Raw genomic sequence first — 144179 nt, 5'->3', positions numbered from 1 at the left:
AGTGAGCTAAATTATGGCGTGAGTGAAAATAACCAGGATAGTATCTCCAGCGGCAGAGTTGGAGACCCCTGGCTTATGCTATTGTGAAAACAAAGGGAACATCATATTTTGTTTGATTTTGAGGTATATGTATAGGTAATTGTTTTACTGAAATAGCCAAACTCTTCACTCATGAAATACAAATTAATTAGGAAATGTAAACTTGTACATATGGTCGCAAATAAACCCAATGATCACTTTGAAAGTTAAAATTTTTAACTGTAATAGTGATCCATGAGTGATGAAAGACGCAGTTCTCCAACTCAATATCACTTATGGCTTTATATGTGCGTCACTCAATCATCACAGGTATCACAGTACTTCCTACTAGTTCCCCTTATTCCTGCGAATGTTTTACTCTGCCTCTTAGGACCGTGGAGGGTCTCTGCAGTTGAACAACAGCACCTGAATACAAAAGGCATACACTTTATAACACATAGTCAAACTTACCCTGCAACTATGCCTAAATACAAAACAAATACAGTGGGGCAGTCAGCTGCCAATTGTGCAAGTTCTCCCACTTAAAAAGATGAGAGAGGCCTGTAATTTTCATCATAGGTACACTTCAACAAAATGAGGGAAAAAAAAATCCAGATGGTGGAAAATAAGTATTTGGTCAATAACAAAAGTTAATCTCAAAACTATGTTATATACCCTTTGTTGGCAATGACAGAGGTCAAACGTTTTCTGTAAGTCTTCACAAGGTTTTCACACACTGGTATTTTGGCCCATTCCTCCATGCAGATCTCCTCTAGAGCAGTGATGTTTTGGGGCTGTTGCTTGCAGCTCCTTCCAAAGATTTTCTATTTTCTACCAAAAAGTTATATTCTGGTTTCATCTGACCATATGACATTCTCCCAATCCTCTTCTGGACCATCCAAATGCTCTCTAGCAAACCTCAGACGGGCCTGGACATGTACTGGCTTAAATAGGGGGACACGTCTGGCACTGCAGGATTTGAGTCCCTGGCGGCGTAGTGTGTTACTGATGGTAGCCTTTGTTACTTTGGTCCCAGCTCTCTGCAGGTCATTCACTAGGTCCCCCCGTGTGGTTCTGGGATTTCTGCTCCCCGTTCTTGTGATCATTTTGAACCTACGGGGTGAGATCTTGCGTGGAGCCCCGGATCGAGGGAGATTATCAGTGGTCTTGTCTGTCTTCCATTTTCTTATAATTGCTCCCACTTCACACCAAGCTGCTTACCTATTGCAGATTCAGTCTGGTGCAGGTCTACAATTATGTTGCTGGTGTCCTTTTACAGCTCTTTGGTCTTGGCCATAGTGGAGTTTGGAGTGTGACTGTTTGAGGTTGTGGACAGGTGTCTTTTATACTGATAACAAGTTCATACAGGTGCCATTAATACAGGTAACAAGTGGAGGACAGAGGAGCCTCTTAAAGAAGAAGTTACAGGTCTGTGAGAGCCAGATATCTTGCTTGTTTGTAGGTGACCAAATACTTATTTAAAAAATCCTACAATGTGATTTTCTGGATTTTTTTTCCTCATTGTGTCTCCCGTAGTTGAAGTGTACATATGATGAAAATCATTTTTTAAGTGGGAGAACTTGCACAATTGGTGGCTGACTAAATACTTTTTTGCCCCACTGTACATCGGACAAAGTGTTTTCACAATGCACTATGTTAATATGATATTAATATTATTATCCTATACTTGGGTGAATGGGGGATACATAGGCTAGTCAAAGGATCATGATATTTTGGTAATTAAATGAACAAAATCAATATAAACAAAACTTACACATAGACCTATATAGTATAACGACATTTCCTGAAGTAATTATATCAGTTTGTTTTTCTCTTTAACGAAGCTAGCTCACAGCAATGCTAGTGCTAACAACCAAGATGCGATTCATCACTTGCTAGCAAAGCATAGATGAGAAGTTAACACTACGCATATTCAGATGTTCCATTATACAAGACCATAGACCAGAAGTTAACACGACTTGTTATTCAGACGTTCCATTATACACGACCATAGATGAGAAGTTAACACTACGCGTTATTCAGATGTTCCATTATACACAATGTTCCATTATACACGACCATAGACGTATACACGGGCGATGGTATACATGTTAGGTCATTTAAATAGCTTATTAAAGTCCCTTTTCACCTGCCATACTCACACACACACACACACACACACACACTGCAAGCCCGGTGTTTGTGTGTCAGAGAGACACCAGGTGAGTAAGTGAGAAGGTGATGGACGGTCAAGGGATGGAGAGAGAAGGGAGGGACGGACGGAGCTCAAATCACTTGGTTCAATTTATGCACAGACACACACATATGTATTTGTGAGCACACAAACACACACACACACACACAGGTGCTCACCCACAGTCATTAACATGTTTTTAGGCTATGTATCAACACTGTTCCCTTGCCATACAGCTGTGGAGCAGAAACACAAGCTGCCATACAGAGCATCCTGAATACAGAGAAAGATCCTGGAGAGATGGACATCTGGACTTAGTGGGACTCTGTGTGTGTGCGTGTGTGTGTGTGTGTGTGTGTGGGTGTGTGTGTGTGTGCTTGAAAATCTGAAAGGGAGTAATTGTTAAAGAGAAGAAACAGAAAGAGAGTGAGCATCTGGCAGTGACACTGCCTTAGGGAACATCCCATTTGGTCATTTGTAACATGAGCCCGGTCCCCCACTCCCTTCCTCTAATGTATGGACCCCATCACAGCCTGTCTGTCTGCCTGCTGTTGTAATAAACAAACTGCAAAGTGCATACACAAGCAAGTAAGCGTACAGTACTAAGATTGTGTGAAACTGGATTGCTTAAAGGTACAGCAGTGGTAATTCATTATATGCAGAGCAGTGGATACATTTTGCAAGGTACTTAAGGCAGCAACACAGAACATTGTCGTGGACAAATGAGCTCTATGTACAAATCAATTAGAAACCCACAAATCCAAATATCGGAAAGTGTGCAAGGAAACCTTCCTTTATATGCTTTAATATGATCTGGAAGACTGTTTCAAATCATGAAAAGAACATTTTAGTTCATTGTTTTAAACACTGATCCTCTAGATACTGGTCTTGTAAAACAATTTCCCCAAAACTAGTAAACAAACCACAGTAAAAAGTGGCACCCATGACAATCAATTACATGTCTGTAATTTGACCATTGAATTGATATACAGCTTTTAAATAGAACGCTGTGTAGCATGTAAATAAAAACAGAATCCAGTGATGTGCAAATCATTTAAACCCTATATGCAATAGAAAAAAGTACAAAGACAACATATGATATTTCTATAAACACTAATGTTTCTAGAAAAATATATGCTGACTTTGAATTTGATGCCAGCATCACGTTTCAGAAAAGTTGGGACCAAGGCAACAAAACACAGTAAAAGTTAAATGCTAAAAAACTAAACGTAGTGGAATATCACACAACCAGTTAGGTCAATTGGCAAAAAGTCAGAAAAATAATTGGGTATAAAAAGAATGTCCCAAAGGGGATGAATCTTTCAGAAGTAAAAATGGGGAGGGGTTCACCACTCTGTGAAAGACTTTCAGAATTTTTAAATAATGTTTCTGAATGTAAAATTGCAAATATTTTGGGGATCTAATAAAATACATTGCATAATGTCATTAAAAGATTCAGAGAATCCTGAGAAATCTCTGTACGCAACAGACAAGGCCAAAAACTACATAGGATGGCTGTGATCTTCGGGCCCTCAGATGGCACTGCATTAAAAACAGACACGATTCTGTAGTGGACATCACTTCCGAAAACCATTGTCTGTGAATTCAGTATGTCACTGCATTCACACATGAAAGTTAAAATTGTATCATGCAAAGAAGAAACCATAGATAAACAAGATCCAGAAATGCCTCCACCATCTCTTGATCCGAGCTTAAGATGGATTGAGGTGAAGTGGAAATCTGTCCTGTGGTCTGACAAATACATTTTTGTAATTCTTTTTGGGAATCATGGACACCACGTCATCCGGACTAAAGAGGAAAGGGATCATCCTGCTTGTTATCAGTGCACAGTTCAAAAGCCAGCATCTGTGTTGGTATGGGGGTGCATTAGTGCGCATGGCGTGGGTGACTTGCACATCTGTGAAGGCACTACTAATGTTGAACAATATATACAGATGTTGGAGCAACATATGCTGCCATCCAGACAATTTATTTTTCAGGGAAGTCCTTAGAAATTTCAGCAAGACAATGCCAAACCACATTTTGCATGTATTACAGCATCATGGTTCCATGGTAAATGAGTCTGGGTGATGCAACATAGTGGGAAACATGTTGCAGGCATCAAGTTCAAAAGGGGCATGCATTTTTTCAACATTTAATATGTTGGCTTTGTACTATTTCCAATTAAACATAGTGATAAATTATTTGCACATCATTACATTCCATTTTTATTAGCATTTTATGCAGCGTCCCAATTCTTTTGGAAACAGGGTTGTAGTATGGCTTATGAACTGTGCAATGAAGCCGATCACAGGTATATCAAAATGTGAACTCAAAAATGCTGAGAATTTTAGCAACACTCAATTTGAACTCAATTTGACCCGTACTCAACCATGACATTTGACCTATCCTGAAAACAAGCTAGTTCTCACTCTCATTCTGTTTCTTTTCTTTAACAATCAATTATTTTCTTTTTAACATTTGTAATTAATTTTGAGCAATTTGCAGATCTATTTGACATTATGGAATTTACCATCACAGAAGTTGTTTGTGTTGATCAATGGCAAAAACACCCAGTTACACACATTTGAATTTAATGCTGTCAAACAACAACGTGCAAAGGTCCAAAGGGGGTGAATACTTCTGAGAGGCACTGCATAATATATGTTATGATTAAATAGATCTAGTTTGTGGAAGGTGTAATTCATGTAACAATCCTTTGTTTGTCTAAAATCAGACACAGGTGTCCAATATTAATTGCTGCTTATCTCTTGAGGCCTTGACTGTCTGCAAGACTCAGAAGAGCTCATTGTTTTGTCAGAAACAAATTGTCCAGTAACCTATACATGCAAAACACTGTCCTGTGACAGGTAAATCATAAAATTACCATGTATATTCATTGTGTAAACATCAATTAATGTTCAGCCAATTCCAATATAATTTGGGGAATACAGCTGCATGTAGAAGTTGTAATTTATTTGAAGACCGGATTCAAAGAGCTGATTCAGAGACCTGATTCAGAGACCTGATTCAGAGACCCGATTCAGAGGCCCGATTCAGAGACCCGATTCAGAGACCCGATTCAGAGACCCGATTCAAAGACCCGATCACAGCACCCACATTTATCTTATAAAAGTATCAGATTCTAAAGTGAATTCAAATGGCTGATTATGAAGGAAATGTGTGATACCGTGCTGCTAAATTAAAACATTTCTTAAGGTAGCATCTGGTGTTTCTGAACTTTTAGAAATTTGGGGCACCAAAAACAATTTAGCACATTTCATTAAATACATATTTTTGAAATTGATATTGAGGACTCTGGATAGCTACTCCCTGAAGCGCATGTTGTTTCCTAGAAATGAACATGTACTATAACACAGCAACAATGTTAAAAAGTCTCTCTGGATAAGGGTGGCTGCTAAAATGTAAAGACAATTGCATATTATAAAAGCTAAAATGCTGGTAGAAATGAAGTGAAATTCATTCGTAGAATTTTAAGTTGATTCATTGTGTATAAACACAATATTCCTGAAGATATGGATTTCATGGATTGCACACCAAGGGTAGGCATCACTGGTCCTGGATGGCACTTCATGTTGTTGACTGAATCAACCTGAAGACCAGGTGTGTTGAATTTAGTCAATCACCAACATGATCAGTTAGCTCAGTTGGACTGGTGTTGTGCCAAATCCATCAGTCACTCAGGGATCAAGGTCTCCTGTCCATCTATCATTCTGCTTTACTATTCACTGCCACAGCAGCCTTTAGTCAAATCTCAAGCATTTCCATCTTGCAAATTGGTTGAACGTGACAGGTGATTAATTAGAACCAGTAAGCAAGTTGGACATTTTAGAGTTTCCAAGTTCTGCCTAGCATGTGAACACTTGGGCTCATTGATGCTCTTTACTTGCTTTCTTTCTTTCTGAAAATTAGCTAATATGGCTGACCTAAGTTGTTAACTGCCTGCCAGGATAGGTTCAGAATGGCTAAGAAGTTGTATAAATGTAAAATGTGGCTCTGTTCATTGGCAATTGGAAGAAAGAAAACATTAATAATATGGGTCTGATCTGTTGAGAAACAAGCCATTTCTGCTGTAGTAATAGTGAAACCATGTTGCTATTAATCTGCACTTGCTTTTATGTCTTGGAAAAAGAAACCAGTTATTATCTAGGACATTTTTTCCAGGTTGCCCCACAGAATATTTACGAGCATATGCTACCAGAATGGCCATACTTTAGAGCCCTGACTGTGAATATTAAACGACCATTGCTGTTTCTAAAACTATAACCAACACCATAAAACCCATGTCTGAGGCATCACTGAGACTTGCTTAATGTGCCTCAGGGGAACCATATTTATTGCTCCCTAAAGCACTGCAGCCTGAACCTTTAGATTGCTCTCCCATGGGGCTGTGTGTGTGTTTCTGGTCATTCATATTTACCACAGGGCTTGAGTTAAGGCCAGTCTGAGACACACAGTGCTAAAAGGTCAGGGTGTTTTTACGTTAGACCTTTATAAACTATGGTTGGACCCTCCTGTTCCCAATACCCAATCATACACTCCAACTCATACACATTGATACAAGGCTAACAAAACATTAGCACTCTGAAGAAAAAAACTCCCATTTATCAGACCAGGGTTCAAATGTTTAAAATGACCTGTTAATTCCACTGAGTAAGGATTCTATTTTTTTATATCTGCATTTATTGGATTTGGACAGTATGCCATGCATTTAAATCAGTTATTTAAAAACAGTATTTTAAATTAGTATTTGAAAATACTGTGAATAAATGGCAGGCTATTTAATTGAGACTTGTTATTGAATATACTCAAACATTTTGTATTTGAATCCAGGTATACTGTCTATATGATCTTAGCTTTCACCACAAACACATTAGTATTCCTCTTGGACTAATGTATTTGAAGTAATAAACTCTTGGCTACAAGACTGTGTGCTTCTTACAAAAGCTAACCCATGCCACCAACATCAGTTTCTCCAAAGGTAGGGCAAACACTACCAAGAGTCACATAGGTACTAGAAATGTGTAGGGTGGGACAGAACACATGAGTGTGAACGGTTTCAAACTGTAATCGGCTGCTGGTGATCGAATCACTGGTGACAGTTACAACGCAACCTCACCTAATGTAGCAGGTATTCAAAGAAACACCTGAAAATAGACACCCCCCCCCCCATCATGCTGTTGACCAGAACACAAAAAAAGTGTTTAACCCACCCAGTAACTGCGGGGGAGGAGTATAGTGTCGGCCTTGTTAAAAGAACATGTGTACATTCAATGCAACAATCAGGTGGTTGTGGTCATGCGTAGCACGGGTCTGCCGGAAGGAATATCGCGAGGGAGATGAACGAGATGCTTTACATCACGGCAGTCGGAGAAAAAAAGCATATCCATCTGACGGTGTGAACTTTCTCATTACGATATAGACATAGACAATATAGACAGTGAGTTGATAGAATGTGTTATAGACTAGTATTCCAAAATCAACTTCTGTTTTTTTGGGAAATCCGTTAATTGTTCTGTAAGCATTGTGAGATGTGATAGTGTGTTACCCCTCATCTCCAGTGACCTGAGTATATTGCTGTGATGTGTTACTTCGTGATATCCTGATTTCCGACACAGACCAATTTGGAAGCTAAATCATTGTGAAAAAGAAGTTGTTTATCCACTTATATAACATGCACTTTCACCAAATTGATGGGCATTTCAACATTTGTGTCGCATCAAAGTGTTCTTTCCATTTCCCATAAAAACTTCTGGTTGTTGATTTCAATGCATAGGGAGCAAATAATAAAACTACCTGCAGTAAACATGGGAGATTGGGTCTAAAATATGTAGCAAACCACAGAGCAGCAGAATAAAACAGTACAAGACATCCGTCAATAATTATCTTATGAGTACATATAGTGAATGGCACAGCGCTGCTGTTTTCAACCTGTCAATAATGGGGGAAAACATGCTGACAGGACATGTTTTAGAGGCAGAGTGAAAGAGCATATGGAATTCAAAATAATATGCACCTTTCAGATCCAAAGGCTTTAATCACACAGGATACAGCTCTTGCATCACTCAGTTGAAAAAAACAACATCTAACATCTAATTTGCATCAGACCAGTCTTGGTCAGAGGACATCAGACACACACACACACACACACTATACAGCCGCACCGGGCGCTGTGTGTGTGTGTGTCAGCAGTAATTACGAGTGGACTAATCTCCGGTGTGTTTAAATCTCTCTCCCGGTGTTTGTGTACGTGCGCGTGTATGCGCGCGTGCGCGCCTCTACGCCAGTGTTTTTCAGGAGCCTTCATCGCCTCGCTAAGCTCCAGCAGATGTTTCTCTCCTTTTCTAAAGACCTTCTCTGGAGCCGGGGCGGAATATCGGAACAGCGTTCCCTAATCCACTTTACCATGTTAATCCCTGTGGCTCCACGGACCTGTCTGCTCCTTTTCTGCAAACATCCTCTCCCTTTCCTCTCCCCTGCTTTAAAATGTAACAGTGCGTTCTACACACCCTGCTTCACACGGTCACACACAAGGGTCTTAACAATGACTTTGATTGCTATCGAGGAACCTGGTAGAAATGGCCTCCACCAACGGGCCTGTTCTCAATAGAAGTTGGTTTACAGTGCAGTGGCACATCGATCGAAGACAGGAGACCATTTTCTCCGGGTTTATAGTGAGTTAGGGTCCCCTGCTCCCTGTCTGCCTGTCTGTCAGGCGGGCTAGCTGGAATGAAATTATGGTGAGGAGGGATTTAGTCAGGAACAAAAGCTTGAGGGGGATGTGATATGTCACCCGTTGCTGGGGGATATTGAGAGTATACAGTATATTCAGAGACAGAGAGCGTAAATAAAGCCAGAGAGGAACAGGCATTACAGGAGCCCAAGACCACTGTTACACTGTCTGTACACAGTCATCCAGGAATACAACAGATTAAAAGCCTCTGTTACACTGTCTGACCACAGTCATCCAGGATCACAACAGATTAAAAACCACTGATATACTGTTTGTACACAGGCATCCAGGAACATAACAGATTAAAAACCACTGTTATACTGTTTGTACACAGGCATCCAGGAACACAACAGATTAAAAACCTCTGTTACACTGTCTGACCAGAGTCATCCACGAACACAACAGATTAAAAACCTATGTTACACTGTCTGTACACAGTCATCGAGGAATACAACAGATTAAAAACCACTGTTACACTGTTTGTACACAGGCATCCAGGAACATAACAGATTAAAAACCACTGTTATACTGTTTGGACACAGGCATCCCGGAACACAACAGATTAAAACCATCTGTTCCACTGTCTGACCAGAGTCATCCACGAACACAACAGATTAAAAACCTTTGTTACACTGCCTGTACACAGTCATCCAGGAATACAACAGATTAAAAACCTCTGTTATACTGTTTGGACACAGGCATCCCGGAACACAACAGATTACAACCCTCTGTTCCACTGTCTGTACACAGTCATCCAGGAACACAACCGATTAAAAACCTCTGTTACACTGTCTGACCAGAGTCATCCACGAGCACAACAGATTAAAAACCTATGTTACACTGTCTGTACACAGTCATCCAGGAACACAACAGATTAAAAACCACTGTTACACTGTCTGACCAGAGTCATCTAGGAACACAACAGATTATAACCATTGTTACACTGTCTGACCAGAGTCATCCACGAGCACAACAGATTAAAAACCTATGTTACACTGTCTGTACACAGTCATCCAGGAACGCAACAGATTAAATACACATCCCGGCAATTATGTTTATTAATACAAACTCAAACCCTTGGGTGTAGAACAGACCGGATCAGACCGGATCGCTCTAAAGGCTTCCCTCTGGAGTGTCCAGTTCTTAGACAAGACAAACCTTTGAATCATCTCTGCTATACAGGTCCATAAACCTGGGTACCGGTGAGCATATCTAGTAGTGGACATAAAAATCATATGACATAAAACCCTACCTTTCCAACTTCAAAGTTCCCGCCCTTCTCGCCTTCTTATCCAATAGGTTTTGATAAAGAGGCAAGGAATGGAGAGAGGTTGTGACAAATCAAGGGAAGGCTATTGATACTCTCCCCTTTTGCACTCCATCCTGCACCTCCTTCTCAAAAAACATAGGGGGAGAAGAGAAAAGGATCCTCTCCTCTTTAAAAGTGCTCCAATGCACTTTTAATGAGAAGCAAGAAACAAGGACAGCAGAGGAACTGTACATAAGAACTGTACTTGAAGAGTACACAAATATTATTTCTGTATGACTATCTTGATTATCTTGACAAAACCCATTGTATAACATGGCATAATATCATATGGTCTTGTCATACAAATGCAGACTTTTTGTATTAACACATCATATTGAAAATGACACCAAACCCTTTGGAAAAGTTTCACATTCCATCGCAATAAAACACGTCCACTAACGAAGCAGTTCTTCAGACAGGCTTTTAAATAATCGCCGTTTCTCAGTCAGAAGTCTGACACCACATAGAAGCCTGTTCCAACACAGAGTCAGGGACACTAAACACAGTCCAGCTCGCTCATTCCTGAACACAAAGCCTCTGTACGTCCTGTCCGTTGTACATCCGCGTTCTGCGCACGTGTGTACGCGCGTGCGCGACCGGGCCGTGCGCGTGTGTGTACGTGTTCATGTGAGAGCCCTCTAAGAGCTCAGCCACAGAAGGGCCTAGGGTTTTGAGAGGTTGATTTTGTTGGGGAGGTTGAAGTATGGCACAGCCAACATTTCTGTTCAAGTGCTCGATTACCACTCTCCAAGGAGCAGTTGGCAAGGTAAATAAACAACACAATGCTGTCAATGTAATGGAGGAGGAAATCAACGTGGAGGACGGGGGGGCTATTAAAAACAATACGCTGTTCTGTTTATCTTTCTAATGAGACCTAGGGACAGACGGACAGGCCAACAGACCAGGGAGGCCGAGAGACAAACAAAACAGACAAGGCAATAAAGTTTTGTAGGGCTCGTTCGTTAGGTAGCCGAACGCAGACAAAAGGTGCTACATGCTGTTCATCAGATATCTGTGACCGGTCAACCACAGATTTACAAGTATCGATTCCCAGTGAACGCGCATGACAAGGCTAGACATGGCGACACAGGCACATTAATCACCGCCCTCTCTAGACAGGGCCGCAGTAGGGACAGAGCAGCCAAAAACATAATGTGTTTTTGTTTTTGTGTATTGCCTTATCACTACTGTCGCTATCCCTACTACTGCTGTTCTACAAGCTGGAACATTTTATATTGAGCCTTTATCTTAACAGGGAGCCAGGATGTTTTGGTATCACATGCTTTTTCAGTGTACTATTTATTTAGTGAATTACTTGTCCCACCTAGCACTATATATTAAAATGAATGTGTTAAATATATTTCTCTCTGTATAAAAGTGTCGGCTAAATGATCATGTTAGGTAATATAGAAAATATACAACGTAGAATGAATTAATCTACACAAATAAACAGCACTGTAAACTAATAGGAAACATTCTTCCACATTCTTTACCTAACGTGTTAGCATTTGTGGCACAAATCCTGGTTTATAGTGGAACCATGACTAGAATGGTAACACACATTACACAAAGTCATGGGAGTGCTGTAATAAAGTGCCTTGACCATGATGCACAAAAACAGGGTAATATTGGCCCCAGGACTGGGACTGGATTTGTGCCAGGGAGATAAAAGCAGTAATTGCAGTCCTAGCTTGTCCATAGACTGCTTACAGCTTAAGGACACCTTTTATAGCAATTAGAAAAGACTGTTGCTTTTCTTTATTCATCATGTTGAATTGGATCCCTGTATTGTAACTTTTCAGCTTAGGATTTGACCCAGAATGACCCCCACTTCTCAAACCTCACATCATTAATGATGTAAGGTAACTTCTTAATGAAAGAATTCTCAACCAACATCAACTTCCTAGTCAAATGATGTAACCCTTAATGGTGTAAACTTTTGTATAGTCTGAGTCTTAAAATAGTATATATGCATGGTACGAGGCAGCACTTCGTTAGGTATCTTAGCAACGGACACTCCGTTGGCAAGGCGCAGCAAACAGATTTGGTGGAAGAGGCTGTTCCCTGTAAAACCAAGTTCATCTCAAAGAAACCATTGGACTTTAAGTCATCTCCAATAGGTCTCAGCAAAAAAGTGCCATGCTGTAGGGCTGAATAGCTACAATGGCTGGAATACACTGCAGGGTATGACTGCTTGAGAAGAGGATCCTCCTCTGAATTCCTAAAATAACCTCCCACAGTAGGCTTTTCATTAACAAAAATAAAGGGCAAGGGGATGGAATAATATACAGTATATGTATATTTATATATGTATATATATATATAGAGAGAGAGATGGGGGAGGGAGGGAGGGAGAGAGATAAACAGAAACTGGTGGAAATAGAGAGAGGAGGGGAGAGTGACTGAGACAGGCAATGAACAATAGAGCGTAGGGAGAAAAATACCATGAGGGAGGCAGAGGGGGAGGAAGACAGGGGGGGAGTGAGGGGCACGATCTGACAGGTGGTGACGGACCATGATTGTGGGGGAATAGAGGGATGGAGAGATAAAGGGATGGAAGGAGGACGAGTCTGAGAGGCAGATGGAGACTCAGCTCTCCCTCCCCAGGGAGGTATACAGCACCGCTAAGATCTGAGAGAGACTGCCAGCTCCACAGTGTCTGGAGCACCAGGAAGACCGGGCTGAGGCGGACAGAGAAACACAGGGAGGAGGACAGAGACGGGCTAAGAGGAGCGAGGGAGAGAGGGCTAGAGAGGAGCGAGGGAGAGTGGGCCAGAGAGGAGAAAATATGGAAAGGAGGGAATCTGGCGTAAGAGAGTGAGGCGGACACTGGGAAGAGAGGGGGGGGGGGGGGGGTAATAAAAGGAGGAAACTTTGCCAAGAAGAACAACAGAAAGGTCTAACTGAGAAAAACAGAGAAGGACGAACAGACAAAGAGGACAGAAAGGGTGAAAGGCAGAACAGAGGAGCACTGCCTTCCACTGGTGAATGGTAATTAAAGGGGAAAATGTCATTAATTAGCAAACAGGCCAGCTGCGGTGCTCTTTAAAGCCCCGCTTCCTAGCATTAAATATAGATTACAGTGGTGAGACACACGCGCACAAGCTTGCACATGCATGCACACGCAACAGTGCAGTCACACACGGATGCCTGACACGAGTGCACACACACACACACACACACAGGGTGAAAATAAGACATACACAGATCTAATTAGTGACATTGATTTTCCCTAACCCTGGTAGAGAGAAGCCACGGAGGTGTTTTTTCTCTAAATGCCAGTCCCCCCGTCTCACCAGGAATCTCACCTCTGCCGTGAGAAGTAGGCAGAAAGAGGGGGAGACAGGTAGACAGTGAAAGGGGTAGAAATGTCCAAAAAGAGAAGGAAGAAGGAGGAAAATGTGACAACAAGCCAGAGAAAGAAAGACAATCCAATAGACATACCCGAAGTCTCACTCTCCTTCTTGCAGCCACCCCAACCAACCGCTCCAACTTCCACCACCACGTGCCACCAGGAAATGTACCTGACAGTTGCCATGGCGATGTGGGGGCAGGCGATAGGCTGTCTTAATTGGAGGGCTTTTAGCCCTGGCACCCTTCTCCTCAGCTCTCCTCTACTCATCCCAGCGCTGGCTTATTTTCCTAAAGATATTATTACATTTCTCAATTGACTCCTGAAGACAGGTTCGCTATTACCGCTGTTGTAGTTCTTTAAGGAGCGTCGGGGTGAGACGACGAGGCTAGAAGTGGGATTTAGAACAAGACAGAAGACTGGGGGTGAGTGTTTATGTAAGGGCTTTTGTGGGGTGAAAGACTGTGTGTTTGTGTGTGTGTGTATGTGTTAGCGTACTGTATCTCTATGTACACAGATGTAAATACATTTTTGTATTTGAGTGTGTGTGACGAGAAGTCATCACCAGTCAAGCTTGTCCTCACTTGTGAAAAAGGCAGCTTTAATGGCAGAGTTCAAATTAAGATTTAGGAGTTAAAGTTAGGTTTAGTTAAGATTCTGGGCATAGAGGTTGTCATCAAAACATCCTCAGGTATAATAAAACAAATGTGTGTTTGTGTGTCTGCTCATGTTGAGAAGAAAAAACAGAACTAATCAAATGTCTTAGCTAACAAAAAACACAAAACTTTCATTTGACTTCTCTCATCTTTCTCTTCTATCAAATTAAAACTGATTTCTAACTCTTCTAAGAAGTCTTCTGATGCAGCAAAAACCCTGTGAGCAAAACAACAGACTGAAAATAGCCTGCTATTTGCATGTGTATTAATAGCACTCTCTCTGCTTGATCAGGGTCTAGGGGTATTTGTTTATGATATTATTAGTTTATCTTTTGATATGCGTGATGGTTTAAGAAGCGGAATTAACATGCTGGCTCTTATGATCCTTTGTGTGTACATTTAAAAGATTAGAACCAGCAACTTGGCGGTTCCTGGCCCTATAGTGTAACCACTAAAGCAGTGGTAGTCAACGGTGGGGTCATGGTCCCTACTGACGAACCTGAGGTACTGCAGTCAGGCCTTCTAATAAAATAACAATAATTAATGCATTTGGATTGACACATTAAGACAACAGATTTGAATTGGGTGAAAATATAAAAGTTTTGGAGAAAGATTATTTGATGACTAAACGCTTGAGTGCAATAAAAAAAAAAATCATGGAAGATGAAAAAATTATGACTTGAGGATTATTAGCATGGGTAAAAATGTATCCTCCAGAATTAGAAAAGATGAGTCAACCTAAGAATCTTCCCATTGATACATATTGTGATTTTTCATATTTTGAGGGTGAGATCTAGCCGATAAACTAAAATAATACCTTTTCATTAACTTTTTTGGTTATCTTTACCAAAGGGGCCAAAAATTCAGGAGCTAACTGTAGATTTATTAGATTTGGGGTGGGGGTGTGAGAAATCCAGAACCCCAAAAATGGGCTCCACAGAGATTCTGTCAAAAAAATCTAAAACGTCTAAATACCAGTGCATTAGGTTACCTTCCACCACAGACAGTGTGTTGACAGCAGATTCAATTCCCTGGAGACTGTTTATATCACTCTGGTACTGAAGGGGCCAGCTGTGTTTGAATGTGCGTGATTGTGTCTCACCGGATGGAGATGTCAATTCGATGAGAGTTCCTGAGTGACATTCAGAACATCCTCCCAAATCACCATCAGAACCAAGCAATGAAAAGTGACACTAGACACAAGCACAGAACCCGGAGGAGATTCTCTCAAATCCACTGCTTCTTTTCAGTGTTCCCTCGAATCAGGGACCGATAACCTGGTAAACCAGGACTTGTTAGAGCAGAAAAGAAGCAGGTTCTGGAATAACGGCTGAATGCCCCTGAGGATGGTATTTCCATCTGGTTTTATGTGTTTGGTACATACAGTGAGTCCCAGATGTATAGGTGTGTATGTGTGTTTTTGCTCAAGAATGTGTGAACGTATGTGTGTGTGAGAGAGAGAGAGAGAGCACTGGCTGTTCCTCTAAGGCTAACAGTCCCAGTCTGATCCTTTTCGAGGAACAGGAGGCTTTTGTCTCTTTTCATGGTTTACGGCACTCTTTCACTGCTCTATCGATCCCTCGCTCCCTCTCCTCCTCCCAACGCCTCCACACCTGAGAAGGAGGAGGAAAGCTTTCCAAATCCATGTTGAATAAAGAACCTACACAAAAGAAAAACTCAACCCAACAGAGAGCAACCGTAGATCCCCTGGCACGCACGCAGGCACGCGCACACACACCACACACACACACACACCTGATCTCCTCCACCCCACCCCACCCCCCCCCACAGCAGACGGTGGATCGAACTTTTCCCCAGACACGTCTCCTAATCCAGCTGATTTGATAAGGAATCTCATTTCTGCTGCAGGGCCACACTGAAAGCATTCCGACAGGTCTGACTCCACTTCACACACCAGTGTCAATGCTATCTCAAATCGCTCAGGGCAACCAGGAAATAAAGCGTTACCGGGGCCGTTGCCACGGCAGCCGCAAAGGCCTATCTTGGGAGGCCTTCCTGTGAAGTGATCTGCGGGCCGGGCCGATCGATCGTTATCGACACAGACGGTAATTACATTTCATTAGCTTTCACTGCTAATCCACCTGACCCTGTTTGTGTGTGTCTGTGTGTGTGTGTGTGGGGGGGGGCGGGGGCGGGGAATGTAATGTTCACTTATGGGGCCTTTTACAACAACGCAAAGTTGTGAAAAGAGGATGTCATAAGGAAAATATAATACAAAACCCACAAAATGAATAACAAATAAGAATAACAAATGATAATGCAGGGAGCACCAGAACAGAATTAATATACAGCAGAACAAGATAATAGAGATTTATGTAAATATAAATGGGGGGATTTTGACCAGGCAGCATGATAAATAATAAACAGTTGCAGCAGTGAGTTTAAGAGTGTGTGTGTGTGTTGGGTGCTGTCAAAATATGCTTGTGTACATACTGTGCATGAACGAGCAAGTGTGTATGTTTTTGTGTGGAGTCCATTGTGTGTTCATGAGGTCAGAATTAAAGGGTTAGTGCAATAAAGGGAACATTTTAAAGATCTGATGGCCCATGCCAAATCTGATCAGCCTCCTGACGTGTGTGTGTTCGTGTGAATTTTTTGTGTGGACCATTTTCATTTTCTAGAGATGTTACCTAGAGTAAATGGAAGCTCTTAACATGCCCTGTTTGAGCCTCGGCCCTGCTCATTCCTAGCAGTGATTGGTCTGTTAGGAACAAAAGTAGAAGTGTTCAGTCCCAGCGTCATGAGCTTAGTATGGGGTCCATACTGTTGAATGCTGAGCTGTAGTTGATGAACAGCGTTTTGGTGGTATTCGTCTTGCGCTGGTGAGAGATGGCTTTCCGAGGTGAAACAGAGATTGCATCATCTGTTGATCTGTTGGGACGTTATGCAAATAGGAATGTGACCAGAGAGTACGGCACTTCACTGCTACAGATGTAACTGCTACCGGAAGATGGTCATTTAGGCTGGTCAGCTTCTGGTCGGGGCTCTGTATAGTCAATATGGAGGCCAAAGGACCCATACGTCTCTGATGAATCCTGTGGGTTTTTGTTTGCAGACAGCATGCAGGAGAATGGAGTTACTGTCTGACTGGTCATAGAAAGGCTGGGGGAGGTCCTTTGAGTGCTTTTCTGTGCATGTCATAAAAGTCAAGCAGTACCGTGATTCTCCTATACTGATTTTGCTTTGGGACCAAAACTGAAATTGGTTGTCAATGTTACGACCCAATATTCGCATTATAAATTAATGTAGCTGAAATGATATCCAGAAAATAAATGTCTTTTGTTATTTCAACAGTAAATGTATCTTATCAATATTACACAAAGGAACAGCATTCCTACCTTTTCATTGTCAAAAATTTCATATTGGCCACATTCCTGATGAGAAACAGTTTAGACAGGCACACAGAGATTATATCTGCTGAATATGTAGCCCTAAATTTGAAATATTGAAAACATAAAAGTTACATAAAAGCATTTCCAGACACTTTCTACCTGACATAGCTTGTTTAAATTACACTAAAAGATTTAGTCATTAATACAAATCTATTTTTGAGGTAAAATTGGAGAGATCATGATCTACACTGACGGGGTGAGACGGTGTGAGGACAGCTGCCAAATTGGAAGTGAGAAAGAGGGATGGGACCAACATGTCAGTTATTCAGGCAGAGGTAAGAGGACCGAAAGGCTTGTATCCCTCTAGCAATGTGTTTTCACTGGAACAACCTAACCGCTGCTACCTGAGTGCTCCCCAAAAGTTCTGCATTCTCTAGCACTCTCTTACACACATGCACACAAACACACACACACACGCACACGCACACACACACATGCAATATCTTCCCTACACCCTCAGTTCTATGCCCCTAGTCTGGCTGTAACCCACGGCAACACACTCGTGCAACCTGCGAGTGGGCAAACATTCACCCTTAAAGCAGTTAAAATCAGGCATTCACCATTTCATTTAACAATTAAAAATGCACTCCAGAGAGCTTCTGTGTAGTTTCAGCCCATAGTTTTATAGTGGAACCCACAAGCTAAAACATGACCCTATTTTGTGTACTCTATCATCCAGTTGTGTACTAGGTCATCCATTACCTGGGATATATACCTATATACCTTGTGAGTACAGTATCTACACTAATTCTACAATTATGTCAATAACATGTTAGGAATCCTATTTCTAAAATATTTTTAGTTTGCGCTTAAAGGGCCCATATGTAAGATATGTACTGTACAAATGGTATGCGTAAATTAAGTGTGCTGTTAATGTTACAAGTTAATGTTTTAAATATTTTTCCTGATTTTTCCTTATATTTTTACAGATTTTCGACTGATGGAGATATTCTCCATCAGTCGGAACTGACTTGTAGTCTCCTCATACTCACTTTAGACACTATCTGGATAGCATGTGAAGATATAGGGCAAAATGGATGCAGCAAAGTACAGAAAACCCAATGAATTCTACAAGACCTGGGATTTGGGAGAAGAATTATTGCCCAAAAGGATATTGACCTCAAACACCCAGCCACGCTAGAGCAGCTTATTAACAAAAAGGTCAGTGTCCTGGAGTTGCCCAGTCACAACCTGGACTGCAACCCAACTGATAACATTTGGAAGGAGCTCAAAAAAATGCTGTTCACCAAAGGTGAACTTCGGGATTTTCGGGGTTTTCAATTATATCTATGGTCATTTTCTCAGTTCAAAAACTCCCAACAGATTTGGAAGAGTTGAAGATAATGACAATCCTTCCTGCCTTTTTCCCACACTGCTCATCCAAGCAAGAATTCCAGTGGGTGGACGCATGTGACGGCATGTTTTCTCATCAGTTCATCGTAATTCGGGTATGGATGCTTCCCCATTTCCACCCTCTGAGGGATGTTTCCAGTCCACTCACTGGCTGTCTGCATTGTTAAGGCTTAAACGTAGTGGTCAGTTAAGAGTGCCTTAGAATGCTTCGCAGCCTGGGAGTCCCTAACAACATACACGTAATATAACTACAGGGTACGGCGGTAAGAGAATCAGTACACATGCAAAGACATTTGCTAACGTTAGCTAGCTTAGCTAAATAAATACCAATTCATAAAGCTCCCTAGCAAGCTGGTGCTGATACAATTAGTGTTAGTAACACATTTTCATGATAAGACATTAGCTGTCCTGCTGTAATTAGTGCACTGAGTTCTGCAGACCTCTCTAGGAGTCACTGCAGGTGAAGTGGGTGCACTGACCTGAGACAATGTGCTAGCTCATGTTAGCTATCTAGCTAGCTTGTTTGAACTCTGACAGCTCAAATTTGGCTCTAATTTAGTCCTAATTCAAGGTGCCACTGGAAACATGGCTTTCTACGAGTCTGTTAATGTCTTCAGACCGCTGTTAGCCATTACAATGCTGGGGTCAATGTGACTGCTACAGAGGTTTTAACACCACCTCACTTAACCCCTGAACCAAGACGCAGCCATTCATTCACTGCACCGGAATTATATACTAATTCTGAAACCCTTTTCTATTCACACTCCTCCCCATCCTAACTCCTTGACCTTACCTCCTCCTCCTGTCTATACTTTCCCCACCCTAAGGAGTGTCAAAATGTTAATTTCCTTTAAATTACACACCATTACAGTTCAGATAAGGCTCCTTTAAAAGGTGAAGTACAGAGAGCTGGAAGTGAAAGATCTTTTTCTCCGAGCTATACCTTTCTTCTCATCAGAGTACATAGTCTCCTTTTGGTGTAAAAGACCCTTTCTACTGTGTAATAAAATTCATCAGAAAGGACAAAATCTCTAGCATTTATCCTCTAATTAGCACAAAATGGCAACATTTTGAAGAGCAGAACTATTCTGTAGAATAACCCAAATGTCTGTTTCTTGGAGACAAACTGACTAGCCTGTGTTTGTATGTGTGTGTCTGTGTGTGAGTGCGCAAACCTCCATGCGTGCAAAACAGGTGACTGTGGACGGTAACGAGAATGTAGAGTTTTATGGTGATGCATGTGTGTGTGAGTGGGTGGGTTATGTTCCTAGTGATTCATAGTGCTGACTGAGTGAGTGTGTGTGTGTGGTGTCATTACTGTGTTGAGGGAAAGTGTGTGAGACCTATCATCTCGAATACGTTATTTCATTGGGTCTGCGGCTCAGGTGGGAGGTACCTAGCGGAGCGTGTGACAAAGGGGCGTCACTGGAGATTGACGGGCGCAGCGTGGGCGTCGGCTACCACCTCGCTGAAAGACACAGCATCCAATCAGCTGTGAGGACAGACAGCGTGGGCAATTAATTACAAATGTTCCTGTCTGAAACATCACGTTTCCAGTGATGCAGAAGAGAAGAAGAGAGAGAGAGAGAGAGAAAGAGAGGTGGAGACATGGAGTGACAGGAAAGGGGTAAGAAATTAAGTTAGAAAGGCAGCATATATTTCATGAAGTAGTAAAGTAATATACCTCTATGAATAAAACAGCTCATAGGAAAAAATGAGAAATTATTTTATGTTGTACGTGGGGGGGGGGGGGGTGCTGTTTTCAAGTTTTATAAACAGGTTGTGGTTTGAAACACAGATGGGAAGATAGATGAGAGGGAGAAGCAGACAGAACCGCTGCCCCCAGGAGCGCAGTGCAGCAACACTAACGGTAGACGAGACCCTGGAACATAGTGTAAAAAAGACATATACAGTCTAGTCTATCATTTCACTTACCCATCTTAACACTCATGGGGTTTTCTGGTAATTAACAGAAAATGTGATGGGGAAAAAAAGGTTTGGGGTTTGCTCTCGGAAAACTGTGCTCTATCCTCCCCCTCCCCTCGGCCGGTGTAATCCAGACAGACCTATCACAATTATATGGCCTCTGTGGGCACCTTTATCTGTGTGTTTGTGCACGCGCGCGAGCGCGCGCTTGTGTGTGTGTTTGTGACCCATGTTTCTACACTAAGCTTAGAGTTTAGAGATAACAGGCCTTTCTGTCCACATTCAGCTGTATATCAGGTGTTTATTGATTTACTGCGGTTGTGCGTATGTCTGCGCGTGCACGTGAGCATCCGTGCATAAGAGTCCCGAAAAAAAGTGCAACAGACGAAGTGAGCCAAAGAAGAGAGGTACAGCAGGAACACAGATTATTGGAACAGAGCTAAATGTAAATCAGAAACATGATCCTATATAACTTGTATAACAGTGTAACAGTGTAACTGTGCGTTCCACTCATATCCATGTGTTCATGCTGTCAAGTGTTCGTGTATGAGTGTGTGAGCACTTCTCAGCGTGTGTGGGCGCTAATTGTTCCTGTAGAAAGGACTGGAAATAGCCATGTTAACCTAGCGCTGACACACACCCACACCATTCACACTAACCAGCATTATTATCATTACCACACTGGCACCCAGACTCAGTCAGAGAGAACCAAACGTGTCCATGTAAACAAAGGAAATTAACAACATTTTAACGCGCAAAAACATTTCAGACAAATCTGCTGTTCTGACATTTTTTGGTGGGGGAAATATGCTATTCTACGCAATATAAAAACTGAAATTTTCAGACATATACAGAAACACATACCCTCGCCAGTCTGCTGAAGATGACTGATTGTACCAATAAGAGAACATGGTCAAGGACCAGTCAATAAACCTGGCTAATCGAATCCCCTAACCCAATAAAACCATCAGCACACTCCACTGTATGAAACATAGGTCATTATTCCGCTAGACATAATGACCAGTATTCAGCTTATTGTACGCCACTAATACAGACCAGTCAACACACTTATTACACATCCTTAAAACTATATTATTGCTAATAACAGGCGGAGCACTCAGTACACCACTTATTACTCTACATTAAAGCAATAAAGTGCAAAAGGTTGGTGTGGTACATGGCCAATATACCATGGCTAAGGGCAAGTCTTTGGGAGCCCTCAGTGGTGTTTTATTGGCCATGTACCTCAACTCATTGAGCCTTACTGCTGACTACATATTGCACTGTTCTTGAAAAGAAATATGACGAAATCTTACCATCTCTTTGCGGTAGACCCTGCATAGGATTGCAAGCAATTGCTGTGCAATCCAAGAGCTGGTCTCCGCATAGTGTGGTAAGTGACTTTTAAAAAGATGTGTGTTGACTTAAAAAAACGTTACGTTCGCAAACATTCACAATACTTTAAATTATTACTAAAGCCCTGATGAGTGGGCCGTAACTGCTGCATTTGGATAGAAAACGTAGCCAGCAGCTAATATTTTCTAAAAGCTAACATTGAACTGTTTTGCTGTGCTGATTTGAAATTATGTGGTGGTTGAGGTCACCCTTCTGCTGTGCTTTCTCTCTCTCTCTCTATCGCTCTCTCTTCCTGTGGCCATAATTGCGTGCAAGTACCTCATACACGGAAAGCACCACAATAACAAAACTAAACAGCATCTCTACCGCTAGAGTTTAGCTTGGAAATTACACTTTAGAGCTTGCAAGTCTGACATTCAGGAGGCTGAAAATCACCGTTAAGCAATTAGTCACAGAGCACATATATTTCCCACAGTAGAAGTGTTCATCAGAGAAGAAAAATTATTCTGTCATACAGTGAAACATATGTATACTACCAATCAACAGTTTGGACATAACAACTCATTCAAGTTATTTCTTTATTTTATACTATTTTCCACATTGTAGAGGTACAGTGAAAACATCTAAACAATAAAATAATACATAAGGAGTCATGAAGTAACCAAAAAACAAATCAAAACAGTTATATACTTTAGATTCTTCAAAGTAGCCAACCTTTGCCTTAATATCAGCTTTGCACACATTTGGCATTCTCTCAACCAGCTTCATGAGGTAGTCACTTGGAATGCTTTTCCCACAGTCTTGAAGGAGTTGTCTCATATGATGACCACTTGTTGGCTGTTTTTTCTTCAGTCTGCATTCCAACTCATCCAAAACCAATACTATCACAATACATACATAACAGAACATACTTAATGGTAGGGTGGCTACTTTGAAGAATCAACAACATTAAACCGATTTTGATCTGTTTAACACTTTTTTGGTTTATTACATTACATGATTTGTGTTATTTCATAGTTTTGACGTTTTCACTTTTATCACACAATGTGGAAAATGGCAAAACCAAAGAAAATAAACATCTTTGAATGAGTAGGAGTCCAAACCTTTGACTGGTACCGTACATTTTGAGATCAATTTAAATCAATAAGCCATTGAGAATGATGGTGCCCAAAAATGATATTGGCACTGCCCAAACTCATTTGACCCAGATGTAACATTGTGTGGCACTCATTTGACACCATAAAGCTACCACACAGACCCACAAAATTCCTGTCACCGTCATTGGACCACGAACCCCTGAGATGCCTCATTGACATTATAAACGGGTCACCAGCGTCATTAGAACAGGAACAGGAAGTATATTTGTGTCATATCCCATATACAGTATGTCTTATACTACATGACTTGGCTCGAATCGCACAGTTTATAAGCCCTAATGCACGAGGGGGCGTGGTATATGTCGAATATATCACGTCTTTCAGCCAATTAGTATTCAGGGATCGTACAAACCTGCTCACAAAATTACTAATAACAGGCTGAGCACTCAGTACAGCACTGAGCCTATGAACCCCCCCAGCCCTATCCTACAACCCCCCAGCCCTTCACCCTCAACTGCATGTACAAAAAAAACGCTAACCAATGCAGGTACAATCATTTACATTATTTTATTCACGCAAATTGACCCCTCTTTGCTTCCCATCCAACCTCTCTCCACAATAAAATAAATAGTCTATTCCGCACACGAGCCTCCAATATTTTCTGTTTCTTATTGAACAACAGAAGAAACAGAACACCATGGAACCAGGGAGACAAGACATGTTGTGTCTGCTGTACGTGTTATTTCTGGGATTACCCATCGTGTTCCTCTTGGGCTTTCTGTTCTTTCTGTCTCAGCAGTGATTTCACTGAACCAGTAGTCCTTTGTTTTTACTTTGTTATACAGCCAGTAATAAGAGTCTAGGGTATCGTATGGCAGATGCATGCCAGTGAAAACACGCTCTGTCCGTTAGTCTGTAACAAATGACTAATCGATAGAGCCTTAAGTTATGGCTGACCTTAACCCCGCACAGTTGATCTGGTTACAGTCCAAAAACGGAACTATTCTTCCCTGCCTTTACATGCAGTAAGGCAGACAACAATGGTGGGTGTAGAAAATGGAGCTTAAAACCAGTGTGCAAATGATCACATATATAGTGGACTCTCTGATTCAACCACACTGCTTACGCCCACACAGCGACCTGCTGTACAGTAATGTCCAGATGTAAGGTTCTCTGGTATATTCGCAGTCTCCATCCTAATAACGGACACAGCACGTCACCTCTGTCCACTGATGAAATTCCACTCAGGCTTTATCAATAAGTGACCGTTGAATCATCCCCCAGTTCAATTTGAACTGATGTCTACACACCGCAAAAACAGCCTAACACCGGTCATTCAGGCACAAAATGTCTGGATCCAGATGTGTATGTGTGTGTTTGAATAGATAGTGGTTGACAACAAAACTGAACGAGGGAGGGGGGGGGGTCACAGTAAAAAGAAAAAATGCTTAAGAAATACGTCCAGGGCCTGTGGATGTGTTTCAACACATTCTTGAAAATGGTATAAAAAGGTTTCCTCAAATGAAATGCCTCTGGACTGGGCTATCCATAAAGGCAATCTCCCCACGCCGGTGATATCTTACAGAAATTAGAAAACATGATGAATGACGCAATATTTTCACACCAGAGGCAAAGTATTGCACTTCAGATTGGAGAGGTGACAGAAAGGGGTAACGAAGAAGTGGCATAGAGAAATAAATCCACAGGAATTTACCACTGATGAGAGGTGGAGGGAAAGGAATTTAAAACTATGAGGGAGAAAAACAGAGAGGGAGAAGGGATATATAATAGAGGAGATTAAGATGGGGAAGGGAGGGAAAGATGAAAAGCAGGTAACAGACAGACTGTCAGATAGAGGGAATCACAGGGAACACACGTGCCCACACACACACACACGTCTAGTGGCTGTCATGTGTGAGGTTAAAGTCCTCCTGAGATGAGCTCTGCTGTGTAATATCCGCGCTTCCGGACCAGTGCTCAGCCAATCCTGCGGCCCGATAAAACTGACAGCCAGCAGCAGGTCTATCCCTCGCTTCACCTGAATGGCTCAGCCCGCCTGGGCCCAGCGAGAGCCCACGGGCAGACAGGAAGTGTCAGAGCTTGGCCCCGTGCACCGCAACCACCAATACTAATCATACGCGCTACCTTAAACTAGCCTGCATGCTAGCGTGTACCTGTCAGAATACCAGTCAAACTACAGAGAGAGAGAGAGCTTGGGGTGACTTTAATTCAGGCGAGAGAAGTGGAGATGGGAGGAGAGAGCGAGAGGGAGAGAGCGTAAAGAGGTGGATACAGCAGCTGGACAAGATGTGTGAAACAGGTGAATGGGGTGGATAGAGCATTTGAATGAACACTTGTAATTGAGGGGGAGAGAAAGAAAAAAAAACCCACACAGAGACAGGAGACATGTCTCCGCCCGAGTAGTTGATAGAGAGAGGGAACCGTGTTGGGGATGAGAACCTTCATGTCAGTGGTCCACCCCTGTCACCCACAGGATTGACACAGGAGTCTTAACATTATGTATCACGGAATTGATGTCAGAGGTTCTGGAGCCAATTCCTTTCCATCTGTTTGAGTTTGATGGAGTGAGGCTGATAACAGCCATTAGCATACAGCTCTCCCAAAACAGACCGGAGAACGCAAAGGACATAATTGATTTACAACCTCTTAACCCTCCGCATTGCCTCAGAGTGCACACGGAAATATGCCGGCACAGACACAAAGGAAGGCATGGACGGACTGACAAAACACGCGAGGACAAAACACCCATTTACACACAAACGCATTGACCCACATACTATGGCTTATCTCCATGTTTGTGCGTATGTTTCCCGTCTTAAGGCGTAACTGGCAAGGTCATTGTGTAATCCCTATGGAGCACTGAGTTTTGTGCACAACAGTATAGGCTTTTGATCTAGTGTTGGAAACAGCAAGGAAACCCTGAGGGAAATCAGCCCTGCGAAGACATGTCAGGACACATTCAAACATGATGTATCACACGCTTCCACGAGCCCGCTACCTTAACGGGGAACAAACATGAGCGCACAGCCCAGGTGAGATGAACACAACAAAAGCAGCCGACATGGGGACGTATCGAACGTGAGCCTGACTGACAAAACGGAAGTGGGGGGATGACGACGACACTTCATCAAAGTCTGGGATTCAAAGTATTTTCAGAAAACACATATGGAACGCGGCCAATCTTAAGTGGGTAATCAACAGCCGCGGTCGCCACCATATATTTGACATTCTAAGCGTGCTGACGTGAACCTTGCGCGCATGCTTTCATCCCCGCTCAATCAGTGTAAAAGACGAATCAAACGCGCACGCACAAAACATGGCCTTCTAAATCAATGCCTTCTCAGGCCCCCTGGAGAGCTGCGAGCTGCCCTGGCTGGATCCTGAGCTGACAAAACAACGCCAGCGAATGAGACCAAATTACATTCTAAACAAACTCGCTGATGACTAATGTAACAGGTCTCCACAGGAAGTAGATTCAGGACCCGGGGAGTAATCCTTCTCTACTTGTCTGCTGATTAGAGTAATAACGGGGTAAAGAGAAATGGGGGAGCCTGGTGGAACTGGTGTCACCCATGCTCTGCTTTGTGTCCCACAGGGGACATTGGGTTGGCAGATATCTGCTGTTTTGTCAGATGGCATGATGTCAAATACATGTTGTTTAGTTTGGTTGGCGTGAAGTCAAAAATGTGTGGTTCGGTTTGGTAAGAGAATGTTATAACTCAGTAAAGGGGAAATAGTCGACAAACGTCTTCCGAATCGTTTCAAATAAAATTTTTTGGGTTAGAGCATTTGACCTGTAACAGAAACATTCCTAAATTGAATCCTGGGAACGAAAATGTGTCGTTCTGTCACTGAACAAGCCCATTTACCATAATTACTCCCAGGTCATCATTTTAAAGGAGGCACGATTGCATGGTAGAAAGAAATAAAAGGGTGAGAAAAAGTCGTAAATAAAAAAACTATACACCTACACAAAATGTAAAAAATGTGTTGATTTTTTAAATCTTTTACTTATGCATATGGACACACAAAGGTGCGTACACACACACACACACATACATAATGACAGGACTGTCTTATGGCTGGGTGTCACTTGCTGGACATTTCGTCACATTTGTACTTCTAATCAGAGAAGATGTGTCAGAGGACACACACAACCCTCCAGAGACACTTCCTCTGTCTCACACACACACACACACACACACACACATACTCCCACACAGTAGCTGAATAAGAGTGCTGCTGTAAGCAGGGTTGAGCCAATTAGGCCATGGTGAAACAGACTCTGCTGTGTGAAAGTAGGGAGCCCCGGCCAACCCGCGGACTGACTCAGAGCCAGACAGGAGACAGCTCGGAACGTTGTCAAACCACTGCCGTATATACCTGCACCGGGAACAGGTGAGCCGGCACTGGAAACAGGCAGTTTGAAGAGTGATGCCTGGATGGTGAAACATGGCTGCAGGCACGGGCTGGCCACTGGCTGTGACTGGGCGTGGGGACGGATAAGACGGGGAAGCTAAAAAGAGATCAGTAAAATACCTGTGGAACCCAGAAAATCCCTGGTGAAGTGAATCCGCCGACTCGTCTAACATTTCCACAACGTTCCGCAGCCTGCCAAGACACTGGAGGCCTGGTCCTTAGTCTTGATTGTTGATGGTGAGCAGCTGCCTCAATTAGATCAAGTGGACAGCTGCCACGCTCCGTGTTGGGGTCAATAAGGTATACCACCATATGCTTACATCCTCCCATAACCCTGGCTCTGCCTCCAACATCGGTACATTAACATATTAGCTACTACAGCAACTTCCCACACATTCTTCCTATTTTACAAACAAACATATACACACAAACACACACATTTTCTCTCTCTCACTCTCTTGCTCTCTCAATCTCACTCACATTTCATAGCATTTATTTGATCTACAAATGTAATTTACATTTCAAGGAACCACATTTCTCAACGCTACTGGCGTGGCAATAGCTATTGGCATGGCAACAAGCACCTCCTCCTCCAAACAGTTTGGTTGCCTACAACACCTGAAACAGAGGAGTAACTAGACAACTGTGTAGCTCAGCCTTCGGTGGGTCCACGCAGTGCAAGTCTGCCAAAAGCCAGCACCACCATCCGGCCCTACTGTATACCCGAGACACACACACACACACATACACGCACGCACACAACCATGCTCCCTGGGGCCATCCTCTTTCTGGGCCCAGAGAGTGACAACCCACTCTGACTTCCTCTAAGTGCTTAATGTCCTCAGAGAAGAGGACCTCCGCAGACAGCTCTCATCCACTATGGTCTGTGTGTCAGAGCTGGTCTCGGCTCTATGTCCTCTCTCCACTGTCAGTGTCCCCTCTGTGCTCCACAATAACCACTCAGTCAACTAAACCTTTCTTCTACTTAACTTTTCTCAGAGGGACGCCAAAACAGAGGCCCTGCACACGTTACTAACCATATGTAGAAATCTATATCTGGAGATATAGGGCTCTAACGCAAATACACATCTTAGGGCACATGTCAGAACTATAGGTCGTAGTTTTTAACACTGTGTTCAGATCTAAGAATGACTGGTGCAGGGCTGAAGTGAGAGCAAAAGGGTTCAAAGGAACAAAGAAGTCTGTTGAAGTTGACCTGTCCACTGACCAAACATGCAAAATTATGTGTTTCCTTCATGCTGAGTATTTACTGTTGTTCATCTTGGCAATTTCCTAGGAATATATCCAATTCCACATCTTACTCCATTATAGTTTAATATCCTACTGCCTACACAAACTAAATAAAAAAGTGCAGACTTATTCTACCTTGCTGAAATATGTTAACTGAACCTGTTTGCATACCTTTCTAATTGCGTACCTTCATTCTGAATATATACAGCTCCAGAAAAAATTAAGAGACCACTGCAAATTGAGCACTTCTGTTCCTCACTCAAAAAAGTTGAAAAGGAAAGTTTTGAGTGAGGAACAGAAGCGTTCAATTTGCAGTGGTCTCTTAATTGTAACCCTTCTGTTCCTCTCTCAAAGCATTCCTTTTTGGCCTTTTTGGTGCAGTGGTCTTAATTTTTTCTGGAGCTGTGTATATCATTCACACTGACATAGGGACATTTAAACTAGCCAAGATCACATTTCTAATGGATAAGCTCTAGCAAAAAATAAGCATGTGTAACATTTCAATGATTATTTGGCATAAACAGTGGTCAGAGAAAGGGCGGAGAGTTTTTGCTAGAAGAGCAGTGGGTTGGATTTAAAGCCAATACTACAGCAGTACCTGCGTACCACAGGAAGAAGCTTAGAGCACTGGACCATCCTGCGCCACTCGGATCAAATAAATGAAAGGAAACAACATGTTGTTCTAATAGACTGTGTCTATATAGACTTGAAGGCCCTGCAATGCCCATGGGCACTAAGTTACACTGCAGGCATTGCCACAGACATGCTCATCATAAAACAAGGACAGGAAATCAATCTATGTTTTTTTGTCTCAGTTTAAACCTAGATAAAGGCTACATGCAGACGACGTTGATATGAGTTATAAGCACAAAACACATGACAGAAATATAGCCAGGGTAAAAAGATTAGGTGTTTTATTAAAGCACTGGTGATTAGCTCCAAGCATACACAAGCCAAAGCCTTTCACCAATGGTATTGACTAATTGCATTTGGCTGGACAACAAAATAGACTGAGACAGGGAGGCTGTAGTTCATTTGAAATTCCTTTTTTCTTTTTTTTTTTTACTGTTTCCAGAAACGGTGTACAACATTCGTGTTCCTTTGTGCATTCAGCACCATTCGGCACTGTATACACATTGTTGTGCTGTGCTGCATTGTTAACAAAAATCATTATTCACCGCTAAAAACAACTGGTTCTGGGTGGTCTTCAACATCTTCGCCACAGAATTAGCACATCAGATCACGTTTTTAGGGACACACGTCAAATGTTTCCACCCCTGATATATCCTGATATATATGATAGTGATGCTCTGAGCAGGACAAAACTGCCAACAAACTATATCAAATAATAATATGGTGCACAGCTCCAATTTCTGGAATGAATTGGTGACTTAAAGAAAGATACATTCAAGCTATCATCAAACATGTTTCGGGTGGATCTCCAATGCAGAAACGCATACATACTCAGTCTGTTTCCCGACGGGTAAAAATGTCATAAAACTAAAGTGAATGAGTGAGAGATGATTAGTCTCACTGCTTGTGTGCTTGTCTGCACTTTGTGTGTAGCATGTGCATGCGTAGAGTCGGTGTGTGTGTGTGTGTGTGTGGACAGCTGCACTGGCTCGTTTGTTAAACAAATATAGAGAGAATAGGAGACATGTTCAGGTAATTACACAGCCTAAGGTTATTCTGGCATGAAGATGGGAGAAACAGCTTGGTTGCAAACAGCAAGATGAGACTCCACTACTCAGAATACCGATGACGAGCTCAAATTACCTGACATGCCGAGCACAATCAACTAGTAGGAAGCAGGTATAAAGTGATCATTAACCCCCCAAATCAGTCAAAACCAGCAACACTTGTGCACATAGACAATACGCTTCACTGCACAGGCAGCTTGCGTTTTTATTATATTTCAAAAATGTAATTCTGTCCAATGCCACCTGTCATTGTCATGTCAACGCAATTAAAACAATTTGGATAGAGAGCTGGACAAATTGACACACACATCCTATACCTACTCTCACACACCTCACACACAAAAGCACACACACTAACTATTACTGTAGAATCCTGGGCAATTACGATAGTTATGCCTGGCTGTGCTGCCCTCTGTCTTTCAATAGCTTCCTCAGGGGCCTTAGTGTCTGATGAGCTGCTGACTGTCCTAATGACGGACCCATGCTAGAATAGCACATAATGAGCTTCCGGGAGATCAGGGACATAACTACTTTTCCCATAAACCACCTCTTCCCCAACAGATGAGTACTTTAATGAGGTCATAGGTCATATCCAGAAATGTCCATAAAAAAAGAAAACACATTTCACAAAATGCATGTTTAAAGAACATTTATGAAATCTGTCTTTCTCGACTGTCAAAAGCAATGTGGAAATGTTCTACGCGGAATCAGCCTGTATCTTTCTGAGTGGATGGTTTGTTTTGTCAGAGTGATAGAATCTGAGAGTGCGCTCATTCCAGTTCTGATGCACACTTAATGTGCTGGATGGTATGTGCTCTGCTGTGCATAGCGCTTTGCTAGTCTGCTCCAATTCCCTCACGGAGAGCTGATCGTGATAGGGGCTACAGATTGCAATACAGAACATCAACATAACTCTCAAGTCACATTACTTCAATGAGCCACAAACAGGCTGGAAACCTCACTCCGTCGCAAAAGAGCTGCGAGGGAGGGAATAGTTTTTAATCCTGAAATAACTCTCCCTCCCTGTTTCTCCATTTCTCCCTCGCCTCTCGTTTTTTCTTATTCTTCCTGTCCTTTCTTTCTGCCCCCCTCCCCCCTCCACCTAGATTCTCAGATTTCCAAAGTGATTGAGCACGGAGTGTAGAGCAGTCAGTCAGTCACCCAGTCAGTCAGTCACGCAGTCAGACAGTCATTCACTCCACTCCATCCTCCCTGCTCTGTGAGCGTCTTATCTCCCCTGACAGAGGCGTTTCAGTGCCACTCTTCAAACAGCGGATCGGGGAGAAGACTCCTCTCTCTTAGCTCCCTTCGACATTAAGAGTCCATTGACTCCCCCTGTGTGCTTAAATAAACCCCTATCTACATTCACAGTCAGTCACCTGGACTCTGTGGGGACCCCTCACGGCTTGGCAATGTGCCTGTGTGGCTCGACCTAAAAGAGACCTGCGGCACGCGTGTTTACGAGCGGGGACTGATGAGTTTGTGCGCGTGTTTGTGTGTGGGTTCATGTAGTCGGTTTGTGTGCGTGTGTGTGTGTGTGTGTGTGTGTGTGTGTGTGTTTGACTGCTCCCCAGACAGATAGTGAATTAAGAAAAGGACACGATCATTATCTCCATTCATTTGTACTTGATTATCTTTTTACAGAACAATAAATTGTTTTGCTGACGGTTGAGATGGGCGAGGTAGCAGCTGATTTCATGGGGGGGAGGTTGAAATTCATTTTCCAATTTGATGATTCTCATAAGAGCTACTGCTGTGGAATATGGAAGGCATATATTCAGCAGGGCTGCTTTGTATACCGGAACGGGGGAGAGACACAAGTAACGGACAGATTGCAGGTGTTCAGGGCCCTGGAGGGCATTTTATTAAAGAAAACAGAGGAGGAGAGGGGAGAAATCTGAATCAAAACACAAACTGCTCCCTCTGGGTGGCTACGGCGCCCTGGGAAAGGGGGGGGGGGCGGTGGGGTGGTTATGGCTCCCGGTGGCAGTTTGAAAGGAATGGGTGCAGGCGGTTGTAGCTTTGGCAGCCTTTCAACTCTTTCTCTCCCGTCTGTCTTTCTTCTCCGTTCCCCGCTTCCACGTTGTTGAGGCAAAGCAGGGTGGAGGGCAGCATTGCTTGGCACATCTTATTCTTCTTTTCCTTCCCCCCAAGCCTGCTCTGCAGGTGCCTTTATATATTGTCTCTGAGAAAGGCCTGATAGGAGGGCGGGGCTGGCACCGCCACCTGCCTCTAGAATCGTCTGGAAACTTCCAGCTCTCTCCCTTGGGAGTGTTGGTTCAACACAGATGCAGCGTGCGGGGCCACATTTGCCCAACAATATGTTTGCTGTGTCTCACCGGCTTATTTAACAAAAAACTAAAAAAGATAGAAAACACGTACCCCCTCCGAAAAAAGACTCACCCCATCACATCACGTTTTAAAAGCGTTGTGATCCCATAGCCGGCTCAGTAGAGTAGATCAAAGCCAGGCCACGCCTGTTGGTTAATTAACAGGCCTGTAACGGATTTCGGTCTTTAATTAAACAGGCCCTTTAAGTTCACACAGATCCACTGCGCCGCACTATCAGCAGCAGAACTCACTCTGTGATCAGACTACAGGAGCGCTGCTCTGAATGGAGATAAGGGCAGCGATTATAGACACAGCTAGCAAACTTTACCATATGGCCACAGCCGTGCAGGCCCTATTACGCCCGTGTCTGAGGGTCCTTCATTTTGTCAGTCATTGTTCTTGGTAATGTCACAAGGAGAATCGTCTTTGTCGTCAACCTCATCATCAACAAAGGAGGATTTTCCTCTACATTCATTTCCATTATTCCTTTGAAGCCGCATTTTGTCCCTGTATTTCCTTGCTAGCTGTATGACATCTTAGTCATGTGGTTAGTAGTGTACAGTATACATTTGTGTCTCTGGGCTGTTCCAGAGGCTGGTTTGAGACAGAGGAACACCTGTCTACCTGCCACACAGAGGAGAGGGCAGCCACATCAGGACGGATAAAACGAATACAGAGAAAATACCTTCTCAGCAAGACAATCTTTCACACGTACACACCAGGCCACAGGTGAGAGAGCACCCAGCAAAGTGTGTGTTGGCAGACAGCCAAGTGCTCTCCCTGACCACATCCGCTGTCAATCCTACTCCTATTCTGAAACAACCATCGCAGTGGCCTTCCTCCAAAGGTAGCCCCCCACCTCCACACTAACACTCACAACCCCCCCCCACCCTTTCCCACCGGCCAAAACACATACACAAACCACTATCTACCCCACTGTGTGCTGAGGGTGATGGACACAGTGGCTGACGCTAGAGCGCTCTACCATTTCAATTACCTTTACTTACCTCTGTCTCTCTCCTCCCCCTCTACCTCTGGGTGCCATTTCTCCCTCTCAAGGCACAAATACGCGCACCTTTGTTCCAGTCAAAGTACTGTTCTTTTCTTGTGTTCTTTTGGAGTGATGGACAGCAGGTATTAAAATGAAACACAAAGAACCCAGCGGCTCATGTTAGAGGGATTGATATCTGCTCAGCCGTATAATGCAATTTTGCTAGGAAAATAAAAGCTACATCAGATGTCATTTGTTTCATAAAGGGAATACTGCTCATTAACCAACCTCATAAAAACATTTATTTTTGATATTTTGCCAGAATTTTTGATATTTTGCCAGAATTGTCTAAACAGAATCTACATTAAATAGATGTTCAGCCACGACGACCCAGATATGCCAATACACAGGCGAATGTTTCTCTACATTCCAGAGCAGTGTCTGAATTCTCTGCATTAAAGGATGAACATATAGAAATGCCAGAAGATGCTAGCGAGGCTGTGTGTGGGTGACTTTACGTTAACAGGATGTAAGACATTTTCAGTAAGGGCTCAGCCCTGTAACTGATATTAACCTTCTCACAACTTCTTGTCTCCTCCCTCTCTACCTCCCTCTGTTCCACCATTTCTGTTAATCAACAAAACACACCTCTCGAAGACAGTCAGAGGAAAGTCCAACCTTGAGGACTCTCTATGGTACCATCTCTACTCTAGCCCTAGCCCCTATCTCAGGGCTCTCCATACTTTTCAGTATGAGGGGGGATACTTAATAAAAAATGTAAAAGAGTTGTCATGAACTACATATTTCTTTTGAACTTATCATAAGATTCATATACACTAGGCACACAAAAAAAATATGTGTAACGAGGACACGCGTGGAGGACGCGTGCCACCCCTCCCGACGTGGTGTTCGGAGCACGTCATCGCCGGCCTTCTAGCCACGCCGCTCCTCCTCCCACGGCACTGTCATGTTTTGTTATCGCACGCACCTGGTGTCCATTCCCTCATTAGATCGCATATATAAGTTCCTGTGTTTCTGGGTGTCTTTGTGTGGTATTGTTCTATGTCCTTTGACTGTACTGGAGTATACGGATGCACGCTTGTTTTGTGCTTGTGCGCTTTTGTTTTGCGTGCCTTTTCACTGTGTTCAATACAAGAAACGTTCATCGCCTCCCTGCATTTGGCTTGCCTTTTTTCAAAGCACTCCACTACACCCACACCGTGACAATATGTTCTAAATCCTTGTCAATTTTGTGATCAAGTCATCTCGCAGCTCTGCTGTTGCAACCTGTTCTCAGGACGATGACGTAGACTATTTTACGTGCATTTTAGGCAGGGGATTTCGTAAGATATATTACGTGCAGTAAAATAACGTCAGTCGGAATAAAAAAAAAGATGACAAAAATCAAACCGGAGACCTTCTGCATCTTACACATGTGCACTACCCACTGCTCCACTGGGGAACCAGTAACTGATCCTGGTGAGTGGTGTTGTCACAACATAAGTTTGAAGTGTTTGAAGTGATTTTCTTTGAAATCCTAACCCAAACTATAACCCAAATCTTAACCCCAGTGCTGTGATAGCTAACCTTAACCCTAACCTGAACCCCAGAGCTGTGAGACGTAACCTTAAACTAACCTTTTTTGTTTCCTAACCGTAGCCCAAACCTTAACCCTAACCTTAACCCCAATGTTGTGAGATCTAACCTTAACCTTAACCCCAGTGCTGTGGTGCCTAACGTCAACGCAATGTTGACGATAAAATGCTTTTATAACATATACTAGCGACCTTGCTATTGCTGTTACTCATTCTAAATCCACATGTCTAGTGTGGGGCAGTAGGTAAAGTGACTGTCTTATCATCCAAACATCGCTGGTTCAATATACACATCTATCATTTTGTCAAAAAATCGTCTTTCATAGCGTTCGTAAAATACAATACTTTGTCTGCTGTTTGTATTCTATTTTACGTTTTAATAGCACTCGTAACATTTGATACGTTGTAATAGCGTTCCTAAGATATGTTACGTTTTAATAATTTCATAATGTATCATAGGGTGGCGCATTGTAATGTAACTTAACGTAACGTCACATATCATACGAAATCAGGTGCCATGGATTTTTGTAAAATACGTAGGTTCCTGAGACCAGGTTGACTATTCAGATGGTAAAACCCTGACTCCACCCAAAGCATTTTAATCCTCCTTTCTTTACCGCACTGATCAGAAGGTCTGGCACTTCTCTAAAAAAAGGAAAGTTCTCTTACCCACCTGTTTTATTCAGCATCCGCCTAACTTTTCACTTGGGTAAAGTTAGGTACAAGCTTTAGCTGAAAAAACCCCAACAAAGGCTTCAAAGTCAGGTTCACATTTTAGACAGTGCTCATTTCTTCAGAGAACCCTGGCTATACTCATAATCTAAAGTCCTTCAGTCTGCTGCTGCTTTTAATACCTTCATGGAAAAGTTAACATCGATAATAAAAACACCAATGATTAGTCATGATTTCTGACAGGTAAGCCTACTTTGCAACTTTGAGAAGGTACTGGGAATAGTTAATAGCATTTCTGTCAACGCACAATACGTTATCATTAGCTACTGGCTACATGTAGTAATCAAACATTCTCACCACATGGACAAAAAGGGGGACATTTTTTGGAAGTGAATTGCCAGATATTGTGTCATGTTTGGCTTTTCAAACCATAATGGCTATACGGATGGGATACTGTCAATGTTGCCTTAATTAGATAGTGCTTAGCTGGGAGCTTGCAGTGTCTGATATTTCAGTTTATGACGGTTTGCAGTGTAGCATGTGAAAACAACATGTAGGCTTAGACTAGAATTGTTTGATGAACTCAACTGTGGCTTGTGATAAATATGGTGGCGACACATTCTTTATGCGCACTGTTCAAAATTAGTGCACTAAATTGGGTGCAGAGTGCCATTTGGAGACTGTGATTGGATTGCTTCCTATGAAGAGACCAAAAGAAAAGCTGTGATTGGGCTACTGCCTGTCTGCCGACTAAATGATGAGAGTTGATGGAACCTACAGCAGACCGAACCAAAAAGATGTAATGAGAGAAAGGGAGGGATGGAGAACGAAAGGAAGAGAGGGAATAGCTCACATGCACAAGCTGGGAACAAGAACTAATGTAGCTCTAGAACTGCTGAACTTCCCAAAACAGATGAGAGGATGGTCATAGCAGGGGACAGCTAATATGCAGAGATCAAACAGGAAACAGCTTTCTCTGAACATCACACTGTATTCCTATTACTAAGATAGACCACCCACCAAGAAACACATCCGCCCTGATTCAAAACACAGTCACAGAAGTAGTTATATCACCCACTATGCCATGATAAAGCATGTGGATGGGCATGCATCCTCAAAGATTAAACAGAAATGTCGCTTTGAAAAAACGACGGCAACATACGTAGGAATTTCTCTTTTTTAAATAAGCAATTTATTAGGCTGTTATGACAAACCAGAAGCAAAAAAAAAGGTTTCTTGGATTCTTAGAAAACGCCGGATGTGCGAATGATATAGATTACATTTTAGACAGGTAACAAGCGGGTGGGGGGGGGGTATTGTGGTGTAATGGCAAATGTCAGCACTAACGCTAATGGTCTAGTTAGCAACAGCAGTCGGAACCCATGCTCCCTCCGTCTTCTTCCCGCTACACTCCTGCTGAAACCAAAATGATGAGGAGATCACATTAATGTCTTTCTCTCCATTTTTATACCAGCTGTCCATAACAAAATAAATGAGCCAATTTGAGTGAACAGTTCAAAGTGAAGTTGAGGAAAAGGAAAACTCATATCAGTACAGACACACACACACACACACACACACACACACACATACACACGCCCACACAAAGAGACAAATCTAGGCATAAACTAAGTAACAGCCCCCTAAGGGAGCCTTGTCAAATAAACAATGAGACACGATTAGATTAGATCACGTTGTTATTTGAAACAAGCCATTAGGGACACACAGATCTGCATGCCACTGTGCATCATTTCATTTGGTTATAGAGATGTTTAGGTGCTGACACCACATGTCCGTCTGTACTGAGGACCTGTCTGTGCCAAAGCACCATTTTATGTTATCCATGTGACATTTTAACAGATCAGGGCTGTCGGGGCTACCTACAGAAGACACGCGTGTGCCCGCGCCGAACATCAGACACTCATGACCAAACGGTCATGACCAAACGCGTAAAAAAACAAACACATTTGAGACATTTTCATTTGTATTGTATCACACACATTTTCGAGGAGGTCCTGGAAGGTGTGGGCCCTGAAGGATCCAGGCAGCACGTTGGCCGCTCACGGAGCAGTGAAACGGACAGGCTTCGTCAGCGTCAAGGCGGTTCCTCTGACAACCCAGTGTGTGCTGCTGTTTAGACCCGCCGTCTCACCTCAAACCCAACAGGTCAACAGGCCGCCATGTCCAGCCACGAACCAGCCCTTATGAGGGATGACCGTTAACATATGGGATGGGCTGCAGTAACTCAGCCGGTGAACCTGAATACAGGTCAGGGCATGCATCCACATCTTTATTCAGTTCAAGCCTTATTGCAAATTGAACTGTGTTGCTGGAACCTGTAACTTTGATTTAAAGGGATTATCCACACCAAAAGCACAAATCATGAATTTTGGTAAAAATGTATGTCCTGTTAGTGGGTAAAATAACTCTGGCACCATGTTTCCTAAACGAACAGAAAGCCTGAAAGCCCGACAGAAAGCCTGAAGAGACCCTCTACATAAACTCAACTGACCCCCACTAGTTTTGCCTTTGCTCTTGGCCCGGGTCAGGCTTTCACTGCCCTTGTCCATTCCAGCTTGTCTGATGTGCCCAGCGATTGTCAATAGGCGGGTTGCATTTTGCAAAATTGAACAGTGATGCAGACAGCACACCACATTATTTATATAATGCACCTGGCATTTTAGCTACTGTTCAGGAATTTTGGCTCAACCGTGTTGTATCAGTATATTTTGGTGAAGCCCAACAACAGGACAGCTTATGTTAACAGGCAGGGAGGGACCTGTTCCCTCCTCTTATGGACAGTTGGCCTCAACCCTGGTGTTGAGTTTTGCCAACCATAAACCACTGAATGCAATGCACCTTCTTGGTTGTGTCAACCCAGCCCATGTTTCTCGTGCCTCCCGCTGATTCAAGCAATTTTCTGCTGAGCGGACCTCCATGGCCTTTACTGCCTAACAGAGACTTTCAGCCTCAAAACTGGAACCTTCGGCTCTGGCCCCTGAATGGATTGACCTCGCTGAGGGAGGCCGGCCCCTGAATGGGATAATCTCTCTGAGGGAGGCCGGCCCCTGAATGGGTTAACCTCTTTGAGGGAGGCCGGCCCCTGAATGGGTTAACCTCTCTGAGGGAGGCCGGCCCCTGAATGGGTTAACCTCTCTGAGGGAGGTTTCCCCTTCAGCTTGAGGCCAGTCCGGAGCAGAGACTTTCCCCTTCAGCATGAGGCTAGTCCATAGCAGAGACTGTCCCCTTCAGCATGAGGCCAGTCCAGAGCAGAGTTTCCCCTTCAGCATGAGGCCAGTCTGTAGCTGCCTCGGCCTGATATCAAGGAGTGATTCAAAATGTAGACTGTTACGTTCCATCATTAGTGACACACACACAATCACACACACACACACACCTTCCATCTTTTTGTGAGTAATCAGATTTAGTAGGATTTACAGGCTTTATACTGTAGTTTAGAACAGATTCACAAAAATCACACCGCAATTTATTTTGCCTGCTGAGGTAAAACGACTAACGTCAGAGAAGTCTCTTGAATTAGACTGTGACATTGCAGCATACTAAGTCAACTTTCCCTTTCAGTCTCCGAGAAGAGAGGCTGTGTTCATTCAAGCAACGCGCCAACTAATAAACCTGCCCATAGACTCAGACTGGGAGGCTGAAGTGCCATTAGAAGAGGCAGAGAGCTGTGGCTGAGTCGGCTAAGAGGCTTCCAGCTCCAACCTAATCCCTGCTAAGAGCCCACACACTGGGGGACACAAATGGGACAAATGTACACAAATGCACAAACACACACGCACGTATACAAGCAGAATCCGGACACAGACAAACCCATATTTGCGGGAGCGCATTTCCCACGCATTCCCCCGAACCTACACAGAAATGCATGCAACCTTTCTCATCAATCAACAGACCGTCCCTCCCTTATTGCGGTTATTTATTGAGCTGTTGTGAGACGTGTTATGCCATGTTTCCCCACAGCCACATTCTCCGGATGAAATCAAACAGCTAATTGGAGTTGGGGCCTGCCGGCTACATGGACATAAGTAATGGATTTGGCGGGGGTGCATAGACTGCACCCCTGGGCCCATTTACTCCTCCTCTCAACCCTCTACCTCCCTCTCATCTATGACTCCCCTCTCTCCCTCCTCTCTCATCTATGGCTCCCCTCTCTCCCTTCCTCTGTTTTCTGACAAGTGGCCGCACAGCCGCCGCGGTCTCAATAGGCGTATTGTAATGAGACGCCACGGTCCCCTCTGCTGTCACTGAATCCTTCTCAAGACAAGCAGACGTCGCACGGGTCTCATCGCTGCACCTCTCCCGGTCCCCCCTCTTACCCCCTCTTCCCCGGTTCCTCTCTTCCTCTCTGGGCAGCGGCTCTTCTTCTCATCCAGCCAGCTCACTGCTTAACCAGTGTCACTTTTTATTCTTTACAAATGCAATAACAGGTCAACCCGGCAGCCATTAAGGATCCACGTATGTGCTGCTCCCTCTCTCTACTAATCTCCCTCTCCCCTACTTTCTCTCCTCCTGCACCGGGCTCCCGGTGTGAGTTTCCTTTGAAATGCTATCTAATTAGCAGTTAGCACGTAGTGCGGGTTATATTAAATTGCTAAGATACAGGAAGGTTGAGGTCAATAGCTCCGTAAAGACCGTCAGCACAGATAATTGGAGTTTTTCTTTTGCCGCTAAATATCCCTGATCAAAATGCCAGTGGATACCGCGGCAGAGACAGCCGGGCAGAGGCTAGGAGAACGGGCGAAACAGCGTCCTTCTGAAATATGACTCTTTTTTTTATAGATAAAGGAGAAGAGTAATTAGGAGAGTAAAGGAAATCACTTTCATGTCCTTTCTATCTAAAATGATGCTACAGAAGGGGGAACTAAAAGCCCTCACTAAAGAAAAACAACTTCCATAAGAGAGAGAGAGCGATAGAGAGAGTTGCGGAGCAGAGGGGGAGAGGGGGATAGAGAGAGGGAGATTGGGATAGAGAGGAAGTGGCAGAATGGCAGCGGTAGAGAGAAAGGAATGTAAAATTATTGGTAAAAGAAGGATGGTAATGGGCGTTAGATACCGGACCCAAGACAGATGGATCAGAAATCAGATAGAGAAGTAGATGGATATTTATTTGGTTGCATGCATGCCATGCTAGATGTCATAGCTTGGTATACAGAGAGATGGTAAAGAGAATGATATGGTAGAGAGAAAGATATGGTAGAGAGAGAGAGAGACAATAGAGAGAGAGATGGTAGAGAGAAAGATATGGTAGAGAGAGATGGTCGAGAGAAAGATATGGTGGAGAGAGAGAGAGACAATAGAGAGAGAGATGGTAGAGAGAAAGATATGGTAGAGAGAGATGATCGAGTGAAAGATATGGTAGAGAGAGAGAGAGACAATAGAGAGAGAGATGGTAGAGAGAAAGATATGGTAGAGAGAGATGATCGAGAGAAAGATATGGTAGAGAGAGAGAGACAATAGAGAGAGAGATGGTAGAGAGAAAGATATGGTAGAGAGAGATGGTAGAGAGAGAGAGATGTACTGTTGAGAAAGATGGTAGAAAGAGATGGTAGAGAGGGAGAGAGAGAGAGAGATGTAGAGAGAGATGGTAGAGAGAGATGGTAGAGAGAAAGATATGGTAGAGAGAGAGAAAATAGAGAGTGATGGTAGAGAGAGAGACAATAGAGAGAAAGATGGTAGAGAGAGAGACAATAGAGAGAGAGATGGTGGAGAGAGATATGGAAAAGAGAGATGGTAAAGAGAGAGATGATAGAGAGATGGTTAAGAGAGAGAGATGGTAGAGAGAAAGAGAGACAATCGAGAGAGAGATTGTAGAGAGAGAGACAATAGAGAGAGAGATGGTGGAGAGAGATATGGAAAAGAGAGATGGTAAAGAGAGAGATGATAGAGAGATGGTTAAGAGAGAGAGATGGTAGAGAGAAAGAGAGACAATCGAGAGAGAGACTGTAGAGAGAGAGATATAGAGAGAGATGGTAGAGAGAGAGAGATGAAGAGAGAGATGGTAGAGGGAGGGAGATGTAGAGGGAGATGCTAGTAGAGAGAACAATATGTCAGGCCGGTAACACCTCTAAAAGTCACTGAAATGCCAGGTCATCTGCTCCATGGGAACAATCAAACCAGTTGCGGGTGTGAGAGCGCCTTGCATCACACAGAGTTTACAACCTCACACGAGGCACACATACTCCTACATGCGCACACACACACGCGCGCGCACACACACACACAAAACAGGGCAGTCAACAACATACTACCTTCCATTGCCTTAGATTGTTTTGTTATGAGAATGCAGTGGCTTATTTCACTAAGATTTTAATGAACTAAACTAATGATTAGAACTTAGAACTCATGTCTCAATTGAAGGTGTGTTCTGTCTATGTTTGTTTGTGTGTTTGTGTGTGTGTGTGTGTGTGTGTGTGTGTGTCAATGGCTCAATGCCTAAAAAAATTATCTGACTAAATTAATAATAAATGCTAAAGGAGTGACTGCTTAATACAGAACATATTGCTTCCTAAAAGGCATCCATTAAAGCCACATGTAGCAGCTGGGAATGCTGTGCAGTTCTGTGCTCTGCATTGCTGGGTGTCACGCTGCTGTGCTATGCTGTACTTAAATCCAGAGCCAGCTTAGATGGTTTTGTCTAACCACGAGTGAGAAACTCCTACATTTAAAGCTAAACCAGTCCACAGGAAGAGATCCTACTTCACAGAAAAGTCCTACTGCAGATTGCAGAATTGTAATCATCTACCTTTCTCATTACAAACCCCTATCAACCCCCTGGCTTCTGCCACTAGAGTACTGAGGCCATTGTTTTATCTCTCTGTCTAGTTCTCTTGGTCTCATACACACATACGCTAACTTCATTTCATTAACTCCCCTTGGACAACCTCTCAAAGGATATTTACCCGTCATTCTTGTGAAAACGTCTCTCCTTAGCAGCATAAAGGAGAGAGTGGGAGAGTTGAAACGGTAAACAGGAGGCAGCAGCAGTCTACCTCTCCACAGGTTTACTTCTGTTCATTATGGCAGTCTGAAGAGAGCTTTCAACAACAATATATGTATTGCCAGGTCTGATATGAGCAGCCAGGGCTTAATTAACCAACATCAATGGGACTGGAGAAGAAGGAAGTGGAGGAAGAGGCACCGCCCCTCCTAATCATCGAGATGAGAGGAGGACGAGAGGCGGATGGTGAAGACACCAACCTGCTGAAGCACTGAGATGAACTGCAGGGACCGGGGACAAGGATGGGAGGGGCTGGTGGTGAGGATGGGTAACTGGCCGCAGCTTAGCGACGCGCGCTAACGTGGCCTTTGAGAATGGGAGATTCTACTGTTCTATTCCATGGAGCCTGTGCTTTATATTTCTCCCTTGTTCACACATTCACTTTAATGACTGCCTTGTGCTTTCCTCATTAGCCTCGCAGAGCCTCATCCCAGGCATCAAACACACCCACCCACATGCGGTGCCTTTAGAAAGTATCGACACCCCTTCACTTTCTCCAGATTTTGTTGTGCTGTACACTTTATGCGATTTGTAATTGTTTTCACAAATTGTATGAAGTGTGTAGCGCACATAACCACATACACCCAGACGACACAGCCATACATGCCTGTACATAACCATACATAATCATACACACCTATACATGACCATACATAACCATACAGTACACACCCACATATAACCATACACACCAATACATAAACATACACAAACATACATAACCATACACCCCCATGAACACCAAAACATAACCCTCCACACCCATATATAATCATACACATACAACCATACACACCAATACATAACCATACATATCCTCACATAACCAAACCCACCCTTACATATCCATAGACACCCATACACTCCCATACATAACCATACATGTCCATACAAACCCATTGTTAAAGGCTGTGGTTACTTGAGTAAGTTAAAGAAGCTTAATGTTACTTAATGGCATTTATTATCATCTAGTTATTTGCTAAAAGCTGGATGAAGGTACTAAACCTAGTCTGATTGCCCTTGGCAAAGACCTACTCAGTGCTGTTTTGTTAGATGGGTAAATCCTCCCGGACCGGTGGATTAAATAGTTACTTTTTTAGAAGTTCAACTGAAACTAAGGAAGTTAGAACTAAAGTTGGAGAGACAAATAGGTGAGCTTGAGCACAAATTTAGATAACAGACAATGTGGAAGCTTTTAGGAAGCTGAAACAAGAACCAAAACTAGTGTGGCCAAACTAATACAATAACAAAAACGTGAGCATGCCATTAGATGCCATCCTTCACCTTCAGGAGAGTGGGACTTTGGTCAGAGTAGCCATCTTCTTCCACCTTTCAACAAAAAGGAGGTGTATGCATACTGTTTACTACTGGCCATATCCTTAAAATGACTGTCAGGAATCTGTTCACTGCTCCTTCAGGTTTCTGGGCAAACCTCATCACTTGAACTTTTGATCAGAGATCAAAATAAGAAACTGTAAAAACTGCTAACATTCTGGCTTATGAGTTGGTCCCAGAGGAGTACACTCAAGTTCCACAAAATTGCAAAAGACAGAGTCGCAAAGTCATGTTGATTTTGAATGAGAACAACAGTGTCTTATGGATTGGTTCCCATGAGGCAAGTACGTTGAGGGTTTAAACTCACTAATATTACTTGAGCTGTTGGAAGGGTTGTTACATAGATAGTGAGCACCAAGATCTCACTCTAAAGAAAGCAGCAATTCTAGCGGATACATTTGTGTCGACACAAAACTAAATAAACAGGACATGAACACAAACCTCTACACAACAAATATTCCAACAAAGTTTCAGTCTTTCCCCATGTGCTCAAAACCAAAGACAGACAGAAAACTAGTTCATCATATTCTCCAATATGTCGTTAACGCTGTGAGAATGTCCACGTGGTTCCTCAGGATCTAGTTGAACCAAACAAATGATACAGAAAAGGACATTTCTTCTTGTGACAGCACTCCATCCTGTTAAGACTGCGGTCAGGACTGGCCTACCCTTTAAGAAGTTAGCCACGTTTTGATAACTATTTGGCTGGTCAGAGAGTTGAGCCAAGTCATGTCATTTATAAGATGCCCAGATAAGATAAACCTGATGGGCACCTTATAGTACTGGATAGCACGGCAACAGTAGGGGAGACCAGGGATGGTCAGTTGTAACACTTCCAATTTCTCCAATCAGGAACAAGTTATGAATCATCTGATTCACTCTGCACATGCTCAGTTTAGTCCATATTAAGAAGTAGCACCCTGTGGCAGACACAAGCAATTTTAAAAGGAAAAACACAATTATGTTCTACCTGTTAGCTGTAAGGTAAGCTAGTTTATGTCTATAGGAGTCAGGGTAAGGTGTAACAACAATGTAAATGTTACAACCTACCCCATGCTAAATTGTATTTGTTGGCCTATATATGTTTTCTTTGAATTTCAGTATGCGTAGACTGACAGTGAGTTTGTTCAAATCTATTATGTTCAAATGTCTCACTACTATGACTGACAGTAACTAACATACTTAAAATGTTATAATAAACCCCAAGGTATATCATAATGTTACAATTCACCCCAAGGTATGTTATAACTAACCCAGACTATGGGGTGAATTGTAACATTTAACTCCTTGTGTTTGAGACTAAACCATGCATTTTTTGTTTGTGTTACAGATATAACAACTACGCCATCTAATAGCAGACACATGTAACTAGTTTGTATACAATTTTGAATGAACTGGATTAAAAGAGCTTCAAAATACAGACAGGAATGTCCAAAATGTTACAGATATACCCAGTCACCCCTACCTGCATTTCAATAGGCAACATTTCGATTTTTGTAAATTATTTGAGTGTGGTTGTAAGTTATTTTTGTGGAATTGTTGGCCAGAGAGCAATCCCTAACCCTGATTTATTTTGGTTTTGCCAAGGAAGAACACATAAAATGGAAATGTCCTTCTGTTCAAATACATACAAATAATGTTGATTACATAAATAACACTTCTGGTTTACAAGCAGTTACTTCAATAAATGGATATAGCTAGACTTTGTGTCAGTAGTTGCATTTTCTTTTTACATGAACGGTTAGAATGTCTATTGAATGCAACATTTCATTGCTGCTTTTGCTGTATATTTTACTTAATATTTGTATTGTTTTTTTAATCAGTATTTGCCTTGAGAATTCTTTGTATACGCCTGGAATGTTAAAAGGTATATAATGCATAATCATATACACCAATACAAGGCCATACATAACCAGAAATGCAGGAGAAAAAGAAAGCTATTTCACTCTGTTTCCTTCTCTCCCTCTCCTGAGTCTTCTCCTTCTCCTGATCAAAGGTTAAGTCATTTCATTTAACTTGATTCACAGTCCATGACAACTGTCTATTTTCCATTTCTCTCTCTGTCTTTGTCTCTCTGTACGTCTTTCTCTGTCTCTCTCTCAGGTGTCGACTAACTCAGAGCGCCAATGATACCTTTACTTTTTTTTCCACCAGCTGAGGTAGTTGCCATGGTGCTAGTTCATATCTATCTATTCATCTGGAAATGCCCATGCAGGTTTGAGTCAATAGAGGGGAGATAGAGAGCACATTAGTTTGACTCAGGAATAAAGTGTTCAGACCAAATCAAGCAATGTTATTCTGCAGAGATTTAGTGTCAGATGGTTTAAGAACTATATGGTTTTCACTACAAGCAACATGTCCTTTACTACAACAATATTGTGTTTATTGAATGAAATGTGTGGATGAATAAACCGCAGGTGAGAATTGATGAAAGTACCCAAATGTATTATTTAATACAGCTTAATACCATAGCAAGGATTATTCAGTAGATGCTACTTGTGGATGTTTGTTTCTCTGATGAGCAGTTTGCCTGTCATTATCGTTAACAATGGGATTTTGTATTATCCATTCCAAGAATTAAGAACAAAAAAAAATAAAAAATAAAATATTTGCTTTTCAAATTGAGTCTCTGAATATTTGGGAAGTCATTATGTTTGTCATATTAACAAAGGAGAAATATAAAGGAAAATATAAAGACAGACAGGAAAAAAGAGAAAGATAAAGAAGAACCAGAGAGAGAGAGAGAGAGAGAGAATTAGAGAGTGAAAACACTAGTGTCAAAACACATTACTGTCTGAATTGAATGACAGAAGATTATTTTCAAAAAGAGATGTTTATGTCGCGATGAGGGCAGCCATTGAAAATTGCAATGTTTTGGTGACATTTTTGAACAGAGACATGGAAAAAGAGTGAGCATATGCGCATACACCAAACACTCTCAGACACATGCATGCAAAAACATACACATAAACATACAGTAAACACACACACAGACACCATACTGGTATTTCGGCGGAGCCCTCCCTGAAACGCACAGGTGATTGGGGCCCGGCAGCCGGCCGGGCTCGCAGGGATAAAATTCTCTCTACTTGTTAGTGTGCAAAAATAGTTCACGGGACCGCCGCTACTGCCAAGGCTTTGATCCCTTTGATGACCTGGTCATGCCGAAAAATGTAAAAGGCCCCACTTCAAACGAGAGGATAAGGAGCATGGTTCAAATAATACACCTGGAGAAAGGAAAGGAGAGAAAGAGAGCGGGAGAGAGAAGAGATAGGGACACTTCCTCCCCCCTTCTCTTTTCTAACGGTTTCTCACTACATAATACTCAGATGTATCTTTGAGTTGCAGCTGAGGCACCGAGAGGGGGGGGGGGGTCATGACTAAAGCCTATTATTTAAGCCTTGAAATACCTGGGCGGTTATGGTGAATGCAAGTGTCACCGCCTATGGGGGTAAATGGTAAAGATTGTAGGTTATGAAAACTGAATATGACTCAGAATTCTGATTTAAAGCTAGAGATCTAAGAATGGCTCTAAGAGGAAGTGATTGTTTTTCCAAAAACATTTCATCCGCCAATGTTTTCAATATTTTTTCTGTGGGAATTGTTCCCTTCCTTCATGTGTCTGTAAATGAATACTGACTTCTTTATTATTATTACATTTTATTTTGTAATGCTACCTATCCATTGTTTAGCTGGAACAGAGTGTTCGAATACAGCATTTTTGACTGAGATTTTTGGTTGTCTCATCTAATAAACTAGTATTTTGCCATAATTTTGCCACTTTTATGATTGTGGTGAAAACCAAAGAACTTGGGTTAGGACCGGGATGTCTGAAAGGGCATATTGTTATCAGGTCAAATGGTTACTGTTAATTGCTGTTAAATTCTCCCAATCTTATCGGACTTGACAATTATTTCCTGACATTTTGGTTGTGGGGGGTTCCATGATGCGATTGGGCAAGGATTACTGACAATAACCAATGAGCTCTCAGCAGTCAGCATGTGAGAACATTAACTAAAATTGACCTAACAAATGTTTTCCTATGACAATCGAGATACACAGGTCAGGGAACCGTTGTTTAATTTGAGCAGCAATGTCTTGGGGGGTGTGAAAGCACATAATGAATCATTTTAGACAAAGGAAATCTGTAATTGGGAACATATGCAACTTGTTAAAGGTGCTACACATGGGATTAAAAAAAGGTCCATTATCTCAAGTAATACAGTATATTCACACCATTATTTACCCTCCAGTATTGTGATTTACTGTTTCATGCACCATTAAATACGGTAGTCATGTCACTTGTGAATCGATCTGTTTGAACTAATTAGATGTGTTTGAATTTACTGAACATTCAGTTGTGGCCATTAAAACCAACTATTACTTGAAACTTTCTTTTTTTAAGTAGCTATATTTCCTTAAACCAAGATGGGGAAACAAAGGTGGACAAATCCTAAAATAGGTGGCCAATGAGCAGCAAGCTATGCTAAGTCAGCTAATTTGATTGAAGAGATAACTTTCTACATTGACGTTTTAGTCATTTTGCGGACACTCATATCCAAAGTGAATTACCAGAGTAATCCCAGATAACTGCTTATGGTCAGGGACAAAATGATCAACTGATCACCTTGCCATCTCAGGATTTCATTTAGCAACCTTTTGGTTACTAGTCAGATGCTAAAACCACTAGGCTAATGACTGTTATCCGGTGGCCCTGATAAGTACCAAGAAAAACAGCTGTGGTTGTTTCCAGTGTTAAACTATATAAATTCAATTATAATTACTTCATTCAGATATTTATTATCACTTATCAGGCTTTTGGCCAATTAGGTCAGTCCTGAAAAAGATCTAAGTTGGAAAGTCTGATATGACTGGTCTAAGTCCAATTAACGGAAAGAATATCAGAATCCGGCTTCCAGTGTACACCAAGCCCAACAACTTGAACCAGCATAGCCTGAGAAATGTTTAGTCTGTACATTTTAAAGTGGAACATTGTAAAGTTACTAGAAATATTCATAGTATAACTTGATTTGAGCTGTGTGGTGCTTGGAGAATGCCAGGAAATGTATTACTTGGCCCTACTGCAATGAATATTGAGCACTACATTATCACCAGCTGATCTCTTAGTAAGCCATAAATATGTTTTCAATTCACCCACGCATTTGATCTCATTTGTGACCAACGTTGGTCAGTGAATTACCTCTCCATATGGCCAGGTTATCCTTGAGTCTTGATTACAGCCAACATATTGTAAGACTATTTCCTCTGGTAGGTGTTATCAGCAGTATGGGCGATTAATTTGAAAGAAAATATGTTGTTGTTTATCATAGCAAATGTACTGTGGAAATGTACTCAACATGATATATGATATTGATTTAGTTTACTCTTATTTTGTTTCCAATTACATAATCCATGAAATACAACAAAAACACAAAGACAAATGTCTGATACAGTGATTTCTCATTAAGGAAAAAATGTCCTTGGATAATCTATATCTATATACACTCACCTAAAGGATTATTAGGAACACCTGTTCAATTTCTCATTAATGCAATTATCTAATCAACCAATCACATGGCAGTTGCTTCAATGCATTTAGGGGTGTGGTCCTGGTCAAGACAATCTCCTGAACTCCAAACTGAATGTCAGAATGGGAAAGAAAGGTGATGTAAGCAATTTTGAGCGTGGCATGGTTGTTGGTGCCAGATGGGCCGGTCTGAGTATTTCACAATCTGCTCAGTTACTGGGATTTTCACGCACAACCATTTCTAGGGTTTACAAAGAATGGTGTGAAAAGGGAAAAACAACCAGTATGCAGCAGTCCTGTGGACAAAATGCCTTGTTGATGCTAGAGGTCAGAGGAGAATGGGCCGACTGATTCAAGCTGATAGAAGAGCAACTTTGACTGAAATAACCACTCGTTACAACCGAGGTATGCAGCATAGCATTTGTGAAGCCACAACATGCACAACTTTGAGGCGGATGGGCTACAACAGCAGAAGACCACACCGGGTACCACTCATCTCCACTACAAATAGAAAAAAGAGGCTACAATTTGCACGAGCTCACCAAAATTGGACAGTTGAAGACTGGAAGAATGTTGCTTGGTCTGATGAGTCTCGATTTCTGTTGAGACATTCAGATGGTAGAGTCAGAATTTGGCGTAAACAGAATATGAACATGGATCCATCATGCCTTGTTACCACTGTGCAGGCTGGTGGTGGTGGTGTAATGGTGTGAGGGATGTTTTCTTGGCACACTTTAGGCCCCTTAGTGCCAATTGGGCCTCGTTTAAATGCCACTGCCTACCTGAGCATTGTTTCTGACCATGTCCATCCCTTTATGACCACCATGTACCCAGGATGTTGCACCATGTCACAAAGCTTGAATCATTTCAAATTGGTTTCTTGAACATGACAATGAGTTCACTGTACTGAAATGGCCCCCACAGTCACCAGATCTCAACCCAATAGAGCATCTTTGGGATGTGGTGGAACGGGAGCTTCGTGCCCTGGATGTGCATCTCACAAATCTCCATCAACTGCAAGATGCTTTCCTATCAATATGGGCCAACATTTCTAAAGAATGCTTTCAGCACCTTGTTGAATCAATGCCACATATAATTAATGCAGTTCTGAAGGCGAAAGGGGGTCAAACACAGTATTAGTATGGTGTTCCTAATAATCCTTTAGGTGAGTGTATACACACACACAAATATTAGAAAATTTGAGGGCACCAGAAATGTTGTTTTCGAAAGAGAAGCATTTTTTTGTCACTTAAATAACATCAAATTGACCAGAAATACAATGTAGAAAAGATAAATGAAGGCATGTACTACTCCCTTTACAGAAAAGTGTAAAGTGGCTCCAACCAAAATTGAAAGTGGGAGGCCCGGGTGCACACCTGAACAAGAGGACAAATGTATTAGAGTGTCTAGTTGGAGAAACAGACGCCTCACATGTCCTCACCTGGCAACATTAAATAGTACCTGCAGAGAACAAAGACACTGAACAGAGCAAGATTAGAAAAAAGTGTTATGTATAGACAAATCTAAATTTGAGGTGTTTGGATCACAAAGAATAATATTTGTGAGAGACAGGCCAAATGAAAAGATGCAGGGGGAGTGCTTGACACCATCTGTCATGCATGGTGGAGGCAATGTGATACTCTGGGGATGCTTTGGTTATGGTAAAGTGGGAGATTTGTACATTATTAAAGGGATCTTGAGGCAGAAAGGCTATCACGCCATTTTCTAATGCCATGACATGCACTGTGGAAGGCGCTTGATTGGAGCCAATTTCCTCCTACAACAGGACAATGACCCAAAGCACACCTCCAAACTATGGCAGAACTATTAAGGGAAGAAGCAGTCAGCTGGTATTCTGTCTATAATGGAGTGGCCAGCACAGTAACCGAATATAAACCCTATTGAGCTGTTGTGGAAGCAGCTTGACTGTATGGTACATAAGAAGGGCTTATCAAGCCAATCCAACTTGTGGGAGGTGCTTAAGGAAGCATGGGGTGAAATCTCTGCAGATTACCTCAACTAATTGACAACTACAATGCCAAAGGTCTGCAAAGCTGTAATTGCTACAGATGAAGGATTTTTTGACTAAAGCAAAGAATGAAAAACTCAATTATTAAAATCATTATTTCTATACATTATTTCTATTGCATGTTTTCATGGAAAGCAAGTACAAGTGACCCCAAACTTTTGAAAGGTAGCATACGTATGTATGTGTATATTCATCACAATCTTTTATCAATGTAGTCTATAAAGTTATTTAGACTGGCAGATATTGACAAGAGTATTTAATTTTTTAAGACATTTGTATTCCTTATTTAAGAGGAAAGCGGGGAGGACAGAGGAAACCGGGGAGGACAGAGGAAAGCGAGGAGGACAGAGGAAAGCGAGGAGGACAGAGGAAAGCGGTGAGGACAGAGGAAAGCAGTGAGGACAGAGGAAAGCAGTGAGGACAGAGGAAAGTGAGGAGGACAGAGGAAAGCGGTGAGGACAGAGGAAAGCGAGGAGGACAGAGGAAAGCGGTGAGGACAGAGGAAAGCAGTGAGGACAGAGGAAAGTGAGGAGGACAGAGGAAAGCGGTGAGGACAGAGGAAAGCGGCGAGGACAGAGGAAAGCGGTGAGGACAGAGGAAAGCGGTGAGGACAGAGGAAAGCGTTGAGGACAGAGGAAACGGGGAGAGCTTTTCTATGGAAAGAGAAGTGGTCTGGATTCTAACTCATGCTGCTGCAGTATACAGTGGATATAAAAAGCCTGCACACCCCTACATCACCAGGTTTTTGTGATGTAAAAGAATGAGACAAAGATAAATCATGTCAGATTTTCAACTTTTAATGTGATCTATAATGTGAACAATTCAAACAAACTGATATCTTCAAGGAAAAAACTAACAAAAAAAAATCTTACAATAACCTGGTTGCATAAGTGTGCACACCATCTTATAACTAGGGATGTGGCTGTGTTCAGAATTAACCAGTCACATTCAAACTCATGCTAAACAGAAGTCATTACACACCTACCATAATTTAAGGTGACTCTAATTAATCAGCTGTTCTAATAGGATTTTCCTGATATTTTCTTTGTTGCATCTCGGAGCAAAAGCCATGGTCCGCAGAGAGCTTCCAAAGCATCAGAGGGATCTCATTGTTGGAAGATATCAGTCAGGAGAATAATTTCCAAAGCATTAGATATACCATGGAACACAGTGAAGACAGTCATCATCAAGTGTATAAAATATGGCACAAATGAGCCATTACCAAGAACTGGAAGGCCATCCAAAATTGATGAAAAGACGAGAAATAAAACTGGTCAGGGAGGCTTCCAAGAGGCCTACAGTAACAATAAAGGAAGTGCAGGAATTTCTGGTAAGTACTGGCTGTGTGCTATATGTGACAACAATCTCCAGTATTCTTCATTTGAATGGGCTATGGGGTAGGGTGGCAAGACGGAAGCCTTTGCTTACAAAGAAAATCATCCAAGCCCGGCATAATCAAGTCCATCAAGTACCCCAAAAGAACGTGGGAAAATGTGTTCTGGTCTGATGAAACTAAGGTTGAACTTTTCCAAAAGGTATGTTTGGCTCAAAAACAACACTGCACATCACACAAATAAAACCATACCCACAGTGAAGCATGGTGGTGGCAGCACCATGCTTCGGGGCTGTTTTTCTAAAGCGGGAACCGGAGCCTTAGTCACGGAGGAGGGAATTATGAACAGTTCCAAATACCAGGCAATTTTGGCACAAAACCTTCAGGAGTCCGTTAGAAAGCTGAAGATGAAGTTCACCTTTCAGCATGACAACGACCCAAAGCACACATCCAAATTCACAAAAGCATGACTTCACCAGAAGATGATTAAGGTTTTGAGCCAGAGCCCAGACCTGAATCCAGTTGAACATCTGTTGGGTGATCTGAAGAGGGCTGTGCACAGGAGACGTCCTCGCAATCTGACAGATTTGGAGCGCTTTTGCAAAGAAGAACCATTTTAACAGGGGTGTGTAGACTTTTTATATCTACTGTATGTGTAATGGAGGCAGGGCCACAACATATATTTCTGATAAGCCTACTACTTCTAATATTTGAATTAGCATTGTTACTGACATGAACCTTTAACAGTTATCAATGCTTCTGAGGGCGACGTTTCATGACAGGCCGGAGTAGAGAATCTAGATGGGCTGTCCGGGATCATAATCACTTGACACGGTAATAAGGAGAGATAAACTAATCTGGTGTGTTATTCTTGTGGGTTTTCTGTTTAAATCAAGCTTATCCCGCAGGTGCATGTAATCTCCTGTTAGTAGTGTTTTAAGAAATCCATCATTCTTCCGGCAGGGTCAGTTCTGCCCATTGGTTGCCCTTTCCGTTTTGCTGCGCATTTGTTTGCACAAAGGCCTTTTTTATTGGAAAAGAACTTCACCCATTGAAAACATGATATGGATCCCCAGAAATGGTTGAAATATTGAAGACACATCATTTGAACATTTCCTTTTTTTAAATGTTTTTTTTTGTTTCCAAGATTGTCTAAACCTCAACTGTCTACACCTTAACTTTACTGGCTACTTATTTTTAACACAGTGAGGCAGAAACAGTATGTGCAAAAATCCATGATTATTTTTGTCTCTGAAATGAAAGACAAAAATCTGTAATTTAACCCAATGCTTTGACTAGATAGGCTACCGAAGAAATGCACTGATATCTTTTATAAGTTCTATAAATAAGAGGAGGCTTGGTGGGTCTATAGGTTTAGCCCATGCAAATACTCTCAGCTGTGGCAATATAATAGCATGTGTAAAGATCTCAATTTTAGATCCCTTTCTTCATATGAACACTTTATATCTAAAATGTTATGATTTCTCAGAAAACTTTTCAGGTTTTATTGTACAGGTTTTTTGTGAAAATTTAATGATCTGAAACTATAATACTGTATTGACTGTAGCTTTATGAGAGATATATGTAACCCTTCTCCCTCTGAGAAATAATGATCAGTAAAAAATGTCTCCAGGTGGTTAATAAGATCCAATGGATAGACAGGCAGAGGTAGAGTATCTTCTCCATCTCCGATGCCAGGCCAGTGTTATCTATACTTAATCAGTCTCACGGTCTGGTCTTATAAGACCCATTATCTCCACAACCTCCCCCTGGGCCTCGCTACCCCAGATAGCTTCCCGACCCTGTTATAGTCCCAATTAATCTATGCTAATAAAACCCAAATAATCATATAAATGACACCCAACCGAGGAGATGGTGTGATTTAACACATAAAAAAAAATATGCACACAGAAAGCCTCAAATATATATTTTTTTTATGTGCCTTGGATTGCAGCATAATGATTGTGGGCTCTCAAGTTAATGTTTTTTTTAAAACTGTTCCACTTCTATTAGCAATTAAAGGCGCAATTATGAATGTCTACATGATTATTCCACAAAGTTAAAGGGTTTAGCTTCAGATTCTAACCCTCTTGCTTCATCCTTTGCTCATCCTTTCACTTAATAAAGCCAAAGCGCTAATCTCCAAAAGCAAAACTGTTTCATCGTTAAACCAATGGCTGGGAGCACCAAGTCAGTGTGTTCATCATGTCTTAATGCACTGTCTAATCTACACTGGAATCAGTGCTAAGTTTTCATAAGTGGGTAAACACGCACGGATATATCCACTCTCACACACACACACACACACTCACCCATCAACCCACCGACATACACTGATATTTATTTTCCTCTCACACTTTTCATTAAATAAACACACTTCTCATTTTGATTGAGAAGTCTGATTAAAAAAACGCTGGACTCCAGTGTCTCACTGGGACAAGGCTCCTGCTGCCAGGTGAGGGGTCACGTCGAACTAGGTTTGTGTCGCAGCCTCACAATTGGAAACTATAAAATTGGGCAGAATACTGTGTACAATGATGTGTTGTTTTTTGGAGAGACACAGGGAATGGACAAATTGCAAGGGTTCAGGGCCCAGCAGGGTGTTTATTAAAGCTAAATATGAAAAGCAGAGAACAAACCGCCCTCCGGGGATGGCTGCGTTGTCTCAGGAGTGGCCTCCCGGTGGCCGTGTGGGAGGATTTGAAGCGGAGGGTGAATGTAGCACTGGCAGCCCCTCAACTCTCATTCTTCCTTTTCTTCCTCCCCTATGCCTGGCTTCCACATCATTGGCGCTGAACAGCACTGAGGGCAGCGTTGACTTAGTTTTTCTCACGTTCATTCTCCTCCCTTTAGCATTTTATTTTTCTTCTCCCCTAGCCTGCTCTGCAGGGGCCTTTATATACCTCGTCTGACAAGGTCCTGGTGGGAGGCAGCGGTGTAAGGGTGGGGCTGGCCCTGCTGGAGGACTCTGAAATCTTCCAGAAACCTGACAGTTTTCTCCCTTGGGGGCGTTGGTGTGTAGATGATGCAGAAGGCGCGGGGGGGGGGGGGGGGGCAGGGGGGACATATTCACGCCACAGTATATTCAAAGACATAAAGAAGTAGAATTGTTACTATTGAGATTTATTGATTTTTATGGTGTTACTGCGTGTTATTTGGGTGTTATCCATTCCTCTTGACCTTATGGGACCAAAAAGACACCACCGCAAGGCATGGCTCCACACAGTGAAATATACTGTAACCTACGGTTTCCTTTACCACCGGCATGCCAATATGACACTTTCCCTGAAATACGTTTTGCCGTGGCGGAAACAGATGGGCTGACTGATGACTGTGTGATGACACATCGAAGGGGCAGGGGTACTGTGTGGTTGTGCTACAAAGGTTCCCCATGGTGAGGTGAAAATCCAGTGACGGTATATCACTGACAAAGAAGGGTTGTGTGTGCATGTGTGTCAGTGCATTCATTAGTGTATTACCATAATCTAACATACATAACTCACACAACAAAACAAACACCTCTCACACACTAACACTTGCCAAATTAAGCACCCAAGCAATTAGGTGTGAAGCAATCAACACAACAGCTAGTAGAATCACAATCAAGTCAACTCTCAGTGAATTCTTACAACAATCTTCTAAACTTTGCACTTCCAATGGAATAATAATGTTTCACTTTTTATGGAATTACTATGTAATGTACAACAGAATAGCCAGAAAATCAATAAATGACATCGCATGGAGTAATGATATAAATCAGGCATCTTCAAACTAGGGAGCGCACACTCAAAATGGGGCACCCGAGATTCCTGGGGCGGGGGGGGTTGGGGGGGGGTTTGGGGTGCTTGGTCCTGATTACGGTCCAATATTCCCCAAAATGAAAAGATAAACTTCTTAAACTTGCTAGATTATGCACCATAAATGGAGGTCAATTAAACTTGTTTCACTGCTATTGAATGTACAGTAAATAAATCCTTTTGCACTTGGGCATAGCTATGAATAAATGTGTCAGGAAACAGTAACTTATCTAAGTTGGACAGAGCTCTCAAAATGCTTGCACTAAGACACTCTTGAAAGGTGATAAATATTACAGCCAGAACTAAAAACTAATCCAAACAGGCATATTGTTTAATTTTAATATCTGGTTTTATGATTGTAATTCACATTTTGCAATAGTTTGCTTAACTAGATGAAGGTGGCCCATAAACCCATCACTACATCGAGTTTCGTTTTAGCCTGAAGGAAAAATCTAAGATGAACAATGTAAATTGACAGACTAATTCATTAAACATGATTGTGGTGAGGCGATTTCACAGTAGACCTAAGTGCTTGTGTTGCCCTGAGGAGGGGGTCTTAAGTTCAATCACTGAATTATTAACAATATGGACATATCCTTCAACAGCAGCCACTGGTGGTTATAGGTTTCCAGTAGCGTAATCTAACTGATAACTGTCAGTCTAATGCCCTCTGCAACCATTATCACACTTCCAATAACTTCAAATTTAATCAACTAAACATGGCCATTAGTAATTACATAATAACACAAGGATGCAACCGCAATAAAAGGAAGTTATTAATCTATTTGCCAGCTCCAGATTGGCTACACAAATTGCTTTGCAATAACTCCAATGACATCTTCAGTAAATGGTAAACTACAACAGCCAGCAATGACATGCCAATTATCCTCAATGACCTAGAAATTCTAATTTATCAATCACCACATTTTTTATGCCAGTTGAATCTCTGACATTTTCCCCTAACAGATGCAGGGGATTCCACAGCTTCCATTTCAAGTTTTTTCCCGCGCTGCACTCAAGGCCCAAATATAAAACTGGGTGACACTGTTGTACAAGGTACCCAATGGGGGATAAAAACTCTTGCCTTCATCTTGTCTATTTTAATCACTCATTCCAAATTTCTCAAATACAGAATACCCCTGATCTAACCTCCTTTACTTGGTCTTAATTCTTAGTCTCCTCTTATAATGGATAATAAGTTAAGAACAACTTATAAGGTTGGACTAGGACAGGTGCATGCTGGGTGTCACGTGTTTGTGTAGGGAATTTCAGAAAGTGAGTCCTCAGCAGCAGACAACAGAACTATGCTACCCTCACGAAAACCATGGGGTTTTCCAGAACCCACTTAGGGAAACCAGTTTTTTTAACAGCGTGTTTTGGCATAGACCTTTGACTGGCCCGACACCAAACACAATATAAAGGATTTCACTGAAACAGCCTGTGCTTTTAGAACAGACGTGTAGACTAAATATACAAGAAAGACTAAATCCTTGTATGTCTACCGTTTTCTCTGCAACGTAATGCATTTTGCGGTTGTAACTTGAAGTGTATGTAGGCCTATTAGAAATGTGTACTTGTAGTAGGTGCACAGGCTGGCATTGCTTCATTGATTACATACAGAGTTTGTTTCCTGATATTTTGCGGTAGGGCCATTAGGCTGTTTGTTAAGTCCGCATTCAGAATTCTGAGTCCAGGGGATACCCCGAACACGATGCCAGAGTACAACCTTTAAATCGCGTGATAACACGTTGTTTTCAGCAAAGTCAACCTCACAACAGAGTTAGCGCCAACTCTTCAAGCAATACGTGCTCTAGAGCACCTCAAGTCGATTTCCAGCGTGTTTACCACTGTTACTTCTTGATGTGCATCACTGTGCATTTATGTTGTTGTTGTTTTTTTTTTTAAGGAAAAAGGGATACAGAAGGATAGAGTGATGGAGAGGAGAGACAACAATGCCCTGTGTTCTGATGCCCCCGGGGCCCAGTCAAGGCACAGTCACAGAGGGTACTGCTGTCAGCTGATGAAAGAAGGCACTTGTTAGGATGAGCGAGTGAAAAAAAGAAAAAAGGGGAACAAGAATGACGCAAGGAGCGAAAAAGACGAGAAAACAATTTTGAAAGAATCAGGTTATGATATGATTTTTTTTTGTTTGTTGTTTTTTTTATTTCCCACCTCACAAATGCAGGTTTATTACTCTTTCCTGTGAAAGGATTCTTCCCCCCCATATAGAGTCTGCCAGTCGACCCAACAACAGTAATGACTGTTGCTTGCTGTTTGGGTTTGGAATTCATTCCCATTCCAGGGTTGTTGTTCACATTAAAACAAGCAGGAATGGTAGAGCGAGAAGTTTTATTAAAAATCAACCCCGGGTCCACCACTCCACCCCATTACTCCTCCTCTCCATACGTCCCTCACACACTTCGGCTTTATAAAAAAGGGAACATAGCCAATGCTCTCATTTTCATAAAACACTGCAAGTTATACACTCAACAGAGACAGAAAGAGAGAGAGAGAGAGAGCAAGGGATGGGTAGATGAAAGAAAGATGAAGTAGAAGCACTGCTCCACGGAGAGAAAGAGGAAGACATGTGAAAAGAGAGGGGGTGTTCCATGGCCAACCCAGATGGGTCCTTCTCATCTCCGTGTGTCTGGTGTGATGTGTGTGGGTCGGCCGTTATCCCTCACCTAATCTGCCAATAGGAGTGGGCCTGGGCTCTTCTCCACTAAAACCTGGCCCAGAGCTCCTCTAATTGGCTCAAACCAAGCTGCCATATTTCCCTAGGACTGTCAGAGAGGAGCTAGTGAAGCATGGTGAAGCACGGCTCCATAGGGACCCTCCATAGACTAGGCCTGCCTACTTCCCTTTGGATGTGGTGGGTGGTATTGCATTGGTCCCTATGGGAAAGTCTTGAAGGGGCTAGGAGAAAATTAAACCGCAGATATTTCCCTCTCTAATTCCTTAAGACTTTACTGAGTGCCTGATCCCTATGCTCATGCTGGTAACCCTCTCTCACTCACAGTCATCCCTCGGTTGTAGCTATAGCTCCACCTCTTCTTTTGGTCTGACTAACATTGTTGTTCTCCCACTCTCTCTTTCCCCTTGTTTTTCTCTCATCATCACTCAATCTTCAGTCTCCCACATGTCTTCTTCCTCTGATATGCATTAGCAGACATCTTCCCTTCATCTCTCCACCATGATGCCCCCCCTCGCCGTTCTCATCCCTCCGTTTCCTCTGCATCTCTGCCTCGACTCTTTCATCCATTTTCAAACATCACTACTGATCTTTTCTCCAACCCGAACTCTTCCTCGACCTCCCTCACTGACCCTGTCCCTCACTGACCCTGTCCTGCTGTGACCCTGTCCCTCACTGACCCTGTCCTGCTGTGACCCTGTCCCTCACTGACCCTGTCCCTCACTGACCCTGTCCTGCTGTGACCCTGTCCCTCACTGACCCTGTCCTGCTGTGACCCTGTCCCTCACTGACCCCGTCCCTCACCGACCCCGTCCTGCTGTGACCCCGTCCCTCACTGACCCCGTCCCTCACTCAACCCACCTCTCACTGAACCCGTCTCTCACTGAACCCGTCTCTCACTCAACCAGCCTCTCACTGACCCCGTCCCTCACTCAACCCGCCTCTCACTGACCCCGTCCCTCACTCAACCCGCCTCTCACTGACCCCGTCCCTCACTCAACCCACCTCTCACTGAACCAGTCTCTCACTCAACCCGCCTCTCACTGACCCCGTCCCTCACTCAACCCGCCTCTCACTGACCCCGTCCCTCACTCAACCCACCTCTCACTGAACCCGCCTCTCACTGACCCCGTCCCTCACTCAACCCACCTCTCACTGAACCAGTCTCTCACTCAATCAGCCTCTCACTGACCCCGTCCCTCACTCAACCCACCTCTCACTGAACCAGTCTCTCACTCAATCAGCCTCTCACTGATCCCGTCCCTCACTGATCCCGTCCCTCACTGACCCCGTCCCTCACTCAACCCGCCTCTCCGTGACCCCGTCCCTCACTCAACCCGCCTCTCACTGACCCCGTCCCTCACTCAACCAGCCTCTCAGTGACCCTGTCCCTCACTCAATCCGCCTCTCACTGACCCCATCCCTCACTCAACCAGCCTCTCACTCAACCCATCTCTCTTACAATCTGCAGTTCTCCAGTCATTGTTCTTTTATTGCTGACTTATTTACATGTCAGTCAAGGTTTTTATTTCTTGTCTATGCATCATCATCTTTTTCTCTTCCTCTTCATTACCAATATTTCAAATGTTGTCTATCCTCCTCCTCCTCTGATCTCATCTTCTATCACTGTGATTCTCTGCTCTTCTTCATTGTGAATTACTCCTTTTCTGCCTCCATCGCTGTGATTTACTCTTCTCTTGTATCACAGCGATATACTCTTCTTCCATCACTGTGATTTTCTCCTCTTCTATCACTGTGATTTACTCTTCTTCTATCACTGTGATTTACTCTTCTTCTATCACTGTGATTTACTCTTCTTCTATCACTGTGATTTACTCTTCTTCTATCACTGTGATTTACTCTTCTTCTATCACTGTGATTTACACTTCTTCTATCACTGTGATTTACTCTTCTTCTATCACTGTGATTTACTCTTCTTCTATCACTGTGATTTACTCTTCTTCTATCACTGTGATTTACACTTCTTCTATCACTGTGATTTATACTTCTTCTACCACTGTGATTTACTCTTCTTCTATCACTGTGATTTGGTCCTTTTCTACTTTATCAGTGTGATTAACTTCTCTCCTCCTTTATCACCATGATGTATTCCTCTTCTCCTCTATCACTGCAATTTACTCCTCTCCTCTATCACTGTAATTTACTCCACTTCTTCTATCCATGAGCATGTTGTCAGAGTGGAGGGCAGATATCACTGTATCTCTCTTTCATATTTACCTTGGATCAGCCAGAATCATTCCTTTCTAATAATGTTTTTATTGGGTGTCATAAACGCCTGGTTCCCGGATCTCTGGGCCAATATTTGCTTAATTATTTTGCTGCTGGTATTGCTATTTAATGAAATTTGAAATATAATAAAGAAATCGTATTAACGGGAAGAACACACAACATAAATATCCTCTGACACTCTAACTGATTATACTGTAAGCCTCTCTCCTCTGCAGTCTGTGGAGACATCAGAGTTTAAGAACAGTCTATTAAATGGCACTTAATTATGAGATAAGACCACCAGATACACACAGACTAGAATCACACGCATGCAAAAACACACACACACACACAAACACACGCTGGCAAACACACACACCCGACCTCTCCCAAAACCTAAACACATACACTCATACACTTCAACCCCCCCAATACATAAAGCCCTCCAATACAGAAAACTATCCACAAATAAAAGGTTTCCACAATGTATAGTTCCATCAATATAACTCCTGATTGTCCATCTCTGTGTGTAACATGTTAGACTTAACATTTGATGCATGTGATAAAGGAACAAAGCACAAGCTGCCTGTACAAGAATAAACAGAATCCAGGTCCAAATATATATTTGTTTGTATTCTCAAACTTTCAAATTGAATATCTTTAGAACATCCCAAAATTTACCCAATCAAGGCAATGTAATCAACAATGAACTCCTGGGCTGTGTGGAACTGGGTGTTGTCACCCCCAACAGGAGCAGTACATCACTGTAAAGGAGAGGCCAGGGGGCAGAGAGGGAGAAGGGGAGAGGAGGGGTACATGAAGGATGGTACCTGGGCATCTGTCTGACAGCTCTTCCAGTATCTGTGTCTTCACCCCTGTTGCCAGCACTCATCAGCAATATTAATCAATGTCAGGCCAGCGCACAATTACAACCATAGCTTCCTCCAACACAATACGCGCAGACACACACAGCCAGCCACACGGACACACACACAACCAAACAGAAACAACAGGTGCATGTCTATAACTGCAGAACACATTCCACTCAAGAAGAAGTAAAACACCTTAAGCAAAACATAAATGTCAAACGCAGGTCAAGCTGGCAATCACGTGGCAGATGTATCAGAATAAATCGAACACAGTCGAAACATTATGTCTACTTAACTAAAATGGTCGCCGAGATTAACTGTTTTGAGAAGAACAAAGAAAGAACAGGTCATTGCATGCAAGGAATATGCTGCCAAGCATGAAACATGCTTTATTGAACATTATTTTAATCTGTCCAAACACTTTTGCTACACTAAAATGAGAAAACTATGAACAAATCAAACTGTAATTTCCAAAAGGTTGATATGATAGCGTTGAAAGTACCTTTAAATCGAAGCGGACTGTCCTAATTTTTGGGCTATAGTCATGATCTTAGATATAAAGTGCAAGGACATAAAAAAGTCATGATGTAGGTATATTATGGGGTAAAGCAACGCAGGTATAATGCAACACAGGTATAATGTAGGGATAACGTAGTGTATTTCTAATGTAGGTAGAGTATAATGTGGATATAAGTTATTGTAAGTATGTAACAGACACAAGGTATACTGTGATGTAGGTAAAAGCAGAAGGACCGTAGTGTATATGGAGGTTATTTTCCCTCCTTCAGTCCTTCCACCAGTCGCCCTTGCAGATCCCCAGCGCGCCAGCTTTATTAAAAACAAACATCAGCACAGCAGTGCCGCCCTGGGTTGGCTGTGTCCTGTCTGACGCCTGAGTCCCAGCGCTGTCAACCCTCACATCAACCACACCTCGACACACACACACACACACAAACAGAGAGAGAGACACAGACACACAACGACAGAGAGAGACAGACAGAAATACGCACACGGCCAACCAATGCCCCCCAACAAAACTATTCTCCAGACCCATGTCAGTGTGAAATGAACTACATTAGATATGACGTTTTCACTGAACCCCCAGCCATATACAATGAGGGGCTAATGTCATTGAGATGTGGAACAGGAAGAGAAGCGAGAGGATGGACAAAGATGCCACAGATGTAGCTCTGTGTCAAGCAGATGTGTTTTGCAGACTGACAGTCAGAAAAATAAGGGATTATTACCAGGACAAAAGGCAATGATGAGATGAAAGAAGGACTGGTGCAACAGTCAGGTGAGGACATTCCAGGCGACAACTCTGAGCCATTATATTATTCAAAATGCAGTAATGTGGTTTGATTTTACAGTTAAAGGAGAGCTCCAGACAGACTTGACTGTGGCTGTTAGCTGCCCCTGTGGCAGACCTCCGCCCCACCCACACCCCCCACCCCCCACACCCCCGTAGAAAGCTATTAGCCTACAGCAGCAATCTAACACAAGGACCAAAAACAGAAGAAGAGATGGTGAAAAGGGAGGAAAGGACAGGAGGAGTAGAAAGGAACATGAGGAAAGGGTTATGAAACAGGAGGCAAGGAGATATAGACTGAGAGAAAGAAAGATAATGGGTGAAAGAGAGAGAGAATAAAACAGAGACATGGGTTGCCAGGTTTCCACAGATTTTGGGGACCAATTCCTCATCCAATTATAACTCATCACAATCATTTCATCAAATTTAGTCTTTCAAAAAATCTCTGGGCCTTATATAATTACAGCTGAATAATTTGACTCATGGCCACTCTGAGATTTGAGTTGAGTGTAGAGGAGAATGAAAGAGACCAGGAGGGAGCAAATGATGGAAAGAGATTGAGAGAGAGAGCTGGAGAAGAAGAATTGTTTGTAATGATTCATGGAAGTCTCTGTAATGCTGGTAAGTTAAGTTGATCTCTTGTCTCAGGAGTGGCGGACTGATCATGGATGTTTAGTTTGGGTGTGAGTGTAAATAAAGCAATTTGAGCAGGAATTGATCGTCCCAGGAACTGTCATTTGACTGTTGATTGTTTGCTGTCTGGCTTGGGTGTCTGGGTGTACGCGCGTGTGCGTGTGTTTGTTGTGTATGTTGTGTGAGTTTCTGCACCCTCTCTCCTGGCCATGCAGGCGGGAGTTATGGGGCTGTCAACTCGTATTACCGGGAGGCTGAGACAGCACCATGATGCAAATGCCAGGGAACATCAGGACAGGGAGGACAGAGGTTAAGAAACAACCAGGACTCTGGACCAGACAGGGGTGGACATCACTGGTTACAATAAGTTATTAGATGAACACCTATGCTCCTATTTGGGAGGTGATTTCCATTGGATTGAATGTCCCCAACCTCTGTCCCTTCCGCGAGCATTCTTTGCTACGACAAACGACCTCTTAAAAGCACGCCTGCCCGGACACAGCTTCACGTTTACCATGAAAGAATGTTCTGCTTATATAAGCCAACCGAATGCCACATGCACTCCATCTCGGCAGCATGGTAACAAAGATAGAAAGAGGCCAGCTACCTCGAGGCAGGTCAAGCACTGCTGTATGTTGTGCAGCTGGGCCAGTCTGTTGCTGTGTTGAGGAGTACTGTTGTTGAGGATTACTGTAGCTCCATTAACAGAGCTGTAGCTTGATTTTGCCTTGGTGTAAATTGTTCAAGCACACACAAACACACACGGACTCGTACTGTATACAGCAGAGTATCGGTGGGTATATAAATTGCATCTTGCAGTCAAGCTGTCAGATGAATTAGGGTGCCACATCAATGAGAGGCCCTCTGGGTAGCCCTAGGGAGGCCAACCACCCATTCACTACAATCCACTACACACTATACAACTGATCACTGTGCCCCCCTCTAGAGGACATAGGCTGTAATGCACACAATCTCACAAACAGATCCTTTCTGACTGAATTGAATATTGGGAATTGTTGGGCTATGATCGATGCCTAACTTACAGATGTTAATATGATCTGCTGCTGTTAAAATCATGCCCTAAGCATAAAGATTGCATTGGAACTGTGTGTGTGTGTGTGTGTGTGTGTGTCTGTTTGTGTGTGACAATGGGCAAAAGAAAGGACAATAGTAGCACACAGTAGGTTTCTAAAGCCATAAACACTGTGTACATGGAATAAATATCCTTCATCATGTGGGTAGTGGCTCTTGCGCCCATTGAACCAGTAGTTAAACAACCTAATCAAGCAATTACATTGAAATCACCTTTTTGTCAATAGCTGATGCAATATCACAGACTACACTTAATGAATCCAACACTTGTTCAGGCACCAAGGCCATACTGGCACCGTCCACTTCGCCTCCCTTCTTCTAATGGGGCTCCATTGCTTAATCTCTGCGATGGGCCACGCAGGATTATTTAATATTTATTTAGCCTAAACTTGGGTCAAGTACAGTAGTAATATACATTTTCTTTTATCTGCCTATTCCATTAAGTCAAGCGTGCAAGTGTTTATTCTTTCCCATACATTTATGAAGCTAGGCCAACAAGTCAAAGAAAATGTTAGACAATAAGCCGTGAACAATGAACCATACAACGGTTTCCGGCGAGGCCCTGTGATGATCCATATTCACCCAACCACGGAGAGGAGAGAGGGGAAAAACACGTTAATCCTCACGTGACATTTGGGGCTGAGGTGCTCCCTGCTTTTCCATAATCTCCATTGTTCTCTTGCATTGTGTTAATAGTCTCACTACCAGAAACTGTATGTGTAGAACATACAGGCCAGGTCAAATGGGGATTAGGACATGTGGCTTCTTGTGACTGAGCTGTACTGGTATGAGCTGCCAGCCTCTGTCAGTCAATTTCAAATATGCAAAAAACACTGAGACATTGTGATATAGTCACCACTAGAGAATGGCTGTCAATCATCATCAACAGACAGTGGTTTAGTACTGTGCCCAACCAGAGTGTGTATGTGTGTGTGTGTGTGTCTGTGTGAGACAGAATGTAACAATATGCCTAAAAACAGCAGTGAATTGAACCAGGTATATTATTGACCCTTCAGTTTCTTAATACGGAACAGTTTTTGCTTTCAAGTGTACACACCCGCATCAACAACTGTCCTTCATTATCACACGGCGAAATCCTTGACCCGGAGTCACCTTCATTTTTCAAAACACTTGCGGATCTGTAAACCGAGGTAAGTTCGAGGATCAGCTGGATAGTGGTTGATAAGGAAGTTCCATTACCTCTCCAATCCCTGTGGAAACACGACCTGGTGTCCCACCGGTTGCCATCCCAGTATCCACTCTTCCAAGTTGAGCCTGTCTATTCCTCTGATGCGTTGCCACCGGTCCTGACCCATTGTCTGACATCAGATGGTGTCATTATGTATGCGGGAGCATCTCCAGGAGCCATCTGTCGTTTGGGACATGGAACATTTTTATACAGTGGCCTAGGGTGATGGAGGGGCCTGAGCCACGCTTCTGGAACATGAGTACTGGAGAAAGCAGTACTCACCCATGAGAACTGAACATATTCATGTTTTCTCACTGTACGCTGTCGAAACATAAAAACATATTCTTAACTTTTTATATACATGCACACTCTGATAACTCAGAACGAAATAGGCATGATAATTCAATTATTAATACAATATCATATATTTTTAATAGTTTGGAATTGTGTGATAAAAAAGAACAAAACGATCTTATCTTGTAAGGATGGCGCTCGCCAATGTTGACACTCGATCCCCTACTACACAGGATATAAAATAAGACACTGTGACTACATTGTTTGTCATTTAGCTGACGCCCTTATCCAATAGTGAGTTCCATTACTTCCAACCTGGTCCCCCATGGGAATTGTACCCACCCCTGCTGTTCCCAGTGTCAACAAATCGAGCTACACAGGACTGTGCACGTAACTAGCTAGCTAGATCATCTATGTCTACAGAAACATACAATACTGCTTGCTCCACGATGAGCTTGATATGTAGACACCAATTTAAGAGGGAAGGTCATCAGAGCTCCATTTTAGGTCAGCATGTTTCTTTGTGACCTACGCCTAACTTTATATCACTAGGTCAGGTGTGTTATATTAGCTTACAGTCAGATACGCTGCTGACTCATGTGGCTATAGTATCAGTACCAGTGGCAAAGCTGACGAGAAGAAAGAAAAACCCAAGATGAGATCTAGTATTTCTAAAAAAAAGTCCTATATGTGACACAAAGAACATTTTCTTATATTATTTTACTTAAACCAAACTCATAACTCTCAAAACATTAACTGTCCTGTTTGTGTCTGCATGAGCCAATGAAATTACAGAAAAACCTATATAATTGTATTATGACTGCAAGGATTTGGGAAGATTTCACCTTTCTTACTTTTACGCCCAATGGTCACATTCACTCACAATCGTTTCAAAATGTCAAGTATTTTCCCAATTTCGGCTGGGATTACAGCTAAAACTCTTTCAACTAAGAATGATTGGAACCAAGTTACAATAAGACTTTATACAGACCAGGTCTAATGTCAGTGTCTCACCATCAAAGGTTTGCAGTAAAGTTTGATATTTTATAGGCTAGCTGGCCAGCAAAATGTTGGCTTGCTAGCCATCTACTCTAAGACTGTGTTTCAGTACTAAACTTTCTAGCCAATGTTTGTTATCTAGCAGGGTTGTTATTTTTAAATGTAAACGTGTCGCTTTTATGTCAGGTCCAAACAGCCAAGGTGTTTGTTTCAGCCTTTTCCTGGGATAACTATCTCCTTTGCATGATGTCCAATTTGAAATTATGACCTTCGATGCTCATCTCAAGGCGTTCTGCTCAACCCAGAAGTAGGCAACACCCTGTCATTCCTACAAAGGAGAGCACATCTCCCAACCGACTACCATGGCTGCACTTGCAAGTTACTGACCACCCTGTGAGACCATTAGGCACCACCTGTACGCTTTCTTAAACACAGAAGTTTATTTTTTATGGGGGGGTTACTGAACACAGGCCAGGCTCAAGTTTGCAATTTAAAATAAATATATCAGGGCCTTTTAAACATGTCACTAATTTCTTCAAGCCACAGCCTGGCACACCCACTGAATAGAGCAAATATCTGTCAGTTCAAAAACAAACAAACCTTTCTGCAACGTAACGAAAACGTGAACTGAATGCACTTCAGTTGGATACATTAATTTGCTTTCAACTTCTTGTGACACAATGATTGGCAAACGGCATTGGCAAAATCTGCATCAACCATGCACTGAAAGTACACCTACCCCATCATCCTCGTGAAAACAGTCATGGAGCACAAGGAGTGGTTTTAAATGGCAAAAATTCTGTTATCTTTTCTTTGTAGGCAACATCAGAGGTCAGCATGTGGGAGAAGTTGCACCTCAGGGACGACAGATGAGTTTCCCACTAGTAATTACAGTTGGAGAACTGTTCAAGTGATTTTTTCCCCGTCATATTTTGTCCATTTTAATTTCCCACTTGGTTATTATGAAAGTAGCAGAAATCTTGTGATAAACGTGTACAATGGGCAGCCAAACTACTGGAACAAAGGGAAACTAAGGGGGCTGCTAGAAGGAGAGGACAAGCTGGTCATTTGTTTTTGTATGGTTAATATTGAAGCGTAGAGGGGTTTTATGGAGACATTAAACATAAAAAAAATATTCAAAATTCACCCTTTGTGAGATTAGTATGATAACAAAATCCCACAATTTGAAAATAATTAATTGAAATAAAAATTTTTGGATAAAAGTTTTGGATAAAATTAGTAAAGTTTTTCTCAGGAGAATTCACGCCAAATTTGGGAAGCACCTTTTTAAATCATTTTCTCTGCTTCCTTCCTCTTCTGCATGTATAGCTGTCAGTCTGACTCACAAGCAGCACACTCTCCAAACATCGTTATCAGAACTTTGTGGCTGATTTTCGTCTCCTGCTGAGGTCAGGCTTTGGCGCCATTAGCTTCATACTTCATAACTCTAAAAGACAAATAGCCAATTTTGTAAAAAGTTCAAAACATTATTTAAGTTATGTTGGTAAAAACTATGTAAAAAAATACTATCCATTTAATTAAAGTATTTTTTTTCTGTTTTTGATGTAACCTATTTAATATTGAGATCTATTATTTCTACTTCATTTGCTCTAAAATGGTTTTGTATACACATGGTTTCTACAGTAGGTGAATGAACCTCAGTTAGGTTGTCAATTGCTTAGTGTCTTAGAATTAGCTCTCGAAGATATGATAATATGATGTTTGATTCTCCATCCATCTCAAAAGTATACTCTCAATCCAGGCTCAAACAAGCCCTGCTCTTTTACAGAACTGTATTTCTCCTAAGGGAAAGGGGATATTTGTTATTTGCACACATGATATAACAAAGGCGCTGGCTTCCGCCCAACGCCTTTGAATTGGAGAGCTGCGGTGGGCTGCCATGCTGAGCGCCCGGGGAGCAATTAGGGTTAACTGTCTTGCTCAAGGACAGAATAACTTTTGCTTTACCTTGTCAGATGCTGCAACCGCTAGGCTGTCATCCACCACTAAGGGGCCTTATGGAATAGTAATTCAAACAGTTTGGTGCACTACATGATTCAACTCTCAGAAGATCAAACTCCTCTCAGCAGATGAGAAAATTACATAATCGAGGAAAACAAATGTCCTATGGGAGTCGCTTCATTGAAACTCATTTAGTAGTTTGCTAGTTATTGTTAAAAGCATTCAATGTAGTGGGTGGAACTCCAGCTAATAGGCGGTGCTAAGGTATCTGGTTGTAAATAACTTCAGAAATGTACCTCTGTGGAGCATTAAAACCCTTAGTTCGATGTAAAATGCTGGGTTTACAACGTCATCACTAAAGCACATTGACATTGCTAATAGATGTATTGTTTCAGCTTAGATTAATTAAGACAGTTTAGATGCAGCCATGGGTTCATGTGGCTATGCTGCCTAGGTAATGTTTTTGACATCACATTAGCCAAACTACCACTGAGCTATCCCATTAGCCTCTGCAAGATCAGTGCAGGCAGAATCGAACACTATCTGACGTGAGACAATGGTCTAAACCATGATGCACTACGGGTAGCTAGACCACAGAAAAGTCCTATTCCCTGTCCCTATTCAACACTGCATCAATCACACCTGTCTCAGCGGCAGTAAACTGATTCACTAATCGAATATCATAATTACCAACAATTATGTTAAACTATGACTCTAGGTAGCATCAGCAATTAATGTGTGAACTTGAGGGTTTCAGCGGTAGAAGCAGTACTTTAAGTAGAGAGATAATGAGAGGTTTTGTGTGAGTTCGTGTGTGCGGGTGTGTCCGCGCTCGCATGCGCATTATTTATTTCATATAAAAAATGGACCCTGATTAATAATTTGCCTGTGGCATTGGCCATCTCCACGGTGATGGAGCGATCTCCATGGTGCTGTGGAGATTGCCGTGGTGACAGTGAGCCCACCTGTCTAGCTGTGTTGCTATGTGTAGGTCTGTTGGCGTTGGCTCAGCAGATGGCCATACCCAGGGCTAACCCAAGCTCTGTAGCTAATTGCTTTTGATTCTAACACAGAAGTCAACATGCTTTTTAATTGGCTGAATCAGATAGAGCGACCGCTGAACGCAGATGGCAACGTAGGCAACAGAGACACTCAGTGCAGGCGGACACGAATCGAAGCATTCAGTGTTCGGCCGAACGCTAGAAAACGGGTGACCTAAGCCATCTTGAGCGCTGCGTGATTGTCGGAGAAAGATGTGTCGGTTCCAGTCAGTCAGAACTCACTGTCCTCCTGGGCTTTCCATGCTTGACAGTGTCTATGGTTTGCGGAAACGACCGTGGTGTCCTGTTCATTGCCGGGTGCTGTTCAGTTTCAGTGGCACGCACAGACGTCAGACCTCAACCCAATTGAGTGGCTTTAGGATGACTGGGAACAGGCAAACCTCCAGCCTGTATGCACCACTGTCAGATAGGAAGCACATGACGCCTTGGTGTCAGCATAGACAAAAATCCCTTTAGAATCCAAACCGGAAGAATCCAAGATGTTGTGATGGGGTGGAACCTGGTATTAAATGACTGTGCATATTAAACCACTAAGGCCACTGAGTACAGATCTCCCCACAAAGAAATGGGAAAGAAGGTCGGTAATGTAATTGTATGTAATGTACAGTATGATCATAGGTCTTTACAATATAAATGGATCCTCAACCCTTTTGACTAAACTGACTGCTTATTTTCTTCACTGGTAAGGGGAGTTGAGAATAGGGTGTGGGGTGGTGGGGGGGGGGGGCAGGGCCTGACCTTAGTAATTCCTGCAGAATCAAATGTCAGTGTCTGGACGCGGGGGGCTGCTTTTAGTGGCACAGTGGAAAGCCAATTGGAGGGCCAGGAGGGGGAAGGGTCAGAGTTGGCCGGCGTCCGCTGAGGTCTTTGTTAGAGAACCGCTTGCTCCGTAGCAAAGGAGAAGAGAGGAGTGAGGGATTCTGTGGAGGAGAGATGGAGAGAAAATCAATAGAGCTGTTGGAGACCATCCTCTCACTCTGCACGCCACCAAGCTCAGCTTTCTCACATACCCACGCAATGTAGCTGCCTCTATATTTCTACCACTTACCATCCACTGGTCCCTCACCCCTCTGTGAAGGACTGCCTCTCTGACTGCCTGTCTCTCTGCCTGTCTTTATGTCTGCCTGTCTCTCTGCCTCTCTCTCACTCCGTCTACTCTACAGGCCTGTTTCAATGTCTACCTGTGTCTAACTCCATCTACTGTAAAGGCCTGTTTTTGTATAATCCTGTCTTTAGCTCCTTCTACAGTGTAGGCATGTCTCTGTATCTGCCTCTCTGCAACTCCACCTACTGTAAAGTACTCTGTATTTTTCTGCCTGTCTGTAACTCCACCTACTATAAAAGCCTGTCTTTCATCAGCCTGTCTGTAACTCCATCTACTGTAAAGGCCTGTCTCTTTATCTAGCTGTCTGTAACTCCATCTACTTTAAAGGCTTGCCTCTCAGTCAGCCTGCCTCTCACTCAGTCTACTTTACAGGCCTGTCTATCTCTGCCTGTCTCACTCTACCAGTCTCTCATTACTGTACATGACCTGTCTCTCAATTACATTTCAATTTAAAAAGGGTTTTATTGGCATGGGAATACTTTTTTCACATTCCCAAAGCAAGTGGAAAATGAAGGAGATAAAAAAAAATCAAAAGTGACAACAAAAATATATGTAAAACTAGTCTTAAATTCTAAATAAACACTACAAAGGTATTAAAAGGTTTAGGGATTTGTAATGTTTTATGAAAAGCTATGTACAGTATTGTGAATATTTACGAATAGTGATAAGTAAGAATGACAAGGGAAAATAAATAAAGGGATTTATATTGCTTAGATTACCACTGTTGTTTGTGCTCCAGTGGTTGACCTTTTCTCATGGCAATGAGTCACCAATCTTGCTGTTGTGATTCCGCACTGTGTTTATTTGCAGGTACATGAGTTCATTGATGTTTCGTTTGATTTCAAATGATTTGTTGAGCTCCATGATCTGAGGGAAATACATGTTTCTAATGTGTTCAAACATTTGGCAGGAGGTAATAAGTGCAGCTCCATCTCCACCTCATGAGCACCTTTAAGAACCAGGTCTGCCTATGGTGGCCTCTCTCTCTGTCTCTCACTCTACATGCTTCTCTATCTACTGGAAATATAGATTGTCTCTCCATCTACCTTTTTCTCCCGCTGATTTTCTCTCAACTGTACATGTAGACCTGTCTCCCTCTTTTGTTCTCTGCTTTTTCTCAATTGAATATACATATAGACCTGTATTTATCTGCCTGTCACTCTCTCTGACTGTCTCTCTTTCTGGCTGTCTTTCTCAACTGTATAGACCAGTCTCACTTTCTGGCTGTTCCTCCCTCTGTTCCTGCCCCACTCACTCACTCTGTCACCTTTTCTATTTACCTTCCTCTCGCTCTCATTTCCCTTGCTCGTCTTCTCTCTTTATTTCTGTCTCTCCCTCTCACATTCCACCATTGAATGTTTTTAAGCTGTGGGAGTAATGTTCATGAGTGACGCCAACAGTCCTTTTAACTCCAAATATCTGTCAAATATTGTGAATGTACAGCTTATAAGGCTCAATATCATGAATAATAAACCGGTGCTTCTACTCTGCAACTGTAACACACAGTCATGCACACAACAGACACACACTTGCACGGAACACGAAACCCCACAGCTATCATGAATTGTTTTAGACATTTCATTGAAAACAGAAAAGCAGCCCACACTCATATTAATATAATACATACATCCAGTCCCGGAATATTCTGCTCCGGCCCCTGGGGAACAGACTATACAGAACTTCAATCTGTTTCTGCTTATAGTCCTCCGTAAGTGCCTTGGCAACAATGCTTTTCTGCTTAATAAACAAGAAGAAAGGAGACATGAGTGGTTATATCCTAAACACCACAGAACGTCATGTGCCAGACTACAACTTATTTGTGTGAATATAAGTCGACTCCTCCACGACAAACACAATAATCTGACGAGTGGAGACAGTGTGTGTTGTTGCAGTATTGATGATTACCTGTGAAGGACAGTCAAAGAAAAAACATAGGGAGTGTGAAAAATAGAAGAGAGAACTCACATTTAACTGGAAGGATTAGCCCATTAACCCAAATCAGCAGGATGCATGTTTTTTCTTTTACTTTCACTGCATAATTAATTCAAATGACTCCATGTATGCTTAGAAAATGAGGATTCGGTCAAATTAGGATGATATTAAAAAAAACTGCGTCAGCAACACAGAAACACCTGCTAGTGCGGGAGAGAGAGAGAGGCAGGGAAATACAGAGACAAGTTGAGAGGAAAAATGGAGAGAACGAAAATAAGATCAGTTTTAAAGATCCCATTTCAACGACACTTTTATTTTTACGGAATAAAAATAATCCTCTCACTTTCATTTTCACCTTTCTAGAACTGATGACCGCTAGGAAGCTGGGCAATTCTTTTTTATTTGTTATTATCACATAGTGTACAATCAGTATCCTGTGATAGAGGCCAGGTTAGGGCTGTTGAAGCTGGATATAGCAGATTACAGACCTTGGAGATACAGGATAAGAAAACATCAACGTTGGTAAGGTCTAAAACCATAGGCAGAGGTTACTCACATAAAGGGCATGCACTGGATTACACTGCCTTTACTAGAACGAACTGAACTAAAGAGATTTTTCCAAATCCTGGTCCTCGGGACCCAAAGGAGAGTACGTTTTAGTTTTTTGCCCAGTCACTTACACACCTGATTCAAATTAAAGACTTGATGATAGGTCGATCTAGTGTGTAAGTGGTTGGGCGACATTGGAATTAGGTGTGTGAGTGCTCGGGCAAGGAGACCTGGACCAGGATTGGGAAACACTGAACTAAGGGAATATCAAGCCGAGATCTGCATAACGTGAAAACAACATATGAAGAACATGTAGAAAACTCAGAAGCTCCAGGACAGCAGAAACTGCACATCAAGGCAACAAATCCAGTCCTGTGTGATGTATGAAAAACAACCATGAAAGACTAAACCAATCAGGCAGCAGACTGAGACTCAGAACATTCTGATGACACACAGACAGAAGAACCAACAGTCAGACAGACAGATGCAACAATAACAGACAGACATGCTGACTCCCTTCAGTCGCCAAGGGAGATCTTTTAAGAGAGAGAGAGAGAGAGAGAGACAAAAACGGAACGAAAGACAGAGAAATTGTCTCCTCTCAACTATCTCACAGACTCATTCACAGGTGTGGGTGGGAGGAGAGAGAGAGAGATTCAAACATCTCCGTTTTCACACTGTTAATTTGGCTCCGCAGAGCCCCAGCGTCATTCTCTCCCTCTCCTCGCTCCTGTCGGAAACATGCTAATTAGAGCCGCTAACTGACGTGAGCGGGGTTTAAAGGCTAATTACCATAAATCCTACATGTAGTATTTTTACCTTCTTCCAATCAACACCCTAACACGTACCCAGTTTTAAGATGTGGGAAAAAGTGGTTTGACACAATTAAAAGGAGAATTAACATTAACAGCCAAGACAGAGAGAAGACAAAAAGGAGACGGAATGTTTCAGTCTTTCATGGCGATGTTGTTGTTTTTCCTTTCACTGCGCAGACTTGAAGAATCAAAAAACGGAGAAATGTAATTGATTTACACATAGAGAGATACTGTTGGCGGACAAGGCAATGTTCCCTCGATTAACACACATTTGTGCCCTAACATCAAGTAGCAATTATTTGCTGACAAGGAACTGGCTATGCCTGTATTCATACAGAAATGATAGTAACTGCAATTTGACTCGTGCTCCTTTTCACATTCACAACTTTAAAGTATAGTTTATGTTCAAACATGTTCGGGACATTGAAAGTGAAATTAATTTTATCAATCCTGGTCTTTGATCTTCTCTGACAGACTAGAATTGGACCAAGAGAGAATTTCCTTCAAGTCATACAGACCAAATGTGGCTAGTGGTTCACTAATTGGGGAGAGCTGTGTCATAGTAATGAACAGTATAATTGTAATGTTGTGAACCGCATCACACATGGTTTTCATTTCATTCCCTTCCATTTGCTCCATTCCAGTCTTTACTAGAAGCTGCGCTCACCAGCCTCCTGTGATAGGGACCTTGATGAGGAAAATGTCTTTATGCTGTGGTGGATACAGATGAAGCAGAGGGCTTATCTGGCCTCATTTCTTTTTTTTTCTGGTTGACGTCCCACTGTCCTTGTCTGACACTTGAAGTCAACAGTTGCGACAAGATAGCCTACTGGTTTAGTGAGGAATCCTGCCTGACTTTGGAGGGATGGCTTGTAATGGTAGGTGTTTCTGGTTGGGGCTACTGAAGGCTCGTCTTGAGGACACGTTTTCACATCACTTGTTAGCCAACATACAATCTTACTGGCCATAGCCTACGGGGTCCGGGTGTGGGGGGGGGGGGGGGGGGGGGGGGGTGACATGGCCGCCTAAGAACTGAGTAGCGCAGATGGGGAGGACCCGGAGCTGAGAGAATCTGGGGCTGGACGGGGTTTGGTTGGTGGAGGGAATGCCCGTAGCCTGGCCTGAGGGGCGGGGCACGCAAGGGGAACATACCATATGGCCTCCTGACACGATCCAATCCCAGCAACACCTGTCATCGGCTTAGAACTAGAGCAACATAAGGTCACTGATTTCCAATCGCGGTGGTAGGAAAATCACTGTCAACAGTCTCAATGGGTGTGCATGAGCTAGGTGACGAATACAAACACTCTTTTGCCCCTTATTTCATCATCATGCCTGTCCTGCCCTTCTTTGCCCTCTATCCATCCATGTCATCCCTCTCTCTCACCCTCTCCCTGACCTCTCTTTCCTCCTGTCCCTGTATGTCCGTCTCTCTCTCTCTCTCTCTCTCTCTCTTCTTCACCCTCCCCTAACCTCTGTTATTTGCATCTTTCTCCTCTTCTCCCTAACCTCGGTTTTATCCTCTGGTATGTAAATCTTCTGACTACAGTATTTCATTATGGAAATATTTTAAAAATCCCATTCAAGTCACATTCAAGTCATTTTTCTCTTCTAATCTTCCAGTTCCTTCTTTACTGTACTGTAGCTTCCAGTGACAAGCTTTAGTGATGCCTTTGAGAGGGCAGTCCAGAAGAGTGATGAAATACACACAGGGCCTAGTTGGTCTTTTCATTAATGCATGATGGTTGGTTAGGAGTGTTTGTGTGTATGTTTGTGTGTGTGCACGCGCAAGCGTGCAAAACGACTGAAACTACTGCCAAGTCAATTATCACCTCCAATCTAACGTTAGATGTGAGGTGTCAGAACCCACCCCCCCTACTGCTGCAATGATGTCATTGTTGCCGTGGCAACACCAGAGGGGGTGATGGAGATGCCAACGCTGGAGGGGAACTGGATGTTCCATAACCCGGTACACTGTCACCCACTCCCCCCTCTACCCTCACGTCCTCACCCCTTGAATGGGTGCCGTTACCCTCTGAGCACACTGCCATCTGTGTACTGAGAAAATACTTTCCCATCCTTATCCCTGTCTCTCTTTCTTTCTCTCTCTCTCTCTCTCTCTCCCCTCAGTATCAGATCATCTTTCACTCTCTCTACCACTTTTCCCCAAACATATCGAGGGTGAGGGAATGCGTTTGCCCCACATGCCTCTTCTTCTAACACATACACACTTTACGGTATATAATAATGTTGAAATTTCATCAAAATGTTACCTGTTTCAGGCTAACCCTAAAACATGCAAATATTATCATTCCATGAGAATTTTTGTTCATGGCATACACTTTTTTTTGTTCTTTTAGACATAACAGCAACTTAGTGATGATTTCAACAAAGTTCTACAGCTAGCTTGGTACAAATGTTGACGTAATCTACATATATGTTCGTTGTATGGACAGACAGACTCATATTTGACAGAATATTCCTAATGCTTTTATTACTTTGATTCCAAAAAGCAATAGTTAATAGTTAACTGCAAACTGTTCAATAATGCATGCTTAATTCAAGACCAGATATCCCACACCCATTAGCTAGCCAACCAACATTAGTCCCTATCTAGCTAGAAATGTTAGCTAACATATTAACCAGCAAGGCTGTAACATTACATTAAAAGACCATGCATCACAACTTAGTATTCCCCACAGCTAGCTAGTGAACCTCATACTCAACACCAAACTGTGTAATAGATTCACATACTGTAATTACGGCCCAGAACCTCAGCATCCATTAGCTACTCTTAGCAAGTAGCTAGCTAGTAAAACTAAGCCAGATGCTGAAAAAGACCATCACTGTACTCAGTAACAATAATGTTGTATATTCATCATGATTACTTCCAAAAAGTATTGCAAGCTATAAAAGTTAATAGTCGACACCGAACACCAAAATGGTCACACTGCTCATTTACAGTAAGTGCATGAATTGGCATTGCAGTCAAGCAGGCTTGTTCTAGTAATTTAAAGCCTGTATTACACTATTCCACTTCGCACAATTCCCATCTACAGAAGTGGTTTATAAAATGTGCATGCTGAATACAATGTCTTTCAGTCATGGACAAGTCCTTTCATTGTATCACCTCTCGTGCCTCGGTTCATCTGAAAGAGCCGACTCATTCGGCCACCGAATGGCTCTTCAATTCAAATTCTTGAAAACAAACCCATGACACAGTACAATACAACAATATAGGCAAACATGTAGGTTACAATTATGTTCCCTATGTTATATTATGTTATGTTTTAGAATGCACATTGAAATAGGTTACATCTGAAAACTGTTGTTGAACACAAAGATGCATTCTACCCACAATGTATTCTTCATTTTGTAACTCATCTGAAAATAATAGTTGTTAATGATAACAAAAAAAGTAGGGTAATCATGGAGCCAAATGGGTGTATGTGATTCAGGCTCCCAACGTTCACCAAAAAGAGCCCTTATAAAAGAATCATTTGTTTGCAAGTGATCAACCACTAATGTTTGTATATAAGAGGACCAAACATTGCCAAATTATTTTCCACAAACAATATTACAAATAATTTTTGAAATGGATATTACTATAATACCATGCTAAATAGGCCTTTATGAAATGTATTTTATAATCACCCTGGAAGCTATACAGTATGTCACAGGTAGGGGCAAAATGTCAAAACGCTCTAAGAGAAGTACTGCAGGTTGCCATGAAAGAGTCTTGGTTAATGTAGTACTTGAACTAAAATGTGAAGAACATATTGTAAATCAAACCCAATTGACTCAAATCATCATCACAAGTTATTTCTAGTAATACTGATGAAAGAAAAATGCTTTCTATTTTATGGTATCTATTTCTATGATTGCTTTAAATACCACTAATGTCTTCCACTCAGTTACTGCTGTTAGGAGACTATTCAGCACAGACAGACTGTGTTGGACATATGGACAGAGTCTGGCACTGGACTAAACATCTTCTTGCCAGCTCGTTCCACTGAAACACACGTGCACGCGTCTCAACACACACACACACACACACACACACACACATACATACACATACACACCACAACACACTCACACAAGCACACTCCACTACCCATCCTCCCTGGATTCCACAGTCCGATTATCTCAGAACCCACTCCACGAGCATCATGGGAATATGAGTGGAGCTTTTTTGGAGCAGCCTCTATTACCGCCTCTATTACAGGATCCCGTTCTGCCAACGGCAGCTTTCCAGAAAAAGGACTGAGCCCATCTACACACTCCTACTGGCCCTGTAGAGAACACCCAGGAGGGATGATGGGATGGAAGATTAAGGAGGCAGAAACAGAACAACAAAACGCTATTCAAACTGGTCCAGGATGGACAGCCATCCATTCTTCTCTTTATGTCTCCTTCTCTCTTTCTACCCCTTTGCGTGTGTTAGGTCATTAGGAGTCCCTATACAGCAGGGGAGTAGAAGAATCCATTCCAAAACTCACAGAGCCACAGGGTCAACACCGTGTCTGAAATGGAACGCCTATGGAAAAGGTCAGTCTGTCTTTAATGCCGCAGCAAGCTACACATAACCAAACACAATAAAGAAGATTCTTACTGTCACTATGAAATTGGAAAGGTCTCACTCACTATGGAACGGTCTTATAGTCTCACAATAGAACAGTCTTATAGTCTCAATACGGAACGGTTTTATAATCTCACCACAGAACGGTTTTATAATCTCACTATGGAAAAGTCTTATAGTCTCACTACGGAAAAGTATTTTAGTCTCACTACGGAACAGTCTTATAATCTCACTACGGAAAAAAGTCTTATAATCTTACTATGGAAAAGTCTTATAATCTCACTATGGAAAAGTCACTATGGAACAGTCTTATAGTCTCACTATGGAACAGTCTTATAGTCTTACTATGGAACAGTCTTATAGTCTCACTATAGAACAGTCTTATAGTCTCACTATAGAACTGGAACAGTCTTATAGTCTCACTATAGAACTGGAACAGTCTTATAGTCTCACTATGGAAAAGTCTTATAGTCTCACTATGGAACAGTGTTCATACACTCACTACGGAACGGTCTTATAGTCTCACTACGGAACAGTCTTATAGTCTCACTATGGAACAGTCTTATAGTCTCACTACGGAACAGTCTTATAGTCTCACTATGGAACAGTCTTATAGTCTCATTATGGAAAACCTTATACTCTCACTATAGAACAGTCTTATACTCTCACTATGGAACAGTCTTCATACTCTCACTATGGAACAGTCTTCATAATCTCACTATGGAAAAGTCTTCATACTCTCACTATGGAAAAGTCTTCATACTCTCACTATGGAAAAGTCTTCATACTCTCACTATGGAAAAGTCTTCATACTCTCACTATGGAAAAGTCTTCATACTCTCACTATGGAACAGTTTTCATACTCTCACTATGGAACAGTTTTCATACTCTCACTATGGAAAAGTCTTCATACTCTCACTATGGAACAGTCTTCATACTCTCATTATGGAAAAGTCTTAATACTCTCACTATGGAAATATCTTGTAGTCTCACTATGGAAATGTCTTATAGTCTCACTATGGGACAGGTTTATACTGTGGAACTAAAACACTCTCACTCACTATGTACACATGCACACACACTCTCTCACACACACACACACACAGAACAGACTCAAACACACACCTATGAAAACACACACACTTAATTCACTCTCACTATGGAACAGTCCGTGGGGGAGATAAATGTCCATTTGTGAAGTACAAGATTAACGTCTATATGTAAGCAAACATCAAACAATAATTATAGAAATAAACATACATAAAACATTGGTAGCATGGCCCCAGCACAGGGACATTTACAGATATGGTCAGGTCTTACAGTTAGATATATATATAAAAAAGGGTTAGTTATTTATCCTGAAGAGATAAAAGAATGTTAAAGTCTTGAAATAAACATTAACCCTACATTCTAACACTAAACCTAATCACCAACTCCTAATCTTAACTTTAACTGGAATATTTACACTAAACTTAACCCTGAGCTGAAATGGGTCCAACAAAATGTCCCCACAAGGTGATATTTGGATTGTTTTCCTATCCTTGTGGGGATTTCTGGTTCCCTCTAGGATAATAAATCCTGTAGGCGTGCACAAACACACTGTGGAAAACCATATACACACAGCATGGAACAGAGACATACATGACAAAAACGTATATCAACTCTCAAAAGGTTCTGTTCAGAGGTGGGATGTGAGATTGTGCCTGTGTGTGGATCAAGGCACAGGGTTAAGCCGGAGCAGCTAAAGCTAACCCCGACTTGTAAGGGTTAAGCCAGGCTTGTAGAGATGCAGTAGCGGTGGACTGTGGTGATCCAGAGAAAAGTGGACAGTCTGACCCCTCTCTGTGCTCCATGAACACCGGGGAACACTGTGGAGCCTCATCCACTCTGCCGATCACTGTGGCGGCAGGACACATCCAAGAGACAGGGAAATACACACTGCACACACACTGCACACACACTGCACACACACTGCACACACACGCGTCCAAACAAACACACAAACATCATACACACTGAGGAGCATGGACATGCTTCACATAATGAGCCCTCCTCAGAGGGCCAGAACACGGACAAAACTCGTTATCCAACCTAACCTATCGCTCGGAGCGAATGACCCACCCACATAGGCCGGCATCATCCCGTTCAGACCAAAGACAAACTGAGCTGCAGCAAACGCACGACGGCACCAACGTTTTTTTTTTTTCCATTTTGCTTTGTAGTATTTTCTTAATCCTACACAAAAGTATATGGGTGTCTACAAGGATCCACTCCAGGTGGTATAGTATTGAGCCGAGCTTCCCGCAGACCAGAGTGTCATCCTGCCATCCCTCAGTCAGGGCTTCGGCGGCGGAGACAGATATATCTGTGCTCAATTAGTTGCCCTGTCACGGCTGGTTGATGTGGTGCCGCGCTTGATTGGCCTAGCGACAGGCACTGCCGGTGTAAATCAGTGTGTGTGTAATAGGCTTTTCAGCGGTCACCCGGGCAGAGGGGGCGTGCGAGTGCAGGCGTGCGCGACAGAAAGTGTGTGCGCCACACGACAGCGCATGCGGTGTCTCTCCAGCGTTTTATGGGCCCCCTGTAATGACGGCGGCCGTGGAATGGATGCGTCCCTTTAATGGCGGCTGGTAATTTGTGTTAATGCTTTCAGCCGGACCTCTCAGACTTACAACAAGGAATTTCATGCCTCCAATTGAGGGAAAGGTCAGCGTCTGTTTTATTCCATCGACTAGACAACTTTGCTTTTGCGTCTGCTTGAAAAATCATAAACATATTTATGATGTTCATTTTCCCTCCGAGAAATTGGGCCAATGAAGTGCCTAGTGGTAGATGAAAGCTCATTTAAATTTGCAGCCTTTATCCTTTTCAAAGCGACAGCGCAGCGATTCCTTAAAATATTTAAGGATGGAATTAAAGCAGATAGTAACAAGTTTCATTAGACTGGATGGGTGCATTATCTCCCACACGGCGCCAATGAAACTGACAGTCAAAGAGATTCAGAGAAAGAAAGAGGAGAGGGATGGAGAGCAAAGTATGCAGAGAGAAAAAGACAGAAAGGAAGAGAGTGAGAAGCGGGAGAGGAAAACAGAGAGTGGGAGATGAGAGCAATGGACAAACACATTTGTGAGAAAATATGAGAAAAAGCTACAGCAGAGGAAAAGTGGCAGCAGATAAAAGATCAGTTCGTTTAGGGAACGTTGGCTCGCATATTTCTTCGATCCCAGAACGCTTAACTTTGAGGACCTACTGTAGCACCAGGCTGCGGAACAGAAACACACACACACACACACGTGCTCTCATGACGTCAGCCCGAACGACGGCATCAATCTAAAAGTCGCACGGCCACATTTCAGTCAGCTATCCCGTATCGAGGTGCAGGTGGATCAGATATGGATCGGTCCAACACCGGAGCCTGAGCCACAGATGAAGTGGTGGCTTTCGTGCAGAGATCCTCCCCCAGAGCCGATCTTCTACCCTCCAGCTCCTTGGACAGTGATGCATGGCTGTGTCTGTGTACTCACAATGATGTCCCTTTGTGTCTGGTGACAGTCTCAGCGCCCAGACGCTGCGGCGTGATGGATGGGCCGAGGCAGGGATCTCCGGGGTGGCGCTAAAAATGATACATTACGCCTCAACTCTGCCCCCTGTTCTTGGTTCGTGTCTCGCTCGTTTCCCTCGCCCCGTCCTTTCATCTCTAACTCCCTCTCCTCCCATCTTTTGCTGACTCGCCCTTCTCCCCTCCGAGTCTTCCTTTGTCCGAGCCTGTTTCCTACGGCCCCCTGCCCACTCCCCTCGCCAGGGCCTGTCCTTGGCGATGGTGCCTGTCTCTTGTATTATACACTGCTTGAGCGGGTTAAAGTGACAGGTCTGGTTCGATGGACACATGGTGATGGGTAGTGACACATGCCATCGGCCTGGATACCAGATGCCACCAACAAACAGACTTCTGCTTCAGCAGCGTTCAGATAGTTTAAACAGCTCATGGGTGTGTACAAAAGTGTGTGTGTGCATGTGTGTGTGTGCTTCCATGTTTAACCATCCCATATATTGCGAGTACCAAGAGTCATTTACATTTACGTAATTTAGCTGATTTTTAGGCTTAGGGATATGGTTTAGGGGTAGGATTAGGATTTGATTTGAGGGGCTATGTTTGGGATAAGGTTGTGGTTTTAGGGTTAGGTTTAGGGAAAATAAAATGCATTAATTTGTTGCCCCTGTTTCTCCTTTCCCCTATTTCATTATTTCCAGTTGTTTCTACGGCAATGTCTTATTTCATTAAGTTCCAACGGATTTGAGAGAGTTGACAGTTGTGGCAATTCTTCTTCCTCAATACCACCTGGGTGGCCCAAAAATAGGATTTTGAATATGAACACTTTTTTTGATCCCCACAAGGATAGTAAAACGTAACGTGTGTATGTGTGTAAGTGTGTGTCTGTCCACCACAACAAAATCTAAGTGAAAAACAATCACACATTTCACCAGCAATTCACAAATCGAGTGGTGCTTCCAAAGAAAATACAGTCTATTTTCCAAAATCACATCATTCTGAAATCACATCTTCTCTGAGTGTCTTCATTTAAAGCAAAAATATCACCACACACTTCACAAAAACAATGCTCGAATCGAAGGGTGCTTCAAAAGAAAATACAGGCTATTTTCCAAAATCACATTAGAATTCAAATTTTCTTTGAGTGTCTTCATTTCAAGACAGAGGTTTTAAATATCACACACAGAAACAATACTATGAGGCTTCCAGCTACAGCAGAATAAGAAACAATAAATAATAAAACGACATTACTTCATTAGGGACTGACATTATTTTGAGAAGAGATATTGCATCTATGCAGTGCGCAGTCGAATAACATAATAACCTCTTCCTCTACCGATCTCAGACGCTTGTTTACAATGCAAGATTGGATATCCGCAGTGTGTGTGCAAGAGCTGATGCTATGGCACACCATCACATAATAACACAAAAATATATTTCCCAATGTAGGCCATAATGATTCCTCCCTTGTGTAATTTAATCCTCTGAGTGCATACGCAATTCCGATCCGGTTTTCTTTTCTGTACGCTATGAGGTGCTCGGCTGCGATTGTCTATGAAATTGGATTATGATAACCTGTCACCGTTTTAATTCAAAAATATATTAGTTGCAGGCAGATATATTTAAGGAAACATTTGGTAGATATGTTTAATGTATGTTCCTTTCCTTGTACCCTCGGGGGAGAGAAGGGGGAGTCATTTGGGCCTTCTTGGACTGGCTTGTTTGCTCTGTATGGTGTACCCTGACATACCCTTACAACGACCGTTGACACACAAAGAGCGACAGAGGAAATGGGGGAAAGAGAGAGGGCGACAAAAAGACAGACAGAGAGGAAGAGCGCTGCAAACGGAGGAGAGGGCAAACGCTGTCGCAGCTTGTCTGTTATATGCTGCAGATGGAGGAAGGCACAACCTCTGTCAGTTTAATGAGCGTAGGACAAAATAACCTCTCTGTCTCTTCCTCCATTTTATCATGTCATCTCTGCTCTGTCCTGAGGCAGAGAACAGTGAGGTCAAATTGTTCATCATTGTTTAGTGCATAGAGATTATGTTCTTGAGCGCTACATCTGTGAAGTCAATGTGTTTTGACTAACTACGATATCAACATCATTAAAGTCCAGGAGATTTATATTATACTCGTTCACAGCACCAGTCCTATGGGGAGCGGCTCAATTTATCTATCAATGTGGTAAATAGCCTTGCAAGAGCCTTGGCTTGTGTGAACCTGAGGGCCTCATAGAAGCCCTGTCTCGTGTTTCTGTAGCCAGACAGCCTGATGTGCAAGTACACCCCCTGGAGGGGACGCTAGTCTAACAGCCCCCCCCTCTATTAGTTATCGCCCTGAAAAGTTCACAACTCTACGTCCCTCACAGCTGACCGACTGAAAAGCAGGTTGACAACTCCACGTCCCTCACAGCTGAGCGACTGAAAAACAGGTTCACAACTCTACGTCCCTCACAGCTGAGCGACTGAAAAGCAGGTTCACAACTCTACGTCCCTCACAGCTGAGCGACTGAAAAGCAGGTTCACAACTCTACGTCCCTCACAGCTGAGCGACTGAAAAACAGGTTCACAACTCTACGTCCCTCACAGCTGACCGATTGAAAAACAGGTTGACAACTCTATGTCCCTCACAGCTGACCGACTGAAAAGCAGGTTGACAACTCTATGTCCCTCACAGCTGACCAACTGAAAAACAGGTTGACAACTCTATGTCCCTCACAGCTGACCGAATGAAAAGCAGGTTGACAACTCTACGTCCCTCACAGCTGACCGACTGAAAAGCAGGTTCACAAGTCCGATACTTGTTTGGGTAGTGAATGGCAAAAACACCTTTACAGCGCTGCAGTAAACATGAAGTCCCTACATGGAAACCATAGTTCGGTCTATAGGTGTATGTTTTAGTGAATGCGGTTTGGACTCAGAGGCCAGCTAGACCATCATGTCTGGCTAGCTGTTACATGTAGCTCGGTTTCGTTGTCCTAGAATCTGTCTACTGTTAGTTTGTTCTGTAACTGTATGTCTTTCTCTGGACATGGCCCCATGCCTGCGCTTGGCCTTTGTGTTCTCAGGGCAGGATACAGCATGTTTTGTACACTCAGCTGAGCACAAACACAGCCCTGACATACATGGTTCACCTCAATGCCTGTTTAACACGAACGCACAAACATGAACGTTTGTCCCAGCTTTGCCAAATGAACACATCCCCAAGCAAAGTTCTAGGTCCATTGGCCTTGTTCTGTTGTTGGCATGTTTTGTCCTTCTTAGCCACTGAAGAAATAGGTAAGTGTCGTTATAATAGTCTTGTCCTTCACAGACCCTCGCACACCCCCCCCCCATCCTTTCTATCCCTAAGTCATTACTTCACTTTATTCATTTTATTTGTCTGTCTCAGCTAAAAGCTTTGCTTGAGCGAGTTTCCACATATGTCCTTGTTACAGTGTGCTTTGGCATGTGCCCCTGCTTTTAGGAGTGAAAAAAGCTCATTCAGATAATGACGCTGGAGAATAAAAAAAAAAAAGAGAGAGAGCAATGGAGGCGTCTGCTAAGCCCAAAAGAGGTCTGAAACTTTGGGCCTCAGTACTTTCTGCCCAGTCTACAGGGTCACCAGGCAGGTCGTCGGGCATTCAAACAGACAGTTAGACAGACAGGCAGTCAGGCGTGGAGACAGCTCTGGGATTAACTAGTGTATTAAAACGGGTCAAATGGCAGGTTGGGGGTGGTGGGGTAGAGAAAATGAATTGGACATCCGCTGACAAGTGTGCTGAAGGAGAAGCCTAGACAACAAGTTTCAATGTGAAGGATAGAAAACGGAGCATGACAATGAATGAAACATAATTACACCAGTGGACACATGCTGACGACACCGGTTGTTGGGTAAGACAAACGTGGAATAGAAGTGAACACCTTGCTGAAGAAAATAACAGGGACCCATCCGTTCATTTTGCCATTATGTCATCCTACTCCACATGACATGAGTCACAGGAACGGTTCCCCATTTCAACTGTTGGGTCCCTGTGGGCGGAGTCTTTGTGTCTAGCTCCTCTGGGCCCGTCTTTGGCTATGACAGACACTATGATCTCCATCACTTGGCATTAGATCAAGCACACACAAAAGCCTCTGCTGTGCTAAATGTGTCATGTTTAGGAGCAGGGTTGCTGCGGAGATGTGAACAGCTCCATTTAGAAACCTGTCTCTGCAGAGATATTAATATCCATCTCGCTGTCACACCACCATGGGTCACTTATGGCAAGGAATGAAGATAAAGTTACACGGCAGACTGAATTTATTTTTTATTATGTAACCGTGTGTGTGTGTGCATGTAGGGGTGGGGGGGTGGGGTGGGGGGGGGCACATGTACACAAACCCTCGTCCGTCGCTTGTAATATTAGCTAATCTAAACAGCATTTTAAGTGCAATTTGATTTGGCCCTAACGACAGGCAGAAGTGAACTGTAGAATTAATGACACTTTGCTCCGTTTTAGCTCCAATTTACTCAAGCATTAAATAGAATGTGTGTTAAAAAAGCTGCTGGCCTAATGGGCCGTTCATACCTCTGCTTTTAACTACATTGGATAGTGTACTACCCATAGTGTTCTGGTCCAAGGAAGTGCTCTGTGTAGGGAATAGGACGCCATTTGGGAAGCACCCTAAGCAACAGTTCTGAGGCCATCTCCGTCAGGTTTTGTTAAAGATATTACTAATGGAGAAATGATAGACCTGTAAGTTAACCACAGAGACCAGTAGCACTGAACTAGCACAGCTGACTAACTGGGACAGATCTATTATCCAAAACAGCTGAGACGTCTAGATACAACCAGGGCGCGATTGAAGTTCTGGGTTTCGCATCCCATTGATCCTGCGAAATTATTCAGCAGATCATGCATGATGCATCAAGACCAAGCCGCATCGAACAGACGCATGCAGCTTCCAGTATCTTTCCCTTTCCTGAGACAGACCTGCTCAATTAAATCCAGTCATTCAGAAAGTACAGAGCCTCACACACGCCCTTTCATAATTCCACCAGCCTTAGAAGATTAAAAACAATATTGGCGCCTTGTTTCATGGTGGCAGACACATCACAAACCCGAGGGTTAGGTTAGAGTGTGGTGTATGTAGGGAGCTGTAGACTGTGCCTTCTTGTGTGTGTCAACTCTCTCACACGCACACACACACGCGCGCGCACACACACACACACGCACACATGCTCTCACACACAAAAAGCTGGCATCCTTTCAGAGTCCTCCCCCTCACAAGGACTTCTCTCTCTCTCTCTCTCTCGCTCTCTTTTGATGTCTGTGTCAGTTTCTCTCTGTCTTTCAGTAATTTAATAATCTTGCTTTGAACCTAATCGCGCAAAAGCCTCACTTTGCGGGTCGAGAGAGAGCACACAAGAAAGGCACGCAAGCAGCGAGGCACCAAGGAAAGGCTGGAGGTGTAAGTTGACAAATATACATCACCTGCACTTTATTGACTGCAAAACCAAAAGGAGCAGAAAAGCCGAAAGCACTAAAGACTGAAAGCGACGCTCCTCCAAAAATAAGATTCTGCGATGATATTCTAAAAACACACCAGGAAGATGAGGCGAGTCGGTGTCCAACGTGGGCCAAACCCCCCAGCGACTGATGGGCAGGGTCAAAGCTGGGTCAGGCAGGTACCTGAGGATGAGACTGCCACGGGCGTACGTCTCCTTACTCCTCCAGCCTGAGTAGCTGACCTTTACAGAGCACGGCTGGCCCTCCGCTACACAGAGACCAACACGGGGACAGCTCTGAACAGCACACAGGACTGAGGATGAAAGGACAGAAGATCAGAGAGGGCGGGAAGAGAAGACTGAATGGAAGAGAAAGAGGGAGACTTTAAGTCATCTACTGCAAGGATGGATTGAGAAAGATAGCAGAGGAGACAGCGAGATACAATATTTATTCTGAACTGTGCCCCCATTGGCTGTCTTCTCTGTCCAATTACTTGCCAAAACAGAGATGGAGGAAAAGCCATGAGTGAAATTGTCGGGAGAAAAGGACACCTATAAAGTAGAAAGTAAACACATTATCTATGGAGACAAGCTTATTCTTTACAGACAGAGAGCCAGGGCAGAGGTTAAGCGAAGACAAATGAGACATTTAAAGTAGAGTTTTCACGCACGAGATTGTCTGCATGTAACATGTCATATTCTATATTCTAATGTATTAAGAGATGCCTTTGAGGTCAGGCTGTTAAATCCTTAGACCTGAAGGAAGAAATACGAAGCGTGAAAGACTGAGGCAATAAAACAGACAGACAGAAAAATAAAGACGGAAAGTGAGTTGGACAGACATGAATACATGTAATCATTTAGACTTTCCGTTACAGATGACAAAGGTTTGGACACTGAAATAAAAACCGCAAAACAAACGATCCATAAAACGTGACGACGATGATGACGGCAGTAACAATCCCTTAAGTCACATTAAAGTCAGAGATGTGGCATATAGCCTGTTCTTTCTTTGAATGCCTATAGCAGGATTGTTGAAGAATGAGACTGCGTGTGTGTGTTTTTGGGTGTGCGTACGGTTGTGTAAGCGCGCGCATGCTGGATAGGGAGTGTGTGTGTGTGTGTGTGTGTGTGTGATCCTGCTGCAAAGCCGCTCGGGCCGGCGCAGGAAACTCGATTTGACACAGCCATCTTGAAGATTACCTGTGTCCAGACAGTTATTGCCTCACAGACAATAAGAATCCCATCACTCACTTTAAAGGTCAACACGCAGAAACAAGGGGCCTCCAACCGGGTGGAAATAACCTGACAAAAGACCCACAGGGGAGAGCAGAGGGAGGGAGGAAAGGAAGGAGTCCCTAACCCCAAAAACACCAGTCACCCTAACGATATCCTGACCTATGACCTTACATTACATTTTTGTTTCCTCCCTTTTCGTCTGCTCTCAACTTAATTCTTCTCCACTAAATCTCCATTAACAGCATAGGAACATTCAAGATGAAGCACAAACACTGAGGTTATTTTTAATAAGGGCATTTTGATGCAAACTACTAGAATATTGCTGTTAGGTGAATGTCCATTTATCCATGAGAATGTTGCTGTGAGGTTAATGTCCATCTATCTACTGAGATGTTGCTGTGAGGTTAATGTCCATTTATCCACTGGAATGTTGCTGTGAGGTGAATGTCCATTTATCCACTGGAATGTTGCTGTGAGGTGAATGTCCATTTATCCACTGGAATGTTGCTGTGAGGGAATGTACATTTATCCACTGCAATGTTTATTGTGACATGAATGTCCATTTATCCACTGGAATGTTGCTGTGAGGTGAAAGTCTATCTATCCACTGAGATGTTGCTGTGAGGAGAATGTCCATCTATCTACTGAGATGTTGCTGTGAGATGAATGTCCATTTATCCACTGGAATAATTATAGCTTTTTTTTTTGCTTCTTGCTATCACCCTGCTCTACATCTTCTCTCATCAATTCAGCTTGTCAAGGCTAAAGTGCCTGAGTAGCGTCCAACACAGAAGACACAGTCTGCGTGCGCCCAAGCGCGCGCACACACCCACACCCACACAGACGTGCACACCCGCCCCCACACACCCCACAGAATCAATATGTCTTTCAGTGGCCTCCTGTTGTGAGTTGAATGTGAATAAACAGCACAGTGTTTCATGGGGGATCGATACGTGTGGACAGATGAATGGCTTTAAGGGGGGTGAAGGATGGATGGATGCAGAGAGGGAGCTTTATAACACCCAGACAACCTATGTGGAGTAGGACAAACGGGCCGAGACGGGCGGCTCTGTCTGTTTTTTCTCATTCTTTTTTCGAATCTCTGTTTTTCTATCACCTATTCTCTTGCTGAATTGAATTTCAATACAAAACGGGGTACTGGCATGGGTAGGGTTACCGCATACGTAACTTTGTCCCTAGGTTATAGAGAATACATAAGCTTGGCATAACCAACGTTCAAACGCTGACCACAACAATCTATGGGCGTGACCAAAGTACTGTCGTCATTCGATTTCAGCTAAACCAAATACAGCGAGACGTGGCTTCAACTGGAGCGGCATCTCTGACTTTTGATAATGTAAAAAAGTATAATAAATCCTTTCTATTTAATCCAGTCTAGTCTGAGACTTCCACTTGACATTACTAAATTATGTATGTACTATAGTACTCCCTGTTAACAGCCATGTTACTCATATTAATATGATGCATTTGTTACTGTTACTGTTTATTGAGAAATACACTGCCTATAAATTCCTAATTATGCTTTGCGATCTATTTGATTGTATTTACTAAAAACAGAAACTTTCGTATTGGTGAATGAAATCAAAGTTTGACATTACCAGAGCAAACCAACAAACTATCATCCCACATCCCAAATCAATGATGACGCAATAATAATGGGAAAAACAATGCAAACAATGCTAACCATTAACAGCACAATACAGAAATGTTTAAGGACCATAATGGAATAGTGAGAAAAACACTGGTTATATGGTTATTGCTCTGGTTGGTCATCCCATTGACTGTCCCAAATGGTAGCAAGCTGGAACAGATAGATATGGCAGTTTCTTTCAAAATAATTTTGAAAGAAAGGGATGAAAAAGGATGAAAAATGCTGATAAGTCTACATTCTTGTTGGGTTTGAGAAAATGTAGCTCTGTCTTGACCTCACTCTGATGGGCCCTCTGGGTTACCTCAGACTCTTCCTGACTCTCTCTACCATCTTCCCCTTTTATTCTTTGTACCGTCTCTCATTATATTCTCTCTGCTCCCCCAACCTCTCTATCTCACCCCCTCTCTTGCTCTGTTCCTGTTTTCCCATACTCCCTTGCTCTCTCATTTCCAGGAAAGGATGCGTTTTCCTGACTCTCTCTCTTCCAGGACAGGATCAATAGGTGAGATCAATCAGGAGGCCCGTACCCAACATTACCCATGAGACAGATACATCCCATCAAACCAACACACCCTTTACACTCATCCCCTCTTTCCCTGTCACAATAAATAACTCTGTCTCACTCTCTCTTTACCAGTCCCGTCACCTCCCCCAGCTTTATTTCTCACTCTCACTGTGACAATCACATCTTTCACACACTTCCTGGGACGGCCACTGCCCTTCTTCACATCCCATCGATTACAGCCTGACACACAAACACGCGCACCTGTGAACTCTGACATTTGAGTGTGTTTTTTTTCCTACTGTGGGTCTTCACTGTGCATCATACGTCGGCCTCCATCAGCTCGACACGATGGGAATGCTGGTGACACATGACAGAGAAGAGCCAGAGGGCTAATCGATAGCATCCGCAGCGATGAACGCTGCAGGGCAGCCAGAGTCATGTACTGAGACAAACTCTCGCTGTCCCTGGCCAGGTGACACAGAGCAACACATCGCTGTAGTACTTCAACAGGTCCACCCAAGGTCTGAAGACCCAGTGTCAGGGGAATTGAAGATCATTAAAGGCTTGATATGTGGGGGCTTAGTGTTTCAGGTGTTTGTTCTGTGTATCTGGGATTAACAGTTGTCCTAAGAATCAGGTTTTAAATGTTACAACGCTGCGTCCCTCGCAACGATTTCGGTCCCGCCCAAAGATCTGAAGAACACATTGTTTTACAATCCCAAAAAGACTAGCTAGCTAGTCAGCTATAGAACTAATATTGCCACCGTTTTGAATAAAAGGCCCATCTTCAGGAGTGGTACCATAAGGTAGAAGGGCTCCTGGTAGAAACACAAAGGCCACTATAATAGCTACAGTACACGACTCCATTCATTTTTATATCAGACAGCATCTTCAAATAACTTGTTTCCAAGCATAATCTTTTTTATAGTATGGTCGTTGTGTTCTGTGGTGTTAATGCAAGCTAGCCATACTCTGGGGTTTGACTCTGTTGTCTTGGAAAATAAGTGTGTAGTTTAACATGACAACAAATGGCTCCTTCATTGATATGTTCAAAGCTACATTACAAACTGCCCACTAGATAGAAGGCATCTGTCGAGGGTGCCCGGGACATTGATGAGAGCCTAAACAACTACAGCTGTGAGTGCTTTAGGTAGGTAGCCTCAGCCAGGTTATGTCTTTGGTCCTGGTTCCTTGAAGGAGGGACTGGCATGCAACATAAAATACAAGGAGCACATCCTTCCAGGTGATACCATCATTGCCTGTCCCTAATTCTCTAGCGTAATTTGTTCCACAGTTTTCTTTTTTCTGCAAGGTTGGGAACAACAAGAGTCAGTGACTTTGGCGATGTCCAGGGCGGGGCCAGACCAGGTCCACTGAGGAATCGGGTGAAGGAAGGTAGGGTACACCAGTATAACGGGCTGCTCTGATCCCCGAATGGAGCTGACAGTGCATGAACAGTTCCAAGATCTGTGAGGCCACGGATGTACTCCCAAGAGCGAGGTGCTCCCCTGACCAACCACTCCAATAGATAGGCTGAGATAGGCAGCCCGAGGAGAACAGAAGAGCACACAGATCCACATTAGCATAGAGTTGGCCAAGATCAACAGTGAGTGGGAGGGACCAGGTGTCCCCCTGCATGTTGATAATGTATACGCCGCCACCTCACAGCAGTCGGTTCTTACCAGCACACCCCAGTCCAAAAAAGTATCTGCCAAAAATTCTGCAGCAATAGTAACACAACCAAGAGCTCCAAGTAATGTACCTCCACAGAGGGACACATCTTCTGTGATCTCTATCAAGGATTTTCCTCTGCCAATGGAATTGACTAGAGAGGAACCTCCGATGTGCCGGCTTCCGATGTTCAGTACGTAGGTGGGGGGGGGGGGGGGGGGGTCTTCAAGCGTCTGTAACAGTCGTAGAGTAACAGCAGCCATCATAGGCTCTATCACCCGCAACAGACTTTATCCAAAAACACACAACGGCCTCCAGCCAAACATGAGCAAAGCAGAGACTTGTCTGTCCTGTGTACGGAAACGAACGTGCAGTTCCTCACCGATTCCTGGGAACGGGAGTCGTGATAAAGTGTCAGACCGCTTCGCTCTGGTTCATTCAGAAACCCGGTGAATGAAAATGAGGAAGGAGAATTAAGGCGTTCAGCGCCACCTGTTCTCTTGACTCAGCCTCCACCAGCCAATCGTCCAGACAGACTAACAACCGGAGCCCCCCGTGCCTCACTGGTGCCAGCGTTTTCTTTTTCAACCGCCTCGAAAAAGTTGCAAGGTGAGTGATGAATACCAAAATGAAGGTCTAGACACTAGCCATAGTCGCAAATTGAAATGTCAAGTATTTACAGAGATGGGGTCACACAGAAGTGCGCGTCCTTCAGATTGATGAAACCAAACCAATCGATGAGACTCACTGACTATAATGGATCGCGGATTTCAAACATTCTAAATTGGTAGATACCCACGGAGGGCCTTTAAGGCGAAAATGGGACATAACGATCAGGAAGTACAAACTGTAACAGACACTGATGAGGATGCTTGTGCAGTGTGTCTAGATGTGGACACGGTAAGAGCATTTCCCCTAGCTAATGACTGTCAGAAAGGGAATCGCCCACTTTTCAGTGAAGAATCAAATCACGTGTGACGACTGCGTGTTCAAACGTAGTCACTTTCTTACCATTTTAATAGCTTTGTTGTTCCCTCTGAAAACACACACACACATACACGTACACACAAAGACACGTGTGAACCTTAATGCCAGTCACATGGTTCACAGCAAGTGTTCATTACTGGGAACTAATGGTCAGGGCATACAAAGCGCTCTGTGAAGATGGTCACTTTGAAGCTGGCAGCTAAGGCCAGTGGCTTGGTCACACCAAACAACCGTGATAGCCATGGTAGCTAGGGTATGCACATCAGACGCACAGGGAGAAGGACAATGCACCGTAGACATATCCTGTAATCTGGCTCTGACGCAAATCTTCAGTCACAGGTTGGAGAACACGCATGTATACACCAGCACGTGTGCCGTTACTTTGACTGACGCAGGCTTTGAAGAGTTTGTGGCTGCGCTGGCCTGGGTAGCGAGAGGCCGTGAGAGAGAGAGATAGAGGGAGAGAGTATGTGCTTGTGTGTGTGTGTTTATGGGAATTTAAGTTTTAAGAATTTAAGAATTATTCCATTCTCATGTCTTGACTGGACCCTAAAGTCCCGTTGTGCTACAAAGCCCGGAGAACAAGATCAGGACATGGAAGCATCCCTTTCAAATAAGGTTTAACTAAACTGCACCAGATGACCCGACCTCAGTGATAACCAGTCTAACAAAAAAAGGGATGTCAGATGTGTGTGTGGTTGGGTGTATGTGTGTGTATGTGTGTGGGTGTGTGTGTGTGTAAGTGTGTGTGTGTGTCTATGTATGTGTGTCTGCACAGGTTATACTAGACATGAGGAACAGCTGTCTTGGTATTGCACCCCATGGTCAGTCATGACTAGTGAGAACAATTTGCCGGTTCTCGCTTTTAAAAATGGTACATGTATAATATGGCTTGGGATTTAATCATTTAGGCTTGGGGTTTAGGGTTACAATCAATGTTAGTGCTAGGAATTAATGGTTAGGTTAATCAATTGGGGTGAAAGTTAAGGTTAGGTTTAGGATACGGGAAAAAGAGGGTATTATATTTCCGGTCCCCATGAGGGTAGTAGAACTTGTGTGTGTGATTGTGTGTGTATTAGTTAATGTGGATGAAATCATTCTAGTAGTAGCGCATAATGGGAAAGTGTTAGTGTTTCTGTGTAGTGAGCCTGAGGGCAGGACTGTCCTTTCCCTCACTCTGTGTCCACACCGTGGCTCCAACTCCAATACACACACATAGACCAACCAACCAACAGACACATCCATGCACACACACACGCACCTGCATGTTTTACTATACTTGTGAGGACTCCTTGTAGACAAAATGTATTTCCATTAAAAATCCTATTTTCTCTAAACCCTACCCTTGACCCTAACCTTAAACCCAAATTACCCTCATTCTACCATTAACCCCAAGTGTAAGTATACTCTAAACCTCAAGCCTGAAATCGCCTTTTTCCTGGAGGGGACCAGCTAAAAAACTCTGTGGGGATCGAATTTCCAGTTATTACTGCATTATATATACAGTCAAATCAGGATCTCACAAACACACACACTAAACTATCATTGCCATTTCAACAAGTACTCCCTGTAGTAACTAAACCTACTAGTTTGTTGAACAGTGTATAAGTGAAATTGTCTTCAGAGTCTATTTCTTTTTTCTGATATAGTAATCTTTATTGTATGACCGATTCTGAACTATTCAAAGTGGTGAAAAATGCAGAGTTAGCTCTTCACTTCTAAACGCATAGCTGCAAATAAAACATCAGGTGCTCTGGAGAAAAAAAACATCAGCCCTCAATACAGACTTTGAATGGATCATTCCCTTTAGGCTATCTGGAGCTTTGACAATGTGTGTCTGAAACGGTAAGTGGGGCTGGAGGCCTCCTTTGAAATCTCTCTGAGTGGACATCAAAGGTCTGCAGTAGTAATGCATCTGAGAGTTTAACAGTCAGAGTCAGTGGACAGGTGTTTTAATGAAGGATTGTGGTGTTAAGATGTCTTTCGAAAGGAGATGGGTTGGGGCACATGCTACCCTGCATTGGGATTCAACAGTTGCCAAGACGTGACTGGTAAACTGAAATCTGCCGTTTCGTGAATGGCAATTGCATTAAGTTATGGACGATTATTTGCCATATCAATTTTGTTCAAGTCAATATATTTTTCATCACGTGATCTCACGTATGGTTTTATATGGCTATTAGGGCTATTGCAATGTATACTGTAAAACATTGTTTCATAAGTGGCACTATGTCATGCTATTCCCTCGTCTCTGCTGTCATAAAACTAATAGTGAAGCCTAATTGTTATGGCGGAACTAAAACATCTTTAACAAATTGCTCTATAAACCTGGCTGTCACACCACAACGTACCCCGCAGTTCCCAGTATATTTACAGCAGCTATTACCAAAACAATGTCTTTTTTAGTTGGCGACGCACCACAGGTGTTTTGATGAGTAACCTTCTGCTGTAGCAGGGAGACCGCTGCGTAGAAGATTGGAAAGGGGAGAGTAAAGAGAGAGGAGCTCGCGGTTCCAGTTTAAAAAGGCCGGGACCATCTCGTGGCATTTTGCGCCTCCTCTTTCGGCAAGGCCCTGTGGCTTTTGACCCTCCTGCTTGGGCGGTAACGGGGAGTGTAACCGAGACTTCACACAGTCAAGGTACCTCTACAAAGGATCAGCATGACAGATATCTACACCGAGTGTCCACACTTGAGAAGCCATAAAGACCTTTTATTTTATTTATTAAAAATATTAATTCAAATGATTGCCAGTTCAGTAATGCAAACGTCCGTAGCTGCGCCCAATTCATTTTGTGGACAGAGAATGTTTTTGGGACTTCCTAGCAGTGGTAAGGACCGTCTCCCCTACAGAGGGCATCTTCTGTGTTCTAGCCAGTTATTTTCCAGGGTCTGTAGACTCAGGTGAATATAGCAACTGAGCTGGAGCAGGTGTTTTCCAGTTTAATTACAACAGAGACAAAGAGCTGGAGGAGAGAGCATCGGTGTGGAGAAAGACTGCTGACAGCTGGGTCCTGACTGGCCCTCACGTATACCATACATAGGAACTCATGCATATACACACAAAACGCACACACAGTAGCCCTGAACACCTGGTCAAGCGCTCCACTAAGACAGAGAGAAACTGAGCTTTAGTCGTATGATACGGTGTCAAACAGGAATGGAGTAAAGACACACTAACGGGAATCTTCAAATGTAATGTGAAGTAAGGGACGGGGGTAAAAGTGGGAATCCGCCGTGAACTGCGGTTCAGCAAGACTGTCACACGGAAGCATAAGAATCAACTGAGTCTTGGAATGAATAAGAAGTCATTACAGCAGAATACAACGGTTCGCTTTAATCTGACTGTCACGTAACCTGGGTCTGGCATTCTGCCATGCAATTAGTAAATCCCCAGATCCTTTACGGGCTTCCAGCAGTGCCTATTGTTTCGCCTTTAATTTGAGCTACATCTACAGTTTTCCAATTCCAAGACATCCAGTCAGGGCCTCTCGCTGAAATCAATTGTGTGGAGCGCCAGACAGACAGGAGGAGACAGGCCTGGTTTTGAATGGGCTCTAAATGAGACCACTTAGCTTCAGGACAGAGAGCAGTAGAGGGCAGAGTAATGGCCATCTGTTTTAACCATGGACACGTCACTGTGAAGATGAACAAGCACACATGTGCACACTGTTTTCTCTCTGAGAACAGTGATATTCTTATTCTCCACCATCTAACCACTAGGTGGCAGATATAACACGGGCCGTGGTTTAACCACACCCATTTCAAATCTTCGAATTAACAGTGATTAGACGTTACAAAGAAAGCAGGTAGGCAACCCTGTTCCAGGAAAGCCGCTGGGTTCAACCAAACTGGTATACCAGATGTGTGGAATTTAAACTCAACACGGTTGGCAGCCAAGTCAGTTGAAGCTAAATCCCTGGCTTCGCACCCCGCAGCACGCCTGGTCCACGTCTACCTATCCCTGGGCAAGTCTGAGTCAGAGGCCTGGGGAAATCAGACCTGGCTGTCTTCGGCAGTGATCTTTGTGGATGAATGAGGGCCAGGAGACCAGCTGACCGGTCCAGGCCAGAGGGAATACTACCTGGGAAGAAGTGTGATGTTTGGGGTCATTTGGTGATTTCCTTAATTTCTTTAATGACCGTTGCTGACGTTTATTACCAAAAGATGCCTTAACTGGTTTCCCTTTTCTTTTCTTTTTTTTTTGCATGAAATTATTGATGGCTAAAACAAACTAGTATTAGTCATTGAAGGTACATTAGAAAAACATTGCACATTTCTGTTTTAAAATATTGTTCTAGTAGCACACATACATATATATGATCCTTTCAAGATCTTCCAGGGTTATGTTAAATTGCCAATGCCTTAATCACATAGGGTAAGATGGGGTAACAAACCCCACCTAAGAACACTGTCTACTTGCAGACACATTTTTTCGTGTTGGGGGAAAAATTCAATTTTCCTTGCACTGGGGTAACTGAGCTTGTAACTGAGCTTGTGAATGTACAACTGACATGCATAACCATAAAGTGGGTAATTGGCTCCTGGGGGCCAGTTACTCCCAACACACTGATCCAGCATATTACTACTTTATTTAAAAAGTATTCAAAATGTTCTCTCTAAACAAGTGGATTATTTATCTGAAGGCTTTACTACTTGTACATAAAAAATGTACAAATATAACTTAATTGAAACATCTGTAAATATTTAAACATTTCAAAAGATTTGATCAACTTACGTCAGATATATTTTGTGGAGATATGTCCAAAAGTTGTGATGTCACAGAGAACATTTCAAGTTAAGCAAGATCAGTGGCAGCCAGGGAAAGTGTTGGGCAAAAAAAATGTGTCACACCTTGTGGGTTTTCTGTGAATTACATGGGGGGGAGGGGGGTTTACCCCAGGGGGCTATTTTCCCTCTACTACCCTACAGTAAGTGTATGCAACTACAACTTTGTGGAAGCACCTTTTGCTTGGATTACCTCAGTAAGACGGCTTGGACAGGTCTCAAACTAGCACACCAGAATTTTGGCATTTTATCCAACTCATCTTTGCAGAAGCAATGATTTTCCTTTCTGCAAGCTATTCCTTGGTAGATTTCACTGCGCTATTCGGATTGTTGTCTTTGCTGAAAAGTGCAATTCTTCCCTGACTTCAGCTTTCTGGCAGAGGGCAGCAGGGTCTGTGCCAAAAATATCTTTTGGAAATTAGGCCAAAGAGATCTACCTTTGTCTCATCAGAAAATAACACATTTTCCCACATGTAATTTTTGGAAATGTACATGGGCTTGGATTAGTTTTTTTGTGAGTAATGTTTCTTGCCACCCTCATCCCATGGTACTGTAGCCTCCCTTGTAATCTTTCTTCTTGCCCGGTCAAAATGTTTCTGTCCTGGTTGCACCATCTGGCCTCCATTTCTTAAGCATTGTCCATGATATTCATTTATTTAATACCTTCAAAATGTTTTCACCCCCTTATAAGACCAATTAATAGTTTTAATTGTTTCCTTCTGTTTTTCACCTAAATAATGTTGGTTACAAGATCTTACTCAAAGTGAAAAAGAATCAACATGATTTAGCCTTTACATCAACAAAATTGCATTTTTAAAATGGGTGTGTCAATATGCACTATGACATCTGCATGAACAAATCTGTTTTCTTTTGCAAAGAAGTTTCAAGTTGCAAGGTTTATTTGTCAAATGCACTGAACAAAACCGTGTCATCCTGCACAATAAAATTCTTATGACATGGCACCCGACAACTACATAGTAAAAGTTGAGAAGAGTTTAAATGCATTTTATAGGTTTATATGCATTTTTATATATATTTTTATATTAAAGAAATTGCAAACCTGTTTACATGTATATGCAAAATAACAACACCAGAGTTTTATTTTACAGAAGGTATACAGTTCTCCAGAGAGCTAGGTCCTCTTAAAAGAATATTCTCCAGATAACAGGGACCTCTGACAGACTACTGTAATGTTAATGTTCTCCAGGAAGCTATGTCCTCCAACTGTGTACTGTAATATAAATGTTCTTCAAGGAGCAGGGTCTCTGATAGACTACTGTACTGTGAATGTTGTCCAAGGAGCAGGGTCTCTGATAGAGTACTGTACAGTACTGTGAATATTCTCCAGGGTGCAGGGTCTCTGACAGAGTAATGTAATCTGAATGTTCCCCAGGGAAGTGTCCTCTGACATAGTTCTGTAATATAAATATTCTCCAGGGAGCAGGGTCGTCGGACAAAGTACCGTTGACAATATGAATGCTCTCCATGTAGCAAGGTCCTCTGTAAGAGTACTGTAAAATGAATGTTTTCCAGGGAGAAGGGTTCTCTGACAGAGTTTCGTAACAATATGAATGTTCTTCTGCTCAAATGGCCTCTCTGTGAATGTCATTTGAATGTTTCCTCTGATAGAAAAGAGCTGCTGAAAATAACCCACTCTCACAACAGGAGCCTCTGGCCTACTTTCAAACAGCAACACGCAAATCTGTCTACATGGGCCCCTTTCTTGCATCTATAAAGAAAGGTTTTCTTCCTCCCCTATACATCCCTCTGTCGTTCCACCGAATCTCGCTGTTCTCTCTCTCCTCCCTCTCCTTCCCTCCCTCCATGTGAGAACTAGGGGTTGTAGCATGTTCCAGGCTCTGTGGCACTAAGGAGCGCTGCGGATCGATGGGGTGTTTAACAACCTTCTTTAGCTTTTTAAAGCCTGCAGCGAACAAGCCCCACACGCCTGAACTCTGACCTAACCCACTGGGTGACGATCAAAGGGCCGGTCACATGACTGCCTTACGCAACACTCACGGGAGCCCTGCTCTCCAGGCCGCCTCCCACTTCCTGCTCAGACCGTGGTTAGCGAGGTGAACCATCACCGCGGGCAACAGAGCGAAGAGGAGGAGGAGAAGGAGGAGGAAGAGGAGGTGGAGGACATGTCTGAGATGTGGGTAGATGTGAGAAGAGGGCATGAAATCGATAATCCCGTGCAACAGCATCGAAGCTCACATGCCCACACACTGAGACACAGATACACACACACACACGCACACACACACGCATGGATACACACACAGGCAGTCAGGCATGCACATATGCACACACACACACACTCACAAATGCACACACACACACACGCACATAAGTGTACACACACTTATGCAAAAAAATGAGTTGACCTGACATCTACCACTGACCATCTTCTTATAAATTACAGAAACTCTAGAGAACTACGCACATTCCCTCCCTCGAATTTACAAACGGCATCAATGAATCAGCCTTTCTTCCTCTGAAATGAATACATTTGTTCAGAACTTCCTACTGAATAATTAAGGGTCTAATATTTCATTTCAGTACAGAGAGAGAGAGAGATAAATACTTTCTTTTTCGCAGCATCTAAGTAGCAAAGGTCTCGTGTTCTTCTTGAATGTCAATCCCCCCAAATAATATCACATTAAAATAGCACTGGTGATATTAAACCTGCTAGGAAAAAGATGTGCCTCTGCAAGAGTACACATCCAACCACACAGTAAGATATTTAGAAAGAACAGAGTGGCAACAGCAAACATAGTATCTCACAAAACTGAGTACACCCTTCACATTTTTGCAAATATTTGATTATATTTTTTCATGTGACAACACTGAAGAAATTACACTTGGCTACAATGTAAAGTAGTGAGTGTACATCTTGTATGACAGTGTAAATTTGCTGTCCCCTCAAAATAACACAACACACAGCCATCAATGTCCAAACCCCAGGCAACAAAAGTGAGTTCACCCCTAAGTGAAAATGTCCAAATTGGTCCCAATTAGCCATTTTCCCTCCCCGGTGTCATGTGACTCATTAGTGTTACAAGGTCTCAGGTGTGAATTGGGAGCAGGTGTGTTAAATTTTGTGTTATCACTCTCACACTACCTCATACTGGTCACTGGAAGTTCAACATAGCACCTCATGGCAAAGAACTCTCTGAAGACCTGAAAAAGAATTGTTGCTCTACATAAAGATGGCCTAGGCTATAAGAAGATTGCCCTGAAACTGAGCTGCAGCATGGTGGCCAAGACCATACAGCGGTTTAACAGGACAGGTTCCACTCTGAACAGGCCTCGCCATGGTCGACCAAAGAAGTTGAGTGCACATGCTCAGCGTCACATCCAGAGGTTGTCTTTGGGAAATAGACATATGAGTCCTGCCAGCATTGCTGCAGAAGTAGAAGGGGTGGGGGGTCAGCCTGTCAGTGCTCAGACCATACACCGCACACTGCATCAAATTGGTGTGCATGGCTGTCGTCCCAGAAGGAAGCCTCTTCTAAAGATAATGCACAAGAAATCCCGCAAAAAGTTTGCTGAAGACAACCAGACTAAGGACATGGATTACTGGAACCATGTCCAGTGGTCTGATGAGACCAAGATAAACGTATTTGGTTCAGATGGTGCCAAGCGTGTGGCGGCCACCAGGTGAGGGGTACAAAGCAGAGGTGGGGGACTCAAGTCACAATTTTCAGGACTTGTGACTTGCTTGATTAAAGTATGAAAATGACTTGACTTTGACTTGAGAACAAGTTACTTGAGACTTGACTTGAAGTGGAAGACTCGACAATGACTTGAACTTATAATAAACAAACAGCAATAAAATTATTTTATATGTTGTGACATCAGCACCACTAATCAGCGTATGTGCCTTTAACGCTGCACAATTCAAACCGCGCCAAACATGGCAGACAGTAACGTTAGTCGAGCTCCACAAATAGTATCGTTTGGATACAAGGACTTGAACTGGACCGTGTGAATAAAAAAAGATTTGCCAGATGCAAAATATGCAACAACGTCAAATTTCATTCGTTATTTTAAGAACCACAAGGAAAGGTAAGAAAGTAATCTCTTTATATTCAGTTTCACTAAGATCTATAACGATTAAGTTACTAATGTAATTAATTAATCTTTTGTTTGTCATAATTTGGCCTTGGTTGCATATTATTTTAGTTTTTTTTTCTTGTTAGAAATGTGACCATTATCATTACTGAATACGTCTGGCAAATTGACTATAACAGTGGCATAGCCTGAATTTTAATGTTGATGGGCATCTTAAAATGAGCGGGCATGTTATTACACGTAGGCTATAATGTCTGTATTAAAAGTGGGCATTTTCAAGTGTTTGTGGACTGCGTGTGGAAACTAAAAAGCATTGTGCTTACATCATAACAGTTAACTTTACTGCATGAAAGGCTAACATGGAGGCGCCAGTGCACCTAAACATTTCGAATAGTTTTTTTTTTTTACTCATACAGACAAGAATAATTACAGCGTAATTACATATTAGGCAGTTTTTCAGTCACAATAATTAGTTTATAAGGTTGTTATTATTAGCCCTTATTACATGGATTGGCTGAATTCCAGTGCAGAATGCGTGTTTTTCTTGATAACAGACCGTTGCCATGAAAAACAGCACGTTGCTATGGACGCAGCAGGATTCTAACCAGAGACGGAACGGACTATTTTCTTTAGAGGAAGCAATACAATCGTTTTTAAATCAATAAATTCCTTTTGAAATCAATATTTTGTGTCAAATTATAGATTTATTTGGTAGGTAGCCATGTAATAAGCGGGATAAGGTATAGCGAGGCGGTTGTTATAGCGAATACAACCCCTTCAGGCTGATTTAAGATCCCTCTGTTTCGTCCCCCCAAAAAATGGTACCGCGGAGGAGAAAAATATTTGATTTTGAAATCGAGCTTCGCACCGAGCGCATGTCAGAAACAGAGGACAGTGTGTGTGTGTTAATCTCTTTAGTACTGTGACTTGACTTGAAACTTATAAGGACTCGACTTGACTTGCTTAGGGTGAACCCTTGACTTGACTTGCTTGATTTATCTGAACTGTGACTTGAGACTTGACTCGAGACTTGATGGTTAAGACTTGAGACTTGCTTGGACTTGACCATGTGTGACTTGTCCCCATCTCTGGTATAGGTGATGGACTGGCCAAGCATGTCTCCAGACCTAAGCCCCATTAAGCATCTGAGGAGCGCAAGGCTTTGTGTTGAGTTATTTTGAGGGGACAGCAAATGTACACTGTTATACAAGCTGTATACTCAATACTTTACATTTTAGCAAAGTGTCATTTCTTCAGTGTTGTCACATGAAAATATAAAACAAATTTTTTCAAAAATGTGAGGGTTGTACTCACTTTTTTGAGATACTGTACCTGCTATATTAAATCCTATTATAGCCAAATCCGTCTTCACAAATTAACTGATCTGCCTCACATTGAAGCGTTTAACCATTTTATTTTCAGGACAACCAGCTCTACAAGCTAATTACAAAACAATGTGACATAACCAGTTGCATAAAAGAGTATTACTGATAAATGCCACTACGAAATTAGTTCAGACAAATAACAACTTAATCAATACTAACAATGTTACAAATTCCGGGAAGTGCAGTGTTTTATGACTTTGTAAGCTTGGTACAGTATTAGAAACACTATGTGCTTGGATATCCTGTCCTCTTCTTTTATGAGAATCATCTAATAACTTCTCCTGTGTAGTTTGAGAGACAGGATCGTTTACAGCTGAAAATACTGGGATTCTACAGATGTTTCGGCAATAAAACAGACCCTGCAAAGGTCCTTTGGGACTCACACCTGTCTCACATAAACTACGCAAAGTCCCCCAACAGAATAATGGTTGGCATGTATAGACAATGTTTTTTTGGTCTAAATAATTATTACTAATTATTTGGTAGCATATTAGCTTATTATTATTAGCACATATTCTTCTCATTATTAACTCATTATTAATGCTTAAAATGATTGAAGTCGGAAAAAAAGATTATAGCCTCAGATGAGCTGGCTCTCTATGTGGAAAAACTGTTAGGACACTATAAAGTCCATGAAACGTGGTTACTTTAGCGAGTGACAGTTTATACTCACAGAGAGAGAATGTCTAGAGCTGGCAACTGTGCGTGAGGACACGGCTTGTGTGAAAATGAACATGTGCCTTCAGCAATCCTCTGACAAAATGAGTTCCAACATGGGCCACTTGCGAGTGACCTCTTCCTTTTTCGCATTGATTGACTGTTGAGGCGGCCACTCGGAATCGAGAACAGCCTTCTGCCCTTTGACCCTTGTCCACTGGTTCAGCAACAATAGCCTCTGTGTGGTAGATGGCTGGTGGTCCATTCTGTTGAGGTCAGCTCTCACCAGCCCAACAGTCGCAGCTCAAGCCTGTACTATGCTGTGCTACGCGCTGGAGCGAGGAGTGCAACTAGACACAAGAGCCTCCATTACAACTCAGACAAGGGCCTATCCTCCATTACGGCTTTCACACAAGGGCCTCCATTCCGGCTCTTAGCCATTCTAATGAGCTCCATACAGTGTGATAAAGCCACCGGCTCTGTCTGTGTTTCAGGCCCACTGTTAGTGCTCCCACGCGGGTGGATCCAGGCAGACCATAATGCTGGAGAGCGCTCGACTGGCATTGTGATTTTTGATTTAGGTAATTGTCGAGCATCAGAGGGCTCTTATAGTGCAGAATTAATTGTGCTTAATGGAATCTCATCACAGAGAAGAAAAAAGAAAATGTCAATAGGAGAGAGAGTGAACTCAAACAATTCTCTATTCTTTGTCTGTGACTCACCTAGGATGTACAGTGAATACAGTTTATTCCAATATTCCATGGTTCATTCCCTGGATCACTATGATCTGCAGTGGGCAGGACATGACCGCCCTTCCATCTTCAGCTTAACCCTTTCCTTTATCCTTCAGCTCCTCATCGAGGACATCCTTCTAGGTCTTATATTCTACTCCCATCAGTATCTTTTCTATACTGTCTCACAGCCTGTTTTTTCCTCATTCCAATCATTCTTATGGAAGGGTCCTTTGGAATGGGCCATAGTTTACCGGCCTGCATTAAGCCAAGTGCCAAATAAAAAACACCATTTGCACTTTGCCTGAAGACATGAATGCAGGTAAGTTGTGGTGGAACGATGGACCGTTCTGATTAACATTACTACAACTCAACAGCTACTGTAATGTATTGTCTTCTAATGACTGTTTGCGCTGGCTGTGGATCTGGCAAAAACAAGGGCCAGAATGACAGCCAAGGGAGGCAAGGAAAGACAAAAGGCACATTACTGGAAGGCCTTATCAGCAGTGCAAAATAATGTTGACTCAAGTAGCATCACAGCTGACTCCCATTTGTGCAGTATTTTTTCACTACTTATCCATTATAGTTTAGCCTTGAAGAACGCAATCAAAGCTATTCAGAGCGAGAACACGGGCAACAAAGTAAAATCACTGAATTGAGACATTAAACACTATTCTGGGAAGGTTTTTTTTGTAAGAAATTATGGTAAATCTGCTATTGTGTTTGCATGTACTGTATGTGCTACTTAGTTTCTGGAAGCCAGTCTAAAGAAGGAAATGGTGGACCTACAAAGAGAAATTGTAGATAAGACAGAATTGGCATTTGAGACTTTCAGATAGTTTTATTTCTGTAATAAACTAAATATGGACCTCAATCTTGTAAAGAGGGGGCTATCTCCACCACTTCAACAGATACTAGTGAGTTACTTTTAGATAACCAACTCTTCAATACCTCACTGGCCAACACAGTGGTCTTCACAAACATTTTAACCTACTATTCTACAGGTAGTGGCAACAAGGAGTCATCCTATAGCCTATGAAGCCATCTTCTCCTCCTTTGTCAATACTGCAAGCACACACTTTTGTTAATTCAAGCCATGCTTTCAAAAATATTAACTTTAATAATTATTTTTTGTATCTAGCTTTCTAAGGAGTTAATATACAGTACGTGTGTGACTTAAAATGTTACCATAGTTTCAATCTGTTTTTTTGTAGCACTTTTCTGGTATGCTTAGGCAGTTAGCTTAGCTTGACTGTTTGGTATTAATTGTATTGAAGTCATACTGTTTATTATTTATATGCATTTGCCTGCGATTATGCTCTATGATGAAAATGTGTATTACATATTTTCTCATTTCAGTATTTAGCAGGTTTACAAAGGAGAATATCTTCTTCTAAAAATAATAATTGGTCCTGACTCTGTGTCATTATTAGAAAAGTGTAATCTGTCTGCTAAGCTTTATACTAACACATATTCAGAGGAGAACAATCAGCAAAATAAAAGCCAGACAGAAACGCAGTTGAGCATTTCTGAAACATTTAGCAGGATTGATTTTGTTATTATGTTGGAGCAAAATAACACTGTATTGGTAAACTACAGTGTATATAAAAAGTATACACACCCCTGAGAAAATGCCAGGTTTTTGTGATGTAAAAGAATGTGACAAAAAGAAATCATGTCAGAACTTTATTCACTTTTAATGTGACCTATAATGTGAACAATTCAATTGAAAAACATACTGAAATCTTCAAGGGGGAAAATTGAAAAATAAAAACCTTACAATAACCAGAAGTGTGCACACCCTCTTATAACTGGGGATGTGGCTGTGTTCAGAATTAACCACATCACATTCAAATTCATGTTAAATAGAAGAAATTACACACCTGCCAACATTTAAAGTGACTCTGATTAATCACAAATAAAGTTCACCTGTTCTTGTAGGATTTTCCTGACATTTTCTTAGTTTTTTCTTAGTTGCAACTCAGAGCAAAAGCCATGGTCCGCAGAGAGCTTCCAAAGCATCAGAAGGATCTCATTGTTGAAAGATATCAGTCAGGAGAACGGTACAAAATAATCTCCAAATGTATGAAAAGATGAGAAGAAAACTGGCCAGGGAGGCTTCCAAGAGGCCTACAGTAACATTAAAGGAACTGCAGGAATTTCTGGAAAGTACTGGCTGTGTGCTAAATGTCACAACAATCTCCCGTATTCTTCATATGAATGGGCTATGGGGTAGGGTGGCAAGACGGAAGCCTTTTCTTACAAAGAAAAACATCCAAGCCCGGCTGACGTTTGCAAAAACAAACAAGTCCCCCAAAAGCATGTGGGAAAATGTGTTATGGTCTGATGAAACCAAGGTTGAACATTTTGGCTATAATTCCAAAAGTTATGTTTGGTGCAAAATAAACACTGCACATCACCCAAAGAACACCATACCCACAGTGAAGCATGGTGGTGGCAGCATCATGTTTGGGGGCTGTTTTTCTTCAGCTAGAACCGGGGCCTTAGTCAGGGTGGAAGGAATTATGAACAGCACCACATACCAGGCAATTTTGGCATATAAACTTCAGGTGTCCGTTAGAAAGCTGAAGTTGAAATTTACTTTTCAGCATGACAACGACCCAAAGCACACATCCAAATCCACAAAAGCATGGCTTCACCAGGAGAAAATGTACGTTTTGGAATAGTCCAGCCAGAGCCCAGACCTGAATCCAGTTGAACATCTGTTGGGTGATCTGAAGAGGGCTGTGCACAGGAGACGTCCTCACAATCTGACAGATTTTAGCGCTTTTGCAAAGAAGAGTGGACAAATATTGCCACGTTAAGATGTGCCATGCTAATAGACTCCAACCCAAAAAGACTCAGTGCTGTAAAAAAATCTAAAGGGGCTTCAACAAAGTATTAGTTTAAGGGTGTGCACACTTAGGCAACCAGGTTATTGTTATAACATTTTTCCCCTCAAAGATTTCAGTTTGTTTTTCAACTGAATTGTTCACTTTATAGGTCACATTAAAGGTGGAAAAAGTTCTGACATGATTTATCTTGGTCTCATTCTTTTACATCACAAGAACCTTGCATTTTAACAGGAGTGTGTAGTTTTTATATTCACCGTGTATTGCACTGCAGGAAATTATAATGAAAAAGGTTCTATTAGTTCCATGGTAGAATGTGAAGAATTGCAGGAAATTGGCTTTTGAATACAACACAAAGATAGGGGCCTCAAAATGTTTTTCAAATTCTGCTGTGTGATTTTGCTGATCACACCATTGTGGCGCATCCTGCCATGCCCACTTCCAAAAATATGATTCCCCGCCACGGACGTGAACTTGAACACGTGAAGTCCTCTGTAACTGTATTAATATTTTTCTGGATCACTGACTCAAATTGCTACAAATACACTTTCATCATTGTCATCTTTACAACTGCTGCCTGCAATTATGCTTTGATTACAATGCTGAATAGTTTCACACTCACCAAAAAGAGGGAAAAGAAAAACATAGAACCTATAAACAGAAGCCAATTGTCTTTATAGGGCACTATGTTGCAGAGCTCAATGGGTCCTGGTCGGAAACAGTGTACTGTTCAAAGACAGAGTGTTATTGGCAGTTACCGCAAATCAATCAGTCAAATGTATTTATAAAGCCCTTTTTACAACAACAGTTGTCACAAAGTGTTTTTACAAAACACCCGGCCTTAAACCCCAAGGAGCAAACAACAGTAGTGTTGAATTTCAGTGGCAAGGAAAAACTCCCTAAGAAGGCCGAAATTTAGGAAGAAACTAGAGAGGACCCAGGCTCAGAGGGGTGACCAGTCGTCTTCTAGCTGTGCCGGGTGAACATATTAAGAGTACAAATTGTAATAACTAATAAATGCATGTGGGCTGAGTCCAGAGTCTATTTAAACTTAGTCCAGGTCGGAAGCATGACCAGATGGACAAGGACAACACGGGGGAGGGGGAGGAGTCAGCACAGTGGCAGCTGAAATCGCCAGGTATCGTCTTGACCTGCAACACAACCAGGAGGACTTTGGACAGGGACAGCAACGAGTCTTTCAAGCCAGGTACTGCGCAGGTGTTTAAAAAAAAGTTTAAAACGGCAGGAAACAAGGAAAATTAAGAAAATGCATTCCTTATATCTACAATGATTTATAGTGGAGAAGGAGAACAGACCCTGCTCCCCCAGCACAATAATATAGCAGCGTAAGACCTTGGGGCTGAGACAGTGGGGTCCGGTTACACTGTGGCCCTATCTGGGGGAGGCCCCGGACAGGGCCCAACAAAGAAGTTTCCTAATGGGTTTTGTTAATTCAATTCCACTGGTTCCCTTTTCTAATCCATGACCTGGTTAGAGTTAATATACACATTCAACGTATACACTTATGAAATATGCCTCTGGAGTGGAGATTCACAAAAGCCCGATCCTACCTATTTACATGGAAATGTATCCAGTGTGGATATTAACAAACATAGAATTAATCAGAGAAGAAATTTCAATGGCATTTAAAATATATTGGATATTAGTACAAGAACAGTGATATATGATTGAATTATGTACAATTCTGGGATGTGCAATCAATCCCTTGCTGTATAAATATTTAAGTATGTTCTAATAACAAAGTTATATGAGAGACAATCAAAATGTATAGCTATTATTTCAGGAGTCTGCTTCAAAATATGTAAATGGGTGTCTTTATTTGCCACCCCGCATGGAATCCCACAGCATGTGACAGATCCCTGTCAGAGACACAGAGACAGCGAGAGACAGAGTGGTAGAGGGAGGCAGGAAAGGGGAGAAAGGAAGAAGGGAAGAGAACGAGAGAGAGGATGGAGAGCAGAAGAGTAGGGAAAGAGGGAGAGAATGTGAGGGAGAGAGAGGGAGAGAAAATTAGATGAAAGGTTGACATGATGACAGCTGTCTTTGATTCACCTGGAAGCGCGCGTGCACACACACACACACGCACAAACACACACACACACACACACACACACAGCATGAGAGTGGAGCGTGGAATTTACAGTAATACAATTTCTTGTTCCCTCATGCAGACAAGAAAATAGTTGAGTATTTATTTAATTATTAATCTATTTATTTATTCATTTAGTCAGTCAGTCACTCATGTTTTTTCATTGGTGAGATTTTCTCTGTAATTTCATTGAGCTACCAGATGGCTGAGGGTTTAATTAACAACTTCAAAAGCAATAACTGGAGAGCAGGCCAAATACAGACATGCATCCACACACACAGACACACCAAAAAACACAAAGACACACACACACACAATGACACACACACAAACACACACACACACACACACACACACACGAAGTTACCTATGCAAGAACACACACAAACACGCAACTAGACGTATATACACACTTAAGTGCAAGAAAAACACGCACATTGTACTTCCTCCAACATCATGTCCCCTCACAGCCCATCTTTGTTTCCTCCCTCAACAACATGTCCCCTTACTCCCTACCTCTGCTCCCTCCCCTCGCTCCTTATGTCTGCTCCCGCCCTCCAAAAACCTCCCCTCTCTCCCGCGCTCCTACAACGTCCCCTCTCTCCCGCCCTCCAACAGCGTCCCCTCCCTCCCTTTCTCCAACAACATGTCCCCTCTCTCCCAGATTGCGTGTGAAAAGCGACAGTTGGTGGAGTGGAAGGGATGAAGGGCGGTGGATGAATTCTGTTCTTCCAGACTTCACTTCATAGCCGTGATTGATTCCTGCACATCTCGTGCTCCCAGTAAACACATGCACTCCCAATCTTCTCCCTCAACGGCTTCACTTTGGGGCAAAAGCCCTTGTTTTATTAATAATGACATTATATTTGATTGTTTTAAGTGACAGGTAGCTTCAATCAGCTTTTATTTGGTTGGTGATAGTGCAAAATGTGTTGAATGATAATGCAAATGAGTTCACAGGCCACAGGCTTAACGCTCTGTTTGCTTTTTAATATGGGCTAAGATGAGACCAGAGTCCAACATTTATAACAGGGGTTGTCACACGCACAGGAAAAGCAATATGATTGGACGGTTAGACTCATAGGATTGATCTTGCTTTATGCAGGTTTAAATGGTGTATTTTATGAACTAAATCAGATTCTGCCTTGGCACACGCTTTCTGGCAGATCGGCAGCACCGCAATGTGTTTTAATTAGACATGTACGCTGAAAAAGTGTGTGCGCGTTTGTCTCCACGCGCATGTCTCGTGCGTAGGCACTTGTGACTGTGTTTGTTACGGATGTCACACTGCTGGTCAGTTGGTTCTTCCTCAACTGTCCAACCAGTGAACCTCTGCTCCCAAACACACTGGACCGCCCTCCTTGACAACATTCCAGCTGTTTGAGCGGTTCAAAATTGGATAGCTCCATCGGGGACATTTCAAGCTATCTGCGGAGTGAGATTATGGTAGGTTTTTTAACGCCAACTCTGCTACACATGTCTGTGTGTGTGTGTGTAAAGTGGATAAATATGCTTCTCTCAGCCATTGTTTGCACAGTAAACAGGAGAAGAGGCACTTTAGATGGTTGGCAGATCATTGTCCTTCCTTTACAAATTGTCAGGCCAGCCAGTTGATTAATTGTTTGTCACCAAACAAACAAACCGAACCAAAGCAAACAAAGAGATTTGCTGATGGATATGATATTAGAAATGCAGGTTGTGCATGATGAATATTCTCTGTGATCTCTGACTGCCGAAATGTAACAATGCTAGCAAATACAGTGGGTTATGAAGAAGTTTTCTGACAGATGCTAACTAGTAAAGTTGGCAAACTTTTTTTTCCATATTATTTTGTAGCCCATATTTCTCTGCACTTAAATTTGTGATATCCAATTTGCCGGAGTAGAAGATCGAGATGTACCCTCAGAAGCAAATCTGGCCAAGCCGTTCGGCCTCTCATCACACTGTCCACTCAACCAGGAAGCATTCCGATGCACATTTGCGCTGGGAGAGGAACAACCATAAGCTAGCAGGACCCAACTCACACCAAGAGTGACTCCCACCCCTGCGGCTCGCGGTGGTCCCACAGCGGACCTCATCAACCACGTGTACAACGTGCGTACTTGTTTTGGCCAAATGCCGGCTGACGTGTCAGTGCGTCACGAACGAGAAACATCCCACACGTACAGACCAGAGGGATTCCCTGCCGCCACAAGAGGGCGCATGGAACGGGGGGAATCGGGGCCGTGGAGAGGGCACACCTGGAGAGGAATGGAACGCAGCCGGCCGGTGGAGTGAGGGGGCACGGAGCAGAGGCAGAGTACAGGGCGGTACGGGCGGGGCTGTGCAGCCCTCACACGCCCACCTGTCCTGAGGTATGATTTGCCCAAGAAAAACAGGACAGAACCAACATCTGACTGGCTGTTTTCTTGGGGGTGTATCTCTGGTAGACTGTTGAGCCCTGTCAGACGCCACCTCACCACCGCTCTGGGAACCCACAGGATGAGTGACACAACACCGTCCGAGTCCTTCAGTCATTTGTTTCGCCCGTTGTTTTCGTTACAGGTTCTTTTAGGTGTTTCCCCTTAGTGTTGTTTTTTTTCAGGGGGGGAGGGGGGATTGGTTATCTGTGTCGCAATAAATGCAGCCACCGGCCTGCACCTGCCTTCCATCTCAGTGTCCCCCCGTCACAATGTTAAAAAAGCAATTAGTGAGGTTTGGCATGTGTTGGGGTGTGAATGAGTAATGGCTGCTAGGGCAGAGGGAGAGGTGTCAGGTCTAGATACATTTCACACACACACACACACACTCTCTAAATGTCCATCTGCCTTATTAGTACAATGAGTAGCCGCGGGGGCTGGGGGTGGTCCGAGATAAAACCAGATTGACAGGCACGGCGGGGCTGAATGCTAATGCGCACACTGACATTTAGCGGCCCTGCAAAATCTGGCCCAGGTTAGCACAGTGTGGCTACAGCAGCTGATAGACACAAGCACCCATTCCGCTGCCAAAGGCCCAGCCAAGGAGGGGGAACCCGAATACCAGCCCCTATACCATCTCATCCGGCTTCCCTGCCCCCCGCCTCCGCACTCCACGTCTCCTTCACTCTTAAAAGGAGATGAAGAGCGGAGATGATGAGATGTTGTCACGAGGTCTTTTATCTGCGGGGAGCAGGGTATGCTAATAGGGAAAGCCTTTAGTCGCCGATAGACTACCAAGTGAAGATGACTTATTTTTGTGTGAAGGTGGATTCAGTGGCACCACAGAGAGAGAGAGAGACCAGAGGGGACAGGGCATTAATGCTCCACTGTGGAAATATAGATGCGCACGTACGCATGCACACGGACACAAACACGCACAATGGCAGACTGGGGGAAAGATATATTCCGCCCTGGCGTTTTGGAAACTCCAGCCCACGTATCTCCACGACGACACCCATTCCTGTACCCATTCCCCAACGCTCTCTCCTTACACAGCAAGGCACTAGTGCTACTGACATGTGACATAAGCAGCACACATACTGTACATAGTTAAATACAACAAAGGGATACACAAACATTTGTATGTGAGGTGTGTTAAACACAGCAAGAGGGTAAGACAGAGAGAGAGAGAGAGAGAGAGAGAGAGAGAGAGAGAGAGAGAGAGAGAGAGAGAGTGTGTGTGTGTGTGTGAGAAACAAAGAAAGATCTGTCAGTAGTCTCTCTTCCTCCCTATCGGAATTCCCCTACTGAATTTGATGTAAAATGTATGTTTGTAAAATAATGATGGACCTAGTTTATTTTAATACAGACACATTTCCAGAATTGTGCTATGACAGGACCACATTTTTTCTAATCAGATAACTTATTTTCCTGGAAAAACTGATAGCCTTTGGGAGGATGAAAACCATGTCAAACTACAGCAATCTTGTTCATATGAATTCCAATTTAAATAAAGCTTAGCTTCATTTAATCCTGCCCTATGGAACTGCAGGCCTAATGAAAAATACACTCACAGTCTACGCATGTCAATGATTGTGTGGATTAATTACTTCCAGCTAATTTGGATTGAGAAGTGCAGAATAGTCAGTCCAAATTTGAATACAAAAACAATTTGATCCCATTCACATTTTCTCTCAAACAGATGTGCTATAAATAGGCCTCTGCGCTGCTGATTTATTCACACAGGCCAAAGGAACAGGACACATTGTAGGCTAGAAGAATACTATAGAGTTGCACCTGTTAGTAGATTTCTAACAGATTGTCTCGTTTCCAGGTAATCCAACATTTCAGATCGCAAACGTTTGCGTGTCGGCGGATAAACCCACGTAAGACTTTAATATAAATATGAAATAAGATCTTCAGTGCAAGGAACAGTGTGCACCTGGGTACCTGCGTGGACCAAACCCCCCTTGAGGTCAACCGTCTTGCCAACCAGACAGCGTCATGTCACAACGTTCCGGTATAAATAGCTGTTTTTTTGTGGTAGAAACTTCTATTCTTTTTACTGTGTCCATGTGGCTTAACCCAAACCACCAGTATAAAGCATTCATGCACGGCCTTGGTCGGGGCTTAGGGATGGAGAGAGACAGACAAAACGAACGCCCTGACTCAAAAGTAACCATGTTACGTGAGTAGTACAATGCGTTTCTATGCAACATATCAATAAAGGCCAACGTCATTGTCAATTGAAAATCCAGGTTTTATATATATATAAATAAATGTACATAGGTACTAAAACTTATCTTAAAACACTATATTATTACACATTAGAGTGTGTCAGTATATGCACTCATTTCTGTAAGTGGGTTTAGATAAGTGTGTCTGCTAAATGACTGGATTGTAAATGTAATGTTAGCTATATATTGCAAACTAAAGGCATAAAAGGGCAAAGACAACAAACGTTCAATAAGTGCACATTAAGATCATTCAGTCTAACCAAAACCCTGAGTGAGAAGGGATGTGAGAGAGAGAGGGGGGGGGGGCGGTGTTACATGTCCATAGCATTTTTAGACAGGTTTAAAATATCTTTGTGTCCAAACAGGCAGCTTTTCCAAATCAAAATGCTACTCATTAACAGCTGAATGTCATAGCGACATCGCCACGGTTTATGGGGGTCAAAACATTCTGACATCTTTTTGTTGTTTCCACATGGTACAAATTAGATTACTGTATTACTGTAACGCAATGTACTGCTTTTAAAATGGGAACAACTTTCTTCAGGAACATTATATTGATTGAGCAAATGCCACTTCTCAAGCTTCCAAGGATCCCTGCTAGTCTCTCTGTGTTCCACTTCTTTAATTAGCCTACTATTTCTCACAGTACACAGCCATTGTGGTATGCTTACCTGTCAGTATGCTACATATATGATGTGCCAGTGTCCGTCCCTTACAAAATCCCAATGGACCCCCACCTAACTCCACCCTCTGCCCTCCATGTGCGCCTTCACGTGCGCCATTTGCAGGAGTGCCCCCTGTGCTGAGGGAGCAAAAATGATCAAGGGTGTAGGGACTAATTAGATCTAATAGGAGAGGAGGGACCTCTAAATTTAAATTTCATGGTTGCTATATTAATTAAAAGTGGACTGTGGATTGCATCATTCAAGTCACGAGTTGGTTGAAGTTGATGCCTTTTTAAAAGCCCCAGCCTCTGTGGAAGTCAACCACAGAGTTTCATCAGGAACACGTCACCATGAAGGAAGCTCGGAGCCACTGTGCAGAACAAAAGGGATGGATCGGGATTGTGGTCTGTTTTCTCTCTACCTTAACTGCACCATGGTCCTCTGATGCTGCTGGTTTGTCATTTCTTACAGATATAGTTATCAGAACAAGGACTTTACACATCAGCAGCATCAGCCTCAAGACCCCTAACCTTTTTTCATTACCATTCTATTACCATTCATAATCTATGCTGACCTTTGGTTCTACTTTAACTAAGTGGCTTAACTCCTCTTGGTGCTGGTTGTTGCACATTGGTCAGACATATTCTAAATTTTTACTACAAAAATCCCCACCAAAGGCCCACGAGTCAACATCCATGTCTCTAGTGGCTCAACTTTATAAATGATTGTCTGGCCTTTCAGGCATTTGCTAGAGTAGCACGCCAGCCAGTCCGCGGGCACGCACGCACACATACCTTGACCGCAGACTCTTTCCTCACATTCCTGTAGTGCTCCATCTCTCTTATTCCAGCGAAATCATCCATGAACTCCTTGCATGTGCTGAATGCTGTTGCTTGTTGAGTGTTCCCCCATGAACCAGGATGGTCAGATGTTATGTGTTGATAAGACACTGTATTTTGACGCCTATCAACAGTGTTTTTCCTAGCAGAGGCATAGGGTCACAAATGCCACAGTTAATGGACTCTAATTACTGGACCGTACGAGAGGAGAGAGGAAGGAATTAGAGTGTGGAACAGTGACTTTCTGCCACTGTGTGTGTGTGTGTGTGTGTGTTTGTGTGTGTATCATGCTCTGGCCATCTCTCTTTGATTACTCTTCGAGTCACTGAGCATCTCTAATACCCTGATGTCCCATGACAGGCTCCATGAAAGAGAGAGCAGATGACTTTCAGGTTGATGTGTTCCACTAACTTTCCTTAAAGGGGCAATATGTATGTATTTTTACTGTACTACTAGCATACACACAAGCAGAAAATACCATCAGGCATCTGCAGCAAACATTTGAAGTTAATGTTTAAAAAAATCTCTGCAACATTTATCAGAGGACTTGAGATATTCCTGATAAACTCTTTCTTGGCGTCCGTCTATCAGTTTGCAATGACTGATAATCTCCTTAAACCTGCTTTGGACTATCCTTCACACCCTAAACCACCCTGGACTAGCTAATACTATTCCTATCTCTTTCGGTAAAGGAAGATTGTTTAGAGGCAGGATTCTACTCAGTGCCAGTTCATATACCCTGCTCAGATGTTTCTGGATTTCCTACTTATTCCCTCCCAAATGTCAAACCTGTGAATTTGGAGACAGTTAGCATACCATAGTGTGAATGCAGTCTATTTCTGTAGACATGGATGGGAGAGTGAGACAGGGTGGCATATGCGGTGATGGCGCAGCGAACAAAGGGATCAAAGAACTGGGTTGCAACAATCTCAACCCCTTTCATTATCCAGCAGACCAATTACAGTGCCAGGATCCCATACAAAAAAAATACAACTATATCAAAATTCTTAACATAATCGAACTACTAACAATTACTTAACGACACGTACAAAAACAAGATACCTGGCACTTCTCTGCACCGACTTGAGGGACCAACCCTACCACACAATTCACCCTTAAATAGACCTAATTTATTGGGCTAAACCACCTGGTGGGGGTGGCTGCAAATACCTGAACATCTACAATTAACAGGTAAGTATAAATAGCAACATTTATACTTACCCCCCCCGCTAACACCTCCTTGGTACCAGCCAGAACCTTTCCATCAGGGCCTTTGTATCTGGGGAATCATTTGTCCGTCACCCATTACAGAGGTAAGTAACACTGCCCAATCATGCATTGGTATGGTCCTCTAATGACAATACTACAAAACTGTATTCAATTATAATTTGTCCATAACCTTTCCTATACACCTGATAATAACCCGACGTATCTCTGGCCAGTGTGGGCACAAAACAACACAGAGATGTAGACTGTGCCAATCACATGCGTACAACCTATTGCTAATAAATACGGTTTAACTCCTACAATTACCAGCCTTTATTTGTCAATCAATACTATGCTTATTATACTCAAACCCGTCCCGACAGTCCTCAGGAATGGCCAGGACCACTCCGTAACGGAGACATGGAGTAAAACACAACATTTTGGAAATGAGCCTGACAGGTTACAGACAAGAAGGCATCGATCCTGTTTTACCAGGGTGACTGGCCAGCTAATCTTTGTCGTTTTTACATCTCCCTGGGAGGTCTGGAGAATTATGTATTTTGATTGGTCACATTTCCAGAACCCTCCCACACATGCCTGGTTCTGCATGTCATTTTCATCATTGTTTCCAGACCAGGTTTGAGATATTATGAGTTAGTTTGCAACATTACAGAAAATGGAAGGAAACCTGAGGGAAAAACAACATTGTGTTTGGCCCGAGGTGAGCTCTGCATATCTATCCAAACAACTGATCTACATAGAAATGTTTGGTTTCAGATCTAAATCAGGGATTTCTGGGCTTTCCTTACGCACTAAAAGCAGCTACACCACACTAATCTAGCGAACAGTGTTGGATCCCAAGGAATTTGATTGGCTTGACGTGTGGCGAGGCATGTGTGGGAGGGTTCTGGAAATGTGAAATACATAATTCTCCAGATTTAGATACTGAACGGTGTTGGAGGCCAGTCAATATGACGGTTATTCAAAAGAATGGAAACCGCATCTTGTAAAAATATAGTTTATGGATGATGAGCAAATTATCTAGGTTTTTATATGCACAGTTAGGTCGGGAAAATATTTGGACACTGACACAATTTGCATAATTTTGGCTCTGTACGTCACCACAATGGATTTGAAATGAAACAACTGAGACGGAGTTGAAGTGCAGACTTTCAGCTTTAATTCAAGGGGTTGAACAAAAATATTGCATGAAACGTTTAGGAATTGCAAACATTTTCACATAAAGTCCCCTTAATCCCGAGGCTCAAATGTAATTGGACGAATTAACACAATCAGAAATAACATTTTCATTTTTAATACTCCTAATGTTCCTGCTCTCTCTGTTAGATTTTTTCTTTTGCAGCCTAATGATGGCCTATTTTACTTGCATTGAGAGCTCCTTTGACTGCATGTTGTCAGTTCACAGCAACAGCTTCCAAATGTGAATGCCACACCTGGAATCAACTCGACCTTTTACCTGCTTAATTTATGAAAAAATAACAACAGAATAGCCCACACCTGTCCATGAAACAGCTTTTGAGTCAATTGTCCAATTATCTTTGGTCCCTTGAAAAAGAGGGGACTACATATTAAAGAGCTGTAATTCCTAAACCCTTCTTCCATTTTGGATGTGAATACCCTCAAATTAAAGCTGAGCGACTGCACTTTAAAACCCTATTCACTATTTAACTGTTACTTAAATATATTTTGGTAAACAGACAAAATTACAAAACTTTTGTCAGTGTCCAATCACTTCCGGACAAAGTGTATAAAAACAATCTATTTTGAACATCAAAACAAATGGAAAAGGGGCTGGGAAAAGGGAAAGCATATCAGGTTTGGGAGAATGTGAAAGGCTGCAATTCTGTTGAGAACTATGAAGCCATCTTTGGAATGCATGAAGAGGCAGGAAGAGAACCCGGCGGTGTGGGGTGGTACAGAGCATTTAGTACACAGCAGCTGTGAGAAGTGGACCTGAAGACACTGAGATAGTGGATAAGCCTGGCTTGTTGGCTTTTATAGATATGGTGATTCACGGTCCTGATATAATGAAGAGTAAGTCCACAAAGATAAACATCACTGTGGCTGGACGCTTGCAGTTCCTGGGTTAAAACGATTTCACAGCGGAGAAGTTACAGAGACTTCTGGCATGGGCAATGCCACCACGCCACCAGACTGAGAAAGGTTTGAGGAAATGTGATTTATTTGTGAAACAATTTCAAAATGTGTCAATTAATTTTTTAGGGGGTTTTACACAATGTGGATGGGTCTAGTCAGAGTATTCGCTTTTTGATGATGTGTTGCTTTTATTGTGTGCGTGTTACGTTTTTTATGTTGCATTTATTGGTGTTGTGTTTTGGCTGGTGCAATCTAATTTCCCCTCGGGGTGGATGAACAAAATATCTTATCTCTGAATCCCTCAGAGTAATGTCTTCAACAGTAGAACAAGCTAAAAGTGTATTTTCAGGCAACATAATCAGAGTTAGCTTCTAGCTGTCTACATGCCCTCCATCTCTCACTGATACTGATCCAATCAGAAGAGGTCTAACCCAGAAGACCCTAAACCCCCGTCCTCCCTCTCTACATTGTCTTTCCCTCAAATCTGGTATATCACTGATTTCTGCTCTTTATTTCCTCAGTAATCCCCTTCCTGTCTCTCAATCGGCCTCTTCCCCCATTACCATACATCTTCGTCAGTCTTTATTTCTAACTATAGATACTCTAACTCATTATGGCCTATTAGTAGGTTTGAAGGTGATTCTTAACTATGTAACAAAGTTAAACAAGGCATTTTCTCTTTACTTTCTCTGAGGAGCCATTGAATGTCAGCTATTGGTCAACATAACTGTCACAGCGGACACATCCATTACACATCCCTATATCAGCGCTCTCTCTCTGGTTACTGGTAATGCGGGCAGCTTTACAAGGGGGAGGAAGAAACCGCCCACTAGAGGAGAAAGAATAGCTGACTGATTGAGCTGACAGCCATTGGAGGCCATTCCTGCAGGTGTTTTCAACAATTGTGTTGGCTAATTTGTTATTATCTGCCTTCTCAAGATGAATTTTCAACAAGCCGTTATGTTTCAAATGATCTTCATGTGATTGATAGTAGGACGCCACGCCTGATCACACTCCAGTCCCTGACGCTGCCTCCATTCACTTTGTTTGTCCTCATCTGAGTTGTCATTTTCTTTCTGAAACTCAGTTTAGTTGGGAGTCTTTAATAAATTGCTTACCATCAGAGCCCTGTGTCTTGTGTTGTCGCTGTACCTCATGACAATATATGTACACGTATGTACACAAAACACATGATCAGGCACATTCACAGGCACCCCCCCACCCACACACACACAGACACACACAAATACGCAGAAGCACACACACCAAGGCAAGCACACACGCGCACACACACAAACCCAGGCACAAACACACACAGCTGTGTGCACAGACAAACAGACATGCATGCAAGGATACAAACACACACACACACACACACACACACGATACTGATGTGGTCCTATAATGCATTACCCTGCTTTTAAATGATGAGGTCTGGTAATTAAAAATGCCACTCTGCGAGCCAGGGTGCTGGGAGGACGATAGGAGGCAGGGGGTTGGGGTGTGGGGGTTTTGGAGGGAGGGGGTTGGAGGGGTGTCTGGTCCTCTCTTTAATGAGGATCCTAATCAGCACAGTAGAGCTTGTCCTGAGACCCCACATTCATTAGACCACGTAACCCACACCAGAAGAGAGGGAGGGAGTTGAAGAAAGCAAAAAAGTTTTAGATGGTTGGAAACGAGAGCGGAAGCTAGGAAAAAACAGAAGGGAGAAAGACAGAAACCGATAGAGAGAAAGAAAAAGAGAGGAAAAGCAGCGCAGGGGGACAGTGAATTGGAGTTGAATGGTGGGAGAGAGGAGGGCCGGGAGTGATAACAGCGCGGGTCATTGGCCGAGTCATGGCTGACATCGATCGTGCGACTGGCCGTCTTATGGCTCCCCCATGGCTGCCAAACCCTTTAACACTGTTTCTCTGGCTGTGTGTGTGTGAACGCGGAGACAGGGGCTGCTATCCGGCCAGTCGTGGGCTCCCCCCAGCCACCACAGCTGGCTGGCTGATAGTCTCCTCCTGCCAGCAGACTGGCTGATAAGGCCTCCTCAGAGCAGGATGATAACCACACACCCTCCGCTCAGAGGGAAACACACCCGCTAACCACAGGAATAACAAAAACGAGCACGCGTCCGTGTCCGTGTGTGTGCGTTGTGAGAATAACGTACATTGACATGTGGACACTGTGAGGTGAGGACCAGTAGCATTGTCCAGGCACTCCGCCCTTCTGTCATCTTGTCCTCTCACATCGATCGGGCAGTGGAACGAGGAACACATCTTCCCTCTGTCTGTGTCGTATTTTCTAAATGCCAGAGGGGGGTTGTGGCCCAGAATGCAATGAGAGGGTTTTTACAAGATCAACATTGCATGTGCAGAGGTTTCCTATGGAAAGACGAGATAACTACACATTGTACAGTGATTTATTACTGTCACCGAGAATGTCATTTAAAACTGTTCCCGTTCAAACACGGCCTCCTGGTTCAGTGGAGACAAACACAAATCAATGAGGAAGTGAAGAAGTTCCAGTGGGATGCTGTGTTCCTGGCGAGGCGAGAAACTCTGTGTACTCAGCTTCTCCCTGAGTCTCCAGGACTCGCATGGATCTAAAAGCATTAGTATAATCACCTGTTTTGTTTAACTAAATTACGGAAAGCCAGACTGCATGACTGAGCAAATAACTATTTTTAATCCTGAAAATGTAATTCAATGAAAAGCTATTTAATGAGGCTCTTGTTTTACCCGTGTGGGTGACGCAAAATCTATACACACTTTAAAAAAAGTTTGCAGCCTAATAAAATTTGCGCATTAAATAAGCAAATTATTGTAATCAAAAACCTCTTGCCAAACCAATTAGTGATGAATTATAATCTTATGATAAATTATCTTGTGTTGACAGCCTGAGGGAACGGTGCAATCAAACATTAATTATTCATTGGGTAATTAAGTTCATAGGTGAGAGTGTGTGTGTTACTGAGATCCCCACAGATCTTTCTACTCTATGGTAGAGTGGCTAGACAGAAGCCACTCCTGAGTAAAAGACATATGACATGCTGCCTGAAGGACTGACAGCAAAAGAAAAAATCTCTGGTGTGATGAGACAAAAATCAAACTGTTTGGCCAGAATGCCAAGTGTGGCAAAAACAATGGATAATATCATCTCTACAGTGAAGAATGTTGGTGGAAGCATTATGCTATGGGGATGCTTCTCAGCGACATGGACAAGGAGAATGGTCAGAATTAAAGGATGGATGAAGGGAGCAAAATACAGAGATGCCCCTTAAGAAAAACTAATCTAGAGTACACTAGATCTCTGACTGGGGTGGAGATTAATCTTTCAGCACAACACAACACAAAGCAAAATGCCAAAACAATGCTGGATTTGGCTTCAGGCAAGTCAGTGAACGTCCTTGCATGGCCTAGCCAACACCTGGACTTGAACCTCATTGTAGACATGAACATTGCAGTTGACTGACTCTACCCATCCAATCTTACAGCACTTAAATGGATCTATAAGGTAAAATAGGACATGTGCAAAGCCCCTATTTAGACGCAGACACAAGATGACTTGAACATGCAATTGCTACCAAAAGCCATCCACAAAGAACTGTTTAAAGGGTCTAAATCCTTATGTGCCGAAGTAATTTTATTTTCAATAAATTGATACCAATTTGCAAAACTATGTTTTCACTTTGTCGTAATGGTGTGTAGATGGTGTGTAGATTGATGACAATTTTTTTCTGTAACAGAACAAAAAAAGGGGTGTCTAAACACTTTCCATATAGTTGACTATTTGAAAACTGGCCACTAGGTGCAATGGTGTGCTCTAATACATAAACTGCCTTTGGTAGGGCTTTGTGGAAATGGATGGGCTAGCATGGAAATCACAAGACTTTACAGAGTGAGTTTTTTACGGGCTCATATTGTCAGCCCTAGGTGTTTTGCTCAGTGGAGATGTTGTCAATTATGCAAGTGTTGTCAAAACAGATAGTCATTCTTTTACACATTGTTTTAAGGATTTCCCAAACCTCAACACTAGCCTTCTAACATTAATTATTCAGAATGTATACCAAACCCAAACTTAAACCTATCCCTTATCCTAAAACCTAATATTTTAATCTTTAAAATCTACTGTACCAAGCATTGAGTTACCTGTGGGCATTGAAGGCTTATGCCCTGCAAAGTGGCCCTAATGCCCTCCCAAAAAGCGGACGCTTTGCGGCCATTGTGCCACAATAATTATGGAGTCTTTATCATTCCAGGCAAATCAGATTAATTTGTATAGCTGTTAATTCACTATTTAGTTATTTATCACATTGCATAAATAGACTCTTTGACCTGAAAATAACCTGTTGGGCACTCTTCCAAAAGAGGATTGGTGCATGAAGAAAAATTATGATAAGACAAGACATTGCTAAACTATTCCAAATGCAACCACAGAAATAAGACATATCTGTTGACATAATAGAAAAAGGATTCCAGGTAGTATTAAGACAATTAGGTTTCAAGTATCTGACGGCATGCTTTATGTAATAAAACCAAATTGTGGGGAGCACCTATTATTTATGACCAATCCAAACATGGTACACCCAAATCATTTATCAGCATTTTAGGTTAATCATAACCATTGTGCATTTGCGGCTAATTCACAGCCTCTTAGTTTAAAAATAGTTTTGGACTTAAAACATGTGTGTTTCCAGAAGTGAATGGATCATGTGTTCTAAAATTTGTGGTTGAACGCCAAACTAAAAAATTTAAATAAAAAAAATATATCTAAATCTAAAATATTTATGCTACTTCCCATTTTAGCCATCACGATTAGATGCATAACAAATGCATTATTTACAAAGCATAATTAGTTGAAATACCATTCTGAGCTTCAATTAGGTCAGATTACATAATTTGATAGTTAACTTAATGTTTAGACAAATAAACATCCTTGCTGCACTGAACACTGGCCTAAAACCAAATCTACTTAGCTGTTGCAAAGTGATTTGTCAGCCTTCAAGAAGACAGACATTTCCATTTAAGGGCTGTCAAAATGTTCCTATAACTGTTTTAGAATATTTATGCAAACAAATATTTTGAATAACATTACAATATTAACACTAAAATGCAAGTGTGAAAAATGTTTTCCATTTTGTCCAGTATAGGGCAACATTACACAACACGATGAAAAGTCTGGTAAACATTGAAAAATGGCTTTCTGTCATTCTATGGGTCAATAGGCTGTAAAAAAGGCTAGACATAAAAGTACGATGTGTAATTGCGTATGTAAAAGTGTAATTGTGTATGTGAAATTCACTCATTGCCCCATATTATCTGGCCCACCACTTTATCAAATTTGCTTTCTATACTTGTTGTTTGACAGAAATAATATAGTCTTGTTCAATGGCAAGTGCAGTTGGTTTCCTATTTGCAATATGCCTGGCTGTGAAAAGTAATATTCTGTCAGATGTAGCCCAGTCAAAGTTCAATCTCTTTGAAAATCTGTGGCAATACTTAAAAACTGCACTCAACAAGCTTTGTCCAACCAACCTGAACAACCTGCAGTAAATCGGAAGAAAATGGGGCAAAATCCTTCCGAACCTACGCACAGAGCAAAAAAAAAGACTGCTATTATTATAGAGAAAGGTGCCTCTAACTAATATTAAAGTGTGATGGCTGAATACTTAAGCAAGCAAAATATTGCTCATTTTGAGGTCAATTTACAATAACTGAGTTTGAGTTTCAGTTATGTCAAATAATTATTTAGTATCATGTTTTTCCTTGTGTTCTCGAAGCCCCCGGCAGCACTGTTCAGTCTATACATTAAAATTAAAGCAAATAGTGTGTACTTATTGGTTTCAATTACATTTTCAACCGACATACAAAGAATCATTAACTCATTTACTGTTTACATCTTATATTGCATGATTGCTATCCAAGAAACATGCTTGAGCCTGTACATTAGATAGCACTCCAGCAGTCAGCAACACAAAGCTAGTTTGGGATTAGAAATCTAACCTTTAATTGTGGTAAAAATTTATATCGAACTAAGAAACAAATGTGTCACTTAAAAGCATGGACACAATGTGTATTGGGAAGTATTATTAAGATTACATTTGTTAGCACTTTCTTTAACATACAGTAGAACACCCCTGTTAAAATGCCATGTTTTTGTGATGTAGAAGAATGAGATAAATCATGTCAGTCGGTTGAAAATGTAATTGAAACCAATAAGTACACACTATTTGTTTTAATTTTAATGTATTGACTGAACAACGGTGAAGTGGTTCCCAAGGGGACCAAAAGAGCTGCCGGGGGGCTTCGAGATGACAAGGAAAAACATGATGCAAAATATCTATTTGACATAACTATTTTACAAATTAAATAATTCACATGGCACATATAGTATTCAAACCCGGGATCACTTTTCTCATTTTACTGAATTGGAAATGGTACATTGAAATTTTGTCAGATTTTATTTTAAAACTCTGAAACTCAAACTCAGTTATTGTAAATTGACCTCAAAATGAGCAATATTTTGCTTGCTAAAGTATTCAGCCATCACACATTAATATTAGTTAGAGGAACCTTTCTCTATAATAATAGCAGTCTTTTTTTTGCTCTGTGCGTAGGTTCGGAAGGATTTTGCCCCATTTTCTTCCGATTTACTGCAGGTTGTTCAGGTTGGTTGGACAAAGCTTGTTGAGTGCAGTTTTTAAGTATTGCCACAGATTTTCAAAGAGATTGAACTTTGACTGGGCTACATCTGACAGAATATTACTTTTCACAGCCAGGCATATTGCAAATAGGAAACCAACTGCACTTGCCATTGAACAAGACTATATTATTTCTGTCAAACAACAAGTATAGAAAGCAAATTTGATAAAGTGGTGGGCCGGATAATATGGGGCAATGAGTGAATTTCTCATACACAATTACACTTTTACATACGCAATTACACATCGTACTTTTATGTCTAGCCTTTTTTTTTACAGCCTATTGACCCATAGAATGACAGAATGCCATCATAAGGTACATGTTAAAACCACTGTGAAGTGTTTTTCAATGTTTACCAGACTTTTCATTGTGTTGTGTAATGTTGCCCTATACTGGACAAAATGAAAAAAAAAATTCACACTTGCATTTCAGTGTTAATATTGTAATGTTATTCAAAATATTTGTATGCATAAATATTCTAAAACAGTTATAGGAACATTTTGACAGCCTTAAAATGGAAATGTCTGTCTTCTTGAAGGCTGAAAAATCACTTTGCAACAGCTAAGTAGATTTGGTTTTAGGCCAGTGTTCAGCGCAGCAAGGGTTTATTTGTCTAAACATTAAGTTAACTATCAAATTATGCAATCTGATCTAATTGAAGCTCAGAATGGTATTTCAACTAATTATACTTAGTAAATAATGCATTTGTTATGAATCTAAACGTGATGGCTAAAATGGGAAGTAGCGTAAATATTTTAGATTTAGATGTATTTTTTAATTTATTTTAGTGTGACGTTCAACCACAAATTTTAGAACACATGATCTGTTCACTTCTGGAAACACACGTTTTAAGTCAAAAAAATTGTTTAAACTAAGAGGCTGTGAATTAACCGCTAATGCACAATGGTTATGATTAACCTAAAATGCTGAAAAACGATTTGGGTGTACCATGTTTGGACTGGTCATAAAAAAAAAAAGTGCTCCCTTAAATGTGGTTTTATTACATAAAGCATGCCGTCAGATACTTAAAACCTAATTTTCTTAATACTATCTGGAATCCTTTTTCTTTTATGTCAACAGATATGTCTTATTTCTGCGGTTGCATTTAGAATAGTTTAGCAATGTCTTGGCTTATCATAATTTTTCTTCATGTACCAATCTACCGTTGGAAGAGTGCCCAACAGGTTATTTTCAGGTCAAGAACCTTTTCCATCTTTAATGTGACCTATAACATGAACAATTCAATTGAAAAACAAACTGAAATCTTTGAGGGGGAAACATTTAAAAAAACTCACAATAACCTGGTTGCATAAGTGTGCACACCCTTAAACTAATACCTTTTTGAAGCACCTTTCGATTTTATTACAGCACTCAGTCTTTTTGGGTAGGAGTCTATTAGCATAGCACATCTTGACGTGGCAATATTTGCCCACTCTTCTTTGCAAAAGCGCTCCAAATCTGTCAGATTGCGAGGACATCTCCTGTACACAGCTTTCTTCAAATCACCCCACAGATGTTCAATTGGATTCAGGTCTGGGGTCTGGTTGGGCCATTCCAAAACGTTAATCTTCTTCTGGTGAAGCCATGCTTTTGTGGATTTGGATGTGTGCTTTGGGTCATTGTCGTACTGAAAGGTGAACTTCATTTTCAGGTTTCAAACGGACGCCTGAAGGTTTTATGCCAAACATTTCTGGTCTTTGGAACTGTTCATAATTCCCTCCACCCTGAATAAGACCCCGGTTCCAGCTGAAGAAAAACAGCCCCAAAGCATGATGCTGCCACCACCATGCTTCACTGTGGGTCTGGTTTTCTTTGGGTGATGTGCAGTGTTGTTTTTGCGCCAAACATACGTTTTGGAATTATGGCCAAATGTTCAACCTTGATTTCATCAGACCATAACACATTGTTCCCCGTGCTTTTGGGGGACTTGAAGGGACTTGATTATGCTGGGTTTGGATGGTTTTCTTTGTAAGAAAAGGCTTCCGTCTTGCCACCCTACCCCATAACCCATTCATATGAAGAATACGGAAGACTGCTGTCACATGTAGCACACAACCAGTACTTGCCAGAAATTCCTGCAATTCCTTTAATGTTGCTGTAGACCTCTTGGAAGCCTCCCTGACCAGTTTTCTTCTCATCTTTTCATCAATTTTGGAGGGACGTCCAGTTCTTGGTAATGTCTCTGTTGTGCCATATTCTCTCCACTTGATGACTGTCTTCACTGTGTTCCACGGTATATCTAATGGTTTGGAAATGTTGTACTCTTCTGACTGATATCTTTCAACAATGAGATCCCTCTGATGCCTTGGTAGCTCTCTGCAGACCTCGGCTTTTGCTCTCTGATGCAACAGCTGAACTCTATATGTGATTAATTAGAGTCACCTTATATGACGGCAAGTGTGTAATGACTTCTATTTAACATGAGTTTGAATGTGATTGGTTAATTCTGAACACAGCCACATCCTCATTTATAAGAGGGTGTGCACACTTATGCAACCAGGTTATTGTAAGGTTTTTATTTAAAAACATTCCCCCTTGAAGATTTCAGTTTGAATTATTTGAATTGTTTACATTATAGGTCACATTAAAAGTGGAAGATTTATCTTTGTCTCATTCTTTTACATCACAAAAACCTGGTGATGTAGGGGTGTGCAGACTTTTTATATCCACTGTACACTCACCTAAAGGATTATTAGGAACACCATACTAATACTGTGTTTGACCCCCTTTCGCCTTCAGAACTGCCTTAATTCTATGTGGCATTGATTCAACAAGGTGCTGAAAGCATTCTTTAGAAATGTTGGCCCATATTGATAGGATAGCATCTTGCAGTTGATGGAGATTTGTGGGATGCACATCCAGGGCACGAAGCTCCCGTTCCACCACATTCCAAAGATGCTATATTGGGTTGAGATCTGGTCACTGTGGGGGCCATTTCAGTACAGTGAACTCATTGTCATGTTCAAGAAACCAATTTGAAATGATTCAAGCTTTGTGACATGGTGCATTATCCTGCTGGAAGTAGCCATCAGAGGATGGGTACATGGTGGTCATAAAGGGATGGACATGGTCAAAAACAATGCTCAGGTAGGCTGTGGCATTTAAATGATGCCCAATTGGCATTAAGGGGCCTAAAGTGTGCCAAGAAAACATCCCCCACACCATTACATCACCACCACCACTAGCCTGCACAGTGGTAACAAGTGGAACATGATGGATCCATGTATTCATTCTGTTTACGCCAAATTCTGACTCTACCATCTGAATGGCAACAACAAGACATTTTTGCCCACAGGACTGCCGCATACTGGATGTTTTTCCCTTTTCACACCATTCTTTGTAAACCCTAGAAATGGTTGTGCATGAAAATCCAAGTAACTGAGCAGATTGTGAAATAATCAGACCGGCCCGTCTGGCACCAACAACCATGCCACACTCAAAATTGCTTAAATCACCTTTCTTTCCTATTCTGACATCCAGTTTGGAATTCAGGAGATTGTCTTGACCAGGACCACACCCCTAAATTCATTGAAGCAACTGCCATGTGATTGGTTGATTAGATAATTGCATTAATGAGAAATTGAACAGGTGTTCCTAATAATTCTTTAGGTGAGTGTATATATGCATAATGTATTATACAAATACTCACAATATGCAATAGGGTCTGTGATTTAGCCTCAACTTTACAGATCTGATATTTCATATGACATGAAAGTGAGCCGATTGCAACAAAAGAAAGTGTCCTTTTTTCTGAAGAATGCTTCATAATATATGTTGATTAGCTGATTAGAATTTCATCAGATATTGTTCTAGGCAAAATTCGTATAAAGGTGTCGGGACTCTCCATCTGATTATAGAAGCAGGGGCTGAAAGAGGTGTGTGTGTGTGTGTGTGTATATATGTACCAGTACCGCATAAAGCAGAGTAGGATCCTACTGCCATCTAGAGGGCCATGTGTTTTGGTCTGCATTTTATTTGTCATGGTATGTGCTTTGGTTAGCATTTTATTTGTCATGGTATGTGTTTTGGTTAGCATTTTATATATCATGGTTTGTGTTTTGGTCTGCATTTTATTTATTTGTTTTGAGTCAACTTCAGACAGAGGACATGCTGCTTTGGCAGGAGCTGATGGACTTATAAATTAAATAAATGCATGAGTGAATAAATGAACAGAATCCTAACATTAAAAAGGGAACCTGAGTGACAAAAAGAACACGGGTCATGCAAAGTGAATTAAAAACCCAACACGGCAACCACCAATAATAACAACCATCAAAAATAAATAAGTACACAAATATATTTATTCAGACAGGTTCGATTGAGTGAATTGACGCAAATGGTCCACATACTCTTACAAAACACTATAACCCCAACAGTCCCTCATGTCACCTGAAACCTCTTAACTCATCAAGGAAAGAACCTGTGAGTGTCTGAGTCACTACCTCTGCTGTGGAGGAAGCGGTGACAGCTCTATCAGAATGAAAGGGCAGTGTCTAGCCCCTGTCTGAGGGAGGGATCACTCTGACACACACACACACACGCCCAACACACACACAACCGCACGCACGCACATAGCACACGCACACAACGCATGCACGCACGCACGCACGCACACGGTGGGCTCTTTGCCTTAATGACTCCATGCTAATGGCTGTCCCTACGGCAGTGACCCAACCTGCCTTACTCACCATTCACCTCCACACACGCACACAGAGTAGTTTAATCAGTGTGGATGCACTCATGGGCCCTTTCCCCTGTGATGCCAGCCTGTATTCTGGTGATGAGTGCCCTGGCATATTGATGTCAGCTCTTTATTGTGTGGGTATACAGTTGAGAGGCAGTGTTGATTATCATGTAACCTTTATACCCTTCTCCACCCCACTGTCTCTCAGACTAATGACGTCTGTGCGCGGGTGTGTGTGTGTGTGTGTGTGGGTTTGCGGGTGTGTGTGTCACTGTTAATGAAGAAGGGGGCTTGGAGGCTCTTACGCTCTCCTGGCGTCAAAGCCTCCATCAGACGCTCTGCTCCTGTAGATGGAAAGGTGTTGGAAGAATGTTAACGCTTCTTCTTCATCTCTCACTGCGTCTCTCACAGCTTATTGAAGTTACAGTGCATTTCCGAAGAAGGAAAGACGCACAGGGATGGAGGCTAACAGACAGATTAACAGACATACAGTCTAACATCGAAGAGCCATGGAGGCTGGTGTCAGTCTTAATGATACATTCTGTCCACGCTCTGCTCTGCCGTTCTGTGCTTTTCCGCGTTCAGCACTCTGCTGAAGGCTAGCCCAGGTCCATCTTCTCTGTTCAGTTCCAGCAGGCCCAGGTTTTAGTCATTACAGCAGGGGCGGTTTCTCCTCATTAGACGGTATAGAGGCTGTTCTGCGCTGTAGATCGACTAGTAGAGGCACATGGATCAATGCTTCCATTATTACAAAGGATACCAAAGGACTCCACATGGCCGCCCGGTAACCAGCGACGGCAGAGAAAGCTGGGGGTTACAGGGAAGGTATGTGGGGCTAGCCCTGCAACTTGTTATAGCTACAGAGAAACGGGACTGCCAGCCCCTTCACCAGGTTATTGGTTACGTCTGTCGATACACGTGTCCGTGTCTTGAAGCGTGCTCTCTGTCTCGGTTGCTCTGTAATTTCATTCCTTCTCTCCCATCCACGACCCCACCCACTCAGGTCTTTTTGTTCATAGTGCACTGATCTCAAAATGCACGTCCCCTTCGGCTCAGCTGCTCACCCACCCAGAATACATTGTTTTCTCGCCCTATATGAATGGAATTGGCTATTTTCACAGTGGCAGAGGTTGAAGTTCATTACGGTTGCACGGGTAAAATGGACAGTGAATGGGTTTAATAATGAGAACCTGTAGGGTTTCGTTTTTTTCTTCTCCAAAATAACCACACCCCTTTAAATGGGTTATGGATTTCTAATGGTTAGACACTGATGCTGTAGATGCAGCATGATCCGCACAGTAATCCATATAATAATTTCATTTCATGATGGAGAAGTTTGGTGATCAATACTGATGAACTGGCATAAACCCCACCATTAACTCACAATGGTGATACACTGTTTTCTAGATTATTACTCAACTGACTAAGATGAGGTCCCATAAAAGCATAGTGCTATATCCCTATACTCAGCTGGCTGGCCAGGGGTCAGACCAGGGCGAATAATAGGGTCAATATGAGGCTGTAGGTTCTCATCAAATTTTGTTGAGAATTTACCACCAGAATCATATGAACAGATATTTTATAACATGTCAACATTGCACAGAATTGCAGGGAATGAGCTTTAAAAATGCAAACATTTCTCTCTACATGATTGCAAAATGTGTATCATTGCATGAAATTACCTTTGATATTGCAAAATGTCCTCGCCGGGAACAAGAGGTTTGGACATGGGTGGCGAGCTGTTATTTTTACAACACCAACACACTAAAATACAATTTCAACCCTTTGCCAACTAGAACATAAATACATATATATTGGATCAACAATGCATTACTCAAATCCACTGACTTTAAATTGGCTTCATAGATGCTCAATCCTGTTTATTCTATGCAGATTCCCGCCAGCAGATACCAGCCGTGCATTTTTATAATCTTGTGTCACCACCTGCTGGTCAGCAATGATAAGTGCGGTTGATAATTTAGTAATGTTTAAATTACAGTGAACAAAATTATAACCCAACACTTTTGTTTTTGCCCCCTTTTATCATGAGCTAAACTCAAAGGTCTAAGAATTTCTCTATGTACACAAAAGGCTTATTTCTCACAAATGGTGGTCACAAATCTGTCAAAATCTGTGTTAGTGAGCACTTCTCCTTTGCTAGAGATAATCCATCCACCTCACAGGTGTGGCATATCAAGATGCTGATTAGACAGAATGATTATTGCAGAGGTGTGCCTTAGGCTGGCCACAATACAAGGCCACTCTAAAATGTGCACAGCGCAATGCTACAAGTTTTGAGGGAGCGTGCAGTTGGTATGCTGACTGCAGGAATATCCACCAGAGCTGTTTCCCATGAATTGAATGTTAATTTCTCTACCATAAGCCATCTCCAAAGGCATTTCAGAGAATTTGGCAGTACATCCAACCGGCCTCACAACCGCAGACCATGTGTAACCACACCAGCCCAGGACCTCTACGTCCAGCATCTTCATCTCCAAGATCGTCTGAGACCAGCCACCCGAACCGCTGCTACAACAATCGGTTTGCATAACCAAAGGATTTCTGGACAAACTGTCAGAAACCGTCTCAGGGAAGCTCATCTGCATGCTCGTCGTCCTCATCGGGGTCTCGACCTAAGTGCAGTTCGTCGTCGTAACCGACTTGAGTGGGCAAATGCTCACATTCGATGGCGTCTGGCACTTTGGAGAGGTGTTCTCTTCATGGATGAATCCTGGTTTTCCCTGTACAGGGAAGATGGCAGACAGCGTGTATGTCGTCATGTGGGTGAGCGGTTTGCTGATGTCAACGTTGTGGATCGAGTTGCCCATGGTGGCGGTGGGGTTATGGTATGGGCAGGCGTGTGTTATGGACAACGAACACAGGTGCATTTTATTGATGGCATTTTGAATCCACAGAGATACCGTGACGAGATCCTGAGGCCCATTTTGTGCCATTCATCCACGACCATCACCTCATGTTGCAGCATGATAATGCACGGCCCCATGTTGGGGGGCACATAATTCCTGGAAGCTGAAAACATCCCAGTTCTTGCATGGCCAGCATACTCACCGGACATGTCCCCCATTGTGCATGTTTGGGATGCTCTGGATCGGTGTATACGACAGCGTGTTCCAGGTCCGGCCAATATCCAGCAACTTCGCACAGCCATTGAAGAGGAGTGGACCAACATTCCATAGGCCACAATCAACAACCTGATCAACTCTATGTGAAGGAGACTTGTTGCACTGCGTGAGGCAAATGGTGGTCAAACCAGATATTGACAGGTGTTTTGGACCCAAATACAGTGAAACTGCACATTTTAGAGTGGCCTTTTATTGGGGCCAACCTAATTGATATGCCACACCTGTGAGGTGGATGGAATATCTCAGCAAAGGAGAAGTGCTCACAAAACACAGATTTAGACAGATTTGTGAATATTATTCGAGAGAAATAGGCCTTTTATGTACATAGAGAAAGTCTTAGACCTTTGAATTCAGCTTATGATAAATGCGGGCAAAAAAAATTTGCATTTATAATTTTGTTCAGTGTACTATTGAAAGGACAAGGCAGGATTCCAATAAAAAAAAAGATTAGATTGTGCACAGGCAGTGCCATTGAGTCCGTTTTCTGTTTCTACTTCTTTGAGTTTGTAAAACAATCAAAAGGGTGGAATCTAGAGTGCTGTTTGAGCACACATATATCCACGATTGGCAATTCAGTGCCACCTACATTTAACGATTGTTTTGCTCCCATGTCCTCCTCTCTCCTCTTTTCAACTCCTTGAAAAGGTCAAAAGTAATCCAGTAGAGGTGGTGAGAAAATGTGTGATGTCCCTGTATGACACGGAATGCATACAACGACCAAACATAATATTAAGAACAGAAATCTAAATGACAGTATAAATCCATGTTATTGTTATTTACTTCAATTTCTCTCGCACGCGTCTTAACTCTGCATTTAAAAAAAGTTACGGGTTTCACTGTTAGTCAACATTTGGTATTAACGAATGTGACAAATACAATTCTAAGGTAAACGATGCTTCCACCAACACCCCATCATCGACACAGGCATTTTTCTAGCTGTGGCAAGGATTTCATGTATAGAATGATAGGATACTGTCTATAAAAGTGCATGTGCTCCTTGGTCTCAGGTAAAACATACATGATCGGCCTCAATGCAAGACGGCTATTGATTAGGGGGGACAGTTTTCTGTTTGCCTTTTAACTGAACTTATTTTTGACCACTCCTTCTGAACTTAAATATAATCTCCCTGGCCTTTTGTCATGTGAAAATGTCTAGTCTCTGGGACATATATAGGGTACAGTAGTTACAATATACACTCACTGGCCACTTTATTAGGGACACCTGGTCGTTAATGAAGATTTCCAAAGCAACTCAATATATAAAGCATGCAGACATGGTTAAGAGGTTTAGTTGTTGTTCGACCAAACATTACAATGGTGAAAACGTGTGATCTAAGTGACTTCAGTCATGGTGTGAATGTTGGTGCCAGACGTACGGGTTCCAGCATATTAACAGCTGACTTTCTGGGATTTTCACGTACCTTCTCTCAGGTTTACAGGGAAAGGCATGACAACATCAGTGCTATCCAGTGAACATCAGTGTTGTGGGCGACAACACTGTGTTAATTAAAGAGGTCAAAGGTGAATGGCCAGACTCAAGCTGACAGAGAGACCACAAATACAAACAACCACGCCATACAGTGGTGGGCAAAAGGGCATCTTTGAACAGACATCAAACCTTGATGGAAATGGAGTGAAATGGGGTCCTACCTGATACCAAATAATAAAATGGCTGGTATGTGCACCATACCATTCTCTGGTACAGTTACAGTATACAATATCCTCTGGTACATTTACAGTCCACAGTAGTATTATTCGCTGGTAAAATGTCTATTATCCTGGTGCTAGATGTTCCGTTGTGCCTGTCAGTGGCTCTCCACACGATGGCAGTGCAGCTCAACAGAAGGCTCCGTATTTACGGTCTTGTGTTCAACCATACAGGCACCCGGACCTAAACAACAGTCACGAGAACTAGAAGAGGAAGCTAACCATTTTCAAGAGAACTGGTTGATTGTAAGTCTAAGCATTTAGTATACACAACTGACAGCTTAATGATGCCTTATGGTGTTTTTAAAGCTTTCCCATGGGCAGAAGAACCATCTCAGTACAACGGCCAACATTGTATCCGCAGCACATGGCTTATTTTGTGGTTTGCGCGACATGAACGTTGACTCAAGCCTGCATTTATGCCACTAGATTAGGGCTGTGCGTGTCTTTGTGCGTACACTATTCTGTCGGTGCACCCGTGTGCCTTTGTCTGGTAACTACAGCAACTTGTAGTCCATCCATCTCCCGCCCGATCACGGAGACAGCCACGGTCTGCAGCCGCGGTGGCGCATTACGGGGCCGGCTGCGTAGCGCCCAGGAAGCATGGTGTAGATAAGGACAGGACAGGGAGGGTCTACGATCCATCAGATAGCAGCTAATCACATTCATTACATCAATTAGAACAGGCAAAACACAGCCTGAATCAGACCCCCTTCTCCCTGCTGATCGATGCTAAACGCGGACATTGTTTCAAGCCCCACCCTGTTTCACCCTGTCTGGTACCACTCACCGGGGGAGAAACCACAGCTCGGATCAGCCCAGGCCGTAAGACTCGTGAATTAGTTACAGTAAAACAGACACTATAAATATTCATATTGAAATCCCCTTCTCAGTTTTCGCCACAATCCCGTGTAATGATTATAAATCACAGATGACTGTGAATGGTTTTTTCTTAAGCAATTTAAAGCCACACACTTTGACTAAAGCTAAACACACTAGATAATGATGAGTCGGGCCTAATATGTAAAGATGTATACTATGACAAAGTCCTGGTGCACCACAAGACCACGATGGATGGGGGAGAGCTTCTCTGCGCGCGGCTACGTGAAGAAAGAAAAATCAGCTAAACGCATCAACAACACAGCACACTGCTTAAACGTCTACAAAGGGACCCCCCAAATCTTGGCAGATTCGGCAGAAGTAAAGACCAGCAGAAAAGAGATATTTTGGCCCAAATCTGGAGTGAGGCTTTCTCCCCGTCTAGCAGTTTCTTAGGATTGATAATCTCCACAACACAATCCTCTTTAGAAAAGTGTTCAAGTAAAATCCGTGCAAATGTATTCATTTCGTCTTAATACTCCAAAGTACAGCATCAAATCTCAAATTATTTTCTCATTCTACAGTCCCTGTGAAGTAGTGTTTAAAGGCAGGATGTAAAAGGCCATACATATGTAAATGTATTGACGCGTGCACGTGTGAGAAGACACAAACACCCACTCGAGAACACACAGACACACACAGACACTCTCTGTATTTGTTCAATAAGAAACAGTCATTTACATTTTCAGTCACAGAACGCGTGGCTTAGTAATCCTGATGACATTCTAATGGATGACTCAGTGCCTGTGTGAGGTGGTGGGTCACAATCATCAGGGGCCTCTGACACACTTCCTGGTATGTGCGGAACGGCTCTAGTTGCATTCTGTACATTGATCAGATGTGTCAGTGAAATCCCCTACCTGGCCTGACTGACAAGTATGCGTGAACTTCAGGTCGTATGACTAAAAAGATAAAGGACTTGTGATGAGGAAGGCATGTGTGTCTTTGTGTGTGTGTGGTAATGGTTGGTTGCATCGTTAACCTTGTGATAGAACAACGGCTGTCTTTTATTCTACAGCCTGTACAGTCTCTCTGGCGACATAGAAACCTGTGACATCACCATGAGCGACAGACGAGGAATAGGAAAAATGGCGCCGAAATAGGAAGTGATAAAATGGATAGATAAGGAAGTACAGAGGGGTGGAAATGGATAGGCTGAAAAAGAGGGATGGTAGAAGAGTGATGTTATTGATACAGTGAAATGCCAGACAGAGGAGAAGCAGTTACACTCTATTTTTCTCTGAGCGCTATCACAAAACATACATTACTACTGACAGGGTGACCAACCACATAAAACCACCTGCTTTCCTTCATTTTCCACAGGCAGTTAATAATGAAGTGAAGACAAGGACACAGAGGGAGAAAAAAAAAGAGACAGATAGAGAGACGTGAAATATCAGTGAAGAGGATGAGGACGTTTTTTCCTTTTCTGCGTGAGGCCCCAGAGCAGAACGTTTGTGTCTGGGATAAAATACACTGTTGGTTACTCATCGAACATGCCACACATTGCCTACTAGGAATCTGTTTTTCCCACATTGCCTACTGGGAAAAACAACTACATTGTGATTGGTTGATTGTGTGTACAACGGACAACTACAGGTTAGGCACCAAACAGCACAAAAATCATTTGTACAGAAGCAACGGATTCAGAAAACGATTCACATCCAAAACATCGGGTTTGCTGTAATGAACACACCCCTGTAAAACAACATGGGCCATACAGGACCACGTCTTCCTTTCTCTCCCTCCCTCCATCTATCTTCTCTCTCCTACACTTCCTCCCTCCCTCATCCCTCTCTCTGTGTGTTATCAGTATCTGACACACAGTGAATCTCAGAGTATCTAGCTCTCTACTATCAGACTGCTCTTCATCTCATGCTGGCCTTCCGTGGTCAGCTCTATCAATCAGAGAGCCACTGCGAGGAACCACGCCAACGCTATCACAATCACACAACAACCGTCCCCCGTCACGGACATTCAACAAACGTGCGTGAAACGTTTACGATGGCGCCATTTGAGTCTGAGAATCACATCAGTTAATGAGACTGATATCACCCTGAGAATGTGTGCCAAATTTCACCATGAGTCAAGAAGAAAAAGTGATATAAACGTGCGCGTTTTAGCGCCACAATGTGGCAAATACAAATTTTCTTGCATATGTTGTCTTGGAAGTGACATGCATGCCACGTTATGTTAGAATATTAATGTCCTTTAATAAATTTAGACCAAAATCCATGGCTGCAGACTTGACAGGTACTTGGGGCAAATTTGATCTTTGTGGGAAGAGGAGTGAGGGGCGAGAGTGGTGTGTTTTAATTAGTTTGGATGGACGGCTATACACATCATTCACCCAGGTTTCATCAGCGTTGGGCCAGTGGTGTTTGCATTGTCAATGTTGGAGTGTCTCCCTGCATCACCGGAGAGCTTGCATGCAACTGTCGCTATCCTTACTTTCCAGCTCAGCAACAGCTTCAGCAGTTTTCCTCAGTGACATTAACCAGTGAGCTCTCCACTGTTATTTGTAGTTCGTGTTCATTACTGTAAACAAACCTCAGGCGTTTAGAATTATTCCCATAAGGCTTGTGGTCTCTGTGGTGTAGCAGGTTAACATTCAATCACGGCTTTCTAGCGGAAGAAAATGCGACTGGATTTGCACCCCTTATTTTGCTTGGTCAGTGCGACCCGGCTAGGAAAGAACCCAGGTTGGATAGAAACAGCGCCACTGTGATGCGGTGCTATAGACCGCTGCTTCACTTGGGAGCCCGTCTTTCATGTTTTGTTTTAATAATCCACTTTGGCTAAACCTGTTTAAAATGTTTAATTTACGAGCAAACGAAAACAAAAAGCAGGAAGCAGCCAAACGGAAAGAGAAAAAGAATTGATCAAAAACCCATCTCATCTATTATTGACCAGCATATAGAGATGAAGATCAGATCAGGTCTGAGTGGGGCCAGAACAGTAGATTGAGTTTCACCTCCTCTTCCTCGTTTTGCCTTTAAATATTCCCCGGGATTGAAAGCTTCAAAGTAAACTTCAATTACAGCGCTGATTACATCTAGACCGGTCCATTAGAGGACATCCTAGCCAGGGGGGACAAGCAGAGCAGTGCAGAGCTGGGACTCAAACTAGAGCCCACCGCCTTCACTACAGGAATTACTGCTTATTGATTTAGCTGCCACAGACCTCCTGACAATGACATTATGGCCGCGTGCTTCAGAGGCCAGGACATAGCTAATGTGCTCCTTCACAGAGCCATAACAGACGTGTGATGAAATAACATTTCATTTGGAGGAAAGAGAGAGAAATATTGTTTGTGCTGGCAACCATTTGACGGTGTTCTGTTTCCCTCGGATAGCCCAGCGTTGCTGGTTGTGTACTGGGCCTGGGTTGTCGGCCTCTGCATTGTTAAGCCTGGACGTGGCCATGAGCCAGTGAGGCCTAGATGGTCACCTGTGCTTACACTGATGCTGATGAGGATGATTGTGATGCGCATCATCGTGAAGATGACGAATAAGAGGGTAACATTGTAATGAACCCTTCTGACATGAGACAATACTTCCACTTTAATAGCACCGCCTCCCTCTAAAATGAGCTCTCTCTCCGATTGCAAGCTCTCTCAGATATCCCTCACTCGGTCTTTCTTTCTGTCTCTCTCGGTCTCCTCATTTTCTCTGCTATCTCTTGTACACAACACCGCCTTATCACAGTGATCACCTTTTGGCCGTGTGCAAACACTGTGAGCATACATTCACTCGGAATCACAGAACCGCAACGCAAGCAGACCCACACCCAAGACAAAGAGAAAGATCCAGTCCAAGGATAGACAGCACGACAGAGAAAAAGACACAGTGTGTGTGTGGGGGGGGGGGGGGGTGATTCGATTAAAAGGGGAGGGTGAGGAAAACGGTGGAGAGAGAGTGAGAGGAACCCAGGCACTGGAGTGCAAGCGAAAGACTAACCAAGAGGCAGCCAGAGAGAGGGAGAGAGAGAGAGAGACACAGAGAGAGAGAGAGAGAGAGAGCGAGAGGAAGAACGCAGGGGGAAGATAGATCACGGTCCTGACTGATTGTGACAAGCATAGACCCTATCAGTGGCTGTTTGTTTGCACACTCCCCTCTCTGCATTAAAGGAGCCGCCCGTCAGTCCAGGCTACCTACCCAGCCCAGCAGCCACAGCCCCTGCGCGCAGGCCGCAAGCACAGCACCAGCTAGCTCCATCTCATCACCTGACACACCAACAGATGTTACGGCCTGATAAGGGGCCCCGCGGCCCCGTCCCTTTGCATCTACGATTACCTCCGCACAAAGACGAGAGGGAGGAGGGGCGGCAGGCGGGGGGAGGAGGGAGACGGGATCAAATATATGACGGGGAGAAAAAAGATGGAGGGAGGAAGAGAGAGAGAGGGAGCGAGAGATGGAGAGCGAGAGAGGGTGACAGAGAGAGACAGAGAGCGGGAGGTAGAGCGTAGGGAGAAGGAGGGAATGAGGGAAGGAGAAAGAGATACGGAGGGGGGACAGTCATTTGTCTTGTGTAAAGTGCATGGAAAATGGCCTTGGTGTGCTTCCTGGCCCTACGCTGTTTGGCTCTGTCTAATCGGCTTATTCCATAAGTGCTAGCGACAGCATCATCATTAGCCAATGATAATGATATTATTTAACAGGGGATGAGAGAATTAAGGATGCATACTATCTGATGCCTAGTTGTGTCCTGGGCCCCATTTCCTCGCGTCCTCATGAAAATGTTTTGCGTTTTCAGGAGATAGGAGTTATTTGTTTCAGCTGGTAATGGCGTCTGTTAATGACGGGCGTATCCATTGTCTTTATTGCTTAAAAACGTAATTACTTAACTTTCGTTGTGTATTACATGGACGTTTTGTTCTGGAAACAACGCTAACTAAATCCGGACGTCAACAGCAGGAGCGCAGAAGATCTTGTTATGCAGAGTGAACTACCACGACTTCCATAAATATATAGCTGTTCTCTCCATCTCTCATCCTCTCATTAAGGTGAAACCACATGACACCACTTAAGATTTCCCACTTTTTGTTTCAACAAACAAGTTGTGGAGCGTCAGATACATTTGGAAATCTTAGAGAACCCAGTGGCGTCTGTGCCTTTAATCACCATCTTAAAGATGGCGGCTCCTTCTCATTCCCTCACC

This window comes from Esox lucius, chromosome 23 (assembly GCF_011004845.1).
Source record: "Esox lucius isolate fEsoLuc1 chromosome 23, fEsoLuc1.pri, whole genome shotgun sequence".
In the NCBI taxonomy this organism is placed as follows: Eukaryota; Metazoa; Chordata; class Actinopteri; order Esociformes; family Esocidae; genus Esox; species Esox lucius.
Note: the sequence above shows the minus strand (reverse complement) of the source record.